Genomic DNA, 131,083 nt, shown 5'->3' with positions numbered 1-131,083 from the left:
CTTGTGCCTTGTAGATGGTGGGCAGGCTTTGGGGAGTCAGAAAGTGAGTTTCTCACTGCAGATTTCATAGCTTCTGACCTGTTCTTATAGTCACATTTAAATGGCTAGTCCAGTTCAGTTTCTTTTAATGGTAACCCCCCCAGGATGTTGATAGTGGGTGATTCAGCGATGGTAATGTCATTGAATATCAAGGGGTGATGGTTAGATGCTCTCTCATTGGAGATGGTCATTGTCTGTCACTTCTGTGGCATGAATGTCACTAGCCACTTGTTAGCCCAAGCCTGGATATTGTTCAGGTCTTGCTGCATTTGGACATAGACTGCTTCAGTATCTGATGAAGTCACGAATGCTGCTGAACATTGTGCAATCATCAGCTATCATCCTCACTTCTGACCTTATGATGCAAGGAAGGTGGTCATTGATGAAGTAGCTGAAGATGGTTGGGCCAAGGACATTACCCTGAGGAACTCCTGCAGTGATGTCGTGGAACTGAGATGATTGACCTCCAACAACCACAACCATTTTCTTTTGTGCTAGGTATGATTCCAACATAAGAACATAGCAATTGGAGAAGGCCATTCAGCCCATTAAACCTGCCCTGCCATTCAATACGATCATGGCTGATCAAACACTTCAATGTCTTTTACCCACAGTATCCCCATAACCCTTTATGTTGTTGTTATTCAGAAATCTATCAGTCTCTACCTTAAACATACTCAATGACTGAACTTCTACAGCCCTCTGGGGTAGAGAATTCCAAAGATTCACAACCCTCTGAGTAAAGAAATTTCTCCATATCTCGGTCCTAAGTGGCTTCCCCCTTATTTTGAAGTTGTGTCCCTTAGTTCTAGACTCCCCAACCAGGGGGAACATCTTACCTGCGTCTATCCAGTCTATTCCTTTAAGTATTTTGTAGGTTTCAATGAGATCACCTCTCATTCTTCGAAACTCTAGAGAGTACAGGCCCAGTTTCCCCAATCTCTCTTCAAGAGATAGTCTCACCACCTTTGGGACAAGTCTGGTGCACCTTCATTGCACTCCCTTTATGGCAATAATATCCTTTCTGAGGTAAGGGGATCAAAATTGCACACAGGACTCCAGGTGTGGTCTAACCAAGCTTCTATACAATTGAAGCAAGACTTCACCACTCTTGTGCTCAAATCCTCTTGCGATAAAGGCTAACATTTCATTAGCCTTCCTAATTGTCTGCTGCACCTGCATGTTAGCTTTCTGTGACTTATGGACAAGGACACCCAGGTACCTTTGTACATCTACACTTTCTAATCTCTTACCATTTAAGAAATACTATGCACATCTGTTCCTTCTACCAAAGTGGATAGCCTCACATTTTTCCACATTATATTCCATCTGCCATGTTCTTTCCCACTCACTAAGTCTGTAAAAATCCTCCTGTAGTCACTTTACATCTTCCTCACAACACAGATTCCTGCCTAACTTTGATTCATCCACGAACTTGGAAATATTACATTTGGTCTCCACATCCAAATCATTGATATAGAAACATAAAAAATAGGAGCAGGAGTAAGCTATTTGGTCCTTCGAGCCTGCTCCGCCATTCATTATGATCATCCAACTCAAAAGCCTGTTTCTCCCCATATCCTTTGATCCCCTTCGCCCCAAGAGCTATATCTAACTCCTTCTTGAAAACATACAACGTTTTGGCCTCAGCTACTTTCTTTGGTAGCAAATTCCACAGGCTCACCACTCTCTGGGTGAAGACATTTCTCCTCATCTCAGTCTATATTATAAAGTCAATAAACATTGTGAACAGCTGGGGCCCAAGTACTGATCCTGGCCGTGCCCGACTAGTCACAGTCAGCTTGAGAATGACCTGTTTATTCCTACTCTCTGTTTTCTGCCTGTTAGTCAATCCTTAATCCATGCCAGTATATTACCTCCTATCCCAGGTGCTTTTATTTTGCCAATCAACCTCCTGAGGGGGACTTCATCAAAAACCTTATGAAAATCCAAGTATACTACATCCATCAACTCTCCTTTATAAATTTTGTTAGCAACATCCTCAAAAAAACTCCAATAAGTTGATCAAACATGATTTCCCATTTGCAAATCCGTGCTGACAATGCCCAATCAGATCATGATTATCCAAGTATCCCTTTATCATATCTTTTATAATAGATTCTGGCATTTTGCCTACTACTGATGAAAGGCTAACAGGTCTGTAGTTCCCTGTTTTTTCTCTCTCCCTCCCTTCTTAGATAGTGGGGTGACATTTGCAGCCTTCCAATCTTCAGGAACCATTCAAGAATCTATCGAATTTTGGAAAATGATCACCAATGCATCCACTATCTTAAGAAACCTCTTTCAACACTCTGGGATGCAGAATATCAAGTCCTGGGAACTTACCAACTTTCAGTCCCATTAATTCTCCAATACAACCTTCTTACTTCAACTCCTCATTCTCCCTAGTCCCTTGAATCTCCAAATCTGGGAACTTTCCTGTATCTTCCTCAGTGAAAACAGACACAAAGTAATCATTTAGCTTCTCTGCAATTTCTCTATTCCCCATTATGAATTTTCGGACTCTGTAGTGGACCTGCATTTGTCATAGCCAAACACTTCCTTTTTACATACCTATAGAAGCTTTCACAGTCTGTTTTTATGTTTTATTTGCTAGATTGCATTCATATTCTATTCTCTGTTTCTTTACCAGTTTCTTGGTGGTCTTCTCCTGATTAATACCATGCCCCTCATGCCACTACTGTTTGGTGTCCTATAAACAGTTCTAACCAATGTCTGCTGCCCTTTGCTGTATCTTAGCTCCACCCAAACAGATTCCACACATTGTTCTTCCGACCTGAGATCCTCCCTTACTAAAGGGATGATCCCATCCCTTTTTATCAGCACAGCTCCACCTCCTATCCCTTGTTTCTCCTTCTTAAACATTGAACATCCTTGAATATTCAGTTCCCAGTCTTGGTCACCATGCAGCCATGTTTCCATAATGGCAATTATATCATACCCATTTACCTCTATTTGTGCCTTTAGATCATCTACCCTGTTGCAAACGCTGCACAAATTCAGGTAGAGTGCCCTTAACCATGTCTTTTTGACATCATTCTACATTCGAAGCATACTCAGTGTTCTGCTTTGTTTTTCCTGCCTTCTAGTCTCACTACTACTTCCTGTTACCAACTTTACTTTCTTCTAATTTGGCCATGTCTAAGGTTCCAACCCCCTGACAAGCTAGTTTAAACCCACCCCAACAGGACTATCAAATCTCCCTGCGAGTATTTCAGTCCCAGTCCTGTTAAGATGTAACCCGTCCAGCTTGTACAGGTCCCACCTGCCCCAGAACCAGTCCCAATGTCTCAGAAATCTGATATCCTCCCTCCAACACCAGTTCTCCAGCCACATAATTAATCAACCAATCCTCCTATTCCTATGCTCACTAGCACGTGGCACTAGGAGTAATCCTGAGATTACTGCTCTTGAAGTCCTGCTTTTTAATTTCCTTCCTAATCCACTGAAATCTGCTTTCAGGACCTCATCCCTCTTCCCACCTATGTCGTTGATACCAATGTGGACCACAACTTCTGGCTGATAGCCCTTCCCCTGAAGGATGTCCTGCAGCCGCTCCATGACATCCTTGACCCTGACACCAGGGAAGCAACGCACCATTTTGGAATCACGTTTACTACCACATAAAAACCTGTCTGATCCCCTGACTATGGAATCCGCTATCACTATTGCCCTTCCATTCTTCTTCCTCCCCATCCTGTACAGCTCAGCTGCCTGTGGTGCCACAGGCTTGGCTGTGGCTGCACTCCCCTGAGGAACCATCGCCCTCAACAACATCCAAAATGGAAAACCAATTAGCAAGCAGGATAGACTTGGGACTCCCGCACTACCTGCCTGCTTCTCTTAAACTACCTGGCAGTCACCCATTCCATCTCTGGCTGGACACTTCTGACCTGCAATGTGACCACCTCCCTAAATGTGTTATCCATGTGGATGCACAACAGTGACTCCAGCTGCCGCTCAAGTTCCGAAACCCGGAGCTAAAGCTTGTGCAGCTGGTGACACTTCCTACAGATGTATTTGTCAGGGATACATGGTGCGTCCACAACTTCACACATACCACAGGATGTACACTCCACTTGGCCAAGCTGACCTGTTATCCCACAACTCTTAAAAACTACTGATTACACTTAAAGTAGAATGAGTACAATAAATTACTAGTAACTTGACTTTACTACACTTATGCTAACTTTATCTTACTTTGGTTTACTTTATTTCGGTTTGACTTGACTTAACTTTACTTCCCTATTGCTAGTGTTCCTTACTGAAATCCAAGTTGCTCCTTCTTTATAAATGATACATTTTTTCTAATTTTAAGCTATTTAAACACACTCCCAGCAGCAGCTTCTCACCAACCAATGAACGTACAGTTTTCCTGTGATGTCACTCCTGGATTTTTTTTTCAAGCTCAGCCCGCTGCCCGAGTAGAGGTGTCCCTCGCAGGTCTGGCTGTCTCTGCTCCCGGCGAGTTTTCCCCTTGATTCCCATTGACTCCAGTTTTGCTCGGGCTACTTGTTGCCACACTCGGTCAAATGCTGCCTTGATGTCAAGGGCAGTCACTCTCACCTCCGGAGTTCAGCCCTTTTGCCCATGTTTGAACCAAGGCTGTAACGAGGTCAGAAGTTGAGTGACCCTGGAAGAACCCAAACTGAGTGTCAGTGAGCAAGTTATTGCTAAGCAGGTGCCGCTTGATATCACTGTTAATGACCCCCTTCCATCACTTTACTGATCATTGAGTGTAGACTGATCAGGCGGTAATTGGCCGTGTTGGATTTGTCCTGCTTTTTGTGTACAGGACATACCTGGGCAATTTTTCACATTGCCAGGTAGGTGCCAGTGTTCTATGCTGGAACAGCTTGGCTAGGGGCAAGTTCTGGAGCACAAGTCTTTATTACTAATGCCATAATACTGTCAGGGCCCATAGCCTTTGCAGTATCCAGTGCCTTCAGCCGTTTCTTGATATCATGTAGAGTGAATTAAATTGACTGAAGACTGGCATCTGTGATACTGGGACCTCTGAAGGTGGCCAAGATGGATCCTCTGCTTGGCACTTCAGGCTGATTGTTGCAAATGCTTCAGCCTTATCTTATTCACTGATGTGCTGGGCTCCCCCATCATTGAACATGGGGATATTTGTGGAGCCTCCTCCTCCAGTGAGTTGTTTAATTGTCCATCACTATTGATGACTGAATGTGGCAGGACTGCCAAGCTTAGACCCTGATCTGTTGGTTGTGGAATTGGTTACCTCCATCTATTACTTGCTGTTTGGCATGCATGGGCTGCTGTGTTGTAGCTTCACCAGGTTGACACCTCATTTTTAGGCATGCCTGGTGCTGCTCCGGCTGCCCTCCTGCACTCTTCATTGAACCAGAGTTGATCCCCTGGCTTGATGGTTATGGTATATTTGGGGATTTCCCAGGCCATGAAGTTACAGATTGTGTTCAAGTATAATTCTGCTGCTGCGGATGGCCCACAGCACCTCATGGATGGCCAGTCTTGAGCTGCTAGATCTGTTTAAAATCCATCCCACTTAGCACAGTGGTAGTGCCACACGACACAATGGATTGTATCCTCAATGTGAAGATGGGGCCTTGTCCCCACAAGGACTGTGTGGTGGTCACTCTTGCCAATAGTATCATGGACAGATGCCTCTGCAGCAGGCAGATTGGTGAGCATGCAGGCAAGTCAGCTTTTTCCTCTTGTTGGTTCCCTCACCACTTGCTGCAGAGCCAGTCTAGCAGTTATGTTCTTTAGGACTTGGCCAGTTCGCTCTTTACTGGCATGACCAAGCCAGTCTTGGTGTTGGACATTGACAGCCCCCACCCAGAGTACATTCTGTCCCCTTGCCCTCAGTGCTTCCTCCTAGTGGTGTTGAAAAATGCCGCAGGCAGCCCCAGGGAGGCTGCCCACGTCGGAGTTGCAGCAGCGAATGGCTGCAGACAATGATGCAGAGACCAGGTGGGAGATGAGGTTGGCTGGGCATTCAGCCCCTGTTTTTCCGACGAGGGCCTCGCCACCATCCTGGAGGGGGTGGCTACCAGAAGGGGCAACCTTGTCCCCAGAGATGGGAGGAGGAGGCCACCTCACCACACAAAGAGGGCATGGAAGAGGTGGCAGACTGGGTGAGCAGCCACGACATGGAATAGGTTTAGCATCTCCATGAAACCTCACTTATTATCATCTGTGCCTGCAATACTCCCTCTGAACAACAAGTGACAATATCCCACAACATGAAGGATTGACTAACCCCTGTCATCTTTACCTACTCCACTCTGTACAAATGGAAAGACTTTCCCTTCACACACAAAATCTTTAAATATTTCTGCAACCTGCTCCTCAAAATTCTCTCAGGTAAATTGTGAACACAATCCCATTTCATTACCTTTTACTGATTCTTCCTGTTTCACCTGTACACAAACCATTGGTTTTTCCTGAGCCTGAACCTCAGAAGCCACAGTACTTTTACTTTCAGAACTTTTCTTTACCCCAATAATTCCAACAAATTTTCCCAGCAATTTCCAACATACTGACTTTATTACAATAAAAACACCTCAATTTTCGAGTGCCACTTCTACCCTCAGTGCCTTCCTTTTTATTTTGAGAAAAACTTCCTGGGAATTTCCACCTATACTCCTCTTCCCTGACTACTCACCTTCCTTTCACCTTTCCATCCTTCTCTGATTTAAAAGGGTAATGAAAAAAAGGGTTTAGCTCTATGAACTGACTCAAAATCATCAGCTATCTCTGCTGCTTGTCTTACTGTTTTAACCCTCTGTTCCTCCTCATAAATTCTCACTACTGAAGGAATTGAATCTTAAAATTCTTCCAAAAGAATTACCACTCTAAGAGCTGCATATGTCATCTCCATCTTTAATGCCTGTATCCACTGATCAAAATTACTTTGTTTTACTCTCTCAAAATCAATAAATTTTTGCCCAGGTTGTTTTCACATATTCCTAAGTTTCTGTCTGTATGCCTCAGGAACCAACTCATATGTACTCAAAATAGCATTTTTTTAAACCACATCATAGTTCACCGACATTTCTTGTGATAGTGAAGGATAAACCTCATGTGCTCCACCCACCAAGCTGGATTGTAACAACAATGTCCAGTTTTCCTATGGTCATTTCATCTGTTTAGCTGTCTTCTCAGATGAAATAAAAAATGCTTCAACATCTCTTTCCTCAAACTTTGGAAGAGCTTGTACAAGCTTAAACATCTCCGCACCGGGTTTTCATCTGGAACTAAGTCCTTCCTCACCTCCTGGTGTCTCTTTTTTAACTGCCAGCATTTTAAGCTGAAATTCTCTCTCTCTGTCTGTTTCCTCCTTTCCTAACCTTGCCATTTCGAATTCCCTTTCCTTTTTTCTTTCTCTCTCCTGCCTTTCTGCCTGTTTCCTCTTTCTTTTTCTGCTGCCTCTATTTCAAGCTTTTTCAGTTCCTTTGCTTGTTCAAGTACAAGCATCTTCATTTGTAACTGAAGAGTCACTACCTCCAGCTGTGATTCACTAGTGTCAGATTTTCGATTATGTCTGTTTTCTTTGCCATTGTGGGTAATCCCAACTGTAACTTACCCACCAATTCCATCAACTTAACTTTATTTACCTTTTGTAAAACAGCCAAAGTTGTAATTTCAACTCCCAGATAAGTCTTAGCAACTGCTAAAGCTGTATTGTAGTCTCGACACTAAAAATATCCTCACACCAACTCCTGAATTCAAAGTGCTTCTCGTACTCATAACCTTAAGATTGACCAACTCCAAATATATCACGGACGAGCCCCCCATTTCTGTTATGGCAGACAGGTAAATGCCAAGCTGCCCAAATTCCAGAGGGAAATTTGAAGCAGCTGCCACAACTATTTGCAATTTGTACCTATTTCAAGATGCGGGCTTTGAATTCAGTAAAAAGGCCCCCAAGTCTTATAGGTTTCTTACAAAGCTAAATTAAACCTTTATTAATGAAAGAAATGATTTTATGCACACAAATTACTATTAGGATAACTTCTTCATCCCCTAATTAATCTAAACCCCAGTTACACCTCTGTTAAGGCAACAGTGAGACACATAGATTTTAAAAGACCCAGGCAAAATAATACACAATACCCTGAACAGTCAAATTCAAAGTGAGTTTTTCTCAGCTTCAGTACCTTGCAGGCAGCAGCTTGAGGCTTAGATGCTGGAGGCTTTTCACATTTGTGTTAGATCATAGAATGCCTGCCCTTACACACAGTCTTCTCTCCTTTATACATATTTTCCCCTTTGAATGCAAATTCCCATTGTTTCACTGTCTTTGGACTTTTACCACTCTAATAATAAAATCTATCATAGTACTAATTTTACCAGTAATCTTTGGGAAAAATAAACACACTGTTTCTTAACTTCTCCTGGCTAGGTGTAACATTTCACTCCCTCTTTTGAATTCAAGCTAGTCTGGTTTATTTAAAAAATGCAATTATTACCTTTACAGCTTACATTCTAAATGCCACCCCCCACCCCCCCCCCCCATGTCTACCTACTTAACATTTCAAACCTAGCTTATCTTCTGATACATCAAAGCCTTCAGACCAGCTGCCTTTAATTCAATTAAGTCCTATACACTTACACACACACCCCCCCCACTATTACTCTACAATAAATTCCAATGTTATGAAAATTATTATATCTTCCTGACAAATTATTGATGTTGAGCATGCTATTCTAACTTCTGTCTTCTGAATGTTTTTCAGTCTCTGTATAGCTCTAACATATTCCTTCACAGATATATAAAATGCCAATGTGATAACTATATTAAAGTTTAGCAAGGTCCCAGCTAATGTGTAATGGGTTGGAGCCAAGTATCATGATCAAATAGGCAGTGCAGGAGCTGGGAGCACACATTCAGGAGAGAGGGAAATGGAATTGTTGTGATTGGGGGAGGAAATGGTGGTGTGTGTAAGGAAGTGGGAAGAGACAAGAGTGGTGAAAGGAAATAGACATCCAAGATTCAAGGTTGGGTTTGGAAGTAAAGAGTCCCATCTGGAGTATACTAGTAGTCGACTGAGAAGACACCTGGAAGCATAGCAGCAATGGGAATCACTAGGATCCAGTAAAATTAGGGAGAGGTAGTTGAGGCCTGGGATCCCTTGGGAGTTTGGGTAACTCCTGAGGAAATAATTAAGTTCTTCCCCTTAGGAGAGCTCAACCAGCAGCACTTGGCAAGGAGGCTGTGGAGTTTGCATCTGCTGTAGAATGGGGTCTTGCAATATCAGGGAGAGATTAGCACTTGAAAAGATGATGACTGGAGCCTTTAAGCCATCAGGGAAATTAAGTCCACAAGCACTGGAAACTGGTCTTACAGTTTAATGTTTACAGCATGATTATGAGGCACAAGCTGAACTCTCAAAACATTTCATATCACCTTATACTAAGCATTAGCAACTAATGTTTTACTAGTTTCTGCAGTTAAATTGATTATTAAAACAGCAAAATGTGTTACTAGTGTGTGTGTGAAACATAGCATGTAGAATTTATAACAGCATATTATCCAGTGAGGATACATTTGAAAAAACCTTAAATCCAAAATAAAAACAGAAAATGCTGCAAATACACAAAAGCTCAATCCACATCTGAAAGGGTCAAGCCAGGTTAGTGCTTCCAGTGGAGATCAATAAAACTGTTTTTGCAGCATTTTTAATTTCAAGTCTCCAGTGTACTCCACTTGTGAATGAAGTGTTTTCAGCTTAGACACAAAGTTTGGTAATGCTGCAAAGCAGAGTAAGAAAGACTTGCATTCCTATCGCATCTTTCACAGCTTCAGGACATCCCAAAGTACTTTACATCCAGTGAAGTACTTTTTGAAATGTAGTCATATTTTAATGTAGAAAAAGCAGCAGCCAATTTGTGCGCACGCTCCTATAAATGTCAAAAACTGATATTATGATATTGCAATGTTTATAGTGATGTTAGCTGAGGGATTAATTTTGGCCAGGATACCAGGGAGAACTCTTTGAAAGAGAGCCACAGGATCTTTTGCATCCAGCCAATGGGGCAGATGAGGTCTTGGTTTAATGATAATCCAAAATATGGTACATCTAACAGTGCCATTTTAGATTTCATTCTCAAGTTGAGTGAATCTTGAACCCACAACCTTGTACTCAGACATGAGTGCTTTCACTGAGAATCAAAAAGAACTCGCGCTTATATTGCACCTTTCATGACCACAAAACATCTCAAAATACTTTGAAGTGTAGTCACTGTTGTAATGCAGGAAATATGACAGCCAACTTGTACACAGCAAACCCCCACAAACAGCATTGTGATAATGACCAAATAATCTATTTTTGCTATGGTTCATTAAAGGATACTTACTGATCAGGACACCAGGATAACTCTCCTGTTCTCCTTCAAAATAACGCTGCGGTCTCTTTTATGTCCACACAAGGGCAAATGCAACCTCTGTTTAATGTCTCATCTGACATCTCAGCCTTGTGACTCAAAAGCAAGAGTTCTACCAACTGAGCCACAAATTAAGCTAATTAAGCCAGTGCTCCCAGTGAGAAGTTCAACTCCAAGGGATCACAGATTAAAGAATATTATGTTGTTTCGCTATCCACCTCATTTGATGGAATCTCAGCCAGAATCCAGTAAGATATGTATTGGAATGATATGATCCTGCAGAGTCTTGATGAAATCCTGTATGGTCCACGAATTCTTAATATAACTTTATAGGATGCTTTCATAAACTGGCTTGAGGTTTTGTAAATTACTCATGGGGATCCGATTTCTGGAATGATGTAGGGATTAAGAAGGTTTCAGGGTCATTGTGCAGGGTAAGTATCATTGGTATGGGTATCTATGGAATGCAAGACCACCTGTGGGTGCAAGATTGCCTAGCTATCTCTGGGCAACAAATGTAGCAAAAAGACTGCATTGTTTAATTGAGAATTACAGCATAAAATAACTCTATAGCCACAATTTATTTTGTAGGATAAACAAGAGTCAAATGCATTTAGTACAAATACGTGCCTGGCATTATTTTGATTTGCAGTCATGATTATGTGAGGAGCTATACTTGATCTGATAATCAACAATTGCACAATTCTCATTTTATGTAACTCGTATACATATTGTTCTTGCATATGTCGACATGTTGTTCGGTGTCATTGTGCTTCATAATACTCCTGTTAAGTGCTTTGGGACATTTAGTTATTACCTCAGCGCTCTGAAAATTAAAAAGGCTTGCACTTGTATAGCCCCTTTCACAACCTCAGGATGTCCCAAGATCCTTTACAGTCAACGAAGTACTCTTGAAATGCAGTCACTCTTCTCAATTTGCACACAAGCAAGATTTCACAAACAGTAACACTTTTTTTTAAGTGACGTGATTAATGGATACATATTGGCCAGGTCACAGGGTAAACTTCATTGTTCTTCAAAATAGGATCATGGGTTCTATCATATCCACTTGAGAGCAGACAGATTAGTCTGGCCATTTGTTATAAGTCATGATAGTAGTAATTTGCCACCATGTGTATATATTTAACTTGTGTAAATTAATAAGTGTTTTACTTTAATGTAAAACCCCCTGAAAACTGGTGGTCTGATTCCTGAATTTAGAGCTGCATCTCAAACATAACCACTTAAAAATATAGGTTATGACAGTCATTTGTTTCCCTCTAGAATTTTTAAATAACAGCTTTATCAATGAGTGGGTCATAACACATAGGAACTATTAACATATGATTGTTTTGCAGAGAGAGTCTGAGAAGTTATGTTCAATTTTGATAAGGATAGCATCGTCAGATGTACTCCCACTGGCACTTGCTAAACTAGTTGGGCTGAAACCAATTGGACGTGTCAAGACTAATCTAGAAAGATGTGGAAGAGTTCAAATTCCTCCAACATTGAGACAAGTTCAGGGAGCTGTTTAGTTCAACTTAAATGAACTAGCATGAATCTACTTTTAAAAGGAGGTAAATAAGGCTTTGATGTTTAGCAATGCAACTTAGTAAACTGAAAACCTGTGAACATTGTGGGATATAAACAGAAAATGCTGGAATTACTCAGCAGGCTGTTATTGAGAATGAGAGAGAAAGCGTTAACATTTCAGTTGTGATCTTTCATCAGAACTAAGAAAACTTAGAAGTGTAATAGGTTTTGAGCAATTGAAATGGTGAAGGTGGGAAGAACAAGAGGGAAAGTGAGAGATTAGACAACAAAAGGTTCCATTGTGCAAGGCCAAAGGGAGTGGTAATGGCGCAAGGAACAAAGATGTGCCTGAAGGTGGCGGCAAGATACCAGCTGTCTGAATGAAGGGGAGAATAAAAAACCAACAAAAAAAAAAAAATACAGGACAGCCTTCTGGACTCATTGAGTTCAACAATTTTAGATCATAATCTCTGCCCCAATTTTGTTTTTTTTCCAGCTTTTTTTCCCCAACGTTTCTTAATTCATTATTTTGCATGCAGATGGCTGCTATCCTATCTCCTCCAGACACATTTTTTGTTTCTTGTCCCATTACCACTCCCTATAAAAGGCAGAATGCTATTGAAAGCTTCAGAGTCAGAGAATAGGGCAAGCAAGCAAAAAGAAAAGGTCAAATTTTAAAATTTACAAGGTGGGTGAGAAGAGTTGCCCAATTTGGCACTACAGTCCCTCTTCCCAAAGGATGGCAATTTAATATTGCTATGAGGCTTTGTCGTCTGGCTCAGTATTGTGCACACACCACCCCAAAGACATATAAAGTGAGTGGGGTGGTGGTATAGTCCCAGTTCTTATTTCCAAAAATCACTGGCAAGGGCACCTTACAGTCTGTCATTGCATCTGTCATATAATTATTTCAACTGCAGTATGTTTATTAAATCAAAGCTAGACAATCAGCTTCGGTATTTTGTACGAGTTTATTATGATGTTTTAGTGAGCAAGCATATACATGAAATGACATTGTTATACTAACCAACCAATTGGACAGGGTTGTATTTCATTATTACTGCCTCAATCGCCAGTACATCCACAGATATGGCTAAGCCACAGGCCATCAGACACAATGCTCTGACAAGTCCAGCCTCACTTCTAAACCTACCAGATAATTCAGACATTGCAACCGGATACAATACTGAAATGGTTAGCAGTTCCAAAACAGCTTCTGAATTCCCAGACTTTAAAACACATGAAAGTAACACTAACAATATTTTGGCAGTATAAAAGCTTCATAACTTGGCACCTTGACACCTAAATGGGTCACTGGCACTCCAATCAGAATGGAAGTACAGAATAACAGTCAGAAGTACAGACACTCAAACTCTTCCCCTCCTTCAGGAGAATTGCCTGAGCATTAACTGGAAACAGCCTGCATAACTGTAGAGCTATTGGTTCCACCTCCCTCTCCCACACTGAACTCCATTTTCCCTCAACTGTTTTAGCCAAAATACAAGGAACATTTTGTAATTGGTTTTTCACTAAAATTAGAAGACAAAAGAAAATCTGAATTAGTACTGGAAGAGACTGTGATAGGAAGTATAAGCAAGTATGTTCCCTTTTTCTCGTTTCAGTCTCATAACAGGTTGGCACCAAAGAGAAGGGTCAGCTTTCTAAGGCAACATGTACCACACGTGCAACAGGATAAAAATACTAACTATTTCGCACATCAAAAGCTTTGATCTAAAACACAGTATTGTGTTATTTGTTGAGTGCAATGACGATGCTGTTTCTCCCCACTATCCCATTTTACAAAGCTCATTTGGAGTGGTATCAAACTATGACTTTGAGGCAGATGGCCAATCCTACCAAGTGCAACTTCATTTGTTTAATACTATTCAATTGCAAAAATGGTGAAAACTACAAAACTCACATTCCCCCAGATCTTGTTTGCACACTAGTTTGCAATTGTACTGATCTGAAAATAAATGCAGGCAAGAGCCATTGGTTGTGGGAACTTCCTCCGCTCATTACTATGAGTCAGGTACTACTGTGATTGCAAAGAACCTTGTTGGATTCACAGTATATTAACGTGCTGTATCAGAGGTTTCTATAAGATGTATGTGACTTCAAACTTGGCAAAGAACTAATTACACTAGGTCAAGGAATGTTCTGTTGACAACAAGTCCATTTACAAAATGCTTTCCCAGCACCTATATAATTTGCCAGTTAAAACAAGAGTAGCTTTAATGTCAAGCTGAAGTACTTTGAGAAACATACAGATTTAAACATAAGCAACCGCATGTATGAGCATCAATTTGTGCAGTTCTATATTGATGATACTTATGAAATTAATTTTATTGCATTTAAGTGAATGTACTGGATTTGCTGAGACATGTCCATACACAGGGTATGATTTGACCACCCAGACACACTGGAGCCCAAGGAACACAATTTATTTCTCAGGAGCAAACACATGCTTATTGCATATGCCTTAAAATGTTGTTAGATGTCTGAGATATTATTCTCTTCATAGATGGCAAGACTAATTTTTTCTCAGTTAGCTAAAATATTTCCATCAGGATGCCAATCCACATCCCCAACTCCACTGTGGACATCACCCGTTATCCATCCAAGTTGCTGCACTTTTGCTGGTTTTGTTCCACTGCTCCAAACATTATAACGCTTAGTTCATCCAAAGCTCTGCAACTGCAGGGCACTGAACCTGCCTTTTCCCTTTCTGCATTTTGCATGCCTAGATGTTTGGAAAGGTTCGCTGGTTAATAAACCCAAAATCAGAACTCCAAGATTTGTTAGAATTGGCAACTTAAATTATGCAGGGATTAATGGGCACGTGGATTTAAATTTGTAGTACCTCTTCCCCCAATTACAGGCTGCACGTTTTGATCTATACAGCTCAGGAGGGCAAAAGCTTGGAGACTCTGCTGTGGCAGTCTAACCAAAGGAATTGAATTTATTGGCAATTCTTATAAATAGATTTAAATATAGGACGTCGGAATGAGATTCCAGCTCTTGCCAATTATAGGTGCCAATAGAGCCATGAAAAAAATTCAAGCGGCTACTAACATGCAAGAATTAGCATAAACTGCACAACATTTGAGATTGCAACAATATGTTGTTAAGAGCCTTCAGAGTTTGAAGATGTCTTCTGCCAAATGCTACAATAACCCTTTTAAGGAGCATTTTACCTGAAATGTCTGGTTCCTGAATAATAGTCTGTTGAGCACATCTAAATACAGTCTGCAGGCAACTCACTTAGAAAGAGTGAGCCACAAAGTACTCTCAGGAAGACTCACCACTGCTGATAAAAAAAAAAGTACATGCTCTGAGGCAAGTCTGAACCGTTGGCAAGAATTTTTAAGCAAATCTGGTCGAAGTAATGATGATCATCTCTAGTTGAGTAGTAAGAAAGGCTCTGACATTTCCGTACTGACTGATGTCAACATTTACTCTGAACATGCAAGCTAGATACGCTATAACCTATTTTACCAATAACCTTTTAAGATGGTTTGAGGACTTTCAAAGGAAAGGTGGTGTGGGGCCAGGTAAATAGCCATGTTCAATCCAATAACTCCACTAGAATTTTAATATACCTCATGATGAATCTAGTGTAAAACACACAGATTGCTTTTTTTTAAAAATAATACAGGTTTTTCAGTTACAGCCCATGTATAGGCTCATGTTGGGGTTGAGGATGAAATAACTGAAGCTGTCTAGTGCACAAAGCCTGATGACAAATTGTATGTGCAATTTGTGCAGTTTTCCAACAGTGAATGTGAACGATCAGATCAAATGGTGACAGTGCACTGAAGACATTCTGACATTGCTACTGCCCATTATAATACAGGAAAGTAGTGTACACATGGTATCAATTCAAAAGGGCTGTATTTTGGAAACATTTTACTGAATTAGGATAAGGAATTAAATAATCTAAAATGAAACACGGAAAACAAATCAGTGGATTAGTTATCCCCAAGGATTATCAGAGTAAACAGACTTGATCTCCAGTTAGGATTTTTTTTTCTCAATCCAATTCACTGCCTATAGGAATTTAAATTTTTTTATAGCCATCCATTTGCAGATCTCTTAAAAACCAGTAGCCAGCAATTTGTGAGAAGACTGCATTCTTACTGTGCTTCCCACAAGCACATTACAGAATACCACTAACTCCCTCTTTCCCTCAAATTATGGCATGCCAGTTCTCCTACCCTCCCCCAAAAAGTAAATATGAACCTATACAAGGGAAAATCAACAATGGAAACGCCATGCATCAAGGCTCAGTTACGTGGGGCTGCACCATTAAAATACAGCTCGTTAAACTGTCAGCTGAGCAGAATCATGGGCCAAGAGCCCCTGCACCACAGTGAGGTACACAAGGTAAGCCTCACAGCAAAGGAGCAGCAAGTACATTAGCAAGAGAAAAGGTCATTGAACAAAACTTCTACTAAACCTTTGTACTTTTGACAAATATTTCTGTTCTGAGCTGAGAGATAGAAGTGTGCAGAACACAATACTGGGGAGACAGCATATAATAACTGTTTATACATACAATAACCTGGTTCATCACCAGAAAGCATTAAACATCAAGGTCCAGGGATTATATTCAACCTGCATCTACCTTCAGTATGGATCAGCAGCAATACCTGGTACATCTCTCCAAACCTTCCCCACCTCACCCTATACATATCAAACCAGGTGGTATTATTTAATAAAATTGGCTACAGTTCCTTTATAATCAAACTTTTCCAATAATAGTGGCTTTTGCACCCTTGACCAGTGTTGTAAATATTTTATACCAAGTACTAGAAAGCTACAACTTCATAAAAAGGTACATAAGTACAAAAAGTAACATAACTGGAATTAAGAATAACGTAAGATCGCCATACATAATATATAAAAAAGAGAAACTATCACAGTAAAAAAATCTAGCAGAAATAAGAGTACAAAGGTTACAATACTGCATTGTGAACTAAGCACGGAAATCAGCTGCCAACACTGGCTACCATATTCTCCGCACATCAAATCCCTTTCCACTTCTGCTTCAAGGTGGTGGATTTCTTCAATCTTTGCCTGTAACAGATTGTGATAAAAGGATAACATTTTAGAAGTAATGTATATCATGAAAATCTAATGGCTTTAGTTACTTTAGAACTGGACCTCACATTTAGTCCTCTCTTAAACTTAACTTCTTGGTATTGAACCTTGCAGACTTGGGTGACAACAGATTCAATTCAAGGTCCATGCTGGATCACAGGAACAGGAGTGGACCATTAAATCCACACCCCTGGCAGCTGCCTTCAATAGTCTAGGCCTTCTGGAATTTCAGCCCCATCTTCCTTTAAATACATCACAAAATCCACCTCTGTAACAACATTTTGGTCACTTTTCAGAGTTCAGTCTTTGGCTCGGTATCATGTTTTCTACCTTGTACATCTGAATCATTCAGAAGCTGGATTAGTGCCTTAAACCAATGGCAAAACCACTGTTCGGATTTTATTCTTTTACTATGCGTTGTTTGTTGCAAGTTTTTCCAAAGGCATTTAAAGGATGGCAATGAAGTCAGATTTTATAATGTAGAAACCTTGGCTCCAATTGTGTATGTTCTTATTCTGGAAACCAGACTAAGTTAATATCCCTTCTGTATAATTCAAATTCAACACAGACTCAGCTCCTCATTTGCGTTCTGATGCAAGTGTATTTCATGAGGTTCTAATAAGACCCTAAATGGTTTCCGTTTCAAACCATAAACGTCCAGACTGAGAAAAACTTCAACTCACCATCTTTTCCTCCCAGATTTGCTATGTCCTTCCTACATATTCTATATGACCAACTCACTCCCAGGATTACTGTGCATCCACATCAAGTTCTCAACTATTCACATTTACTGTCCTTGTCCTTTCCCAGGCTTTCTGCTTCACTGGCATCCACAAATTGCTCCATCAGATTACTAGGACACTGCACCACCTATACTTCCTAGTCAATCCCTCTAAATTGATTAACTTGTAACTTGTGCATGGTAATACTCACTTCAGTTTAGACATGCTGACTGTGCACACTGCTGGTGTCTCCATCTCCTCCTGGCTTCTGCATCTGCATCTGCATCTGAGCCTGCATCTGGGCAATCATCTGCTGCATACGGCGCAACTGAGAGAAAGCATGTTAACATTTTGGTCATTGAAGTAACTGCTAAAGAAACAGGCACTAATGTTGCAGAGTTCACAGAAAGTCACCACTTCAAACTGGGAGAACTGATCGAGTGCTGAGGCTATCATAGCCCAAAAATACTCAGAACCTGATCATGAAACATGAAAACATTCAATAAGAAACTGACTTTCCATAACGTCAGGATAGGAATCTCAGTGCAAGGCAGAGATTCAGCAGTCAGCTGTGCTGTGTACCTGTCATGGAATATATTAGGCCATCTCAAGACACTGTGGCACAAGGGCCCAACTGCACACCATAAGGCAACAATGGAGGGGTCAAGACTATTAGTCATACCATTTGAAGACTCCAAATGCAGGTATCTCACCTTGCAGTAATATACATAACCTAAGTGAAAGGTGTGTATAACTTTTATAGAAATCAAACCCCCATCCCTCCCCTTGATCAAAGCAGTGCCAACTGAGAAATAGATGTTAAAAAGGAGGGCAATGGATATTTCCTGCATTATTCCAACTCTTACCTCCGCTTCTTTCTCCAACAGGATCTGGTCCTTATCCTGAGGTTGCTCTTCCCCTTTCCTGAGAGATTGGACAGTATTAGATACACAAAAGCATCGATCCATTCCAAACCAGGTATCTTACCTCATCTGGATTACTATCAAATACCTGACAGCTAAAATAAACAATATGAATTTAACCAGACCTTCAAATCATTAGCAAAATGCTGCCTGGAATTAAACAGCACCCCTATGGCAACTGCAACTTTACTAAACTTGTTCTCAAATTGTCCCTTTTAGAAAAAGTCTTAGGCCTGGTATCATTCTTCAAGTTTTATGCTCATTTTACTGCCTGCCAGAGTCAGCCTGTAGGATGATCACACTTAGCAAAAATAGTGGCAAAACCATTCAGAAGAATGTCCCACTAGAAGCAAACCAGAAGATTTACACTGACTTGGAAACCTGCAGCCAAGTCCAGTATTTGAGCTTGTTTTGTTTTATTTAATTAGACACCTTCAGTTTTCTAACAGGTAGTATGAAGAAGCCAATGACTTTTGCAATTCATAGTTCTCAAAGAATTAGTATTTTATAAATGTCACACGTAGGCAAGGTCACAACTTGAGGCAAACTCCAGGAAATGGATTAGCAGCTCCTGGTCAGAGGCGATTCAGTCTTCTATCCTCCCTAACAATTTAATTTAACCCAATGCTGAGAAGTTGCTTCACAAGCATGGACTTTTTGTTTCCCCAGGTAATGATCCTCAAAAGAATGCAGCACAGTGCTCACTCCATGCAATAATCTGCAGTGATTCATGTTTTACACTAACCACTCAAGACTGGATTCAGAATCAGTTTGCTTCAGACTCCTCGACAGAAGAGGATATCCTTCACCTATCCCATCCTGGCCAAAATCAGACTTAATCTGTTTGTGCTACATTTGAACTTGGGCAAAGGACAGTGCCTAATCCAATACATCAACAGGCACTTCTAACTAGTGTCTAGAATCTGCTCTCTATATTACAATGGCAGCATGAATGTGATGCAATATTTTCCCCAACCATTAAGCTTCAGTTTAACAGCACATTCCACTCAGGGGACATCTTCAGTCAACCGTTATCTGTGATGGTGTGTGTGATCACCATTAGAATGGAACCAACCGAAAACATGGCTCACATCAGGACAACCTCCCCACAGAATTGTTCATGTTGTTAAACATTTTGTACTGCAACACCAGGCCCAACGTTAGTTTAGAACTTGTGACTGTGGAGATACCCTTCCTTCAAAACAAGGACGTTCTGTACCTCCAAACCATCCATCAAATGATGAAGGCCATGAATCATTTGCAAAACAATTTTTAAAACAAAGTGTAAATTAATATTCAAGAATGTGAGGAAAGGAGAAAAATGAACAAACATATAAAAGGAAAGAGGAAAATAGTAATAAGGAAGTGAATTAGGGGAAAACAGGGATCTAATCTTGTCAGGCTAAGCTTCCCATTTCAGATAAATGGCATTAAATGCAATGCCTCACCTAAATATTTTCTTTAACATTAGATGATTAAGTTTGACAGCTAGTAAATTTAGAAAAATGCTAGAAAGAAAAGCACTTCAAATCATAACCATCCTTGTGTCATCCCTCAAATACAAACAAACATCAAGCAAAAACAGAGCAAAAAAAAAATGAAAGCACGACAAGGTTACAGCATAATTATATTTTCCTGGAAAGCTAGGTTAGACGCATGGGGAAGCACATACGACCTTTCCACTTGTTAACGAAGCATATAAACAACCCTTAAACACATTGCTTTACAGCTTTGTTTGAAGGGCACAGAACCTGTCATGAACTGTCTACAGGAGTTATCACTGTGCAATTTGGGTTATTCTGGGGTAAAGGAAATATTTTCATACAATAGGTTATTATGACATGGGCTGCATTATCACAATATTTTAAAAGGAATCAAACATTTGAAAAGGACCTCACCTAGCAGGGAAATGGGGGCTATACTGTATGGTTCTATGGAGCTAATATCAAATTAGGCACAGGTAAATTGGATCAAATGGCCTCCTTGTGCTTAATTTGCTTTGCCTCCATTGAAGTTTATGAAATTGTATAGTAAAGGTTTGAATATTTCCTAATCCATCCAACCACACACACTCAAATATTCAATGCATTTCAGTTAGAACCCTTAACAAAATGCCATATTCTGCTTTTAACAGTCAGAGCCCAACTGGGTTTGAAGAATCGCCCCACACTACATTGGAACCAATCAATCTTTCTACCTATGGCAGACAGTGCCCAAACACAAATACATGCAGCCAAGAAAGCTGTGGAACAACGTAGACCTTTCAGCCAAGGAACATGTGGCTTTTTAGCAGGAGGACACTAAATGGTAAAGGGAGCAACAAGCTGATTTGATGATTCAATTGGTGTGGAAATTAAAATAGGCTGAAGCAACTTTAATAAATACATGTTGCAAACACTAGTGTTACGTAAGTAACTGACACTACACCTTTTATAAAGGCTCATACAAAATATTTTCTACAGTGACCTTATTGGAATGCAGGAATACTGTGTAGTATAAACAGCAGCCAAGGGTGGAGCAGTCAAACAAATGTGCAAAAGATCCCCGGTTCCTCTGGCAACCCAATTAGAATGGGGTGATTTTCTTTTCAAATAACAAACCAATGACTTTCAGCCAAACAGCCATCGCAAAACAGTTTTAACTTCACGGCAATAGCAGCAATCAGCAATGGGGGGGCAGCTGCCACAGTTGGCACTCTGACAGTGTCACCGTACAACCTTGTTACCATTTTGCATGTGGTCCTGTGTCCCTGGAAACAAAGTGGTACAAGCATGTCCTGTATTGGCAGTGGGCACATGTTTTAAATGTAGCAGGTTGGGACATACTTTGAGCTCAATGCAATCTTAAAATTACTCCTACCAAATCGGCATAAGAGACATCCCAGCTTATTAATCCATATACCTTCTTTTCAGGAACTGTGCTGCTCAAGATGGGGAAAGGATAGATATTAAACATTACTCAAAGAAAGGCGGAGAACCTTCTTAAATTTCAAACATTTTTAAAAGGAAACACTAGATCTGGCTTCATGGACACCAAGAGATAAGATCCAATTCATGTAGCATACAATCTGATTAGTTTCTTCATTAACATGTGTCCCATTGGCTTCCACTTCTGGTATAACTGCAAACACACAGAATTAATAAAAAGGATAGTTGGAAACAGATCAAAAAGGACCTCCTCAACTCCTCAAGTTTTCACCAATGTGCGCTGCATACCACACCTTTCCCCAGTGTGTGTCACATACTGAGCAACTCTGAGACACTACAGACTCAACAAGTGGTATAAGTCACTCTGGAATTTGTTTATACAAAAACTGTCTTTCAGAACATGAGACCATCCACTTTTATTAATGGGCTTCAACATTGCTTTGTCATGTGCTCAGGGCTCAGCCCCACTGTCCTCTAACTAACCTTAAACTGCAACTTTTTGTGGACACAGCACAAGGCACTGAACATACCAATAAGAGTCTTTACATGGGAGTGTGGGAAGATACTCCTTCTATCTCCCAAATGTAGTTTGTTTTTCTGCAGGGGAGGGGTTAATGAAATTTAATGTAGAGCTAATGGCATGGAATTGTACAATCTGACGCTAGTAAAACCACACTGCACCTTCCTGACACTGGAAACACCGCAAAGACTTCAAAATTTGGAGAAAGGTCTTCCTTTGTTACCAGAACTAAAATGGCTTCAGTGGAGCTACTGCAGGCTGGCAAGCTCAGCTAGCCAGTCACTCCTGCATTGTTTAGTCACAGTGGCTGATAGATTCAAATAGGAATGAGCTTCCCCTTCAAATACCTAAAAGAGGAAGGCCAGAATACAAAAGAGACCATTTTCTGGATGAGTGAAGAACCTTAGGTGAACTGCCTTATGGCCAGGAATTGTTCTAAAGCCATACATTAGTTGCTATGGAAATCAGGAACTGTGTTGGGATTCTCTTCTGAAGAGATTTTATAAATAGAATAATTTACATTTTGATGTGCTGCGAGTAGTCTGATTGGATTCATTTTTAAGTCATCCATATTAGGGCCATTAGCAGATACAAGTCAGCACCCAGTTTAAAACTGAGGAGCTGAACTGGTAAGGGAAGAGGCCCAATTCAGGTCGCAAAGATACTGTGTTCCATCAGTTCCTGATTCTAATACACACAGATCAGGTGGCTTCAAGGATCAGCTCATCTGTGTGAGGAGAGACATCTTACTTTCGAGTAGAAAGTGCCAGGTTTGAGCTCCAAGGCTACTGGTTAATGATTAGGTGAATTTAGTCCCTTCCAGGTTAGGAATACATAAGCAGTAACACAAAGGAAAACACAACGGCATGTTTTATCTACATCCTTTTCCATCTAGGTGAATACAGGTAGTTCAGAATAGGGGAATTAGAGGAATGGGATTCTAGACCAATTGCATGCCCTCTCCTTGGGAATAGCTGCACACTATCCCTTCACACACTGGGTGCAGGTTGTGGCATAACAGAAGCTTCTGTTCAAATGTTTTTCAGAGGGCGAGAAGGTAAAGAGACAGGTGACAGATACGTACGAAGGAGAAAGAGGGAGAATGTAACCATGTGAAGACAACCTGCCGCCCCGTTTGAGACGCTCCGAGCGAAAGTTTTCATAGTGAAGATCCTGGGTCACCTCCTGCAGATCCTGCATGTGTGTACTGGACAATTGAAAGAAAATGGACATTAGAACTGAGAGGGTTTTTTTGGAACAAATTGAGTAATGCAGCTAATTAGTCTCTTCGAACTGAGCAGGACCAAATATAGTCCACATCAGTAAATGTTTACCTGTTCAATGCCAAGTTGTTTGAAATACTGATCAGTACAACTAGTGTCTAAAAACAGTAAAACATTCCATCAAAACAGCCCTAACACTGAGTAGTGAGAATCACAACTTGATGCCGAACAAATGCACACCTTGAAACCAGAGTGAAGGTTAGATATGGTCCCAGCTGAAAAGTTAGCTGCTCGCAGAGAGTAAATGTGACTCTTATAGTATTAAGCCACAAATGGCAAAAAGACCAGGCCCAACCCTAGATCTACACCAAGATAGTGGACCTTAACCAAGACAATAGTAAAGGTGCAATAACTGGCCTCAGTTGTTCATAGCTTTAAGGAATTGAAAAAAAAAGTCAAGCTGCTTTTCTGGATTGCTTCTCAAACACTTTCACTTGAAAAAAGCATGTCAATGTTGAGCAACAACAGGAGCTGACTTGGCTATGGCCCGCAATTTAATTAGCCCATCTATACTCAATGACCAAGTTCATACCCAAAGAATTGTGCAAAGCATTAGAAGGGTTGTGGGGATGAGCAAAACTGCACCCCCGCATGAATCAGTGCCTCCAAAAGAGGACGGGCGTGGAAAAAAAACCGAGAGAAAAAGGCTAATTTTTCTCCAATTGTATATACAATGTTTTTGTACAAACATTCAAAACCACTGAAAGACCTTATCCCAGAGAACTCTTCTAAGTATCTGCTGTGCACATTTAAAACTGTAATAGCTAGTTCATGTGTTTTTTTTTATTCTTTCATGAGATGTGGGCATTGCTGGCAAGGCCAGCATTTATTGCCCATCCCCAATTGCCCTTTTGAAGGTAGTGGTAGCCCTCTTTTGGAACAGATGCAGACTTTCTGTAGGGGGATAATACGCCTTGAGTGGGCAGTTAAGAGTCATAACTGTGGGTTTGGAGTCACATGTAGGCCAGGCAAGGTCAGCATATTTCCTTCCCAACAAGACAGAAACTAGGCAGGTTTTTATCATGACCATGATAGTTTCATGGTCATTATTAAAGACTAGCTTTCAATTCCTGATTTTATTAAATTTCAAATCCTACCACAGCATCTGGTGGAAGTTAACTCGAGTCCCCAGAGCATTAGCCTAGACCACCAACATTATCACTACATCCCCACCTCCCCTGAACATCCATCTGAATATTGCACTGGGGGTGAATGGATCAACACACTGCTATGACATGTACAGCCAGGGCACTTACATTAACATGGTCCTCAGCTTCAGGAAGTCATTGTGCTCTGGATTCTCCACTTCCACTACTCCCCATGGATACAGACGCCCTCGGACTTTTTTACCTTTCGCCTCAATCAACTGATTCGATCCAACAACAGCAAAGGGGATACTGGCCTGTATTCACAAGAGAGAACACTTCAGGACAACATCGTAGTTGTTCCAAAACTGACCACCTAAAGGAAAAACAATCTCCCACCGTGGCTTCTGCTGCATGACCTAGATGCACATTTGGCCAAAAGCTTTATACAGAATTGTGGCGGCAAGTGAAAACACAAACATAATCAATCCTAAAGACCAGGTATAATCTTACACATCTGTTCATGGAGGTAATGTGTACACAAGCTTGAGAGGTTCCTTACTCATAGGTGAACCAAACATGACAGACAATCTCATATGACACCAAAGCAAATTTTCATTTGAATTAACACCAACATATCTCAGAAATACACCGATTTCTCTACTTTTACCTCAGAGATGGATTAAATAAAGTCCCAAATCTCAACAAGACAATGTGCTAATCTACTGAACCTCAGTTCCCAGAATATAAATAAATCTGATGCCTCTCTACCACTGATTTAGCTTCCTTGGAAATATGGATGGAATCGTATCCATAAAAACCCAGCAAAACTCAGACCACCCAAGAACAAAACTGATTTGACACCAACATGTGTCTTAATGGTCAAAAGAACCATTCTTCTCTGAAAAAAAAAGTTTACCTAAACACATTTACAGAAATGCACAAGGACTGATTTATACACCTGCCTTATAAATATAACCTGTAAGAGCTTTCATTATCATAATTCAATGGGGCTGATTAATCTTTGGAATTATCTCTTATCAATTAGTCAGAGCAGACACAGACGTAAGCTGCAAAGCTTTGGGAGCCATAGGCCCAAAGTTACCTGTTGCCTTCAAGCCTGCTACACTTACCACACATCATGTCTCAAATTACTCAGACTGTAGTTACTTTTTTTCAGCAAATAACCTTTTAGAATAATTTGTATCTGAATGAATAGTATCTGCTGCCATTGTCTCCCCAGGGAGCCTATTCTATGGACTTGTTCACTGAAATATTATCTTCACAGATTCATTTCAAATTTACACCCTTCCAAGTCCAGGCCCTGTCCTCTGGTTCTATTGTTCTGGACAAGGTGAAGCAGCTCATCACGGTTGGTATTGTCTATTCCCTTTAAAATTCAAAAAACAGTAATCATATCACTTCTCGACTTTCGTTTTCCTAGTGAGAAAATGATCAATTTACATGATCAATCCTGACAAGCAAATCCTTCCACCCCTTCACTCTCATCACACAATTCTGTATTTTTCAATGGAAACAGCAGAGAAATTTTAGGACTTAATTTTCTGCTCCCATTGTTATTATCCATTGCCATATTAAGCTGTTAGACAAAAGAATTTAAGAAGAGTTAAGATTTTCAAGGAGGTACCAGGTACTACTCTTGGGCTCAACACCAAGGACCAAATTTTGCTAACTGGTTCAATTGGAAAGGTGTTCCATGGAAAGGGAACTTTTCCAAGGCTATTAATACACGGTTATCCGCGCTGTTGAGAGCAAGTCTTCAAAAGACTGCTTCCACAAAGAAAGAATTCCTTTACAACAGAGACTCCTTGCAGGAACTTCAGTTCACCATTTTCTCATCTAGCTATGTGACACAGTGATGGGAGCACCAAGTGGGATCAAAATCCCCGATAGGTTTCTGTGCAGCTCAGAACAAATATTTGACAATTTGATTTTTGAGGACTATCACTGCTACCAGATGCTTGGTATTCCTAAATTCTGTTGCCTGTTTTTGCCTTTGTCTGTAATGCAGAGTGCTTTGTACACCATTTAATGTTTCCTTAAAGAACAGAACACGGTAGAAATGCAGCACTGAAATTTCTCGAGATAAATGAAACTTACCTAATGTTTTAGACAAAAATATCAATGTGGTCTTAAGACTGCACTGCCTGAACCAACCAGCAAAGCATGAAGCTCATTAATGTTACAGGATGAACATGGTGTAAAATGGTTTCTGTGATGTTAGTAAGATATTAATAATCAAAAGGAGATATCTTCAGATAGTTGAGGTGGCTCTGAAAAAATAAATTGTCAAATATGCAGCATAGTAACCTAATCTGGCACACCATTGACAAGTCAACCCATACTCAATATAAAGGTCTGAGAATCAAATCACATTCAGTCAATGGAGCATCATCAAGACTGTGAGTAAAACCTTGCAAATGAGCTGGGTATGGAGAAAACGGAAAGAAAGCTTCAATATCATAAGGCCAAGATGCATTTAAGTTTAAGCTAGTGAAGTGCAGAAGGGAGAAAGGAATAGAATATTGGTAGGACAAGATGAAGTAAGGTAGGAGGCAGCTTAAGTAAATCAAAATCAAAGACTCAAACTCATTTTATTACTAAAAATGTTACCCCACAAAATCTATGAAACAGCTGAACAAATTAATGAGCTTTTGATTCTGAAGGATTCAACTCAAAGTGAGGCTCTAGGCAGAAAATATAGAACTAAAATTCTGATAACTCAAAAACCACACTTCACATCCTGATACAGGATCAAGAATGAATTTCTTCCATACTGATCTCACTTGGGTTCCTTTGCCTATTTAGACTCAGTTCACTGTGAACCTTTCCCCCTTGATAAAACAGTTCAGCCAGATAATCGCAAAGCCTGTTTTCATATCAAAAAGCATATTTGCACTTAGTACCATAAATATGGCTTCATTTTAGACCTAGGATTTAAACTAGCATTCAGTTTGAATACTCCTTCCTGTTGGCAAAGTGCACGTGCCACAGGGAGGGGACGTGATCTAGTAGTGTTAAGATTACATCTAGAACTGTCTGGCACTATACAAAGGTAAGAATCGCCACTGATCTTGCAGGAACTCTCTCAATAAGGAATTGCTGACCACTCTTCCACTGGGTTAAAACCACCACTCCCCACTCCTAATCAGAGCTCAATGTAATAAGAGAAAAGCCTGGATTTTTCTCTGTCTAAGCAAATCTCATCTATGGTTTGTTACAATCATCTCTCAGGGCTGAAGTTTTATTTTACAAAATGGAAGGACCTGGCATGATCTGGACACGTGAATGCTAATCCGGGATTTTTAAAAAAAAAATCATAAGTTCGGGGCTGTCAACTACCAGGCCTCCTCCAAGCAATCACCAGACCCATATTGTACTTGAGATGGAATTGTTTGTTTTGAACTGCAAAGAACTTTAATTAATGAAAAGCTGGGAGACAAAAAGTAATCATTTGGAGAGAGGAAAAAAACTTAAGTTGTGAACCTGCTTGTTTTGAAGACAGTCTTGTTGGAGGAGAACAAGCTGAGGAAGGAAGGCTACCTTGACTGGCTCCCCCTCTCTACCTTGCCTAAAATTGTGTGGCACTACCAACCTGTAGCCAGAGAACCTTTATCTGAGTGCAACTAGTCTGCATTTAGACCTGCAAAGCTGAGACCAGTGGCAAGAACGTCCAGGTATCCACTGGGACCAGCAGCCCATCTTCACATGAGAGAACTCCAGGTTCTCAGCATTGAGACCTTGCGGACTTAATCACTTATAAGGCCCAACCTCCATCTCTGCAGAGTGACTATGTTTGCCCTTTGTTGGTCTGTGTATGTGTGCGTATGCGCGCTGGAGGAATTCTTTAGGAAGAGACAAATAGTCATATTTTCTGATTACAACTGTGTGTTAACCAGTTCTGGCTGTAAAAAGAAGTTTTGTTTAAGATAAATTAATCATTGAGTTTTTGAAAGAAGCTTGGTCAGCATCTATTTTCTTCTGGGTACTAGGAGTATAGATACGCAATTGGCCATTTTAGTGAGAAAATTGAATATTTAAATTAATGGTACAGCCTGTGGAGTGTGGGGCTTGATATTTGTGCACTCTTCCCATCCCAGTCATAACAGGTTTCAGTAACCTCAAGCCTGACGTGAAGCTCTTTACAATCCTTCAAGGCCTTGTTAAAAATATTATCCTACCTATGAAATGGGGGGGGGGGGGTGGAGATGTGGCAGGAGGGCAGAAGCATAAGCACCAATAATTAATTATTGAAAAGGACCTACAACAGGACAGACAAATCTCAATTCCAGCTCTGGCATCAGCAATAAACCGAAGGTTTCCAACTTCTTATGATTCTCAATAAGCAAGGGGGTAAAAGGTTATCGGGGGCAGGTGAGAATGTGGAGTCGAGGTTCCAATCAAATCAGTCATAATATTATTGACTGGCAGAGCAAGCATATGGGACCGAGTGGCCTACTCCTGCTCCTAATTTGTATGCTCAATGTAGTAGCAAGATACAAACAAAAACTCTTTCAAATGTTTGCCCAACTCAAAAAATTCTAAATAGTTAGACTACATTTGCATTATCAAAAGCGAGGCTCCCAGGATTTTGCTTTGCTCCAAACCAGATCTGACCTTGATGCTGAATTTACACTTCAGTGCCATTGCAAAACAACACTATATTGGCCTGAGTATAATGGAATACAGCCTTAAAGAATTAAAAGATTAATTTGTTTTCTAGCATCAGACAGTTTACAATGGTAGGAGTAAACAAATTCGAGTATGATCAGAACAAGAGCAAAGGCAAGATTTTAAAAATCTCAAAAGATGTCATTGGGTAATGCCCTGGTGCTACTTATCCATTTGGACAACAGCCCATTCATTTTCAGGTGAAGGCTGAACATATAAAGATGGCTATAAATTTCCAAAACATACTCAATGCAAGAGCATTAAGAGACCCTCCAGCTGCTCATCAATCACAACTCATTAAGTTTTAATTTCTGTTATTAAGTACCTTAAGGACTCGAGTTTGCTCCTTGAAATCCTCATCCTCGTCGGACTCCGCATCTGGAAGGTGGTATATCCTAATACTGTGCTCCTCTATCTCATCAAGGATCTTAAAGAAATAATAAACATGACAAAATAAACAAAACAGGAATATAACTATCAAGTCCCTGCCACATACTGGTTAAAGAATTCAAAGTCAATTTTTAATTACATAGAATTGAAATTGTTTTGGGGATCACATTTCTCAATTGCATCTACATATTGTTGGTCTTATTGTTGGATATTCATAAGTAATGGCAACTGAATACTTCTATTGGCTTTACAACCCATGCTTTCTTGATGCTATTCCACTGTTTCTTCAAATCAGTTTCCTTGCTCATTAATAACACCATCTACAGCAAAGAGTTACCAAAATGAACATTGATTCTATAGAAAGCGAGTCTGGGGGAATTACTAGTGGTAAATAAGGAGACAGCAGACAAATTGAACAGGTATTTTGCATCGGCCTTCACTGCAGAGGGTACAAGTAACATCCCAGAAATAGCTGTACATCAGGAAATGGAAGGAAGGGGGGAATTCAAAATCACGATCACCAGGGAAGTAGTACTAAGCAAATTGTCGGAAGTGCAGGCTGACATGTCCCCAGGTCCTGATGGACTTCATCCTAGGGTCTTAAAAGTGACAAGTTTTTAAAAAATTCATTCATAGGATGTGGACATCGCTGGCTAGACCAGCATTTATTGCCCATCCCTAACTGCCCTTGTTCAGAGTGCATTCAAGAGTCAACCACATTGCTCTACATCTGGAGTCACATGTAGGCCAGACAAGGTAAGGACAGCAGATTTCTTTCCCTAAAGGACATCATTGAACCAGATGGGTTTTTACAACAATCGACAATGGTTTCATGGTCATCATTAGACTTTTAATTCGAGATTTTTATTGAATTCAAATTCCACCACCTGCTGTGGCAGAATTCAAACCCGGGTCCCCAGAGCATTACCCTGGGTCTCTGGATTACTGGTCCAGCAACAATACCACTACACCATCACCTAGAGAGTTGATGCTTTGGTTTTAATTGCCCAAAATTCCCTAGATTCAGGGAAGGTTCCACTGGATTGAAAAATAGCAAATGTAACTCCTTTATTAAAAAAAAAGAGGGAGACAGAAAGCAGGTAACTACAGGCCAGTTAGCTAACATCTGTAATAGGGAAAATGTTAGAAATAGTAAGGTGTTACAGCAGGGCACTTAGATAAATCCAAGGTAATTAGGCACAGTCAACATGATTTTGAGAGAGGGAAATCACATTTAACCAATTTATAGGAGTTCTTTGAAGAAACATGGACTGTGGATAAACGGGTACCCGAGAATGTACTATACTTAGATTTCTAAAAGGCATTTGATAAGGTGCCACAAAGGTTATTGTGGAAAATAAAAGCTCATGATGAGTGGTGTGCCACAGGGATCATTGCTGAGGCCTCAGCTTTTTACAATTTATGAAGGAACCGAAGGTATGGTTGCTAAATTTGCTGATGACACAAAGATAGGTAGGAAAGTAAGTTGTGAAGAGGGCATAAGGAGGCTAGAAAGGGATATAGATAGGTTAAATAAGTGGGCAAAGTTCTAGCAAATGGAATATAATGTGGGAAAATGTGAAATTGTCCACTTGGGAAGGAAGGATAAAAAAGCATATTATCTAACTGGAAAGAGATTGCAGAGCTCTGAGGTGCAGAGGGATCTGGCCGTCCTAGTGCATGAATCACAAAAGGTTAGTTTGCAAGTACAGCAAGTAATTAGGAAAATGAATAGAAAGTGTTTTACTGCAAGGGAAATTGAATACAAAAAGCAGAGAGGTTATGCTTCAGTTGTCTAGGATACTGTATATAGTATTGGTCTCCTTATTTAAGAAAGGATGTAAGTGCACTGAAAGCATTTCAGAGAAGATTCACTAGACTAATACCTGAAGTGGGTGGGTTTTCTTATGAGGAAAGGCTGACAGGCCAGGCTTGTATCCAGTGAAGTTTAGAAGAGTTAAGAGGAGATTTCATTGAAACACAAGATCCTGAAGGGTCTTGACAGGGCGGATATAGAAAGGATGTGCAAAGGCAATACAGGACTTGCATATTGATAGAAATGCTATGCCCATATGCTCATTTGACATTGCTAGCCTATTCACCAATGTTTCACTTAAGGAAGCCATAGATACTTGCGTTGCAGCACTAAATCATGGCGATTTAGACCCACCACCACTGCGTGAATCAGTATTTATTGAACTTATGAACTCGGCAACTCGCATAGTTGAGTTCAGTTTTAATGACACCATGTATGCCCAAATAGATGGTGTTGCCATGGGACTCCCTCTAAGTCCAGCTTGCACAAACATCTTTGTTGGGTTCCATGCCTTCAATAGAACAACACCCAACCTCCTACCCCTTGCATATTTCCAATATGTGGATGATACATGCAGCTGCAGATTTAAATGTAATAATTTCCTTCCATGTTGTAATGGGCTCCATCCTGCGCTCAAATTCATCTTTAAAATGGAGCTAATAAACTCCCCTTCCTTGATGCACTAGTTCAGAAATTTTAAAAATACTCATCAAACACAATTGATTACTACAGTATCCCAGTACAGAGCTCACTGAGGACCTCTGCTAACCATAGCCTGGTACTGCAGCATTTCAGAACCAAATGGATGTGCAAAATAGCTGGCCAAATGGAATTGAAAAAAGATATTTGTCAACACTGCCTATCTTTGTCCAACTTTGAAAACTATTTTCTTCTCCTGTGTCCTTATTTTGTTATATTGCAAAGATGGACAGTGCTGAAAAATGTCTTTGGAAACACACCTGCCCAAGACATCAACTATTTCACTCAGATCCAACAAGTCGCAGAATGATGCAGTACTAGGATTGAAACACTGGAGGTCCTTAGTAGTTGTGTGTCTTGTACCACAGGCTAGAAACTGGAGCTTCTAGAAGCGGAATAAGTGGATAATTTAGCATTTTAATTTGCTCCCACAGAGCTTACAATATTTTTTGATTCTTGTCACACAGTCAGTTTCTACAGTTTATTCACTGGAAATTTCAAGTCATCAATTTATTTCAAACAGAAGAAAGCAGTAAGTGCACAATTAACTAGAATATATTAACAGGCTAATAAAGGGGAACCCAAAATCATTTATAAACAGTAAAAGTGTCATCAAAGGAAGGCTGAGGTCAATTAGGGATCAAAGAGATCTTGTGAAGGCAGAGGCAAGGCTTATATACTAAATGAGTACTTTGAATCTGCTTTCACCAAAGAGGATGCTGTTAATATAACAGCAAAAGCAGCAGTGTTTGGGGTGGCATCAGTGGCTTGGTTTCAGAGTGTGGTGTGCCTGACCACAGGACACTCACCTACTGGCTTACATGGACTCTATACTTACTGGGAACATGAGAGTATCAAACAGCTTTTGTAACTTGTGTTATCCTTATGAATCTGTATATCTGTAAAGGTATAACTGTGGGTGAAGGAGCATTGTAACATAGTTAATCTTTCATTTATTAAACATTTTATTCTTTTGTTAAAAGTTCATTAGCTGACTCCAGTGACACTGTTCAGTAGCCACTCTCCACATTTCTAAACAAAACATAAAAAAAGTTAGGATCTATCAACCTGAGTTCCATCCTGGGATTTGATTTACCCAGTAGTAACATTAAGAACAAAGAAAAGTACAGCACAGGAACAGGCCCTTCGGCCCTCCAAGCCTGCACCAATCATATTGCCCGTCAACTAAAACATTTTGCACTTCCGGGGTCCATATCCCTCTATTCCCATTCTATTCATGTACTTGTCAAGCTGCCTCTTAAACACCTCTATCATACCTGCGTCCACCACCTCCTCTGGCAGCGAATTCCAGACACTCACTACCCTCTGCATAAAAAACTTGCCCCGCACATCACCTTTATAGTTTTCTCCTCTCACCTTAAATCTATGTCCCTTAGCAATTGACTCTTCCACCCTGGGAAAAAGCTTCTGACTATCTACTTTGTCCATGCCACTCATAATTTTGTAAAATTCTATCAAGTCACCCTTCAATCGCCGTCGCTCTAGTGAGAACAATCTGAGTTTCTCCAACCTCTCCTCATAGCTAATAACCTCCAGGCCAGGCAGCATCCTGGAAAACCTCCTCTGCACCCTCTCCAACGCCTCCATATCCTTCTGGTAATGTGGTGACCAGAATTGCATGCAATATTCCAAGTGTGGCCTAACTAAGGTTCTATACAGCTGCAGCATGACTTCCCAGCTTTTATACTCAATACCCCTGCCAATGAAGGCAAGCATGCCAAATGCCTTCCTGACTACCTTATCCACCTGCATTGCCACTTTGTGACTTGTGGACCTGTACACCCAGATTCCTCTGCCCTTCGATGCACTTAAGGGTTCTGCCAATTACTGTATAATTCCTGCCTGTATTAGACCTTCCAAAATGCATTACCTCGCATTTGTCCAAATTAAACTCCATCTGCACCCAAGTCTCCAACCAATCTATATCCCGTTCTATCCTTTAACAATCCTCTTCACTATCTGCAACTCCTCCAACCTTGGTGTCATCTGCAAACTTACTAATTAGCCCAGTTACATTTTCCTCCAAATCATTTATGTATACCACAAACAGCAAAGGTCCCAGCACTGATCCCTGCGGAACTCCACTAGTCACAGCTCTCCATTCAGAAAAGTACCCTTCCACTGCTACCCTCTGTCTTCTATGACCAAGCCAATTCTGTATCCATCCTACCAGTTCAACTCTGATCCCGTGCGACTTTACCTTCTGTACCAGTCTGCCATGAGGGACCTTGTCAAAGGCCTTACTGAAATCCATGTATATAACATCCACTACCCTTCCATCGTCGATCATCTTTGTCACTTCCTCGAAAAACTCGAAAAAGTTAGTAAGATACGACCTCCCCTTCACAAAACCATGCTGTCTCTCACTAACATGCCCATTTGCTTCCAAATGGTAGTAAATCCTGTCACGAAGAATCTTCCCCAATAATTTCCCTACCACTGACATAAGGCTCACCGGCCTGTAATTTCCTGGAATATCCCTGCTACCCTTCTTAAACAATGGAACAATATTGGCCATTCTCCAGTCCTCTGGGACCTCACCCGTAGCCAGTGAGGATACAAAGATTTTTGTCAAGGCCCCAGCAAACCCCTCCCTCAGTATTCTGGGGTACTGGCCCTGGGGACCTATCCACCTCAATATTCAAGACGCCTAACACCTCCTCTTTTTTGATCTCAACATGATCCAGGCTATCTACACACTCTTCCCTAGATAAATCGACCGCTAAGTCCTTCTCTTTGGTGAATACTGATGAGAAGTACTCATTTAGTATCTCTCCCATTTCTTCTGGCTCCGCACACAGATTCCCACCTCTGTCCCTGAGTGGGCCCATCCTTTCCCTGGCTACCCTCTTGCCCTTTACATATGTATAAAAGGCCTTGGGAGTTTCCTTAATCCTGGTTGCCAGTGACTTTTCATGACCCCTTTTAGCCCTCCTGACTCCTTGCTTAAGTTTCTTCCTACTTTCTTTGTATTCTCCAAGGGCTTCATCTGTTCCCAGCCTTCTAGCCCTTAAGAATGATTCCCTTTACTCTTTGACTAATCTCACAATATCCTTCGTTATCCAAGGTTCCTGAAACTTGCCATGCTTATCCTTCACCCTTGCAGGAATATGCCGGTCCTGAATTCTTATCAACTGACGTTTGAAAGCCCCCCACATGTCAGTTGTTGATTTGTCCTCAAACATTCGCCTCCAGTCTAGATTCCTCAGTTCCTGCCTAATATTGTTACAATTAGCCTTCTCCCAATTAAGCACCTTAACCCGAGGACTCCTGTTTTCCTTATCCACCAGTACATTGAAACTTACTGAATTATGGTCACTTTTCCCGAAATGCTCTCCTACTGAAACTTCGACCACCTGGCCAGGTTCATTCCCTAATACCAGGTCCAGTATTGCCCCTTCCCTAGTTGGACTATCTACATATTGTCTCAGGAAGCCCTCTTGGATGCACCTTACAAATTCTGCACCATCCAAACCCCTAGCACTAAGTGATTCCCAGTCAATAGAGGGAAAGTTAAAATCACCCACCACAACAACCCAATTGCTCTTACATCTTTCCAAAATCTGCCTACATAACTGTTCCTCAATCTCCCACCGGCAATTGGGAGGCCTACAGTAACCCCCCAACATTGTGACTGCACCCTTCCTATTCCGGAGCTCTACCCGTTTTACCTCGCTGCATGAGCCCAACGAGGTGTCCTCCTGTCGTACAACTGTGATATTCCCCTTAACCAGCAGTGCAACTCCCCCACCTCTTCTACATCCCTCTCTATCCTGCCTGAAACATCTAAATCCTGGAACGTTTATCTGCCAATCCTGTCCATCCTTCAACCAAGTCTTTGTAATAGCAATAACATCATAGTGCCAAGTACTAATCCAAGCTCTTAGCTCATCTGCCTTGCCTGTTATACTTCTCGCATTGAAACAAATGCATTTCAGACACCCAGTCCCAATGTGTTCAGTAATTTCTCCCCGCCTGCCCTTCCTCTTAGTCCTACTGGCCATATTCACTGGTTCCCAGTCCTTTATTTCACCTGCTGACCCACTGATCTGGTTCCCAACCCCCGCCATACCAGTTTAAATCCTCCCAAGTCACACTAGCAAACCTCGCAACCAGGATATTGGTGCCCCTCCAGTTTAGATGCAACCCGTCCTTCTTGTACAGGTCCCACCTGCCCCGGAAGAGATCCCAATGATCCAGATATTGGAAACCCTCCCTCCTACATCATCTATTCAGCCACGTGTTCAGCTGCACTATCTTCCTATTTCTAGCCTCACTGGCACGTGGCACAGGGAGTAATCATGAGATTACAACCCTAGAGGTCCTGTTTTTTAAACTTTCTGCCTAACTCCCTGAACTCCCGCTGCAGGACCTCGTCACTCTTCCTGCCTATGTCGTTAGTACCAATGTGTACCACGACCTCTGGTTGTTCTCCCTCCCCCTTCAGAAAGTCCCGTACCCGATCAGAGACATCCTGGACCCTGGCACCAGGGGGGCAACATAACCATCTTGGTGTCTCTTTCATGACCACAGAAGCGCCTATCTGAGCCCCTGACTATAGAGTCCCCTATGACAATTGCTCCTCTGTGCTTTGACTCCCCCCTGCTGAACAACAGAGTCAGCCTTGGTACCACTACTCTGACTACTGCTGTTGATTTCCCCGATAGGCCATCCCCCCCAACAGTATCCAAAATGGTATACCTGTTAGAGAGGGGGACAGCCACAGGGGATTGCCCCTTCTAGTGGTCACCTGTCTGTCTGTACCTTGAGTGTGACCACGTCTTTAAAACTCCTGTCAATGATGCTTTCCTTTAGCTGGGATCACAACGCCTTCCACCAATGGGAAAAGTTTTTCCCTATCTTCTCTATCCAGATTCTTCATGATCTTGAACACCATCAAACCTCCTCTCAACATTCTCTTCAAAGGAGGAGAACTCCAGCTTCTCCAATCTATGTAACTGAGGTCCCTCATACCTGGGACCATTATCAGAAATCTTTCCTGCACCTTCTCTGAAACCATCACATCCTTCTTAAACCGTGATGCCAATAATTGGACACAATATTCCAGTTGAGGCTGAACCAGAATTTTATAAAGATTCATCTCAACTCCCTTGCTTTGTACTCTATGGGTCCAATTACAAAGCCCAGGACTCATTTTGCCTTTTTAACCAATTTCTCAACGTGCCCTGCCACCTTCGATGATTTGTTCACATACACCCTCTGGTTTCTCTGTTCCTGAACCCCTTTTAGAATTGTACCCTTTACTTTATATTGCATCTCCCTGTTCTTTTTACTAAAATGTATTACTTTGCAGTAGTGTTAAATTTTATCTGCCAGCTGTCAGCCCATTCCACCCGCCTGTCAATGCCCTATTGAAGGTATCCTCCTGACAGTTCCCAATATCTACTGTACTTAGATTTCCACATCAAAGATTATTTCAGAAAATAAAAGCTCATGTTATAGGGGTAATATATCAGCATGGATCAAAGATTGGCTAGCTAACAGGGAACAGAGGGTAGCTATAAATGGGTCTTTTTCTGGTTGGTGGGATGTAACGAGTGGTGTGCCACAGGGATCAGGGCCGGAGCATCAACTTATTACAATTTATATAAATGACTTGGATGAAGGGACAGATAGTACGGTTGCAAAATTTGCTGATGACACAAAGATAGGTAGGAAAGTAAGTTGAGAGGACATAAAGCAGCTACAAAGTGACCAGGCAAAGACCTGGCAAATGGAGTATAATAACGGCAAATGTGAAATTGCCCATTTTGGCAGGAAGAATAAAAAAAGCAGCATATTATCTAAACAATGAGAGATTACAGAGCTCAGATTCAGAGGGATCTGGGCATGAATCAAAACACTAGTATGCAGGTACAGAGAGCAATTAGAAAAGCTAATAGATTGTTATTGTTTATTGCAAGAGGAATTGAAGGCAAAAGTCATATGCTTTAGTTGTACAGGGCACTGGAGAGACCATGTCTGGAGTGCTGTGTACAGTATTGGTTTCCTTAGTTAAGGAAATATATAAATGCATTATAAGTAGCTCAGGGAAGGTTTACTACACTAATACCAGGAATGGGCGCGTTGTCTTATGAGGAAAGGTTAGACAGGCAAGGCTTGTGTCAACTGGAGTTTAGAAGAGTAAGAGGTGACTTGATCGAAACCTTTAAGATCCTGAGAGGTCTTGACAGAGCAGATGTGCGGAGAACGTTTCCTCTTGTGGGAGAATCTAGAACTAGGGCTCATGGTTTAAAAATAAAAGGGTCACTCATTTAAGACAGATGAGAAGAATTTTTTTGTGTTGAGTGTCTTTGGAACACTCTTCCTCAAAAGGTCTTGGAAGCAGAGTCTTTGAATATTTTTAAAGCAGAGCTAGATATATTCTTGATTAACAACAGTGAAAGGATATCGGGTGATTGTAACCTCTCACCTACACATCAGCCATGATCTTATTGAATGGCGGAGCAGGCTTGAAAGGTTGACTCCTGCTCAGAGCTCATAATTGCATGTGCTGCTTTATCTGCAAATCTTGAAATTGTGCCCTCTACACCCAAGTCTCAGCCATCAACATATAATCAAGAAAAGCAGGTGGTCCTTGTACCTGTGCTGGAAACACTGATGTATACCTTGCTCCAGTCTAAAAACAATTTACCACTACTGTTTCCTGTCACTCAGCCAGCTCCATATACATGTTGCTACTGTCACTTTTATTTCATGGGCTTCAACTTTGCTGGCAAGTCTATTATGTGGCACTTTATCAACAGCTTTTTGAAAATCTATATTCATGACATCAACTGCATTCCCTAAGCAACACTCTCACCTCAAAAAAAGCACAAACAAGTTTGCTAAACATGAGTTATCTGAACAAATCTGTTCTGGTGCTCTTCAATTAATCCACCCTTGACCAACTGTTAATTTTGCCTTGTACTATCATTTCAAAAAGTTTTTCCAAGAACAAGGTTAAACTAACTGGCTGGTAGTTGCTGGGTTGATCATTATAACCTTTATCCTCTGGCACCACTCCTGTAGCTCCGGAGAGTTGGAAAATTATAGCCCATACCTCCACAACTTACATCAATTTCTCTCGGCATCCTTGGATGCATCCCGTCTGGTCCTGGTGACCTATCAACTAGAGTACAGCAAGCCTAATATCTACCCTTTATCAAATTTTAGCCCACTCCACTCAACTACCTCCTCTCTCAATACAACTTTGGCAGCTGTAAAGACAGGAGCAAAGTAGTTATTTAGAACCACTGCCTCCACACATAGGTCTGTTTTATGGTCCCAAAGCAGCCCCACACCCTCCTCTTACTACCCGTCTATTATTAAAATGCCTGTAAGACATCTGGATTCCTTTCATGTTAGCTACCAGTCTCTCCTCATACTTTCTCTTTGCCCCAAATTTCCCTTGTCTCTTCCCTGCTATACTTCCTGGATTCAGCTTGGTTCTCACTCGTATTATCCATCTGATATCTGCTATATGCACTTGCTACGATCCCTGTAGACATCAATAATGTTTAAAAGAAATGTGAACTTCCAATTAATAGCTGAAAGAATGGCACATTAAGATTTCACATTAAGTCATTTACTGTAACAAATGATTTAAAACTAGTGATATTAACTAAACACTATCTTTGAAGGCAACTTATACTTTAAACCACAGAACGAAAGAGTTACTTATTAGCCCACTCAAAAAAAAACCACTTCACAGACATACTTTACACTGTCCTTTACAAAGACATTCAATTTTCCCAGACTCAAACCAAGTGATTCTTAGCTCCTGAGGGTTTATTCCTCTTCATTTCTTTTCTCAGCCTGGTAACTTGCAATCTTAGAACTGTCCTTCAGTGAGCTTTCTTTTCCTGAAGACTGTCCCTCTACCCCAAGCTTGGCAACTCTTCCAGCCTCGTTTTAACTCCCCACAAATTTGGTCTTTTCAATCTAAGCACAAGCTTCTACCCACATTCCTACAGGGCGAACCAGAGGTACTTTTTTAAAGCTCTAGCTGCTCTCTCTCCCAGATCCAGACAGACTCCAAGCAATAATATTCAGAGATATTCTGGGCAAGCCTATAACTTGATCTGTACAATGGCTTCCTCTGCATCCTTCCTCATGGCAACATAAATCACATAGTCCTTGTATCTAGGTTGAAGTGCTAATTAGTCATCCTTGAGAGCCCAACTCTTTCATCTTAAGACTAAATGGACAGTTTAATGTACAACTGCTTACAACCTAAAATTCTCAACACTTTTCTGGGACTTTGGAGACTCTCAGTCCCACTCGTAATACACAAGCTGCTGCCATTGTCTCCAAGCGTAAATACCTTGCACCTTCTTCCCAGTAAAATAATCTAAGCCTTCCTTTGATTTCCAACAATCAAGCCACTAAGGCTTACTGTCGGACAGACTTCAGAACAGATCATAGGATCCTCTTTATTTTACCTTAAACTTAAAGACACAGTACCAAAACAATCACAACAAAGTTATGAAGGACAGCCATGTGGACTTGTAACACTAACTGTTTCTTGCTCCACAGATGCTGTCAGACCTGCTGAGTTTTTCCAGCATTTTTTGTTTTTATAATCGCAACACCCTTTTTCTGTTATATCTTACTCTGTCATTCACCATCCAAGGAATTCTGACTTTGAATATCCTACCTTTCCCCCTCATGGGAATGTGCCCCAACCATACCGGAACCATCTCTTTAACGGCATCCCAATGCTCAATTACAGTTTTGTCTTGTAATCTTTGATTCCAATTCACCCAGGACAGATCCATTCTCAAACCACTGAATTCTTGAGGGAGGGCAAGAACAGAGGGACCTGGGGCCAAATGTACACAAAATACTGAAGGTGGCAAGACAGGTTTGAGGCAGTGGTTAAAAAGGCATATGGATTCTGAGTTTTATAAAGAGGGGCATAGAGCACAAAAGCAAGCAAATTATGGTGAACCTTTATAAAATAATGGCTTGACCCCAACTGGAGTATTGTACCTAATTCTGAACATCACACCATAGAACAGATGTGAAGGCATTGGAGATGGCCAAGAAAAGATTCATGAGAATGGTTCCAAGAATGAGGGACTTCAGTTACACGTATCCCACAAAATGAACCCAGGCCAACTATGGCTTAATTCCAGGAGCAAAATTTCAGAAGTAGATTGCTGTTGAATGATCTTTTACAACTGAAGAGCATAACTCAAGAAACAGCAGCTGATTGAAATATTGAAATACAGAGTGCAGCACATTGCACCAATGGACAGGACACAGGTCTGTGCGTCTGATTTCCTGCATATTAAGTTCCTGATTTAATCATATTCACTTGGAGCAGTTACTCAGTGTAACACAGCATAAAGAGAAATAAAACTACGAGGCCAAAGTACTGAGTAGACCCCACCCACTTGCCAGGCAGAAGGCTCTGCCTGAGGTCTTAACATCCCAGGCAAATCACAAATGAAAGTTCAAGAGACGCATGAAATAGCAAGATTACAAAAAGGCAAGTGACAGGAAGGGGGCAACCCCAAGATTGTATGAGACATCATTGCCCTATATTAAGTTTTCACTGGTAATAGAGCTCCAAAATTTTAGTCTGAAATTTTAGTGAGCATACTGGTTACTGTGCCTACCCTTCTTTTGAGCCTCTCTCTTTCCTTCAGTGTAAGGGTGTCTGCCTTTGCAATGACAGGAACAACGTTCACTTTATTATGTATAGCCTTCATGAACTCCACATCCAGGGGCTTCAGTCTAAAAAAAACAAACACAATTTGATGAAGTGCTGCACAACAGACGTGTGAGCAAAATTAGGGCTTGTGGAATAAAAGGGAAAGACGCAACATGGATACAAAATTGGCTGACCGACAGGAAACAGTAATCGTGAACAGTTGTTATTTGGACTAGAGGAAGATTTATAGTGGAACTCCCAGAAGTCGCTGTTAGCAGTCTTGCTCCTCTTGATTTATATTAATGAACCCCAGTGGCGTACAGGGCACAATTTCAAAATTTATGCATTATACAAGACTAGGAAGTATTGTGAACTGTGTGAAGGATAGTATTAAACTTCAGAAGGACAAGCTGATTGATGGAATTGGGCAGACGAAATTTAATGCAGAGCAGTGATTCTTTTGATAGGAATAATGGGAATAGGCAATATAAAATAAAGGGTATGATACTGAAGCAAATGCAGAAACAGAGGCACCTTGAGGCATATGTGCAAAAATCATTGGAGATGGCAGGGCAGGTTAAGAGAACAATTAAAACAGCATACAGGGCCCCAGGCTTTATAAATTCTGTCATGTTTGTACTCTAGAGTACAAAAGTGACAAACTTATCATGAATCTTGCTGAAAAAAGGACTTTTTGTCAAAGCTTTTCAGGACAATTTGCAAGAAAATGCCAATGTCAGGGGAAACAACAAAATTCTGTCATTGCAGATAGAAATAACATGCAGACACATTGCGCCAAATGACAGCCATACACTGGTTCATTCTCTAGGGCAATGTCTTGACCAGAATTACAAACAATGCTTGACAGTTAACCATCAGTCACCATCAACTGGTGCATTCTCCATGGCAATGCCTCTACCAGAGTCCACTTGCCAAACAATTTGTACTCTCTTCTCATACATTATAAATTTGTTGTTTCCCGGCATTGGCATTTTCTTGCAAATTGCCCTGAGTGCAAGACTTTGAAACAAAAACTTTTTTTTAGCAATACTCAAATTCTGTACTACCAAACAACTATCTTAGCATGAATCTTTATAAAGCATTGGTTCAACTGGAGTAGTGTCTAGTTTTGGGCACCACAATTTGGGGAAGATGTGAAGGCATTAGAGAGGGTGCAGAAAAGATTCACAAGAATGGTTTCAGTGTTGAGGAACTTCAGTTACATAGATAGATCGGAGAAGCTGGAGTTGTTCTCCTTGGTTGAGAGAGATTTGACAGAGATATTCAAAATCATCAGGGGTCTGGGCAGAGTAGGTAGGGAAAACTCTGCTCCCACTGGCAGAAGGATTGAGAACCAAAGGACACTAATTTAAAGGTGACTGGCAAAAGTAATGGCAACAGGAGGATAATTTTGTTTTAAAAATGTAGCAGGTTAGGATCTGGAATGCACTAGCTGAGAATGTGGTGGAGGCAGATTCAAACTTTCAGTAATCAAAAAGGAGATGGTTTATCTGAAGCTGAAAGAATTGCAGGGCTGTGGGGGAAAAGGCAGAAAAGTGGCACTATGTGAATTGTTCTTGCAAAGTGCCAACGCAGACAACTGGCTGAATGGCCTCCTTCTGTAATCATTTTATGATCCTACAACAGATAATTGGAAGAGTTTGCTGATAGGCAATCTTAAGCATTATTCATGTGGGTCATAATTAAATAAGAAACACAGGCAAGCTCAGGTTATGCGTGGTAGATTGAAAGGGAGAGAAAGCAAACAAAGGAAAAACTATAACAAATAGAAATAAATATTAAAAACTGAATTTTAAGGACAGAACAGACTCTTTCACTCTCAGTTCAGGAAGCTTATTGACCAGACAACCACAACCACCCCAACTACCCAAAAAGCTTGGTATCAGCAGTCACATGAGCTAGTTTCTTAATTCCAACCAGAGGTTGGATGCATCATTGCAAGCCACTTTCTGCCCAATTGGTAGTTCAGGCCAGTCAATAATTTGAAGCACAGAAACACTGCAATGACTGTGAGCCACTCCTTTTCTTTATTCAGAGTGCTTCCCATGACAACTGTTACCAAATTATTTCACGACATTGAAACGATAACCATGCTTACCCATGGCCGAAAGGAGAGATGAAATAAAAGCAGCAATGAACCCGGTTATCAATAATGTGGCGTCTGTTTAATCCACTTTCATCATGCAGGTACCGCTCAAACTGCTCATCAATGTATGAAATAATTGTCTTAAAGCTGAGAAAGGTCAGAAAAAACAAATCAATAGGCTGGACTGGGACAAGCAAATCTTCAACTAGCAATCAAAGAGTTTTATACGGCATCTGCAGGGGCAATTGCAGAATACCGCAGCAATTCTTTGAACCTATTACTCAGTATGCCAAGCATTATTAATTTCAATTTTTACTCCAGCAATCCCAATATCAAGCTGCCACAAGCTGCAGGTAGTATGGCCTATGACAATGCCAATGTTAGCAAGGACAGATATCTGCAATTGCGCTGCAGCTGCCAGCCACCACAAGCATGTGTCACTCACCAAAAAAGATTCTCACCACTGCATATATCTGCATTACATACATCTGCTAGTGGTTTATGTTAGTCACAAGCAACAATTATTCATCATTGCATTTGCTATCCACAGAAGCAACAGGCCTGAATCAGTCACAAACTTGTGCCCTTGAATTCACCAGACATAACAGTGGCAGAAAAACACCACAATCTGACTGCAGGTGAGGCACTGCAAAGTCAAAAATTGACATTATAAAAAAGGATTTAAAATGTAAACAATTATTTAAAAGGAATTAAAATGTACAGGACACCACAGAAAACAGAGCCTAACTGTGGAAGTGTGGCCAGAATTATTTGTTCAGATTCTGTAAGTTTTGATTTTGAAAAACTGGTTTCCCCTGTAAAAGGATTTGCCAGCAAGAAACTGCAGTTGGTGTACAGGTCTACAGTCTAGCCCCTTCATCACTTCCAACCAGCATCACCACAACATTGCAGTCAGCTAGCAGCAGAGTACAGGCACCATAGTTAGCCTATGCGGACACAGCCTACAGGTTGGACAACAATTAGTTAATCAGTAATTCCTACCTGTCAGAAAAGTTGAGATGCAAAGTTTCAGAAGCCCTCTCCTGATTCATGAAGTCACATCACACTGCTTCTCAAATCACAAAGGGTTTGCAGTGTATATTGATTCTAATGAAATTACACACTGACATTTGCCACACCATATAGAATGTTTCTTAAACCAAAGTTACCTTGTTTTTCCAATATGATGGCATTGCTGTTGGCCCAAACTCAGCTGGTGCACGGGCCCAGACCCCAATGCACTGGAAGAAAGTACAAGCCAACGTGCATTGAACATGTGCAGCGCTCACTGGAATTTCAATTGTACTTCATATAGGCAGTTATTAGTTGTATATTAATTGTTCACTTGTATGCAGGTAGTGGGCATTAACTGGGCTTCATTTGAGCACATATAGTGACATAATTATTGAAATTGTGGTGTGGTTGAGGTAGGAGTTATAAGCTTGTAATGTTGCACTCTGCAAATAATACAAGACTGAATAAAACTTTGTCCCAGTGCTATCCTCCACCACTTGGCTAAAAGGAAATGAGTAGCAGTAATATCCGAGGGCAGATAAGATTCTTTAGACCAGGCATAAAGGTGAACCATCTCAGATGGTCTGCAATAGGCAATTTTGCACCACACCTATTTGGCTATAAAAGGCAAGAAAGGAAAAATACTGTATATGACAATAATTTTGAAATGAAGACTTTTCTATGATACACAATTGTTACAAGTAGCTTGTACTTTATTACTACACAAAATTAGAGAAGTACTAAAATGCACTGCCATTCACAACGAATATTAGAGGGAAGGGTCTGTCAATTTGTGAAAGACTGCCTACAGGTAAACAGAATAACTAGATTAGGACAAATATCAAGTGCAGCTCAATGTAGAAAAATGCAAGTACAGTAATTTTGGAAAGCAACATGTTTTATAAAAAGTAAAGTATGTAATGGATCAGCAGATCAGAGGCACCTTTTGTGTGCAGATATACAAGCCATTAAAAGTGGCAGCAAATGCTCCTCTATATGCAGACTTTTGCTACACTAATAGGACTGCTCAGCTAACAAAATGCTAGAATCCAAAGGTTAAACAAGCCTTACACTTGTTTGTTAAAAATGGGATCACAAAACCCATTCCAATTGCAATTTACAACAGGTTAACATACCAGTCCTGGCTGTTAATGGCATCCCCATATCCTGGTGTGTCAACTACAGTCAGACGCAGCTTCACACCACGCTCTTCAATCTCTACAGTCGAAGCCTCAATCTGGACTGTTCTCTCAATTTTCTCTGAAATAAAGACATGTATTTGTGAGGCATGGTGAGATCAAATCGGTGTTTCGTCAGCAACACACTTTGGATTTTTCCAAATGTGATAGGGTTTACGTAACTTGGCAAGTGAGACATCCCAATTTAGCTCCTTCCTGAGACGCTACATCATCTCCAGCTTGGAGGGTGGACAGAGGCCTGCTCTGGGATCCCCACCAAATTTGTCAAAAAGCCACAGATATGTTTAAAAGTGACCGGGGTGTGGTGGTTTTAGGGATGGTGGTGTCATTTTTACTCTTCCTTCCTCCTTGTGAGTACATACTTGCTCCCAAGCTCAATGTCACAGCTGGCATTAGTAGCCAGATGAAGCACAATGGGTACAAGCTCACATCCTGCCTTTCTGTAGCACGGGATATTGCACATGGGCCAGGTTATGAGATGATAAATTTCACTTCTCCCTGCATGACCTGTACTGCAAACTCAAGATGCATAAACAACTGTCCCACAATCTTTGGTTATGCTCATCCCAAGTCCAAAAATCCAATGGAAAGCTTGAAAAGAGCCACATGTGAGGAGGAGAGGAAGAATGGCAAGAGGTACAAAAACAGACTCTCAGCAAAGCAAGATCACATATTTAGTGTTTATTACACTCTACCTAAACTTCATTCCTTCACAGATAAATGCTGGAGGAACTTGAGCCAAAAGGTTACCTTATTCCATATATTCTGCTGCCCCTGCATTCAGCCATTCTGGACCATGGTCCAAGAGGCAGGGGCCATGACATGTCCTGCAATTCTAGAGAAGGCTATGTTTTTTGGCCTAACCCACTGGAAAGTGAGTTCCACCACCCCAAAATAAGGTCAACACAGCTCAACTGCTAGAAAATACATCTCTTCTCTGTGCCAACATGAAGACCTGCACTCAAATCATACCACTGAAGGACAAGTTTGACTTGCTACTGCTTGGAGCTGAAGAAATACCATTTCTGGCAATATTTACCACAACGTACCCTGCCAACACAGTGATCTAGCCACCAACCTCAACAGTCATGACAACTAATGAGAAGAGACCCCCTCCATCCTCAAGAAGCTAAATTAACAAATTAGATGCTATATCTGTGACTCATATATCCCAGTTCAAGCACTGTTCAAGCAATATTAAGAACAGTTATAAAAAAAAATTCATCCCCCAACACCATACCTGCAGCTCCAGGGATAACTCTCTCAGGGTAGAGGTCAGTCAGGAAGAGGCTGTTAATTAATGTTGATTTTCCCAGGCCAGACTCACCTGCATAGAAAACAATCACATGAAAACAGATAACCCCCAGCCTTCTGTATTAACTAATGTATTTGACCTCAGATGCCGACTCGTTGGGAAAACTTAAGATTTACAACTTCATCCAGTTTGAGAGAAGGAAATCAAGAGTGTGAAAATATACAGTCAAAAACAATTTCAAATGCTAAAATTGCAATTATGTTGGGCTGTGTGGAGTATTGTATAAAAACTGTTGGCTATTTCCAAATCCATGTCAGTCCACTTGGAGCTCCTTACTGGTAAATGCAAGATTTGACATCAAGTCAATATGAAGTATATTGCATGGTCCTTGAGTCCACAATACTAAATTGCCCATAACTGACACTACTCAATTAAAGACATTATAGAATGAAGCTGATGTTATACCAAACCTTAATGCATTTTAAGAAACTATGTAGGGGAAGTTACACTGTGCATAAATAGGAATTACGATTTTATTTTATAACACAGCTAATCTTGATATTACTTGGTGATTTCTTCTCCCGGCATCTAGTGATTACATCAGTGATTTCTGGTTTAGATGCAGGGTTTAGCTCCTGCTACAATTATATATTACAATCTTGGAATCTCAGGACTGAATTTCGGACAGACAAGATTATGATTAGTAATCAAAGACAAACACCGATATAGAAAACTTGCAGACTGGGCAGTCAAGTGGCAATGAAATTCAACAGATAAATGTGAGGTTAGCATAGCTGAGCTGAATCAGTGGGTGGTTTTTCACTAAGTTCTATGTAATCCTAGGCATTTATGCTCTGCTGCATAAGCTCTGAAAACCCTGTGAGCTCCCAACCTTCTTATAAGCAATGCATGCAACTCCCAAGGGACTGCCTTACCAGTTGTCAATACTTTAAACCAGGCCTAATCTCTCAAAAGCCTAGGACTTATATCCAGAGAGCTCAGTTCTTTAATCTTTACTCAGATCTTTTTCTTTTGGTTCAGCACATGTGCCACCTCGCTATACATGTAGGACATAGGCTAAGTGCTCTAGATATCTGCTATATTCCTTCTAGCAGTGACTTCACTGCCCAGCTTCCCAACCTCCATTCCCACAAAAGCACACCTGTGGCATTGTCTCTCAACTCTTGTCATGGACCTGACAAACTCTCAAGCCACACAATGTATTTCTTCCTCCCTGCAAGGTTAATTTTCAGCTGCATCCTTCTCCCTAGCTTTTGCCTCTGTTCCACACTCACTATTAAATGTAAATAAAAGTGTTGGAAGTCAAGTTCCCATTGCAAGGTGATCTGTGTGGATCACAGCATTGCCAGCTCCCTGCCGAGATCCGATTCATTAATAGCTGGAATCATGTCATACCTAACCAGAACAGACAAAGAAAGGAGGAAGATTGAGAAAATGAAAGATTAGCCAGTGTTGGAGTTGCGAACCAGGCACCACATTGATAGCTACAGAACATTCTACACATCGCTGCCACATGCACAGCTCTTCACTGCATCCTCTGCCACATAAAATACTTATATTGCATTTTAAAAAACAATGTAGGGCATACCACCAGCTAAAATGTATAAACTAAATTTGTGCATAGTATTATTGATTTATGTTTAGTCGGCCTAAGGTTATGTAGTAAAAGGTAGCAGTTGCAAAGAAAAGTGCATTCAAAACTTTTCAGCTCCAAGTGGATGAGTTATTTCACAGAAGTTACAAACTATTTAATTCCACGTAAAATAAAAGTAAATTAATTGCACTGTGCAGGTTTTCTTTATTTTTCAAAAGCTATATTCCTTAAATGAAATGGTGCAAGTTCTGTATGAAGCAGCAATTATACCTAATAAGGAAATCTAAATGTACTACACTCTTATTCCATGTTATAACAAACCTATATATCTCAAATTCTGAATCTGTATTGACTGCCATCTCCACTCTGCCCCCTCCCCTTCAACAACTACCTACCCTGTAATGGGTTCTGGGGAAGGAACAAAGGAAGGAGAAAGCGAAGAGAAAAGGTAGATTTAAACATAAGCCGTGGGCAAGATTTAAATGTAGTTGTTTATATGTCTGTCCTTCTGATCTCAATTTCTTGTCCAGAACATCTTTACAGGAGATTAACTGTTAAATAATAGCGTTGCTGTGGTTTAACACTATTGTCCCCAGATCAGTGAGCAATGCCAAAGGAGATCCACCTTGAATAGCACTATCCTTACAAAAGCTTTATTCGGAATTAAAGCTGACACAAGGGATGGTCCAACTCCACAATGAGTCTCAACACTTTCGGGTCTTGCAATATGATACACCATTTCTACAAAAAACATTTTTACACACATGCACATCCCCAACACGCAGAGAAGAGGGTGATGAAGTTTTACAAAAACACTGAAAACTCGTCAAGGGAAATCAGTAAGCCACACTTACCGACTACCATGAGTGTGAATTCAAAACCTTTCTTCACAGATTTACGGTGCACCTGATTAGGAAGATTGGCAAATCCCACATAACCAGGAGTCTCTGGGTTTGTGAACTGAGCTTGTTGTTGCTGCTGCTGCTGTAACAGTTGTTGCTGCTGTTGCAGCATCTGCAAAAAAAAAAATTAAATCAGTTGAGTAAAAAAAAAATCAGAAACTGTTCAGGCTCCTCATTAAATCTTTCAACATTCTCTTTCACAAAAGATGGAGCCAAAACAATTTACAAATTTCCTCACAGCAAGATCTTCCTGGGTATAATTGCTGTAAATGATTTTAATTACAGGTTAAAGGCTTAATTACACTGTCTTTGTAATTCTTGTGCCTATCTCCAAACTTCAAAAATAATACAATAAATTTCAGATAAACAGCTAGAAACTTTTAGAAATGAAATAAAATGCTTGTGCATTGTTAAATATGCTTCCTGGCTGGCAACTATAATTTGAGTTGTTTCCATGAGTTATTCTGCTTCTTGTAGTGCTCAGGATCAATTTGGTTCCCTTCATAAGAAATAGGAGCAGGAGGCCATTCAGCCCCTCAAGCCTGCCCTGCCATTCAATAAGATCTTGGCTGATCTGCTTCAGGTCTCAACTCCTCTTTCATGCCAGCTCCTCATAACCCTCAACTCCCTAATATTTCAAAAAATCTATCTACCTCCTCTTTAAATACCTTCAGTGATCTAGCCTCCACAACTCTCTGGGGTAGAGAATTCCAGATATTTACTACCTCAGAAGAAATTCCTTCGCATCTCAGTTTAAATAAGTGTCCCCTTATTCTGTAACTATGTCCCCGAGTTCGAGACTCCCCCACTAATGGAAATCTCTTCTCAACGTCTATTCTGTCAAGCCCCCTCAGAATCTTGTATGTTTCAATAAGGTCACCCCTCATTTTTCTAAAATATAATGAATAAAGGCCTAACCTGTTTAGCTGTCCTTGATAAGTCAACCTCTTCAACCCAGGAATCAGCCTAGTGAATCTATTTTGAACTGCCTCCAATGCCAGGATATCCTTTAAATACAGGGACCAAAACCACACAGTACTCCAGATGCAGCCTCACCAACAACCTGCACAGTTGTTATAAGACTTCCCTATTTTAAAACTCCAACCCATTAGAAATACAGGCCAAAATTCCATTTGCCATCTTACTTACTTGCTGCATCTGCATGCTAACTTTGAATTTCATGCACAAGAGCACCCAGATCCCTCTGTGCTTCACTTTTTTGAAGTCCCTCCCCATTTAAATAATAGTCTGCCTTTTGATTCTTCTTACCAAAGTGCATGACCTCTCACTTTCCTACATTAAATTCCATCTGCCAAGTTTTTGCCCACTCACTCAACCTACCTATATCCCCTTGCAGATTCCTTATGTCCTCATCACAAGCCCTCCCTATTTTTGTATCGTCAGCAAATTTGGATACATTACACTCTGCCCCCTCCTCCAAATCATTAGTATAGATAGTAAATGAGGCCCTAGGACTGATCCTTGTGGCACTCCACTAGTTACATCTTTCCAACCTGAAAAAGGCCCATTAATCCAGACTTTTTTCTGTGTTAACCAATCCTCAATCCATGCTAATACAATGAGCTCCTATCTTCTGCAATAACCTTTTATGTGGCACCTTAGCGAATGCCTTCTGGAAATCCAAATACACTACATCTAATGGTTCCCCTTTATCAACTCAGCTAGTTATATCCTCAAAGAACTTCAGCAAATTTGTCAAACATGATTTCTCTTTCACAAAACCATGTTGACTGTTTGATTGCATTAAGCTTTTCTAAATGTACCGCTATTTCTAACTTAACGATGGATTCCAGCATTTTCCCAATGACAGATGTTAGGCTAACTGGCGTATAGTTTCCTGCTTTTTGTCTCCCTCCCTTCTTGAACAGTCACATTAGCGGTTTTCCAATCTGCTAGGATCCTCCTGGAATCCAGTGAGTTCTGGAATATTTTGACCAATGCCTCCACTATCTCTGCAGCCACTTCCTTTAAAACCCTTGGATGCAGGCCATCAGGTCCTTGTGACTTGTCTGCCTTTAGTCCCATTAGTTTGTCAAATTCTTTGTCCCTTATGATAGAGACTGTTACAAGATCTATCCTCCCATCAGCCCCTCGCTTATCCTGATATCTTAGGGGTGTTAAAAGTGTTCTCCAACGTGAAAGCTGATGAAAAATATTGGTTTAAACTTATCTGCCATTTCCCTGTTCCCCAATATCAATTCTCCAGTTGCACCCTCCAAGGATCACATGCTCACTTTAGCCACTCTTTCTTTTCATATACCTGTGGAAGCTCTTGACGTTTGTTTTTATATTTCTTGCCAATTTACTTTCATAATCAATTTTCTCCTTCTATTAGCTTTTTAGTCATCCGTTGTTGGTTCCTAAAAAATTCCCAATCCTCTGGCCTACCACTAGTTTTCACCAGTTTGTATGCCTTCGCCTTCAATTGGATACTCTCCTTGACTGCCTTTGTTAACCATGGGTTCTCAAGTCCTTCTTTTTGATTGGGATAAATTTTAGCTGAGCTTTATGAAATATCTGCCACTGCTCATCCACTGACCTTCCCCTTAGTCTATTTTCCCAGTCCGCTTTAGACAACTCTTTCTTCATACCTCTTTAATTGCCCTTATTTAATTTGCAGACACTGGTTTGAGTCCAGAGTTACTCGTCCTCAAACTGAATTTGAAATTCTACAATCATGTGATCGCTATCCCCAGTGAATGCTTAACTATGAGACCTCTAATTAATCCTACCTCATCACACATTACTAGGTCTAAAACAGCCTGTCCTTGGGTAGTTTTTGCAATGTATTGCTCTAAGACCCAATCCCTGATGCACTCTACAAATTCATCTTCCATGTTACCCCTGCCAATCTGATTTGTCCAGTCAATATGCAGATTAAAATCACCCATGACAACTGTAGCGCCCTCCTTACACACCTCAATTATTTCCCGATCTATACTTTGTCCTACAGTGAGGCAACTCTTCAGCGGCCTATAGATGACTCCTGCCTATGGACTTCTTCCCCTTGCTATTCCTCAAATCCACCCAAACTGATTCCACATCACAATCTATTGCACCTATATCACTACTCACCACCCCACTGATACCTTCCTTTATTAACAAAGCAACCCCACCTCCTTTTCCTTTTGCCTATTTTTCCAGAATGTCGAGTACTCTTGAATATCGAGTTCCCAGTCTTGGTCACCACATCTCTGTAATAGCTATCGAGTCATATCCATATATTTCTATTTGTGCCGTCAACTCATCTATTTTGTTACAAATGCTGCATGCATTCAGATAAAGAGCTTTAAGCTTTGACTTATTACCATTTCTCCTCATTCTGCTACACTCATGTGATTATATTTTCTGTCCCTTCCTATCACACTTTTTAGCCAATCTTGATAAGTCAACCCCTTAATCACAGGAATCAGCCTAGTGAATCTCTTTTGAACTGCCTGCAACACTTCTGTCAACCGTTTCCATGCTCACACTTATAAAGGAGTTTGTCTACATAAAACATTGCTGTGATTGAACAGGCTGGTTCTCTTTCCTCTAGCAAAGAGAAGGCCAAGGTAGTGATCTAAAAGAGATCACGAAGATTATGAAGAGTTTTGAAAGGGTAGACAGAAAAACGGTTTCCATTTTGGGGGGAAAACCTAAACCAGAGGTAAGTGTAAGGTTATCACGAATAAATCCAATAATGAATTCAGAAGAAACAACTTTGCCAAGATAGTGATGAGCACATGGAGCTTGTTACCACAGTGATTTTGCGACAAATGTCACAGCTATATTTATGGGGAAGCTAGACAAGCCTGGGTAGAAAGGAAGAGGAAGATGTGTTGATAGGGTTAGAAGAGGTCGCAAGGGAGGTGTCTCATTTGGTCTATGCTGGTGTTTAAGTGCCAGGTGGGGCCAATGAGCTTTTTGTCTGCAGAAAATGTTATATACTATAATGTGATGTGCATGTTGCCTGGTAGGCAAAAATAATATCCATCCCTATTTAACCTGAAGTAGTGGTAGGCCTGGTCCAGCTTTTGCAATCCTCGTGATGATGGTGTTCCCAGTGATGTTACAGGGAATTCTAGGATATTGACCTAGGAGAGGTGAATCAACAGCGACATACATCAATGTCAGAAATTGTGGAACTTGGTGATAGCGTTCGCCAAATTGTAGTCTTATCTTTCACGGTGAAAGTTGCAGGCAAGCAAGATGTTGTCAAAGTGAACCTGGCAGGTCATAGAGTGATACAGCCCATTGGCCCATCGTGTCTGTGCTGGCCATCAAGCACCTATCTATTCTAATCCCATTTTCCAGCACTTGGCCCATGGCCCTGTATGCCAAGGTGTTTCAAGTGTTCATCTAAATATGTTAACTGTTGAGGGTTCCTGCCTCTACCACCCCCTCAGGCAGTGTGTTCCAGATTCCAACCACCCTCTGAGTGAAAAAGTGTTTCCTCAAATTTCTTCTAAACCTCCTGCCCTTACCTTAAATCTATGCCCTCTGGTTACTGACACCGCCACTAAAGGTAAAAGTTTCTTCGTATCTACACTCCTCATAATTTTGTACACCTCTATCAGGTCCCTGCTCAGTCTTCTCTGCTCTAAGGAAAACAACCAAGCCTATCCAGTCTCTTTCCATAGCTGAAATGCTCCAGCCCAGGCAACATCTTGGTGAATCTCCTCTGCACCCTCTCCAGTGCAATCACATCCTTCCTATAGTGTGGTGACCAGAACTGCACACAGTACTTCAGCTGTGGCCTAACTAGTGTTTTATACAGCTCCAACATAATCTCCCTGCTCATATATTCTATGCCTCAGCTAATAAAGGCAAGGCAAATATTCCATATGCAACCTGTAGAACATACACTGCAGGTGCAGTTTGTTGGACATTAAGAGAATGGATACAGTCCAGTGGCAGCTATGACAATCAAGCAACCTACTCTGTCCTAGGTGGTGTCGAGCTTGGGATACACCCAGCTGGGCAAGCTGTGGGTATTTAATCACAATCCAATATTTGAGCCTTGTATATCAAAGTGTCCAAGAGATCAGGTGGTGAGCCACACATTGCAGGCTACCCAGTCTCTGGTCTGCTCTTGGAGATGGTGTTAAAAGGGCTGATGTTGAAAATGATGGACTTGGCTGTGGTGGTGCCAAAGGTGAGGCAGATAGTTGAAGATTTTTTAAAAACGTATATGTCCACCTTTTTGAACATCTTTTAATCTTAGTTTTACTCCAGCTCCTTTTGAGCTGCAATCAATAGAATGTAGTGGGCCTACACCCAAGTCTGTGCTTTAAATCTCCTTGTCACTCAGATCTTGCATACATGTCTGGATTAAAGCAGTCATGAGAGACTAGAGCCAAGTGGTTTTAACAGAAATCTAACTGGACAGTGGTGAGCTGGTCATTGATGAAGTGTTTAGTGACAGTATCTATGATGGTTTTGTTGTGATGTTTAATTATATTCTGAATTCCCCGATTACGATTCTGCTGCTGGCTTTGATAGTGCCTCCGGGTCCATCTTTTGTCTCAAAAGACAAATACTTCAGATGCTGGAAATCTGAAATAAACAGAAAACACTGGAAATCCTCAGCAGGTCTGGAGATCTGGCAGTATTTGTGAAGAGAGAAACAGGTTTAATATTTCAGGTCAATAACCTTTGATCAGAACTGAACACTTTACAGTTCTGACACAAGGTCACGGAGCTGAAATAGGAAACCTGTTTCTCTCTCCACACAAACTGCCTGAGCCAAATATTTCCAGTATGTGTATATTCTCATTGTCCAAAGTGTTTGGTCGTAGAATTTAATTACTTAAAGCTAGCAATTTACCCTAACTGGAAGAACAAGTGCTTTATACTGTCAGTGCTTTATACTATCAGGTAAGAATCCTTAATATTGGCAATTCCAATAAAATAAAAGCATTTTTAGAAACAATTTAGTACTAACAAAGCAGTGCAATCAATTAAAGGAATCTTTAGAGAACTCAGACAGTTGCAGTGAACAGCTGATCTAAGTGGAGTTCCACTTGAAACTCTGATAATTAGAACTGAGACGGTTGCACTAAGGAACCGATAAAATTAGATTGACAGAACTTTGCAATAAACAAATGGAACATAAATGGAGTCAATTGTCCAAGTGGAGGCCATATGAAAGAATAAACATTTAAAGATCACAACTTAATGCAAGAAAAGATCAAAGAAATAAATTTCTCATCAGCAACATTGAGAGAATCTATTCATTAATTTGCAAAGCAAATTTATCTAATGATTTATAATCTAGCGAATATTTTTCATATGCACAGCAATGGACTACTACAGTACTCTAGAGGCCTGGACTAATGATGCAGAGAACACAAGTTTGAGAGCTTTTGGACCAGCTAACTCTAGCACACAGGTCTTCAGCATTGCAGCCCAGATGTTTTCTGGGTCCCTAACCTTTGGGCTTACTTCGAATATCACATGCAGTGAACCAAATAAGCTGGACAATAACAAATGATGGTGGGGCCTCAGAAGTAGGACCATCCACTTGGCAGTTTTCGTCAAAGACACAAATAAACAGCCGCCTTGACTCTTACATTCATGTGATGGGCTTCACAGTTTAGAATTAAGATGCTCATGGATTTTCCTCTTCCTTTTACTCGCTTCTTGTTGATCGCCATTCTTGAAGGGATTTGGTAGGACTTCTCTCTGGCCAATTGGATGGAGGACTATTTGCTCCACCCAGTACACTGCTTTGTGTTCAGATAGCAGATAACTTCACTAGGTTGGATATTTATCCCAAGTCAAAACCAGTACTATTCCTGGGACATATTTCCATAATCCCCTTTGAAACAGGGATAGTGCCCTGTCTGATAGTGGTGGGAGGAGTGAAACACATCAGGCCATGAGGTTACAGACAGATGGCACACCAATTGGGTAGTCCAGTGCTTCATGGATGCAGAGTGCAGGAAAGCTAGCTATATCCTCATTTCGAACGATAGTGCAACACAACAGTGTGGAGACAAAACTTGATCTTCACAAGGACTGCAGTGGTCAATCCTATCAGTAGCAAATAGGTTACATACATGTGTTGGTTCCCTCAACTACCAGACTGAGCCTACATTGGGTGGCATGTCCTTCAGAACTCGGCCAGCTCAGACAGTGAGGCTACTCTTAATGATACTCTTATATTTCACAAGTGTCGATCATTGCAGGCCTGACTCCCCTGCTTCCCGCTCTACAAGGAGATACATAAGCACAGACTTGGGTGTAGGCCCATTCCATGGTTCTAGTGAACTGATACTGGTTTTGTACTTCACTCTGGCATTTTAGAAATAACAGCACTGGACAAGAGTGTAAATGAGGGAGTACAGCAATGAAAAACTGAGGCACTATGCTAAACGGCTATCTGAATGGCTATAAATTGAGAGAGGGGAATGTGCAACGAGACCTCGGTGTCCTCGTGCAACAATCGCTGAAGGTAAGCATGCAGGTGCAGCAGTTGATAAAGAAGGCAAATGATATGTTGGCCTTCATAGCGAAAGGATTCGAGTACAGGAGCAGGGATGTCTTGCTGCAATTATACAGGGCCTTGGTGAGACCACACCTGGAATATTGTGTTTTGGTCTTCTTATCTGAGGAAGGATGTTCTTGCTTTACAGGGAGTGCAATGAAGGTTTACCATACTGGTTCCTGGGATGGCAGGACTGACATATGAGGAGAGATTGAATCAGTTAGGATTATATTCACTGGAGTTCAGAAGAATGAGGGGGGATCACATAGAAACCTATAGAATTCTAACAGGGCTAGACAGGGTGGATGCAGGAAGGATGTTCCTGATTGTTGGGGGAGTCCAGAACTGGGGTCATAGTTTGAGGATATGGGGTGGACCATTTAGGACTGAGATGAGGAGAAATTTCTTCACCCAGAGAGAGTGCTCCAGAGAGAGTGCTGAGCCTGTGGAATTCACTACCACAGAAAATAGTTGAGGCCAAAACATTGTATGTTTTCAAGAAGGAATTAGATATAGTTCTTGGGGCGAAAGGGATCAAAGGATATGGGGAGAGAGCAGGAGCAGGCTATTGAGCTAGATGATCAGCCATGATCATAATGAATGGTGGAGCAGGCTCGAAGGGCTGAATGGCCTACTCCAGCTCCTATTTTCTATGCTTCTATATAAAAGGGCCTGCAAATTTGAAGTGCCAAATGAATATGTTCCAGCTCCTCCTAGCTGGAACTGAATCTCTGCAAGGAGCAGTAGAATAGGGCCTTGAACAAGACAACAGTTGCTTTGTCCCATATGTTCTGTTGTCCATTCGCCAAGTAAACAAGAGTTTTCATGCTTGACAAGCGCCTTTTTCATTTTAATTTTTTTCATTGCAATTCCTCAGCTTTTTTTTTTTAAGTTTCATTATTGTATACTGGAAACTTCAACTATATTTTAATTGTACAACCCGAATTGATTTTCAAAAAGTGCAAAACAAGTCACATAAATAAGTGAGTCCCTATGAAAGCCACTCTGCTTCACCAAGGTCTACAACAACAGAGGAAGAGATAAGTTTGCAGATTTTAGAAACAGTGTAACCTGGATAAATTTGCAGTTCCGATTCAATTCCAGAAATCCAAAGCTTCACTTAGTAATCAGTATATACAAGCTCTGAGCCAACCATAAGATTTCTTATAGCAAAATACTGTGAATACTGGAAATCTAAAATAAAAACAGAAAACACTGGAAATACTCAACAGGTTTGGCAACATCTGTGGAGAGAAAGAGTTAACATTTCAGATCTGAAGGGTCAATAACCTGAAATGTTAACTTTGTTTCTCTCTCCACAAATGCTGCAGGATCTACTGAGTATTTCCAGCATTTTCTGGTTCTATCGCACAAAATTTATTGGTCTGCACAGCGTTTAATGGTGATTTGATGATTAATGGTCCGTAAGTAAACCCAAAGAAGTGTCGCATGTTCCCCTCTCCCTTCCCCAACCTAGCTAAATCCTGACTGAAATTCAACTGGCTGTAGGTTTGGCTGAAACTTACAGATAGTCACATTGCTTTAGCTTTGTTTGCAGAGAGACCAAGTTACAGAATAGTAACACACATTTTTCAGACAGCAGCATAAACACTCAGGGTGGCCCCTCTCCTCCTGTTCCTATGCAAGCCATCAAGTTAAAAACCTGCACAACGTGAAAAGCCTTTGTGAAACATGTGTTTATTCATTTTTAAAATTATCACATTGGGTTGCCACCTCGAGTGGAACACAGTCCTGAGTCAGATCACATGACATTTAATCATGTGACCACTTCCAGCCTGAAAGTGAAGGTTTAGTTAAATTGCTGTGAACTCAAACAGATGTGATCAGTGTAAAAATGCAACCAAACTGAGCCAGACAGATCACAATGTTAAAAGTTTGATTATGCAGCGCTGAGTTTACTCATTGTAGCTGGGATGGCAGTACAATTAGCTTCAGTACCCCAAAGTTAGGGAGCACAGCCAGGGTTTGTACTAATAGACTGCTGAAAGGTGAAGCTCATGATTGGACTTGGTTGTGTTGCTTCGGTATTCTACAAACATCTACTCTCCAGGTTCACAAGATTATCATCCAGTACCCCTGGAACCACATTGCAGCGAGAGTCAGTGCCTGGTGAGATACACCACAATGGTTGTGGGGGAGAAAGGGAGAGAAGAATTAGAGTAAAGGAAAAGGGAAGAAGTAAAATTGATCTTGGGTAGGGAGTTGATTATATCGGGGGAGGAACAACAATTGAAATTGTAGGCTATTTACACAACTCCTCTTACAAGGTCACATTTCAGTTGCTAACCTTTCCTAATGACTTGTCTAAATCACATTGTTTATCAAGAGCTGAAATTCAATTTGAATTCTCTCCTCCTTCACGCAGATCAAGCGCACACCTTGGTACATAAATATAGTGTGGAAAGTCAGTCCAGAAATACTCTTGCTCTGAGATATGGAAAGGCCAGCACGACCATGGACAAATTCAAGAATGGCTCCTTAATGTAGAAGCCATGGATAGATAAACTCATAACAACACAGCAGCGAGGCAACAATGCATACCCATCATTGGCATACAGCAAAGGCACCCTTTTCCAAAGTCCATTGAGTACTTCCTATAGGCAAAGCTGGAAGCAGCCCACTGAGCAGGCCTGTGAAACCAAGGCTGGAGTTGAGCTTGTTGTTAGATGTTGTAGTAATGCTCTGTGCCTTTGAACCCGAATTGTGGGCACGCATAGGTACCAATCAAAAATAGAAAGTAAATTTCTCCAGGGCTGCTAGCAATAACTGGGTGATTACTCTTCCATTCATGGAATCTCCTGGACAAACTGTGAAAGTTAGCAGTCTTATCTCCACACCTCATTAAAATTTTCAGGGCTAAGATGAACAGCTTATTTTGTTAGGTAAAGGCATGAAGGGATGCAAAGCCAAGATGGGTAAATGGAATGGAGTGAGCATGATCTAATACTAGAGGGTTTGACTGACCTACTCCTAATGTTCCATTTTTAAACTACAATGACCGCATTATCTAAATATATTGCCAAGATTTATGTTAATGAACTACGATACCTTGACAGATTATAGAAGCCTCCTTTCTCTGCTTTATCTTCTACCACCTGCCCCTCCCAGAATGTACTAATAATAGCCAGCATGAAAAGGGAAATTATGTTTGACCAACTTAATAGGGTTCTTTAACGAAGTAATGAAGTGGGCTGTCGAGGTGAAGGTGAGTAATGTGTACATGGACTTGTGAAAGGTATTTGAGCAAGTAACAATAGATTTGTTAGGAGAATTAAAGCTCATGGGCAAAGGGACAGTGGCTGCAAGGATACAAAATTGGCTAAGGGACAGAAAGCAGAGAGAGGATTAATGTTGTTTTTCAAGCCTGAAGGGAGGTATACATTGGTGTTCCACAGAGGCCAGCATTAGAACCATTGCTCTTTTTGATATATTCATAAACTGGACACGGATGTACAGGATGTAATTTCAACATTTGCAGATAACACAAAACTCAAATGTAGAGACAATGGGGAGGATAATAACAGACTTCAGGAGGACAAATTCATGAAACTGAAAGATACATTGGCAGATGAAATTTAATGTGAAGCAATGTGAAGTGAATCATTTTGGTAGGATGAGGGGGGCAAAATGAACTAATGGTAAAATTTTAAAGGGAGTATATATATATATATATATATATACATACATACATACACACACAAATTTGTGAAGACATCTAATAAACCCTAGGATTCCAGATGCTTTTTAATAGAAGCAGAGAGTATAATAACAAGGAAGTTATACTAAATCTTTTTAAAATTGCATTCAATTCTAAGCAAAGCATTAGGCAAACTTCTCTCTGAATTGGGATTACATCCCAAGGTGCTTCAGAGAGTCTTCTTCAACGTTAAAATGAGGGAGTCATTTATTCTGTTGACTATTGCAATGTAGAAACCCTGTTCCCCCAATGCACTTCAATTCCACAAACATCTAGACAGCAACTCAACCACACTTTTTTTTCATCTACTGTCATTCATGTGTGGTCAACTCATCCATTCTCACTACATTCAAAGGGAGGAAATCAGTCTGCCCTGCTCTATTTTTAAGAAACACAACCACAATTTAGAGTCATTTTTAAGCATTAAACTCTATATAATATGTTGACTTGCTACAGGCAAAAAGCATTGCATTTAGAGTGTGAAGCAATCTTATGAGCTGAAGTTGAAAACAGCCAAGAGATACATAGTTGCCACCAAACCTGACTGACCATTCCGTTCTATGTACAGTGCAAATTATATCAGCACTTATTGAAAATGCAGAGTGTAATGCATATTGTAAAAATATAGATATGCTGATCACCACACAAAGATGCAGCACTTAGCCTGAAAATTTCCATTTATCCCTCACCCTTCAGCATTTTGAGCACTTAGTTACAGCATCTTACCAGGAAGTGTGGCAAAACCTCCATCACTGCTGCAAACAGGAAGAGCAAACATGAGCTGAGACATGCCTATATGTTTATTTAGCTCCCCTTTGGTTCAATATGGGAGTGAAAGCCCTGAAGAAATCACTTTCAAGCACACACTCCCATCCATATAAAAAGGTGTTGATCTCATCATCTAAGTGCAGCTGCCCAATGCACATATTTCACTGTCCTCAGCCATTAAAGCCTCTTTAGAGAAGAGGGGAAAAGCACATACTTCGTCCATTGATTTAAAAGTTCCATTCTTATGTGAAAAAAGTTACCTTAAACTTGTCTGAAGATTGCGACATGATAGAGATGGAGTAATTCTCACCTGAAAAACAAAGTTTTGTTTAAGTATAGTGAAGATACTGGCAACAAAAAGCAGAAGAACAAGTAAACACTGGGAACTGTTACCAGTGGTCAGGACACAACCTCAATTGTGTAAACGCTTCAACTGCACAAAATACATCTCGGTTCAATAACTGAAATGGCTGCCCTCATCTTCACATACCCATATTGTCTTTACGAGTATTCCTGTCCTCAGAAAATATTGCAACTGCCGAATATTATTCAAAGGGCTCTTCCAGTAATCAATGGAATGAAATGAGACTGAGGCAAAACTTTCTGCATTTGGTGTTTTAAAAAAGAACTGCAATGGGCTAAATTAGCTGTTCACATTCATTACCCATTCTGTTTTACCATGGCTCAGGTAAAAGAGTGATCTCCTTCTGCACCATTCTAATAATAGACATTATACCCAATCTTTGAGGATCCTGCAGGGCTCAATGTTTAACTTAGTTAATGATTTAAGTTAACCATTACCTCTAACTGTATTTAACAAATGAAGATATTGCTGTAAATAAGATCGATTGCAGAGTTCCTCAAGGCAAGTTCTATTCATTCTTAACCACATCAGATCACATTCCATGGTGTTTTGCAGTCAGATAAGCAAATAAATAGAAAGACAATTCTTCTAGAGGATACAAGCACAAATATTTTTCTCCTACTTTTCACAGAAAGGAAACTATGCCAGAGTGAGACAGTGTGTAGTTGAAAATTTGGTTCAGGTGGGAATTCGGTGCAAAGGAGCAAAGAGATGCTCCTTTTTCTATTTTTTTCAGCCTCCAGTAGTAGGCAAGTTTTCTTCCTCATTTCCAAGCTAGACAAGTGCAGCTTTCTGTTGCTTTATCTGTGTAAATTAACTAATTAAATAAATAGAAGTCAGACAGAAACAGCAGGGCTGGTGGTGTGCCATGACAACAGCGCATGGGATCTGTGGAATGAACTGCAATCCAGGGCAACCATATCTGCAGTTAAGTGCCTGCAGCTTCGGCAACTGTGGCCCAGAGTTGCTGAGCTGAAATTGGATTAGATAGAACCTTGAGCTGGTTAATGGTCAGGGACAGGAGGGTGTGACTGACAGTCAGGCAGGAAAGGGAAACCAGCATATCGTGATGCAGGAGCCTCAGTCTGACTTTGTCCAACGGGTACAAGGTACTTGCTAACTGTGTGGTTGAGGAGAAGGACTGCAAAATGGGATAGATTTTGAACAGATCCGGCAGCTCGAGACTGGGCATCCATGAAGCGCTGTGGGCCATCAGCAGAACTATACTAGAACACATATTCCCCACTCTACCATGGCTATCAAGCAGAGGATCACCCTGGTTCAATGAAGAGTGCAGGAGGGCATGCCAGGAGCAGCACCAGGAATACCCAAGAATGAGGTGTCAACCTGGTGAACCTACAACACAGGACTACTTGCAAACCAAACAGCATAAGCAGCAAGTGATTGACAGACCTAAGCGATCCCAAAACCAACGGATCAGATCTAAGTTCTGTAGTCCTGCCACATCCAGTTGTGAATGGTGGTGGATAATTAAACAACTCATTGGAGGAGGTGGCTCCACAAATATCTTCATCCTCAATGATGGGGGAGCCCAGCACATCAGTGCAAAAGACATGGCTGAAGATTTACAACAACCTTCAGCCAGAAGTGCCGAGTGGATGATCCATCTCATCCTCCTCCAAGGCCTCCAACATCAAAGATGCCAGTCTTCAGCCAAATCAATCACACTCCAGGTGATATCAAGAAACAGCTGAAGGAACTGGATATTGCAAAGGCTATGGGCTCTGACAATACTCCAGCAATTGTACTGAAGACTTGTGCTCCAGAACTTGCTGCACCCCTAGCCAAGCTCTTCCAGTACAGCTGCAACACTAGCATCTACCCGGCTATGTGGAAAATTGCCCAGGTACATCCTGTACACAAAAAACAGGACAAATCCAACCCAGTCAACCATCACCCCATGAGTCTACTCCCGACCATCAGTAAAGTAATGAAACAGGTCATCAACATTGCTATCAAGCAGCACTTGCCTAGCAATAACCTGCTCACTGACACCCAGTTTGAGTTCCACCACGTCCATTCAGCTCCTGGCCTCACTACAGCCTTAGTTCAAACATGGGCAAAAGAGCTGAACTCCAAGGTGAGGCAAGAGAGTGACTGCCCTTGACATCAAGACTGCATTTGATCCAGTGTGACATGGGAGCCCCAACAAAACTAGAATCAATAGGAATCGGGGCGGGGGGGGGGGTGACTGGTCGGAGTCATATCTAGCACAAAGGAAGATGGTTGCAGTTGTTGGAGGCCAGTCATCTCAGCTCCAGGACATCACTGCAGAATTTCCTCAACATAGTGTCCTCGACTCAACCATCTTCAGTTGCTTCATCAATAACCTTCCTTCCGTCATTAGGTCAGAAATGGGGATGTTTGTTGACGATTGCACAATGTTCAGCACCATTCACGACTCCTCAGATACTGAAGCAGTCCATGACCAAATGCAGAAAGATCTCGACAATATCCAGGCATGGGCTGACAAGTGGCAAGTAACATTCAAGCCAAAAAAGTATCAGGCAATAACCATCACCCCTTGATGTTCAATGGCATTACCATCATCGAATCCCCCACGAACAGCATCCTGAGGGTTACCATTGACCAGAAACTGAACTGGACTACCCAAATAAATACTGTGGCTGCAAGAGGAGGTCAGAGGCCAGGAATCCTGCAACGAGTAACTCAACTCCCAGCTCCCCAAAGCCTGTCTACCATCCACAAGGTACAAGTCAAGAGTGTGATGGAATACTCCCTTATTGCCTGGATGAGTGAAGCTCCCAAAACACTCAAGAAGCTTGACACTGTCCAGGACAAAGCAGCCTGCTTGATTGGCACATTCATTCCCTTCACCACCAACATGCAGTAACAACAGTGTGCACCATCTACAAGATGCATTGCAGGAATTCACCAAGGTTCCCTTAGACAGCACCTTCCAAACTCACAATCCCTACCATCTAAAAGGACAAGGGCAGCAGACAAATGGGAATGCAACAACCTGAAGTTATCCTCCAAGCCTCTCATCATCCTGACTTGGAAATATACCACCATTCCTTTACTGCCGCTCAGTAAAAATCCTGGAGCTACCTTCCTAACAGCACTATGGGTGTACCTACACCACATGAACTGCAGCGGTTCAAGAAGGCAGCTCACCACCACCTTCTCAAGGGCAACTAGGGATGGGCAATAAATGCTGGCCCAGCCAGTGAAGCCCATACCCTGCGAATAAATTTTTAAAAAGATGGACGAGCATACTGGCCATGGCACCACAGTGAAGGATGCTATTCATGTGGGATGAGCAAAAAGTAATGTAGGAGACAGTGTAATCAGGGGAAAAGATACTGTTGTCTGCAGCTGTGACCAGGATCTTGGAAGATTGTGTTGCCTTCTCGGTGCCAGGGTTAAGGACATCTCTGCACGGCTGCAGAGGAACTTGGGAGTGGGAGGGCAAGATTCCAGTTGTCAAGGTTCACGTGGAAATCAATGACATAGAACATCATTCCTGGTTCTACCCAAGAGAATGAGTTAGGAGCCAAATTAAAATCTCTGGATTGTTACCTGAGCCACATGCCAATTAGCATAGGGTCAAGCAGAATTGAGATTTAGATGTGTAGCTCAAAGAATGGCTTGGGAAGAAGGGGTTTTGATTCTTGGGGAGCTGGCATTAATACTCAAGGAAGAGTGAGCTGTTCAATTGGGATGGGCTACACTTGAACCAGGCTGGGACCAGTGACCTGGCCAATCGTATAACTAGGGCTGTGGTCAGAGCTTTAAATAAACAGGGATGGGAGAGGGCTTGGGTGAAGAGAAATTTAGAAATCCAAGGAGAAAGGTTGAGGCATCAGAACAGTATAGCAATGTGGGTAAAGACAAGCAGGAAGTTTAACAAAAATATTACAGTGAATAAGGACATTGCAAGGAATAGAAAATAAATTAAAGGTTCTTTATCTGAATGCATCTGCAATAAGCTAGATGAAGTAGTGGCACAAAGAGAGGTAAATTATTTAGATTCAATCACCATTACAGAGACAGATTAGGTGGTGATCAAGGATGGAAAGTAAATATTCCAGGGAACACTACTGCAGAAGATAGACAGGGTGGCAAAGGATGAAGGGTACCCCTAATGGTAAGAGGTGACATATGGACATGAGTGAAAGGATCTAGCCTCAGAAGGTCATGAAGTAGAATCAGTATGGGTAGAAATTAGGAATTGCAAGAGTCAGAAACACAGGTGGGAGTAATTTATAGGTCCAATAGCAGTAGTTATACCATTGGGCAGAGTACTAAACAAGAAATTACTGGAACTATTAACAAAGGAAATGTAATAGTTCTGGGGCACTTTAATCTTCATACATTCTGGGACAATCAAATTGGCAAGAGTGGTCTAGAAAATGAGTTTGCATAACATTTTTATGACAGTTTCTTGCAGCAATATGTTGTGGAACTGACTAAGGATAAAGCTATCTTAGATCTAGTATTTTGTAATGAAGTAGAGTTAATTAGTAAAGTTGTAGAAAAAGACCAACTGGGAAATAGCAATCATAATACCATTGAATTCCATGTCAAGTTTGAAAGCGACATATTCCAATCTCAAACAAAAACCTTAAACTTAAATAAAGCCAATTACAAAGGTATGAGGAGAGAACTAGCTATTAATTGGGTAAAAAGACTAAAAGAAATGGATATCAACAATGGAGAACATTTAAAGAAACAATTCAAAATTTTTCAACAAAAAAATAGATTCCATTGAAAGACAAAAACTCTGAGAAAGAAGCCTCCATGACTCACTCAGGAAGTTATGGATAGTACTAGATTAAAAGAGGCTTATAATGTTGCAAAAAAAAGTAGTAAGTCTGAGGATTAAGTGTTTTAGAAACCAGAGGGCCAGAAAAAAAGGAAAAAATAGACAGAGGAAACTAGCCAGAAATATAAAAGTTCTTAAAATCTGCTTTTATAAGTATTTAAAGAGGAAGATAGTAGCTAAAGTAAACATTGGCCCCTTTTAAAGCAGATGCAGGAGAAATTATCATGGGGAAATGAGGAAATGGTAGAGGCATTGAACAAATATTGTGTGTCTGCCTTCACAGTAGAAGACACAGGTTTCATACCATAAATAGATGGTAATCTAGGGGCTAAAATAAGAGGAAATTAAGGTCAGAGAAAAAGTACTAGAAACTCAAAGGACTAAAACTTGACAAATCCCCAGGAACTGATGGCCTACACTCTAAGGTTCTAAAAGAGATAGCAAATCCACCATCTCTGCAGCTATGATTTTCCAAAATTCCTTAGATTTGGGAATGATCCCATTAAATTGGAAGTTGGCAAGTGTTATACCATAATGCAGCTAAGACCTCACTACATTTTTACAAAATAAATATATAATCCTGGCTAATTTCTAAAAATTTTAAAAACCGGACAAAGACTTTAAAGGGGCTGAAACAACGTCTGCCTGCAACCCTGAACAAAAAGGAACTTTCTCGCAGAGTTAGAGCAGATGACACCTGGTTATCGCTAAGAGATGTTAACAACCCTATGGGCTGCAAAGATCAAATTCAAAGGGAATTACACAAAGGCCATCAACATTTCATAAGCCAGGCCTTGGCCACCAGAGTCTACTAGTCTGCTTGGACAAAGAGCCCTGCAACCTTTCTTCCAAATTCTTAAAGGTTGAAACATTAACAATGTCACGATCCCAGACAAAGGAATATACACCATTCGCCAAAGCAGAGAGGTGGGAGTCATGTGAAAAGTTCTCCCAGCTCAGGGGAGTCAAGTTTACAGTCTTGATGTACTGCAAATCAGTCTGCCATCTTGCATCTGGCAAGCAGCAGCTCAATACAAGGACTCGGTCCTGGTTCCAGTTTGAATGCCCTGGCCCCCATCTATGCTGTTTCTAAGGGAACTTCTGAACTTCAAGGCGATTGTCTGCAAGATTAATTCATTGCTGCATGCCCATCTCATAGTGGAAGTTATCACTCCTGGAAAAGTGAATTATCCAGCATCAACTTTCGACCTGCGGACCTGCGAAGGAATACGCCACTGGACTTCGATTCTGGATTCACATGAAACAATAATTCTTTATTCTGTAGGCTTTGCCCTGTAAATCATTTTTCTATCCTCCCCTCTTGTTGAATGAGTGAAGAGGAGGCTACGTTGCGACCTTCCTCTCATATGTGAATGTGCACGAATAAACTACCCCTGAGTTTACTACATCTCAAGTTTGCTGTGGGATTAATAGAAATGGGATCACAGGACTGAGAAGTTGGGAAATACACCACAGATTATAAAGAGGGAAATCAAAATCAAAACACCTTTCTTTTAGTGACAGATGGTGAAAGGGGAAATCAGGGCTGTTTAAATGAAACCCACCTCTTGTCCATAACACTACTTTTCAAGAAAGGAGAAAACAATAAATTACAGGCTAGTTAGCCTAAAATCTCTTGCTGGGAAAATGATGTAATATGTTATTAAGGAAATCTTACGCATTTATTAAAGCTTAATATGGTTAGAACAAATCAACATAGTTTTGCTAAAGGGAAATCCTGTTTGACAAGTTGAGAGTTTTTTGAGGATAAATAAAGGGGAAGCAGTAGATGTAGTGTGCCTGAATTTCCAAAAGACATTTGCTAAGGTGCCGCACAAAAGGTTAATAGGCAAAACAAGGGGTCATGGAGTTGGGGGCAATATATCAGCATGGATAGAGAATTGGTTAACGGAGAGAAAACAGAGTGGGCATAAACAGGGCTTTTGCCAACTTGACTGGCAGTGAATAGTGAAGTGTCACAAGGATCAGTGATAGGGCCTCAGCTATTTATAATCTATGATTTAAGCGAAGTGACAGTAATGTATTGAAATTTGCTGATACCAAGCTAGGTAGGAAGGTGAGCTGTGGGAAGAAGAGGCTACAAAGAGATATAGACAGTTTAGGCGAGTGGACAATAAAATGGCAGTTGGAATATAATGAGGAAGTGTGAAGTAATTCACTTTGGTCATGAAAATAGAAAAACAGATTATGTTCAAAGAAGTTTGGGTGTACTCACACAAGGAACACAAAGTTAAGCATGCAGGTGCAGCGAGCAATTAGGAAGGCAAATGGCATGTTGGCCTTTATTGCAAGGGGATTGGAGTACAAGAATGATGAAGTCTTGCTACAGTTGACAGGGTTTTGGTGAGGCCACATCTAGAATACTGTCTGCAGCTTTGGTCTCCATATTTAAGAAAGGATATACTTGCACTGGAGGTAGTACAGTGAACATTCACTAGATTAGTCCCTGGGATAAGGGGAGGCTGAGTAAATTGGGCCTAATTCTCTGGAGTTTAGAAGAACGCAAGGCAATCTCATTGAAACCTACAAAATTCTGAGGGGGTTTGAAAGGGTGGATGCTGAGAGATTGCTTCCATTGGTCAGTGAATCTAAAACACAGGGGCACAGTCCCAGGATAAGGGGCCGATCATTTAGTACTGAACTGAGGAGAAATTGCTTCACTCAAAAGGTTGTGATTTTGGAATTTTCAAATTTGAAAATTTTGGAATTCTCTACCCCAGAGGGTTGCAGATGCTCCATCGTTGAACACATTTAAGGCTGGGATAGACAAATTTTTTGGTCTCAGGGAATTAAGGGATATGGTGAATAGCAGAAAAATGGCACTGAAGCCCCAGATAAGCCATGATTGTAATGAATGGTGGAGCAGGTCGACGGGCTGTATGGTCTACTTCTGCTCCTATTTCTTGTGTGCCTGAAAAGATAGATGGAACAACAGGACCTCTATGCACTACTTTTCTGCTTTTACATTTGGTCAGGAGAGTCAGAACAATATTTTCAATAGGTGTTGCAGTCAGATTTCCAGCACTGCTTCCCAGTGAGAATTGTTTTTATAAACATAGTTGAGTGGTTAGGATCTGGAATGCATTGCCTGAGAACATGGTGGAGATAGATTCAATCATGACTTAAGAGAAAATTGGATGGGAAGCTGAAGGGAAAGTATTAGCAGAACTACAGGGAAGAGTGGAGGAGTGGGACTAGCTAATTGCTCTTGCAGAGGGTCGACACTGGTTCGAGAGGCTGAATGGTATCTTTCTATGCTGTAACCTAACCAAAATCAGCTTCAATAGATACATTAATGACTGAGGTGGTGGCGGCAATATTTGTAACCCATTTAGGTTGTTAAGTTTGATGGAGACCCACATATCCATACTTCTGATGCACTTCTACTGTGTTAATACAAAGCAGTTTAAGCGCCAGCTCAGCACTATACAACTTCAGATTTCCAATGCTGTCAGCAAGGATGATTCCACTCAGCACATCTGCTGCTGAAACCTTCCCCCAGACTTGGCTATTCCAATACTCTCCTGACCAGTCTCCAATTTTGCACCTTACATAAACCTGAGCTCAACCAATATTCTGCTACCCGTATCTAAACTCACTCAAAGTCCCTTTCATCCATCACTCCTTGTTGGCCTACATTGGATTCCAGCCCAGCAGCCAGTTCGACAACACTAACTTAAAAATTCACATCCTTGATTGGTTGGCAAGTGGACTCTGGTTGGTAGAGGTGTTGCCATGGAGAATGCACCAGTTAACTGATGACTGATAGTTAACTACCAAGCTTTGTTTCCATTCAAACCAGGCAGTTTGACACTAATTGGTCAAGGCACTGCCCTGGGGAATGAACCATAGAATAGCTGTCACCTATTTTGATTAGTTGAAACAGCCACAATGTGTGTACGTGTTCTGTCCATAAAGAACAGGGCCCTGTCTATTAATATATGCAGCTTCAAGCATGCCTAAGTGCGCCACGCTGCATGCTCAACTGATAATTGCGAATTGGTTGTTAGCATAATTCTTGACACAGTCAAGATTGTTTTGCACATGTTGTCTTATCACAGAATCCCATCTAATGTCGGATACTGTTTTGAGTTGAAAACATTTGCTAAACAATTCTAAACATCTTCACTCCTCTCTTCCTTTAAGCCTATCTCTTCAACTGAGCTTTTAGCCATCTGTCCTGAAAGCTTATGTGCCTCTGAGTCAACATTTTTTTTATTACTAACACTAGAGTGCTTTAAAGACACTGTATAAATGAAAGTTTTATTTATATTTCTGAACACAGTGAAGCACACAGGCCAGGAGAGCCCCAGATTCAATTGCTCAGTTAACTAAGTACAGGCAATCTTGGTTGCAATTGCAGTGAAGTTGCTACCTTCTTATACTCAGCTTTGATGGATGCAGGTGAGCACCAACCCCCTACCCCAGCACCCTCCCACCTATTTAATGCAAGTCAATATGTGACAAATCGGTGACAGAAGAATTGCACAAAGCTTTGATGATCCACCCAGTCTGCATGTTCGCACAGTTGAAATGGCCACAGTGTGAGCTGCAGACTAGAGCAGCCACCAGCTGGGAACCGAATGCTGGCATGTAGTGCCACATGGCACAGAGGTAAGGAGGAAAAATCTGAGGGTGAGGGAAAGTGTGAAAAACTGTCAGCCAGAGTAACTCAAAATATTGATATTTGGTTTACAGCCTTGCTGCACTCCATTAGTTACAGTCTGCCAACTTGATAATGCCCCATTTATCCCCACTCTCTGCTTCGTGTCCCTTAATCGATCCTCTACCCATGTTGCCTCCAACTCCATGGGGGTGATAATATCTTGTGTATTAACCTTTAGTGCGGCACCTTATTGAATTACTTTTGGCAATCCAAGTACACGACATCTACTGGTCTCCCCTACTTTCTCGCTCAGTTTTGTTTTTCAAAAGGGTGTATTTTTGATGAACATTTTGAATTGTTCCTTTAAATGTTTATTTACTATTTATTGTGATACCTTTTAGCCTACTTACCCAATTAAGCTTAGCCTGCTTTCGCCTCATACTTATGTAATTGGCTTTAAGATTCTTGTTTGGGACTGGAGTGCTTCATTTTCAAACAACATGGAATTCAATTGTACAATGATCACTATTTTTCAGTGGATATTTTACTATGACATTATAAATTAACCCTGCCTACTCTGAGTTGGTTCCACAACATACTGATCCAGGAAATGGTCACGCAAGTATTCTCCAAACTCATCTCCCAGGCCACCTTTACCAATTTGATTGGTCCAGTCTATGTGAAGATTAAAGTCCCCCACAACTATTACATTGCCTTTGTTACAAGCACCAATAATTTTTTCTTGAATGCTCTGTTCAACAGTATTGCAACTGTGAGGGGGCCTATAAACCACTCCTAACTGCTATGACCCTTCCTATTCCTAATCACCACCCATACTGATTCTTCTTTCTGATTTTCTCAGCCAAGATCCCCCATCATTAATGTCCTTATGCCATCCTTTATTAGCAGGCTACCTTGCTCCTTTTCTTTTCTGCCTGTCTTTTCGAAATGTTGTGTACACTGGAATACTTATTTTCCAACCTCAGTCACCTTGTAACCATATTGCTGTAATGGTAGTTAGATTAAAAAAATTTATCTATATTTGTGCCACTAGTTTATCCAGCGTGTTGTATTGCAGATGCTCCACACATTCAGATAAGATGACCTCATTTTTTAAAATCTCTATTCCCTGCACAGACCTTGGTCTCTGATGCGCTATTACCGATAAACTCTGTCCCGTCCTGTTTCACTCAGCTTGTCTTTACCCACATTGATATACTTTCTACTGCATCAACTTTGATATTTGGACTTCTAAATCTCACTTCACCCAAATACTCCACCCCATTGGTTTAAAACCAGTTTTTCCTACTCTGACCTTATTTGCTGGTGCACTCATGTTTGTATATTTTGTCCCTTCCTGGATCTGGTTACTATTACTCATATCTCTACCCTACACTGTTGCCTTGTCCTTTCCATTTAACTTTCCAAATCTCCCCTCCCCTCCCTCCAACTGTTTAGTTTAAAGCCCTCTTGACAGCCGTAGTTCAGGTTCAGGTGAAGACCATCCCACAGTACAGCTCCTTCTTTCCCCAGTATTGGTGCCACTGTCCATTAATCAAAACCGATTTCTTCCACACCAATCTTTGAGCCATGCACTCAACTTTCTGATCTTATTTACCCAATTTCAATTTGCTCCTGGCTCAGGTAGCAATCGGGAAATTGTTACCTTACATTGAATAATTTGAAGTTTTTCATCAAAGGGTTTCCAATAACTAGTTTGAAAAGCATCCTGAATGGGAACTGATGTCCTCGCATCATTAAGCTGAGAACTAACAAGAAGTGTATTCTGCAAAGCCATACATTAAGAATGCATTGCATGCAGAAAACCATTCCAAATCTCAATTATCCAAACTGCCAGTGAATGTTTCTATATACAGAATTTAGTGACGCATATCCAAACAAATATGCCACAATTAAATCCATTTCACTTCTGACAACTAGAAACAGGGTCATGAGGCAATTCATAGCACTCTGGTTTCAGGTTCGGAGTATAAATAGCACATGACGGGGGTACTCAAAAATGCAAGTGAAAAGAATCTATCACCCATGTCCCCATGTCTATGACTTCCTGCTTCTTCTTCCAGATAAGGCTGAATAAATACCAATGAGCTGTAGAAGCAGTTTCACATCACACAGCAGGACAACCACAACTTCTGAGACACTACTGCTGCACAAAATCATTGGTCAGTATAAATCCCTCATTCAAGATTAGCAAACTATCTTCACCTCCAAGTGCAAGACATTTTTGAACAGATTGGTGGAGCCTTCCTTTTACAGAGTTTAAGCGAGAAATCTAAATAAAATGTATTAATCAACAAAATATGGTAAAGAACATAAGAACTAGAAGCAGGAGTAGGCAATTCAGCCCCTTGAGCCTGCCCCGCCTTTCAATACGATCATGGCTGATCTCATTTCAGCCTCAACTCCAATTTCCCGCCCTCTCCCCATAACCTTTCAACCCATTACTAATTAAAAATCTGTCTATCTCTTCAAATTTATTCAACATCCCGGCATCCACTGCACACAGGTAGTGAATTCCACAGATTCACGACCCTTTGAGAAAAGTAATTCCTCCTCATCTCTGATTTAAATCTACCACTCCTTAGCCTAAAACTATGACCTCTCGTTCTAGAATGCCCGACAAGGGGAAACATCCGCTCCATGTCTACTTTGTCTATCCCCTTTAGCATCTTATATACCTCAATTAGATCTCCTCTCATCAACCTAAACTCTGGTGAGTATAGGCCTAAACTGCTCAATCTCTCCTTATAAGACAAGCCCCGAATCTCTGGAATCAATCTAGTGAACCTCCTCTGAGCCGCCTCCAATGCATCCTTCCTCAAGCAAGGGGACCAAAACTGTGCACAGTACTCCAGGTGTGATCTCACAATGCCTTGTACAGTTGCAACAATACTTCCCTATTTTTATACTCTATTCCTTTAGCAATAAATGCCAAAATTCCATTTGCCTTCCTTATTACCTGCTGTACCTGCATACTAGCTTTCAGCGATTCATGCACGAGGACACCCAGATCCCTCTGCACTAAAGCATTCTGAAGTTTCCCTCCATTTAAATAATAAGTTGCCTTTTTATTTTTCTGACCAAAATGGATAACCTCACACTTATCCACATTAAACTCCATCTGCCAAACTTTAGCCCATTCTCCTAATCTGTCCATGCCCATTTGTAAATGTCTTATTTCTTCATTGCAACTTACTTTCCCACCTATTTTGGTGTCATCTGCAAATTTAGCTATAGTACCTTCTACCCCTGAATCCAAGTCATTAATATAGATTGCAAATAGTCGGGGCCCAAGGACCGAACCCTGTGACACCCCACTAGTTACAGCTTGCCATCCAGAAAAAGACCCATTTATCCCGACTCTCTGCTTTCTGCTGGTTAGCCAATCCTCTACCCAAGCTAAGATATTACCCCTGACTCCGTGTGATCTTACCTTGTGTATTAATCTTTTGTGCGCACCTTATCAAAGGCCTTCTGAAAGTCCAGGTATACTACATCTACAGGATCCCCATTATCCACTTTGTCATATCTTCAAAGAGATCTAGCAAATTAGTCAAACACAATTTACTCTTCATAAAAGCATGCTGACTCTGATGGATTGCATTTTGACTTTCCAAATGCACCATTACTACTTCCTTAATAATGGATTCCAATAATTTCCCAACAACAGACATTAAACTAACTGGTCTATAGTTTCCTACTTTCTGCCTCCCCCCCCCTTTTTAAATAAAATTATATGAGTTCAGCTGTGATCAACACCTAAGATCGTTTTTAGGGAACCTTTGGAAATCAGCTTTGTATTGTGGAACCTTATCATGGGGTTCAAAGAACTCCACTACAGTACAATGAAATCCCAATTGAAACATGCTTACATGTGAGAATTTGTTACTTCAACACTAACAATTTTAGGAATGCCACTTTAGCAATTTGTTCAGATACAGGGAGTTGGGAGAGTCTAGCAATGCTTCTATGTTCTGTTTAAGTTACAGAGGAGGTTCAGTTTTGAAGTTTCCATTAAATGCTTGAAACAAAGCCAAAGCAAATGCAGAAGTTAACTGGTCAGTGGTTCTAAACACATGTACTGCAGGAAGATAATGTGTCCCCTCAGCCAGCAACCAAGTTTAGAGTGTAAGAACCTTGAATTCACTGAATAATTCAACAAGTGTGATATCAACAAATAAGAACTACTAGGAGACAAAATGAATCACATTTAAAAACATCACTGGCTTAGAGAGCTGCCTAAGGATTTGCTGGTTTGTTCCCAATGGAAACCTACTTCTCACCACTTTCAGAAGCTAAATAATAAAACATCCCAAGGTATTTCATAGGAGTATAATAAAACAATTTGAATTAAGCATCATAAGGTGACCTTTGGATCAGGACAGAGGCAGTTGAAGAAACAGCCACCAATAGTGGAGTGAAGATAGTAGGGATGTGTAAGTGACCAGATTTGGAAGGATGTAGTAATCTTGAAGGGTTGTAGGGCTGGAAAAGTTTACAGAGATGGGGAAGGGCAAGGCCATGGAGGATAACAGGTAACTTATAAAAAAAAGTTTGAGACATTGCTGGAGTGAGGGCAAATGTGATCAGCTAGCTCTGCTCCTGTGAACAAAGACCATCTACCTCTCCTTCCAAACACTGTAAACAGGGTTCATACAAAAATCAATGCTCAAGAGTTGAAAAATAGTTTCAACACCCTAATTCAGCAATTGAATTACTAATCAGAGTTTCTTGGAATTTTTTTTTTCTTAGAAACCAAGTGATTGCTAAAAAGGAATAGGAAGAAAATGGGACTAAAATAAAAAAGTAGATATGCATGTGGCAACAGGAGGTTGGTATTTATAACATTGGCTGTGTTTCACCAGCTGTTACAGTACTAGGAAGTTAAGCAGAGGACTAGTGTGGGGAACAAAGGAATTTTACCCTTCACTTAAAAATTATAGCAAAAAAAAAAACAGGTCATTTACACAGTTAACCTTGCACAAAGGCAGCTACCTTTGGCTCAATGTTACTTACCATACCACACTATTTGCACTTCATCTATTTAAAGAATCATGCGGACTCAGTCTTACATACTCAGTATGTATCTCCTCTACATTGGAGAGACCAAACGTAAACTGGGCGACCGCTTTGCAGAACACCTGCGGTCTGTCCGCAAGAATGACCCAAACCTCCCTGTCGCTTGCCATTTTAACACTCCACCCTGCTCTCTTGCCCACATGTCTGTCCTTGGCTTGCTGCATTGTTCCAGTGAAGCCCAACGCAAACTGGAGGAACAACACCTCATCTTCCGACTAGGGACTTTACAGCCTTCCGGACTGAATATTGAATTCAACAACTTTAGGTCGTGAGTCCCCTCCCCCATCCCCCCCCCCTTTCTGTTTCCCCCTTCTCTTTTTTTTTCCCAATAAATTATAAAGATTTTCCTTTTCCCACCTATTTCCATTATATAAAATAAAAAAAAAAAAAAAAAACCCACTAGAGCTATACCTTGAGTGCCCTACCATCCATTCTTAATTAGCACATTCGTTTAGATAATATCACCAACTTTATCTTTAACACCTATGTGTTCTATTGTACTATTGTTGTTGACATCTTTTGATGATCTGCTTCTATCACTGCTTGTTTGTCGCTACAACCACACCAACCCCCTCCACCTCTCTGTCTCTCTATCTCTCCGCCCCCCACACACACACCTTAAACCAGCTTATATTTCAGCTCTTTCCTGGACTCGAACTCAAGTTCTGTCGAAGGGTCATGAGGACTCGAAACGTCAACTCTTTTCTTCTCCGCCGATGCTGCCAGACCTGCTGAGTTTTTCCAGGTAATTCTGTTTTTGTTTTATACTCAGTATACTGTTCATCTATTACATGAACAGGCCAAACCATGGAATGCAAAACTGATCTATATTTTGATTAAAAATTTAACTTTTGCTACTGGCCAATTTCAAGAAAACTTTGAATTTGCACCTTTATTAAAAAAAAGTAACTGATTATATCCTCACTATTGATGCACCCAAGTTTTGCACAGCCGCGTGCTCTCCCACAATAAAGAACAAAGTGCACAGCAACAGCAGCCACAACTGACGAGTCCACATAGCCAGCAATTTAAAAATGAGCCACTGGTATCTCACTAGACCAAAGGAACATGCACAACAAAGTTGACTTGGCTCACCTTTGTTAATTCATCTGCAAAAAGCTATAGTCCCAACACAGAACCCACCACTATCTCTCAGAAATGATTCCAAACTTTTTGCTTCTATTACCTTAACCAGCAATCTATTTCAAGCAGTGACCACATTCTAAAGACAAGTGAATTGTGCACTCAGTTGGTCACATAACTAAGTTATTACAATTATGCAGCTCTTCCTTGAGGTTTTCCCCTGCCTGGTCAATGCTCTGTAACTATGAAAAGTGAAAAAAAACAAATCTTTTTATTAAGAGCTTCCATCGCACTGAGGTGGCTTCAGGCCAATCCACATCCAACAACCTGCTCTGAAAACTCTGCTCACATTTTGACAGCCATGACAAATTCCACCACAGCAGCTGAGACAATCTACACATTCTAAAAAAGTCAATTTGCCCCATCTCCCAAAGTTAACATACAAATTATGTTTTGAACATTGAACCTGCTCCACCACTTAAGATCATGGCTGATCAGATTGTAAACTCAACACTACATTCCCACCTACCCCTTAAAAACATTCAAAGACTCTGCTTCCACATTAACATAACCTTAAATTCCAGGATTCTGATCCACATCTGCGCTAAAAACTAATCAGTTCTCCTTGGACCATACTCTGTGTGCCAAGTTTCATTGGCATCCATCCATTAGTTTTTGATATACTATTTACAGACAAACAACACTAATGTACAGAGACGAAAATATTACCTCCATCCACCAGAAATTTTTTTTTGTAATGCTGATTGAGGGATAAATATTGGCCAGGACACCAGGAATAACTTCGCTTTTTTCAAAATAATGCTATGGGATCTTTTACATCCACCTGAGGGGCATGAAACCAGTACATAGCTCTAATATAAAAAAAAACTCCACTTGTGCATTTAAGCAACGGTGGTCAACAAACAAGGTTAAAGATAGTATCAAAGCAGAAGTTTAGTTGTGGCTTACACAAATGCAAAAAAATGTGGAAATCCAAGAAACAAAGAACTATAAAACACTCAAGGGATACAAGAAAATAAAAAGGCACAAAAAGAATGAACAAAACAGTGCAAGAAATATCAAACCTAACAGTAAATGTTTTTATATTAAAGGAAGATGGGTTAAGGAGCCATTAAAGAAAATATAGGTGATAACTATGATAGATAATAAGAAAATTACAGACTTGTTAAATTCATAGTGACCATTTTTACAGTAGAGGAAGAGGAATAAAACCTGCAAGGGAACCCAAAATTAAGTGAAGTGGAGGAACTTATTGGATTTAATATATCTTTAAAGTTAATGGAGAAAATAACAGGATACAAGTAGACACATCTCAAGATCTTTAGTTTCAACCTTCAGGAATTAAAAGATAAAGGGCAGAGAAATTATAGATGCATTTGTCAAAACTTTCCGAAGTTCCCAATAATCAAGAATTACTCCTTCGTATTGAAAATTCCACTCCATTATTTAAGACAGGAGGGTGAAAGACACCAGGAAGCTACAGAGCTGTCGGTTTGTTAGTTGTGAGGAAGTTATTAGAATTTATTCTCAGGGATAATGTGACTGAGCATTTGACAAAATCAAAGAGCGTCAGCGTGGTTTTAAGAGGAGTAGATCATGCCTGACTAATCTAGATGAATTTCTGGAGGGGGTCACTAACGTGGTGGATAGGGGATGTTGTCTGCTTCCAGAAAGTGTTTGGTAGGCTCCACACAATAAATTAGCAAAAATGAAAGCAAACAGAATTGGAAAGCAAAACAGAAAATGCTGGAAAAACTCAGCACAACAGAGCGTCATATTAGACTCAAAACCTTAACTCTGTTTCTCTCTTCACAGATGCTGCCAGACCTGAATTTTTATTTCAGATTTCCAGCATTCACAGTATTTTGCTTTTATTATAGAATTGGAAGTAACCTAGTAACATAGGTTAGTAATTGTTTGAGAGGAGAGATTAGGAATAAAGGGAATCTCTGAGTGGCAGAGGAATAGGGTGTTATTATTCAATTTAGTAACTTTCACCAACAGCCACAGTAACTTATGTAGATGGGAGGGAAGTCTAAAAATATCAGTAAGACTCTAAATTTGATCTCTGCTACATAGAGATCACATTCAGAATGGCACGTTGGTTCGTTCTTGGTACCAGAGTTTGGGAAGTTGGGCAGAGAATGCAGCGGGAGGGCAAGAGATACAGTTTGGCTCCAGTTCCTTGGACAGGAACATGCTTCTCACCACAACACAGTGAATCCCAAGAGCATGTACATGGACATCAGACAAGGACGTGTTGCATCATGCAGTATATTTTCAGAGGCATGAAGGAGAAAATGAGACATTTGTGTCAGGAAAGAGAAATAATAAAATTTTAAAAAGCTGAAATTACAAGTTACGCAAAACGTTAGTTACATCAGCAAACCCTATTGAGAAATTTTATATTGGAAAATCTTATGGTTGGAGCACATGGTAGAAGACTGGAGATTCCCCTGGTAGCTGCTTTAAACACATTAAAGCAGAACAAATAGATCTGACAGATTAATCAGCTGGCTGAACACAAGGCAAGTTCAAGTGACCTTGTCATTTGTTTTTAAACGTGAATCCAGATCACAACCTAGCTCACTAGAGAAACTCAATGTTACATTAACCCCTCTCAGCATGCAACATAATCGCATATCCTGTTGGCTACTTAACATAGGATGAAGAAATCCAATGCTACAAACAATGCACTGAAAGAATCCAAGTAGAGACATTCGTGCAAAGCTAAGTTGCCTAGTACTACATTTGTAAATGCTGCAACACCCGGCCTGTATAAAGCATTGTCTGTGCACCATACACAAAAGCATATTGTATAAGAGATGGTTAATGCAATGTTCACTGGGTCAAAATCCAGGGACTCCCTTTCAAATAGCATTATGGATGCACTTACACCAGATGGACTGCAGTGGTTCAAGGCAACAGCTCACCACCACCTTCACAAAGACAATTAGGGACGGGCAATTGCCAAGACAGACATCCCAAGAACGAGTAAATAAAAATCTCAGGTGATGGTTAAATGGGACTTGGCCCGAGTTAAGGACTAGGGCAGCAGCGTTTTGAATAATCTCAAGTTTCTGGAGGGTACAGTGTGGGCGCACCAGCCAGCAGTGTGTCAGAATGGTAGAATTGAGAGGTTAATAAACCATGGATGAGGGTTTCTTCAGATGCAGGGGTGGAGTTGGGTGCAATGTTACAGAGGTGGAAATAGGCAGTCTTAATGACAGCACAGATGTGGTCAGAAGCTCCTCTCTGGGTCAAATATGACACCAAAGTTGTGCACCATCTGGTCCAGCCAAGGCCATTGCCAGGGAGAGGGATGGAGTTGTTGGCTAGGGACCTGAGTTTGTAGCAGAGGTTGAAGACATGGCTTTTGACTTCCTGATGTTTAACTGGAGGAAGTTTCTGCTCATCCAGTCCTGAATTTTGGACAAGCAGTCTGATAATTTAGAGAGAGTGGGGGAATCGAGAGAGATGATAAGGTAGGACAGGGTGTCATCAGCATATATGTTGTATTGACCCTATGTTTTCAGTTGATGTGACCAAGGGGTAGCATGTAGATGCACCGAAATCCAAGAAGGTGTCAGGATAAGTTGATGAGGCAGTGAAGGTGTATGGGATACTCAGCTTCGTAAATAGAGGCACTTAATACAAAAGCAAAATCATGTTAAACCTTCACAAATCTCTGGTTAGGCTGCAGCATAATGTTCAATTCTGGGCATCACACTTTAGGAAGGATGTCAAGGCCTTGGAGAGGGCGAAGGAGGTTTACCAGGATGATTCTAGGAAAGGCGGTTTTAGTTTTGCAGAGTTTGGAGAAACTGGGATTGTTATTCTTAGACAAGAAAAGGTGGAGGGTAGATATTTTGCACTCTGCCATTAACAGCCAAGCCTTTAGTTGTCTGGGGCTCTAATCCCCTCTCTTCTTGTTTAAAAAGATTTTTAAAAGCTACTTTCTTAAACAAGCCTATGGCCCTTTGGGTCAGTGTATCAATTTTATACCTGATAGTGCTCTTGGAAAGTGCTTTGGGACCACTTTAAATATGTTATATAAATGCAAGTTGTTGCTGCAATTCATATTGACCTCCAGAAGATGTTTGGTAAGGATCCACACAAGTGATTAGCAGCAAAAATGGTGGATAATATTGGAGGCATCCTAGTGACTGGCTGGATTGTGGGAAATAGAGAGAAGGGTTTAAAAGATGCACTCCAATTAGCACAATGTGACATATGGTGCTTCCCAGGAACCTGTACTGGCCCTCAGTTTTTCACCATATATTATGACTGCAATGGAAGAAATATAAAAGAGTTGCATGTCCAAGTTTGTAAATTACACTAAGTTAGGAGGAAAAGCAAGTTGCATATTAAGCGGACAAACTGTGGGAAATGAGGAACTACAAAGGAGCAAAAGAATTTGGATTTCTGAGTAAACAAATCATGAAAAACTAGTGCACAGATTCAACATGTAATTAAAAAGCTCATGGAATATTGGACTTTACCTCAAGAGGGTTGGAAGGGGAGAAAGTGATGCTTCGGTTATATAGTATTGGTCAGACCAAGCTAGAGTACTGCATTTAGTTCCATTTTGGGCAACATACCTCAGGAAAGACTTATTGGCCTTGGAGATAATACAGCACTCAATTCACCAGAACGATACCAGATATTAAGTGTTCATAACTAGGGCCGGTTAAATGTAGTTTATATTCTCTTCAGTTTAGAAGGTTAAGAAAGATTTAATTATGGTGTTTAAAACCATGAAGGAATTAGATAAGATAGATACAGAAAAACTATTACCTTCAGTGGGCCGATTCAAAGTAAGGAATTCAGCACTCTTATGCCCATATGCATCACCATCTAGATAACATTCATGTTTGGACTGATAAGTGGCAAGTCACATTCGCACTCTACAAGTGCTAGGTAATAACCATCTCCAACAAGAGAGAATCTAACTATCGCCCCTTGACATTCAATGACATTATCATTGCTGAAACCCCCATTATCAACATCCTAGGGGTTGCCATTGACCAGAAACCAAACCAGGCCATCCATTTAAATACTGTAGTTACAAGAGCAGGTCAAAGGCTAGGAATTCTGCAAACAATAACTCACCTCCTGATTCCCCAAAGCCTGTCCACTTGCTGGGATGAGTTCAGCTACAACAAAATTCAAGCAGCTCGTCACCATCCAGGACAAAGCAACCCACTTGATTAGCACCCCATCCACAAGCATTCACTCTCTCCACCATTGATGCACAGTGGCAGCCATCTACATGATGCACTACAGGAACTCATCAAAGCTCCTCCATTAGTGCCTTCCAAACTTGTGCTCTCTACCACCTAGAAGAACAAGGGCAGCAGATGCATGGGAACGCCACCACCTGCTAGTTTCCCTCCAAGCCACTCACCATCCTGACTTGGAAATACATCCCTATTCCTTCACTGTCGCTGAGTCAAAATCCTGGAATTCCCTTCCTAACAGCACTGTGGGTATACCTACACCACATGGACTGCGGTGGTTCAAGAAGGCAGCTTGCCATCACCTTCTCAAGGGCAATTAGAGATGGACAATAAATGCAGGCCTAGCCAGCAAAGCCCACATCCCATGAAAGAATAAAAACTCAAATTGCAGATCGGCCATTGAGGACTGAAATCAGGAAGCATTTTTACATAAAAAAGGTGATAGAAATCTGGAAATCTCTCCTCCAAAGAATATGGCTGTTGAAACTTAAGATACAGCTCAGTAGATTTGTTTTTCAATCAAGTTAAGGTATAGATCAAACATGATCTGTCTGGTGGAACAGACAACACTCAATTTTTCACAGCAATACAATTAATTGTATTTCAAACATGTACTGTGCGCATGTTTTTAAATTACAAGGCAATTCCAATTTAAAATTGAGGGAAAGTGTATATAGCATCTTTCTACATTAGATTTGATTTAAAATTTCTAAGTTGACAACTTGATATTTTTCACATGTCCACCAATGTTATTAAGAACCTCTGGAAATAGGAAAGCAATAAGATGGCACCTTATTAACATATAGTCCTAGAATTTTCCCTTTCAGACAGGATTAGGATAATGGTGATTTAGACAAGGACTGGAGGCTTGGGGAGAGTGTGTAGACTGGCTAACCTGTCCTTGTTGGAAGAGATCGCAATTACACAATAGAAATATTTAAATAATTATGAATGGAATTAATAAAGTTGATATAGGTAAATTATTAAAACTGATATATTTTTAAAATTAGAATTCAGGAATCCTCTAAGGCTGTGAGAGTCCAGTGACAAACTGCAACACCCAAGGCCAGAAATTTCCAGGTTCAATCTTGGAGCAAAGTGCCCCAGGTTAGGAGATGAGAAATCATACATCCAGGGCACTCATGCTTGATCATCAACTTCTGCTGGGAACATGCTTCTCAATTACACCCACTATTGAGGCTCACTTGTGAAAATCCACTCAAAGGCAAGAGCAAAATAGAAAAACATTCATGGAACCATACACCAGCAAGGAATCCAAATGTCGAGAAAAGGAGGGGAGGAGAAAGAAAAAAAAAAATCAGGCAAAACCATTACACCCAAAAGGGAAACAGAACAAAGTCACTAGGGAATGTCATTGAAATGAATAAAATAAATGGGTTTGGAAAAATATATTTGTCAGGAAATGGAGCTATCATTTATAGAATTTGTCACATCTTTGGGACATCCTATAGTGCTTCCCATACATTCAATCCTTTTTAAGTAGTCATTGTTATGTATACAAATGTTACAGGCAAATTACACAGGTTTCAATGGATAGCAATAAGAAATGAATTTTGTTCTTGGTGATACCAAATGATTTCAATCTAGGAAAGCCAAAAAAAGTTTCATTAAAAACTACACTCACTTCAATGAACACGTGTGTTCATTTAAAACTGTTTTTTGTGAATTAGAACATGGTTTGTTCAAGGAGGGGTGGGGGGGTCAGAGGGAACAAAAGAGTGTCTCTTGGAAACACAAAAGAGTCTCTTAGAGACTGCCAATTTTGTACATTATATATAATCACAGCAAGGTGATCATTTGGTCCATTATACCTGTTCTACAGGGTCAGGCAATGGCTCAGTTGGTAGCATCCTTGCCTGAATCAAAATGTTATGGACTCAAGTCCTACTCTTGGGATTGAGCACATAAATCCAAGCCAACACCTCACTCCACTACTAAGGGCATGCTGCACTGTTGGAAGTGCCATCTTTCAGATAAGAAATCAGAGAATAGCAGAGGAATTACCACCAGTACCTTGACCAATATGCATCCCTCAAAGATAGATTATCACAAAGACAGATTATTTGGTCATTATCATACTGCTGTTTGAGAGAGCCTGCTATGCGCAAATTGGCTGCCGTGTTAACTACAACAGTGACTATACAGCCTATGAAGTTCTTTTCAAAGTGTTATTAAATACAAGCATTTTCTTTTAATCTTTCTTCATAAAATAAGAAAATTTACAAACAACCCAGATGTTGAGAATGAGAAATTCTCTACACTCCTATCTAGTCAGTAAGATAACCAGATTAGACAACATTGGAAAAACACCAGCGCAAACCTTATAGGGTAAATGGACTGTTGCAGCACTCCAACCTCTGATTATTCTACAGCAGCCACCACAAAGAACGCAGGCTGACTGAAGGATTAAATTGCATCATGATGGGAGCGCACATCAGAAAACCACCAGACCATAAACCTGAAAAAAGACCTAAAAAAACTGCAATTAGGATAATGTATCACATTACAAAATGGAGAATTTGTATTGTAACCATGTATTTCTTAGCCTCCAAAGGACGAAGACAACACATGTTTAATGAGATAAAAATAAATTAACTGCTGAAAAATAAGCCACACAATCTCAAGGAGAGTTAAAAATAAGAAAACAAGTTAGATATAATTATAAGTTGCCTAGCTGCTTTCTGCCAGATGGAGGAGGAAAGAATTCAAACTACTATCTCTGTTCCCCAGGCCTTGATAATTATACTTTGGCTGTATTGTTGCAATGCTATTAATAAAGTTATTAAAGTCAATTTTGCTGTCAGCCTGATTATCTTGTGTCTGAAACCATGAGACTAACAGAGTCAACAGTGCTCACACATCTTACAAACAAAATTTATTGCAAGCTGGTAAGGGTCAGGTTTAATGATAGAAGACAGCAGGTGCTTATTGAAGAAATAATGTCCAGGGAAGGGGAAAGCTGCTGAGTGGGGTGCCCCAGGAATTCAGTGATGGGATCACTAGTGTTTCTAATTACAATGACATGGATTCAGAATCAATGCAAAATGGTCAAATTTGTAGATGACACCAAATTAATGCAGACAGCTCACATTACAATGAGTTGAAAAAGTGTCTTAGAATGATAGGTGAAAGTTAAAGTGAATAACTGTAAAGTATTACACATTGGAAGAAACGTTGACAACACATGCTACATGAATCATGTTCAAATAGTTATGGATGAAGTTGAAGGTAACTCAAGAAGCTCAGAAGACTCAAAACTTAACACATCCAGCTAATGTCCCACAGTAGCAAACAAGCAAATTGAGAACTGTACAGTCAAAATAGTGGAATACAAGTACGAAGGCATGATGTAAAACAGGCATATTAGATCATAACTTGAGTGATAACTCCATCTGCTCACCAACACACAAGGGAGATGGAGAGAGAGAGAAGGCAAGTGGCTACCTAGGATGACTTTTTTTTATTGCATCCCTGGGATGACGTTTTTTTGTTGTTGTAGAAGTGTAAATACAGTATTTGCTTTTTTACTCCAGTGACTGATCTGTAACTCCTCAGTATTATATATTTCAAAATGCCCCAGCACAAACCACCAGAATAAGGGAGGACTAAACTGCTGACCATTTTTCACAGTACAAGTGGAAATAGAAGTACTTAAAAATTCCTTCACGTTGGCCAACTGGAATCCTAGCAACACTTCAGCTTGACTAGCAACCAAATACAGAAATTATTCACATATATGGTTGAAATGAGTTACAAAATGTGAGCATCAAAGTTGATGAGCATGATCAGCTAACACAAGACTGAATTCTTCCTTGTAAATTCACTGTTAGACTAATGAACATCAGTAACTGCCTATCTATGCTATCATGCATATCAAGCACAAATCTACAGAGCTTCACAGTGGCAAATGAGTGAACAATAGCAATATAATAGTGGAAGATATTCTAAAGACCAGAGTGGTGGCCAAGACACTAAACAAGACTTAAAACATAGATAAATTGAAACACATCATACTCCTGTTGTACAGCAAGCTTTCATTAAGCCCAATAACATAATATTTATTTAGTGCCTTTAATGTAATTAAACATTTCAAGAAGCTTCACAAGGTTATTATAAAAAAGTATGACATCAAGCCACATAAGGAGATATTAAGGCAGATGACCAAAAGCTTGGTCAAAGAGGTTGGTTTTAAGGATCGTCTTAAAGGAAAAAAGCAACCTACAGAGGTGTAAGGAGGGAATTCCAGAGCATGGAGACCAGGCAACAGAAGGCCTCAAGTGGTGGAGCAATTATGCTCAAAAGGCCAGAATCAGAGAAGTGCAGGTTTCTTGCAGGGTTATGGGACTGGAGGAGATTACAGAGATAGGAAGGAGAAAAGCCATAGAGGGGTTTGAAAACAAGAATGAAATTTTTAAAAATCAAGTTGATGCTTGACTGGGTGCCAATGCAGGTCAGCATACAAGCCAACTTGCTATAAATTAAGGCATGAGAAGCAGAGCTTTGTACCCTCCATAAAGTTGAGGTCATCCAATGTGGGAGGCCAGCCAGGAATGAACTGGAATAGTCGTATCTAGAAATAACAAAGGCATGGTTTCAGCAGCAGAGATGAAATGGTTGAAGTTCAATGTTACAGAGGTGGAAATAGGAGGTATTAGAGATGGCACAAATACAAGGTAAGAATCTCAACTCAGGATCAAACATGATACCAAGGTCACAAACAGACTGGCTTAACAGTTCTGTTGAAGGGTCATGAGGACTCGAAACATCAACTCTTTTCTTCTCCGCCGATGCTGCCAGACCTGCTGAGTTTTTCCAGGTAATTCTGTTTTTGTTTTGGCTTAACCTCATACTGTTGCTAGGGGCAGGGATGGAGTCGGTATTTGGGGAACAGAGTTTGGAATGGGGATCGAAAATCAGTCTTCCCTACATTTAATGGAAGGAAATTTCTGCTCGCCCAGTACTGAATGCTGGGTAAGCAGTCTGATTATACTGCAACAGTGTTGGAGTCGAGAGAAGTGGTGGTGAGGATGGGTTAGTTATTGTCAGCATACATGTAAAAACTGACATCTTGCCTTTGGATGATGTCGCACAGGGGCAGCATGCAGATGAGAAATGAAATGAGAATGGTGAAATTCAACAAGGATTTCTCAATGTAGAAACCTTCAGAACTATTCCTGAGCCATCAATCATGTGCTGCCTTTCTCCAAAATAGGATCTACAACGAAAGACTGCTCTTGTAAGATTAGGATTACTGTTGGGGCAAATTGGATTTAAGGAAGCTCTACCAACTGTGCTAAAACTGACAACAGCTTGTAGGAAACAATGGATGCCTAAAATGGGAAAGTGTTTCATTTCCCAACAATAACACACCTCAGCTTGACCACAAAAATTACAAAAGATTCTTTGGAAAATCTATTTAGGATTTCAAAACGTTTTCCCACAATACAAGGGAGAGGAGGTCAAACAAAGACAGATTTGGTCAACTTGTAATATGCTAGATTCCAGATCAGTGAAGATCCCAGCACTTTCGGACACCACAGAAGATCGAGCACAGGAAAGCTCCATTTTAAACTTGTTCTGCTGTTCTCGTTGTAGCAACAGTTAAGAGTAAAGTAAGCTTTGAAAGAAGAATATCTCAGTTTTCAGCTGATTCAAACACTCCAACTTGAACTACAGGCTATGCAAACCATACCCTTCCAAAAACACCCTATGAGATTGTACACATTAACTACAGTGGTTACAAAATGACTATGTACCAAAGCAGCACTAATTGCCATGTTTCTGCACACTCTCCAGACAACTGTCAGGTGATAATTATTACACAATAACATCTCTCCAGCTGATAACTATAAACACCACATGTCTAGGTTTAATTAGTCATTCTAAGCTCCAGCTATTGTGTTCTGCAAGTTCTTCCTCCTCAATATTTGGACTGGGGTGAAGGTAATAAAATCTCCATTTAAATTCAAAAATTTAGTCCCTATCTTTTTACATGTCCGTTGTAGATATTTTGCTACCATTGGTGATATTAGAGCATCTTGATTTGCTTCTCCTCCCAACCCACAAACCCATTGTGATTGCATAACATAGCAACAAGTGTTCCTGTTATACAACATTGGGATGTAAAAAAGGGAATACGAGGAGCGCAGAGACTCGATTCACTTTTGCCTCTGCTCTAGCCTAGGAACACTGAGGTAAATATTAGATCCAAACAGTTACCCTGGTTTAGATAAGCCAAATTATAGACAAGGCACTGAGGCTGGCACTTTCTGACATACAATAAGTGTCTTTAGCCACAGGACTAATGGGGAAATTTATCAAGCAACTTTTTTCCCCTAATACAAACCAACAACCTGGTTCAGTTGTTTACATCTCTCCCAGTTCACCCCAGATACACTTCTAATGCAAGATTTCAAAATGGAGCAGAGGAATGTGCAAGTACAATTGATATTAAAGGCGATAATGAGAGTTCACACCAGAAAAACCCAACCGAAATGCTTGGTTTAGTGCTCAAAAACATAGAGTACAAAAGCAAAAAGGTAACATCACTCAGTTATATTACTGTCTTTAGTTCCACTATCAGAAGTACATAAAAGGAACTGGAGAAGATTTGCTGATGATGAAACAGCACCGTGGGTGACAATCTGCAGGTACCTCACATGAGCAAAACATCAGCACAGACCTGGTGGGTGGAATGGTCGATCCCTGTTCTATAAAGGGTAAAAGGGACTCTGAGCTCAGCAGCCCCACACTCGAGTTCCTTCACTGAACAGCAGACATGTGATCTACAAGAGGGTGGCATTCGAGCTTGCATTAAGATATTGGAAACAACCCCACCCACCCCTCTCCGTCCCATCTCCCCTCTCCATTCCCTGAACTCTCCTTTTCGGGTAACTCTCTCTCTCTCTCCGCCCCACCCTGGTCACCGAGACCCTGTTCCGGAACTTTCCATCCCCAGCCAGTGTCAGGCCGGGAGCTGGTTCGGGAAACACCCGGGTGAAGGCAGTTGGAGCCCGCACGCTCCCCAGGATCGGTGCCAGTTGGGTTGGAAGAAACGAGCAACTCCCCCCGCACCGCCAGCTCCACACACTGACCCCACCCCAGCTCCACACACTCTCCCCTCCCCCCTCCCCCAGCACCCCCTCCCTCCCACTCACCCCCCCACAACTCGCCCCCAACAACTCCCCCTCCCCCCACTCCCCCCTCCCCCCACAACTCGCCCTCCACCCACTCCCCCCTCCCCCCACAACTCGCCCTCCCCCCACAACTCGCCCTCCCCCCACAACTCGCCTCGCCACTCCCCCCCTCCCCCCATAACTCGCCTCGCCACTCCCCCCTCCCCCATAACTCGCCTCGCCACTCCCCCCCTCCCCCCATAACTCGCCTCGCCACTCCCCCCTTGCCCCCCCCACAACTCGACCCCCCACCACCACCTCCCCACTCCCCCCCACAACTCGACCCCCCACCACCACCTACCCCCCACTCACCCCCCCACTCCCCCACCAACACCAGCTCCCCACTCGCCCCCCCACCACCCCCCCTTCCCCCCACAACACCCACTCCCCCCTTCCCTCCCCTCCCCCCACAACACCCAGCCCCAGCCCCGCTATCAACCCCAGGAGGGAACACGCTGAACAGCCGGGCTCGGTGCCCGTTCCTTCCCCGCGCCCGCTTCTCGCTCCATCCCCGTGCTCGGTACTCACTTTTTCCCAATACTCGCTCCACCCCGGCGCCCGGTGCCCACTCCCCGTGCCCGATGCCCGCTCTATGCCCGCGCCCGGTACTCACTGTCCGAGCTGCGGTCCCTCTTGATCGTTTTTCTCCCTCAGACTGGCCGCTCCCGCCCCGAGCGCCGACGATCTCGCGAGAACAAACCAAACCCCTGTCACATTCCGGGGGGCGGGGGGGGGGGGCGGTGTGGAGGAGAGGCGGGGTTAAAGGGAAAGGCACATCCCTCCCAGGGCGGGGTTAAAGGGAAAGGCACATCCCTCCCGGGGCGGGGTTAAAGGGAAAGGCACATCCCTCCCGGGACGGGTTTAAAGGGAAAGGCGCGTCCCTCCCAGGGTGAGTTTAATGGGAAAGGCGCGTCCCTCCCGGGGCGGGTTTAAAGGGAAAGGCGCGTCCCTCCCAGGGTGAGTTTAATGGGAAAGGCGCGTCCCTCCCGGGGCGGGTTTAAAGGGAAAGGCGCGTCCCTCCCAGGGTGAGTTTAATGGGAAAGGCGCGTCCCTCCTGGGGCGTGTTTAAAGGGAAGGGCGCGTCCATCCCCGGATGTATTTAAAGGGAAGGGCACGTCCCTCCCGAGACCTGTTTAAAGGGAAAGGCGCCAACCCTCACGGGGTAGGTTTAAAGGGAAAGGTCCATTCCTCCCGGGGCGGGTTTAAAGGGAAAGTCATGTCCCGCTCGCGGCGTGTTTAAAGATGCAGGCACTTCCCTCAGGGTTTTTCAAAGGAGCAGGTACATCCCTGTTGGGGTGTATTTAAAGCTGCGGGCACCCATCTCTTAGAGTGCGTTTGAAGGGGGTTGTACATCTCATAGGTATGTTTAAAGGGGCTGGCACATCCCTCTCAGGGTGTGTTAAAGGTGCAGGTACATTTCCTTCAGTGTATGTTTAAAAGATAGGCACTTGCCTTTTGGAGCTTATTTAAAGGGCTATGCACATTCTTCTTGGAATGTGTTATGTGGGCAGGCACGGCACTCATGTTGTGTTGAAAAGGACAGGACATGCCCCTCGTGACATAGGCAGACACATGTCTCTTGGAACATTTTTAAAAGGACAGGCACATGCCTCTTGGAGTGTGATTAAAAGGCAGGTACATGCCTCTTTCATCATATTGCAAGGGACAGGCTTGGTCCACACTGTGTGTCACACTCCCAGGTGGGAGAGAGGGGCACGGGAACTGGCTAAAGGGGCAGGCAAATGCATCAAAGTATGTTTAAAGGGGCAGTTATGTGGCTGTTAGACCATGTTTAAAGAGCAGGCATGTGCTTCTTGTGTCTTGTTTAAAAAGGCAGACACATGCCTGTTGGGACATGTTTAAAGGGGCATGTGCATGCCTCATTGGACATATGTAAATGGGGAGACACACACTTTCTGCATGACTTGTCCTTTCTAACACAACTCCAAATGTAGACTTAAAAAAAAACAACATTAATAAACTTGCAGAATGGGCAAATAAATGGCAAATGAAGTTCAACACACATAATAGCGAGGTAGTACATTTTGGTAGGAAGAATAGGGAGGTCACTTATTACTTGGAAGGTGCAAGTCCAGGTGGGGTGGATGAACAAAGGGATCTCAGAGTAAGAAATACACCAATCACTAAATGTCACACAGAGATAAAAACAAAAAACTGCGGATGCTGGAAATCAAAAACAAAAACAGAATTACCTGGAAAAACTCAGCAGGTCTGGCAGCATCGGCGGAGAAGAACAAAGTTGACGTTTCGAGTCCTCATGACCCTTCAACAGAACTGAGTAAAATTAGGAAAGGGGTGAAATATAAGCTGGTTTAAGGTTTAACATTGTCATCAAACCCACTGACAAGGGTGGTGCTGCTGTTGTCTGGCGCACTGACCTCTACCTCGTGGAGGCTGAACGTCAACTCACAGACACTTCCTCCTACCTCTCCCTGGACCATGACCCGACCATTGAACATCAAGCCATTATTTCCAGGACTGTCACTGACCTCAACTCCTCTGGAGATCTTCGTCCCACAGCTTCCAACCTGATAATTGCCCAACCTCGGATGGCCCGCTTCTACCTCCTACCCAAAATCCACAAACAGGACTGTCCCGGCAGACCGATCGTGTCAGCCTGTTCCTGCCCCATGGAACTCATTTCTCGTTATCTTGACTCCCTTCTCTCTCCCCTTGTCCAGTCCCTTCCCACCTACATCCGTAATTCCTCTGACACCTTACGTCACATCAACAATTTCCAGTTCCCTGGCCCCAACCTCCTCCTCTTCACCATGTATGTCCAATCCCTCTACACCTCCATCCCCCACCAGGATGGTCTGAGGGGCCTTAGCTTCTTCCTGGAACAGAGGTCCGAACAAACCCCATCCACCACTACTCTCCTCCGTCTGGCTGAACTTGTTCTCACACTGAACAATTTCTCCTTAAACTCCTCTCAATTCCTCCAAATAAAAGGTGTGGCTATGGGTACCCACATGGGCCCCAGCTATGCCTGTCTCTTTATGGGGTATGTGGAACATTCCTTGTTCCAGTCCTACTCCGGCCCCCTCCCACAACTCTTTCTCCGGTAAATCGATGATTACTTCGGTGCTGCTTCATGCTCTCGTCGGGACCTGGAAAAATGTATTCATTTTGCTTCCAATCTCCACCCCTCCATCATTTTCACACGGTCCATCTCTGACACTTCCCTTCCTTTCCTTGATCTCTCTGTCTCAATCTCTGGTGATAGACTGTCCACCAATATCCATTACAAGCCTACCGACTCCCACAGCTACCTCGATTACAGCTCCTCACACCCCGCCTCCTGTAAGGACTCCATCCCATTCTCTCAGTTCCTTCAACTCCGTTGCATCTGTTCTGATGATGCTACCTTCAAAAACAGTTCCTCTGACATGTCCTCCTTCTTCGTTAACCGAGGTTTTCCACCCACGGTCGTTGACAGGGCCCTCAACCGTGTCCGGCCCATCTCCCGCGCATCTGCCCTCACGCCTTCTCCTCCCTCCCAGAAACATGATAGGGTCCCCCTTGTCCTCACTTATCACCCCACCAGCCTCCGCATTCAAAGGATCATCCTCTGCCATTTCCGCCAACTCCAGCATGATGCCACCACTAAACACATCTTCCCTTCACCCCCCCCCGGCAGCATTCCGTAGGGATCGTTCCCTCCGGGACACCCTGGTCCACTCCTCCATCACCTACTCCTCAACCCCCACCTACGGCACCTCCCCATGCATACGCAAAAGATGCAACACCTGCCCCTTCACTTCCTCTCTCCTCACCGTCCAAGGGCCCAAACACTCCTTTCAATTGAAGCAGCATTTCATTTGCATTTCCCTCAACTTAGTCCACTGCATTTGTTGCTCCCAATGCGGTCTCCTCTACACTGGAGAGACCAAACGTAAACTGGGTGACCGCTTTGCAGAACACCTGCGGTCTGTCCGCAAGAATGACCCAAATCTCCCTGTCACTTGCCATTTCAACACTCCACCCTGCGCTCTTGCCCACATGTCTGTCCTTGGCTTGCTGCATTGTTCCAGTGAAGCCCAACGCAAACTGGAGGAACAGCACCTCATCTTCCGACTCGGCACTTTACAGCCTTCCAGACTGAATATTGAATTCAACAACTTTAGATCTTGAACTCCCTCCTCCATCCCCACCCCCTTTCCGTTTCTTCCCCCTCCCTTTTGTTTTTTCCAATAATTTATATAGATTTTTCTTTTCCCACCTATTTCCATTATTTTTAAATCTATACCTTTTATGCCCTGTAAGTCTTATTTCACCCCACCCCCACTAGAGCTGTACCTTGTGTGTCCTGCCATCCATTCCTAATTAGCCCATTCTCTTAGATAATATCACCACCTTCAACACCTCTTTGTTCTTTCGTCTGTGACATCTTTTAATTATCTGCTCCTATCACTGCTTGCTTGTCCCTACAACTACAACTACCCCCCCACTTCTCTCCCCACCTCCCCCCACCCCACCCTGCTCCCCCACCACCACCACCTTAAACCAGCTTATATTTCACCCCTCTCCTAATTTTACTCCATTCTGGTGAAGGGTCATGGGGAATCGAAACGTCAACTTTGTTCTTCTCCGCCAATGCTGCCAGACCTGCTGAGTTTTTCCAGGTAATTCTGTTTTTGTATTAAGTATCACACTACAGGTTAGCAAGACCAATATATTAAAAAAAAACAAATCAAGCAGTAGCCTTCATTTCTAGAAGGATAGGATTGAAAAGAAAAAGGTTATGCTCAAATTGTATTGAACATTGATTACACCACCTTTAGAGTTGGATGTGCAGTTCTGGTTGCTACATTATTTGAAAGGCACATAGAGGAACTGGAGAGGGTGCAGAGAAGATTTACAAGGATTATATCAGAAATGTGGTGTATACATAGCAAGAGTGCTTTGACAGGCTAGGCTTCTTCTCTCTTGAGAAAAGAAGGCCGAGGTGACCAAATTGAGGTCTTTAAAATGTTGAAACATTTTGATAGAGTGGATACAGAATGTTTCCTCTTGTGGGGAAGAGCATAGCTAGAGGCGATCAATATAAGATAGTCACCAAGAGATCCAATAAGGAATTCAGAAGAAGCTTCTTCACCCAAAGACTAGTGAGAATGTGGAACTGTACACCAGGGTGTGGTTGAAGCGAATAATATCAGCGCCTTTAGGGAAGGCTAGACAAGGATATGAGCAAAATGGGAATAGAGGGTTATGACATTGAAAGTAGGTAAGAAATGATGGGCGAAGGCTCAAGTGGAGAATAAACATAGACTAGTCGGATCAATTGGCATGCTTCTGCGCCGTATACCCTAAGTGATCCTATTTATGTAAAATACTGTGGCTGCTGAAAATATGCAATAAAAGCAGGTCATACAACAAGAACTTGTATTCATGTGATGTCTTTACTATAGTAAAATAAGCCATGGTACTTCACAAGAACATTATCAGACAAAATTTCACACCAAGGCACATAGGGAATAATTAGGTCAAAATGGTAAGTTTCAAGGAGCACCTTAAAGGAGGAAAGTGAGAGCTTGAAAGATGGAGAGATTTCAGGGGGAAATTCCAGAGCTTAGCACCTCGACAGCTGAAGGCACAGCTGCTAATGGTGGAATAATGAAAAGAGTTTGGATTTATAGAATCAAAGACCGATTGACTGGAAAGAGACTATTTGGTCCATCCACCAGGAGCCAATGTAGGCCAATGAGTATAGAGCTAATGGGGAAACATGACCTGGTGCACGTTCGGATAGGGGAAGCAAGATTTTGGATGACTTCAAGTTTATGCAGGGCGGATGATGGGAAGTGACCTGGAAGATTCTTGGGATATTAGGGAAGGAGACATGCAATGTTACAGGGATGGAAATAGGCAGCACTTACAGAGTGTTTTCCAGCATTTTCTGAATTATATCTTCTACTCCCAGACAGGTCGTGGCAATCGCCAAAGTCATCTTTCAGTCTCACCACTTCCCGAATCCAAAGTGCTTCTCATACTTGTAACCAATTCTAAACCAATCAAGGAATTACAAATATTATCCCACCAAGAGCCCCCAGTTGTTATGGCGCTGTAGTTGGTAAATGCTGAGTTGTTTGAATCCCAGATGGAAACTTGAACAACTGTCATAACCTAGATTTTCAATTGGTATGTTTGAGATGCAGCTCTGAATTCAAGAATAAAACCATCAAGCCTCAAGAGGTTTTTTATATAAAACTAAATTAAACATTTATTAACTTAACAACAAATTAAACACATACACATGTCTACAAATTACTATTATTATAACTTTTAAACAAATCTTCAAATTACTCACTCCCAGGTAAATCTTCACCAAAGCAACCAAACCCATAGACTTTAAACATACACCAGGCAAAGCACATTTGACCTTACGAACTCAAAATGAGGTTCCTTTCAATTTGGTTCCATTTCATTGTTGTAGGTTTACAGGCTGGTTAGATTTTACATGCTTCTGACTCACACACAAACTCCAGCCTGTTTATACCTAGCTTCCTCTTTGAATGTAAACCTTCCATTGCATTACCAGGTTTTTTAATTTTACCTGTCCGACCAATAATCCTTTAATTCCACCAATTTATTAGTAAAATAAACACATTGCTTAGCATCTCCCAGCTAGGTGCAAGATTTTACCCAATCTTTTGAATGGTTTATTTAAAAATACAAATTGCACTTTAACTAAGGGAGGTGGTGGCGTCGTGGTATTGTTGCTGGACTAGTAATCTAGAAATCCAGGGTAATGCTCTGGGAACTTGAGTTTGAATCCCACCACAGCAGCTGGTGGAATTTGAATTTAACCATGATGACCATGAAACCCATTTGGTTCACTAATGTACTTTAGGGAAGGAAATCTGCTGTCCTTACTACAAGTGAATCCAGACTCACAGCAATGTGGATGACTCATAAATGCCCTCTGAGGTTGGCAATAAATGCTAGCCTGGCCAGCATTGCCCACATGAATGAATTTTTTAAAAACTAACTTACGGTTATCTAATTAACATCTCAAAACTACTATACATCAAAGCACCCAATCCAATTAAGCCACACACATAGGAACTACTACAAATCCAATTTAAAAATAATTTCCAATAACACGATAGATACTGGAGAATGCAACCTATCAAAATTAGCAAGGCAGGTCAAAGTTGGTAGCAAGAAGGCAACTAAGGAGAAAATTGCACTAATCACCAGTTTCAAGCAACTGCTAGAGGACAAGCCCAAACTAATTCCTACAGTTTGAGATGAGAGTAACTGAACTCTGTTTATGGAGCCTTTGGCTACTGTTGCTTATTCAAGGGGACCGTAAAACATTAGTGGGACAATTACTGATTTTAAAAAGTTTAACATCTTATAAAACATATTTCTTTTGAAATGGCAAATCAATTTCATAAGAATATAAAAATAAGAAATAGGAGCAGGCCTGCTCTGCCACTCAACAAGATCGTGGTCAACATGATCTTGGTCTTCACTCCATTTTTTGACCTATTCCCCATAACCCTTGACTCCACTATAGTTCAAGAATCTGTCTACCTCAGCCTTGAATATATTCAATGATCCAGCTTCCAGTTCTCTGGGGTAGAGAATTCCAAAGATCCATGACCCTTTGAGAGAACAAATTCCTCTTCACCTCTGTCTTAAATAGGCAACGCCTTTTTCTGAAACTCTGCCCCCATAGTTCCCAATTTCCCCACAAGAGGAATCATGCCCTCAGCATCTACACTGTCAAGCCTCCTCAGAACCTACACATTTACACATAGTATTATGTTTAAATATTTGAGGTTCAGAAAAAAATGGGAAAGAATAATGAATTAACTAATCAAAATGCAACAGAGCTATTAAAACAAAGAGTATGTAAAGTTTAAAGCTGTGTAGTTTAAAGACAGAGTAGGCACAACCAGGACCAAAGATGGCACCACTCAAATCATCACAGCTCTGTATTAGGCGGCAGTATCTTTAATCCATCCTTAAGGCATCCTTAATGGCTCTATAAAGTTAACATATAGTTCCAAATTGTTAGGAACTAGATATAGTTTTAAGTAAGTTATATGAGTATGTGTGTGTGTTAGGAATAAGGTATATCTTTAAGTTTAAGTTTTATTTGTATTTCTATATTTGTGTGTTAAGAAAGGGGGGAACTTGAGTTTTAGTTTCACTTTAAAAGGTGCCTGCATTAAAATGAGGTTTAATGACTCTTGAAGGGGAATTAAAACAAACACAAGGTATAAAAAAACTGGGCTGTTGCTTAGCAACAGGAGGCTCACACAAAGATAGGGAGAAGCTGAATGCAGTTTGAGTTCTGTTGGTGATTATGCTGTAAGGTGGAGGAAGCAGTTTAAGTCTTTCTCTAGCTGACATACTAGCAGATTGCTGAGGAAAAACAGTCTAAAAATCTTAGATGAGTTGATGTAAAGTTAAATAACAGTGAATGTCAAGTGAGTTCTGGATCTCAAGGAAGATACCAAGTTGTCAGCAGTCTACTGGGAAAGGGAACTGCAGGGAGCAGGTCCTAAAGGAAAAAGAGAAAGGCCCCAAGAAGCTCTTTAAGTTAAATCAAAGGACAAAGACAGTAATTTGGAACAAGGCCCTGTTCAGTGGAAGTGAAAATAAGGAGAAAAGGGAGAAAGCTGCGGGGTGCAGACTTAAAGTAGGATAGGCTTTCGAGAAGCCAGAAGATCCAAGGAGACAGCCGAAGGTCTATACTATAGGCATGTGAAGCAATGGTGTTCTGCTGGCTTGCCTGCAAGAGAGTGCGTAGGAGGAAACTTGAATGCACATGGTGATCCAGGGGAGAAGAACACCAGAAGGAGAGTTTGAAACCCTGCAGGTGGACCCTTGTGGAAGGCATCTGAGAGAAAGTGTCATTTGGGAGAAGATTCCAAAGTGAGTTCTTTGAGAGTGGAGATTGAAAACCCTTGTGTGAAAGGCCGAGTTCAGTGAGACCGGTTGGCTCATGGTATGGGGGGAGTTGATGAGGGATCCATAGCATCTGTTTGAGGTGGCATCTGTCACTTGGTTTCAGAGTATGGTGTACCTGACCACAGGTCGCCGACTGATTCACATGGACTGTGTACTTACTGTGAACATTAGAGTATAAGATAGCTTTTGTAACTTGTGTTATCCTTACAAATCTGTATATACCTGTAAAGGTAAAGTTGTGGTGAAAGAGTATTGTAATATAATTCATCTTTTCTTGTTTAATTAATGTTTCATTCTTTAGTTAAAAGTTTATCAGCTGACTCCTGTGACTCTGTTCAGTAACCACTCTCCACATATCTAAACAAAAAATAGGAGTTAGGATCAATCAAGCTGGGTTCCACCCTGGGATCAGGCTTATCCAGTAGTAACATCAGCTGGGATCATAAAGTCCAATAAATTTAACTATATGAATATGTATTCAACCAATTATTTAACATTGCAATGTCACATTTTTAAACCGCAGTGGGACGAAAGTGGATTAAATAGATTATTTGGGGAAAAATCTCAGATTTCATTAGATATGTTACTTTTCCTGCATATGAACTTCCTCCAAAACTTCCTTTCAAAATTCATATGCAGTATTTATAGAATAATATAGTTTCATGTGTCTCTGAGGAGGACCGAGCAAGGGTGTTCTGATGCACAGAGGGGTACTGGCAGGCTGAGGTTGGGTGCAGTAGACTGATGTCATTGGTTTTCTGTGCATGCGCAGACATGTATTGGTGGTCATCTTGCACGGCAGGGGACACAATGAAAGTTTAAACATTGCTGAAAAAAGAGACATCCTGTCAAAATCTTTCATCTTGCACTCATCACGACAGAGACAGGAATGCCAATTTTTAAATGGAGCAACAATTTATAGTGCATACAAAAACAAGAAAAGCAGAACAGGGTCAATTGCCCAATTAAAAGTCTTGTATGTTGATGATCGAGAAATAAAACAAGTGAATTTGAAGACAAATTCAGCTAAAAGAGTATGATGCAATGGCTATCATTGAGATGGACATGTCTGGGAGATAAATATTCCAGGTTATAAAGTCTTTAAAAAGACCAAGAAAATTGGAAAAGGAGGAGCAGCAAAGCTGATGACAAAAACAAAAACTTGTATTTAAATAGCAATTTTAATGTAATAAAATGTTCCAAGGCACCTCACAGGAGAATTTTCAAACAAAATTTGACACCAATGGTGCTGAACATTGCGCAATCATCAGTGAACATCCCCACTTCTGACCTTATGATGGGGGGATGGTCATTGATGAAGGAGCAGAAGATAGTTGGGCTAAGGAACTCCTGCATGATGCCCTGGGACTGAGATGATTGACCTCCAACAACCACAAGCATCTTTCTTTGTGGAGGATAGTTTTCCTCCTAATTCCCATTGACTCCAGTTTTGCTAGAGTTCCTTTATGTGACATTTGGTCAAATGCTGCCTTGATGTTAAAGGCAGTCACTCTCACCTCTCCTGTTTTATCTATGTTTGGGCCAACATTGTATTGAGGTCAGGAGCCAAGTAGCCCTGGTAGAAGCCAAACTGAATGGTCAGCGAGCAGGTTATTGCTGAGTAAATGCCACTTGGTAGCACTGTTGACAACACTTTCCATCACTTTGCTGATGATCAAGATTAGACTGATGGAGCCGGGTTGGATTTGTCCTGCTTTTTGTGGACAGAACATACCTGGGCAATTTTCCACATTACTAGGTAGATGCCAGTGTTGTAGCTGTGCCGGAAAAGCTTGGCTAGTGACATGAATTGTTCTGGAACACAAATCTTCAGTACTATAGCTGGAATGTTGTCAGGACCCATAGCCTTTGCAGTAGGTCTTCAGCCATTTCTTGATATCACATGGAGTGAATCAAATTTCCTGAAGACTGGCATCTGTGATGCTGGGAACATCAGGAGGAGGCTGAGATGGATCATCCACTTGGCACTTTGGGCGCAAGATTGTAGCAAATGCTTCAGCCTTGCCTTTGTGCTGATCTGCTGGGCTCCCCCATCATTGAGGATGGGGATATTTGTGGAGACTCCTCCTTCTGTTAGTTGTTTAAGCGTCCACAACCATTCACGAGTGACTGAGCATTTAGACAAATATGAGCTGATCAGCATGAATTTGTAACGGGTAGGTTTGTGTTTAATGAACCAAGTTATCTATGGGTGTTATTTATATGGGCTTCCACAAGGCATTCAACAAAGTTCCATATAAGACTGTTTACGAAATGAGAGCACATGGAATTGGGGACTATCCATTGGTTTGAATAGGGAATTTGTTAGGAGGTTGAAACCAAGAGAGTAGGGATAATGAACATGCACTCAAATTGGCCAGATGTGGCGAGTGATGTCCATATGGGGTTCACAGCTTTTCACAATATACATAAATTACATTGATGAAGGATATTGCACCATACATCCAAGTTTGGTGATGACACTAAGTTAGGTGGTGCAGTAATTAATGTAGGTGGGAGCAGACAGTTGCAAAGAGACATTGACAGATTAACTTGACATTAATATACCAATGAATACTTTAGGAACTAAGGAGCATCCAGGTGGCCAAGATGGGGTCTAAAGCTGCAATGCTGGTTTAACCCATGTTTAGTGCAAGACGCCATCTTCATAAAGGAGTTGAAGCTTGCACTAGAGATGACCACCTGGAGAATTGTTAAGGGGCTGATTGACAAGTGAATTGCCTGCTAGCTCATTAAAGAAGGCTATATGCTACTTTGGGTGGTTATGCTTCATTAATTGGCCAGCTGGACAGAAATAAACAAGTCATTGCTGAGGATTTCAAGTACTATTTAAAATCAAGCTCAGCTTTCCCTGTTAACTTTCTGATTGCAGTTGACTGACTGCACTGCATTTGAAGAGAACTTTTGAGGCACATAGTCCCAAAATGGAAAATATCATCCCTCAGTGGTGCAGGGGGAGGAACAGGAAGTATTTCCCACCATGGAGGCTGGTGGGAATTTGTGTTGTATTGCACAATTAATGATGCAGTTGGGGGTTTCCTGGCATTTTGCGTGGTGAGGTGGGCTGGATGGCTCGTGCACCTCATCATGTCCGTGCACCATATTCTAAAGGTGCCCAGGCATCAATTTACCCACCATTGTAGGAGAAGATCCAGCTCCTGGATGGTCCTTCAGATAGGAGATCCACCCCCTGGAAGCTTCAGCAGCTCGAAGATCCAAGTGGTGGATGCTCCACCCACCCAGTGCTGCATGTGGTGTTCCAGGGTCCATGATTGCTGGAGGCCTCCATCTTCCCTTCCGATCTCTGCAAGCTGCCCCAGGCCTTCTTGCAGGGAAATCCGATGTGTGCACGCCACGTTGGCCTGGACATGTTCTGGAATGGCATGACATCTCACTGACGGTGTGGAAAGTTGGACGAGGGGGCTATTCTGGTCCAGCCCGCAACTGCACCCCATTAACGGGATGCAAAATAGTTGAACCCCGCAGGAATGGCGACCTGCTGGAATGTGTGGGAGAGCCAACTCCACCCATCATTCTACGCTGGTGGGAAACCGATTTGTCAGCTCCTGCATTGTCTCCACTCCCTTACCTGCCATTGAAATTGAATGCGCTGTGGAGGGGGCTGGAAAATTCAGCCCATAGGAAAACTTTCTGGGACACTTTAACCAACACTCTATCAACATTCTCTCAGAACTTTTTTCAGGACTTCACCTAAAAAGTGTGAGCATTGTGCTGATCTACTTTATAGGAGTGCCCAGGGAGTGCTCGGACATGGGCATCTTGTTAGAGGAGCCCTTTGCTCTGCATGTGGATTTGGAGGAGGAGACGAGGCTAGACAATGCAGCACCTTCTGCTGCAGGAGAGCAGGGCAGGAGAGCAGAACAGGAGAGTGAGGAAAGTTATCAGCAGGATGCACTATCCAGCCAGGATCATCCTCAATCAGCAAGTGAACAGTGAAAGCTGAGAACAGGTTTAAGTAGCACTCGAAATCCTCAGCAATGGCTTATTTATTCCTGTCCAGCTGTTCGCTGTTAGGAGAGGTCATTGAATGAAGCGTGCTCTTACATTCACATGAATCCAAGCCCAGTGCTTGAGGAGGCTGTGCTTGTCCAAGGAGATCATGGGGAGGTGATCTGGGAGCTTGTGAAAGGAAATTTCACAGATGTCACAGCACAGCCAGGACTGCATTGCCTGTGGCAGTCAAGATCACTGTAGCACCTAATGTGTATGCCACTAGAACCTTCCAGGCTGCCACACATGATATAAATCACATATCTCAATCCTCCAAGTAATCCTACATAAGGAAGTTTGCCAAGGCCCAATGGGGCCCATCTGTTTGGACACTGACACCAGTACTGAGGCAATAAGGAACTGTACCACTGGAGTCAAGATCCGAGTGGAAAGTAAGGAAGGATTTCAAATCAGTAAAGGGAAGTATGGTCCAGAGAGAAAAAATAAATAAATTAATGGTCCAAACAGAGATAAAGTTAATTTAGATAAATCAGGAACAGGAAAGGTTACAGGGAGTAAGACTAAATACTAGCTAAAAATGAAAATAAAACAGGAGTAATGGAAAATAAAACCCCATTAAATTGTATGTATAGAAATATACAGAAAAAAGATGCAGGACTCTGGTAGGACCTCCTGACATTAGTAATATGATGGAATGATTGAGAATGCCCCCTGAAATGTGCTCCTCGCTGTAGCCCAGGGCTCCTCCTACACTGACTCAGACCCCTCCCACGCAGATTCTTTTCCAGTTTCAATTTCTAACTGCAACGCAACTTAATGATTGCAAAATGGTGGTGCTGAGATTCTATTTTGAAACCAGCTTCGATGTCCTCACCTCTGCCCCCCTTCTGTTCTGGTCCCTCCAGAACCAATCTTCCTGGAACCCCATGGTGTGTGTGTAGGTAGAGCTCCCTCCCGTTACTCTCCAGCCTCCCCTCAATAATCCTGGATCTCATTGCAATTGTGGTTGACATTCCAACCCTCTGTCCTGAACTTATCACTGTAGATGTCCCCATGCCCACTGTGGACCTCACCCCTCCCCACCTCGAGGATGTGTGTACAGTCACATACAGAGGAGACCCCCCCACCCCACAAAAGCTTTGAATGCCCCCCTCTGTGCTATGTATTCCCCCTTTACAGGCTACAGATGCCTCCCCCCAAACCCTGACCATCCCATCTGCAGCCCAGTACCAAGCTAGACGAGGCCATGAACATGCCCTGCAGACCAAGCTGTGCCTTATCCCATTTGAGCACACAGGCCTTGCCCCTCCATAGAGCGGGACTATGACGTGCATCCTATACATAGCCCTGTGGCATGGCCCACAAAGTCCTCAGGACTGCCTTTAATCTCTCACCCTGACTATGAGGTGCGCTAAACCCCAAACTGCCTTTAATCTCTCAACCCAACCTCCTGGCCCCAGACCAGGGACTATGACCGTCTTTCAATTAACTTTCCTGTTCCTTCTTTACTGATGACAACAGTCTCCCTCCCCCAACCCCTCCATGAGTCTCTGTGCCATCCGTCTCTCATGTGTAAGCCTTTCCCCTCCCCCCCATATCCATGAGACCCCTACCCCCCCAACAGTCTGGCATCTCACCGGCATTGGTGAGAACCCAGAGCTGCACTGTTGCAGGTGGGTGAGGAGCGAAGTGAGGACCGACAGCTGCATGCCACTTATTTCCAAACATATTTCAAACTGGTCTAATTTCCCGCAGACATAGCGCAAAATTGGGAGGGAAACGTGATTCCGGTCAGTGACATTTTAATGAGCATTCATGATATGGGAACGCATGCAAATTGTGTTTCCGTGATGGATCGGCGGGAAACCTGACCCACCATCAGCCCGTCATGATAGTGGTGAAGGGAAAATTCCAAACTGTTTTCCCATGGCGGAAATCTGATTTTTGGCCTTTCTCCAAATTTTCCACTCCTGCCCGCCACGGAGCCCTCTGTAAGCAGGACTGGAAAATTCCACCCAATGTGTTCATAGTCGTTGGATCAAATTTTTACAAAGACTGGAGGCAGAATTTTTCGCTTGATGGGCGGGCGCGCGCCCAACCCGAACAAGCGTAAAATGACGCGCGATGATGTCGGGCGAGCGTCCCAACGCCATCACACACTCGCACGATATTTCACTTGGCAGGCGCACGTGGGAGTCGGAGCTGCGCCCACCATCAATTAAGAGGCCAGTTAAGGCTCTTGACAACCCAACTGATGGCGATTTAACATTGCCCGTGCGAGTTTTCACTAGTCCCATAGGCAAAACAGACAGACAGGCAGTCCACAATCTGCAAAACCTCATGCACAGACAGGATAAGAAGGGTTAGCAGCATTGCCAATGTGAGTAGTGAGGAGTTTTGGAGATAACTTGCTGTTGGTGGCTTACTGGTACTTGTTAGCTTAATCTCTGATCGGGGCTTCAGTCTTAGCATTTCCAGTCTTCATTTCAGGACTCATAGGTGTCTTCCAGGCCCCCTTAGAATTCGGACCATGTGGACCCTTCCAGGTATCAGACAGCATTCCCTTAGCCTGGTAATGGGGATTGTGGTTTCCCCTGGAAGCACCTCCTCTGAGGAGGAAGAGAGGGGCAGAAGGGAGAGGAGACCACGTGTCCCAATGCAGCTTCTAAGGGAGCCACCTGTGGGAGGAGAGGCGCAGGTGCAAGGGGTGCAAGGCCAGCAGGAAGTCCAAGAAGGAAGGCGCCGCAAAAGATGCCTCTATCCCACTGCCAGGGTTTACAGGCGGTGCAGCTATTTCAATATGTCTGACGTTCAATGCCAGATGGGTCTTAATCTCTCTAGGGAGATTTGTTAGATGATTGGACCTGAGATCAGCTCCGACTGCGTGGGTGGACACTCCATGCCAGTGGCTCTGAAGGTCACAGTGGCCCTCAATTTCTTGCCTCCGGCTCTTCCCAGGGGTATCTGTGTGGAGTCTCACAATCACTTGTTCACAGTTGCGTCAAGCTGGTGACAGATGTTTTTCAGGCGTGCATTGACTTTCATTCATTTCTATGTGGACGAGGCCCACCAGGCTGAGCGAGCCAGAGGCTTCACAGCCATTGCTGGCTTCCCCTGCGTCCCGGGTGCAATCGACTGCACAAATGTGGCCAGCAGGTGAGCCGGATGCCTTTGTCAACAGGAAGGGCTTCCACTCTATGAACATGCAGACAGGATGCAGATTCTACAAATCTGTGCAAGGTACCCAGGCAGCTCCCATGACGCATATATCCTGAGGCACTCCCAGGTGCCGGGGCTCTTCAGTGCTCCCGCCTGACTGGATGGATGGTTGCTGGGTGACAAGGGCTATTCATTGAAAAGGTGACCCATGATGCCTCTCTGCCACCCAAGAACAGAGGCGGAGCAGCGGTACAATAGGAGCCACGCCTCCAGTGGTAGAGAGAGCCATAGGTCTTCTCAAGTCACGTTCCCGATGCCTGGACCGTTCAGGGGGCGCACTGCAATACCCCCCAGAGCAGGTGTCACTGATAGTGGCTGCATGCTGCGCTCTCCACAATCTGGCCCTGGCAAGGGGGGGGAGCCACTGGAGGAAGAGGATGTTGATGCAGCTGCACAGGCCCCAGATGATGAGTCCAGTAGTGAGCCAGATGAGGATCACGGTGAGGAGAGCGCTGAGGGGATGGAGGCAGATCTCGGTAACCTCGAGGGAGGCAGGTACACCAGGGATGCCATGATCCAATGCTCCATCAGCTAGGCTGCCAAATAAGAAGTACCACCTCACATCAGAGCTGCCGCCTCCATCCTGGATCGCAGAAATGACCCTTTCCTTGGCCCCCAAGATACACTCGGTGCCTGTGCAATAAAGTTTCAAGTCACCCATGTCCAGCATTACATATTGGCCTATCCTGCACCTACAAAATGAAGCATACTCAGGCCTCTAATACAAAAGCAAATTTAATTGTATGTTTGAACTCATATAGTCTTGAACAGAAAGAAATCCATGTTGGTTGTCACACCATTAAAAAAGAATAAAAATGAAGGAACAAAAGACTACCCATGACCAGTCCCTCTTGTGCTTAAGGTGCTTTAAACTTGTGTTTACGGGTGCTATGTCTAGGTGCTCCCGACTCGCTGGCACCGTCATTGCAGACAGCCTGCTGACGCTGTTGTCCTGTTGGCCTTGATGACCTCAACAGTTGTCCTCTGGCCAGTGGAGCCCGTGCTGGGCCTGCATGGGAGGGAGCAGCCAGTGTCACGGGTGGCATCTCCCCAGTCGCGGCAGCCTCATCAGATGCGACGGTCACTGGCAGAAGTGCAGAGGAGCTGCTGCCATCATCCAGAGCGCCCTGAGAGAAGCCCGCAGAGATGACAAGCAGCTCGTATGCCAATGTGAGGTCGCTGTGGACCTCCTTGCTTGCCATTGATGGACGGGCACCTAGCTGGGATGCTGGGTGCTCCATCCATCTGACACATGAACACTGACCAGGTCACTGTCTGTGTGAGGGCTTGCAGGTCCGAGCACAACCGCAGGAACCCCTGATTCTGTTCTTCGAGCAGCCTCTTCATGAGAGTCGCCACTCTCTCCATGGAGGAGGTGTTGCACTCAGCCATGAGGGTCAATGCAGTTCTCACACTCAGCAGGGACTCCTCCACAACAGAGACTATGGCACACATACCCTCTTGGATCTCCGACAGATCATCCTGCTCACCCGGCTGGACATCCAGCAGTTGCTGCCTAATGGACAATTCCAAATGCCCATCATCAGCCTTCAGCTGAGCATTGTCCTGGTCTCCAGCCATCCTCTGACTGCCAGCACCCTGGGCACTCTCTGCCTTCGCCTGCACCTCAAGCCAGTGTGAAGTGTCCTCACCAATGTGCACCAAGATACTAGCCACCAAACTGATGCCCACTGAGGTACCCATACCTGCGCCGGTGCCTGGTTCAGAGAGTGGGTGTGACGCAGGTGCTTGGGGAGCATGGTGATTATCCATGGTGAGGGGTAGCTCTTGGAGGTCAGTGCTTCACTGCTCAATGGCAGATCTAAGGGAGAAGAAAGACATGTCATTAGTTTAAGTCATGACACTGTCACTATGTGTGCCAGGCACCCTGGCAAGACAATGGAGATGTGCATCATAGTGCCATCATCTTTCAATGATCAATGGGGAATCCAGTCTGGAGGCTCCCATCAATGATGAGACTGCACAAGAAGAGTAAACCATCCAAAACTCTCACCTCAGTGCACTACACTCTTACCTTTGTCTGAAACCCCAGACTCACTGTGGCTGGTTGGCCGAGGTGCATTGCGTCTCTCAAGCTCCAAGACCTCCTGATCGTACTGGGAGCAGATGAGGAGGCGTGGGTGTCCTCAGCCAGTCAATGACCTCTCAATATTATTATGGGATATCTTCTCCTGAAAGGACAGAGAAGCATTGATTAGTCCACTCTCTACCTGCAGCACCATTGCAGCCTGGCCAACCCCACTTGAGGAACACCTTGCAGGGCAGGTTCGAGTCGTGGACTTCGAGGCGCAAGGCACTCAGTCCAAGCAGCCAGGGCTCACCCCCTTGGCCAGCTCAGACTCTAATTGACAGTTGGCACTCAGACTCTAATACCCCTGAGCTCCATGGGGGCAACGGCCAGCCCAAAACAATTCAACACACCGACCCAAGCCAACATGGTACTCACCCTTCCTGAGTGCAGCAGGTCATTGAAGTGCTTCCAGCATAGCACCATGTCATGGCTGCTCACCCAGTCTGCCACCTCTTCCATGCCCTCTTTGTGTGGTGAGGTGGCCTCCTCCTCCCATCTCTGGGGACAAGGTTGCCCCTTCTGGTAGCCACCCCCTCCAGGACGGTGGTGAGGCCCTCGTCGGAAAAACAGGGGCCGAATGCCCAGCCAACCTCATCTCCCACCTGGTCTCTGCATCATTGTCTGCAGCCATTCGCTGCTGCAACTCCGACGTGGGCAGCCTCCCTGGGGCTGCCTGTGGCATTTTTCAACACCACTAGGAGGAAGCACTGAGGGCAAGGGGACAGAATGTACTCTGGGTGGGGGTCGTCAATGTCTATCACCAAGACTGGCTTGGTCGTGCCAGTAAAGAGCGAACTGGCCAAGTCCTAAAGGACATAACTGCTAGACTGGCTCTGCGGCAAGTGGTGAGGGAACCAACAAGAGGAAAAAGCCGACTTGCCTGCATGCTCACCAATCTGCCTGCTGCAGAGGCATCTGTCCATGATACTATTGGCAAGAGTGACCACCACACAGTCCTTGTAGGGACAAGGCCCCATCTTCACATTGAGGATACAATCCGTTGTGTTGTGTGGCACTACCACTGTGCTAAGTGGGATAGATTTTGAACAGATCTAGCAGCTCAAGACTGGCCATCCATGAGGTGCTGTGGGCCATCAGCAGCAGCAGAATTGTACTTGAACACAATCTGTAACTTCATGGCCTGGGAAATCCTCAAATCTACCATAACCATCAAGCCAGGGGATCAACCCTGGTTCAATGAAGAGTGCAGGAGGTCATGCCAGGAGCAGCACCAGGCATACCTAAAAATGAAGTCTCAACCTGGTGAAGCTATAACACAGGATTACTTGTATGTCTAACAGCAAAAGCTGAGTGTGATAAACAGAGCTAAGTGATTCCACAACCAACGGATCAGATCTAAACTCTGCAGTTCTGCCACATCCAGTTATGAATGGTGATGGACAACTAAGCAGCTCACTGGAGGAGGAGGCTCCACAAATATCCCCATCCTCAACGATGGGGGAGCCCAGCACATCAGTGCAAAAGATAAGGCTGAATCATTTTCAACAATCTTCAGCCAGAAGTGCCAAGTGGATGCTCCATCTCAGCCTCCTTCGGAGGTCCCAGCATCACAGATGCCAGTCTTCAGCTAATTTGATTCACACCACATGATATCAAGAAACGGCTGAAGGCACTGGATACTGCAAAGACTATTGGCCCTGACAATATTCCAGCAATAGTTCTGAAGACTTGTGCTCCAGAACTTGCTGCGCCCCTAGCCAAGCTGTTCCTGCACAGCTACAACACTGGCATCTACCCGGCTATGTGGAAAATTACCCAGGCATGTCCTGTACACAAAAATCAGGACAAATCCAACCCAGCCAATTACTGCCCCATCAATCTCCTCTTGATCATCAGCAAAGTGATGGAAGGTGTCATCGACAGTGCTATCAAGCGGCACTTACTCAACAATAAGCTGCTCACTGACACTCAGTTTGGGTTCCACCAGGGCCACTCAGCTCCTGACTCCGTAACAGCTTTAGTCCAAACATGGACTCCGGAGGTGAGGTGAGGATGACTGCCCTTGACATCAAGGTCGCATTTGACCAAAAGTGGCATTGATGAGCCCTAGCAAAACTGGAGTCAATGGAAATCAGGGGGAAAACTCTCCATTAGTTGGAGTCATATGTAGCACAAAAGGAGATGGTTGTGGTTGTTGGAGGTCAGTCATCTCAGCTCCAGGACATCACTGCAGGAGTACCTCAGGGTAGTGTCCTCGGCCCTACCATCTTCAGCTGCTTCATCAATGACCTTCCTTCCATCATAAGGTCAGAAGTGGAGATGTTCACTGATGATTGCAGAATGTTCAGCACCATTCGCAACTTCTCAGATACTGATGCAGTCCATGACCAAATGCAGCAAGACCTGGACAATATCCAGGCTTGGGCTGACAAGTGGCAAGTAACATTCATGCCACACAAGTGTCAGGCAATGACCATCTCCAAAAAGAGGGAATCTAACCATCATTCCGTGACATTCAATGGCATTACCATCACTGAATCCCTCACTATCAACATCCTGGGGGTTACCATTGAACAGAAACTAAACTGGACTAGACATATAAATACTGTGGCTACAAGAACAGGTCAGAGGATAGGAATCCTGTGGTGAGTAATCCACCTCCTGACTCCCCAAAGACTGTCCACCATCTATAAGGCACAAGTCAGGAGTGTGATGGAATACTCCCCACTTGCCTGGATGAGTGCAGCTCCCATAACAGCCAAGAAGCTTGACACAGTCCAGGATAAAATAGCCCGCTTGATTGGCACCACATCCACAAACATTCACCCCATCACCGACGCATAGTAGCAACACTGTGTACCATCTACAAGGTGCACTGCAGGAATTCACTAAGGCTCCTTTGACAACATCTTCCAAACTAACAACCACTACCATCAAGCAGGATAAGGGCAACAGAAAGATGGGAACACCACCACCTGGAAGTTCCCTTTCAAGTCACTCACCATCCTGACTTGGAAATATATTGCCATTCCTTCACTGTCATTGGGTCAAAATCCTGGAACTCCCTCCCGAACAGCATTGTGGGTGTACCTACGCCACATGGACAGCAGCAGTTCAAGAAAGCAGCTCACCACCACCTTCTCAAGGGCAATTAGGGATGAGCAATAAATGATGGCCCAGCCAGTGAAGCCCACATCCCGTGAATGAATAAGAAAAAGAGCTAAACTCAAGAGGTGAGGTGAGAGTGACTGCCATTGACATCAAGGCAGCATTCCAACAAGTTTGGCATAAAGGAGCCCTAGAAAAATGGGAATCAATGGGAATCAGGGGGAAAATTCTCCACTGGTTGGATTCAAACCTAGCACAAAGGAAGATGGTTGTGATTGTTAGAGGTCAAGCATCTCAGTCCCAGGGCATCATTGCAGGATTTCCTCAAGGTAGTGCCCTAGGCCCAACCGTCTTCAGCTGCATCATCAATGACCTTCCCTCCATCATAAGGTCAAAAGAGGAGATGATTGCGGATGATTGCACAATGTTCAGAACTATTCACAACTTTTCAGATACTGAAGCAGTCCAAGCACATATGCAACAAAACCTGAATAACATTCAGGCTTGGGCTCATAAGTGGCAAATAACATTTGCACCTCACTAGTGCCAGGTATTGACCATCTCTAATAAGAGAGAATCCAACCGTCTCCCTTTGACAGTCAATGGCACTACCATCACGGGATCCCCCAGTATCAATATCCTGGGGGTTACCATTGACCTGAAACTGAACTGGATCAGCCATATAAATACTGTGACCAAAAGAGCAGGTCAGAGGCTGGGAATTCTGTGGAGAGTAACTCACCTCATGACTCCCCAAATCCTGTTCACCATTTACAAGGCACAAGTCAGGGGTGTGATGGAATACTCTCCACTTGCCTGGATGAGTGCAGCTCCCACAACACTCAAGAAGCTTGACACCATCCAGACTAACGCAGCCCACTTGACTGGCACCCCATCAACCACCTTCAACATCCACTCCCTCCACCACTGATGTACAGTGGCAGCAGTGTCTACTATCTACAAGATGCACTGCAGAAACTCACCAAGGCTCCTTTGACAGCACTTTTCAAAACTATGACCAGTACCATCTAGAAGGACAAGGGCAGCAGATGCATGGGAACACCACCACCTGCAAGTTCCCCTCAAGCCACACACATGCTGACTTGGAAATATATCACTGTTCCTTTACTGTCGCTGGGTTAACATCCTGAAACTCTCTCCCTAACAGCACTGTGTGTGTACCTACACCACATGGACTGCAGCAGCTCAAGAAGGCAGCTCACCATCATCTTCTCAGGGGCAATCAGGGATGGGCAATAAATGCTGACCTAGCTAGTGACGCCCACATCCCATGAAAGAATAAAAAAAAGAGGAAAATCTATACTGAGTGTCAAATACTGTAAATTGAAAGAAGTACAAATAAGTCACTGTTTCATCTGGAAGGAGTGTTTGGGGCCTTGGACAGTGAGAGCTAAGGAGGTAAAAAGGGCCATTGTTGCATCTCCAGTGCTTGCAGGAGAAGGTGCCATGGGGAAGGGAGTATATGTTAGAGTTGTTGAGGAATGGACCAGGTTTTCATAGAGGGAATGGTCCCATCAGAATGGTGGAAAGGGAAGAGAGGGGAAGATCATTCTGAACGTGGTGGAAATGGCAGAAGTTGATTTATTGAATGTGAAAGTTGCCACTCCTGCAACCAATCACCCCCACCCCTTCCTTGTGACTACTCTTCCACCCCACCCAACTCCTGATTCCCATCCTAACCAGGTTGCCCCACTGTTCCACCTAAACAGAGCCACTGTTCATGAGGCAGCAGCCTACTCTTCAAATGCACTTCGCCTCTTACTGTCCACAGCTCACCTATTTCCTAGAATTGAGACACAGGGCCCAATACCAGGGGCACCTTGGCCCTCACCATGCCCTTTAGCACATTTCTGGGACAATGGATCTCAAACTTTCTTGTCCTTGGACAGCTTAGGTAAGCTAAAGACCTCACAGGCCACCTAGCGGTCCTACCCACCCACATCCACTTGTCACCACAAAAAAAAAATCATCAGAATTAAGGAAACTATTGTTCAAATCTTCTGGTATCTGTTTCATTGAAATTATTTGGATTATGTTCATTGGGACCTTGGAGAAATCTTGGCGCACACACAGGTGCTGTAATTGCCCAGGATGTTTAAGCTTCCGATGGGCTGATTTCCGCTGCCAGAGACTCTCAGCAAATGTTTCCAGCTCTGAACTCAGTATCAGAGACTTGGACCAGATGTGCAGAAAATATTTGTATATCTACCCTAGAAATGTTACTCTGGTTGATACCTGGTCTAATTCAGTGACTAACCACCATAACTGAACTGAGTACCACAACCAACCTCCACCCAATCACTGAACCGATCCAACAACGCCCCTTCCCTGGACCTGGACTGCCACCTGGCCCAACTACCCCACCCAACCTGACTGCTCACCCTCTTATTCTCCCACTCATTTACTCGCTTTCACTCATCCACTCACTCACCCATACACTAACCTGTCCTCATTCAATTAAAGACTTGAGACCTTTAACAACTTACCTGAATACGGCAGCTACTGTTGTAAAAAGAGGATGTCTCCTCTCCTTCCCCTGATTCTCTCATGCTCATCAATCTTGCATGGGGATGTCTGCTCTGACGCATCACTGATTGGAAATCCTGGCTGAAAATGTACAGTACCATTGGGTTGTAGAAAACTCTGTGGGCGGTAAAAATGCGCCCAGCATTGCTGCCAATCAGACGATCTGGGCCCATAAATATTTTTCTGCTTTTGTGCCACTAAATGGAATAAACTTATGTGCATTAATTTTTTAATTAAAGATTATAAGTGAATTAATTTATGTCAGAAGCAAAAGTATAGTTATTTTCATATTATAAACCTAAATACAAGAGATAACGAGATTATTTGAACTATTCTACTATTTGTCATAAAATCATCACAATTTTCTTCTGAGAAATTAATAATGATATTACCTCATTATTAATCAAATAAAAATCAACAGTAACATAAATCTTGCTCATAACTACAATGGGATGGAGCTTCCGACAGTGGTAAATGTTGAGATATTTGCCGCTGTTGCATATTGGAACCCTGTGGAAGTCCTGACCCAAACATGTGTGAGGTAATTGCCCAGGAAGTTTAAACCGCCATTCAATGAGATCATGGCTGATTCGATAATCTTCAACTCTACTTTCCCACCTTTTCCCCATAACCCTTGATTTCCTTACTGTTTAAAAATCTGTCTATCTCAGCCTTAAATATACTTAACGACCCAGCCTCTATAGCCCTCTGTTTAAACTGGGCCGAATTGCACTGCTTGGCCCTTCTGAAAATGTCTCTGGCCTCAGTGTTGGAGTCTTGGGCCTGTTGCGTGACACTTACCTGGATACCTACTCCAGTATTGTCCCGCTGTTAATTTCTGGTGTAGGTCAATGATTAACAGTGGTGCCCACCCCACCCCACCCCACCCAACAAGCCCTCCCATGCACCCCCTACCCAGCCACTCAACCCCACCCATTCACTAACCCACACACTAATCCACAAACCCCACTAAAACCCTAAGACCTTTAAAAACTTACCTAAACTTATTCTGCTAAAAAGAGAGTATGAGCCAAAAAACCAAAAGACCATAAGACATAGGTGCAGAAGTAGGCCATTCTGCCCATTGAGTCTGCTCCGCCATTCAATGAGATCATGGCTGATTTGATAATCTTCAACTCTACTTTCCCACCTTTTCCCCATAACCCTTGATTTCCTTACTGTTTAAAAATCTGTCTATCTCAGCCTTAAATATACTTAACGACCCAGCCTCTATAGCCCTCTGTGGTAAAGAGTTCCACAGATTCATTACCTTCTGAGAGAAGAAATTCCTCCTCAACTCTGTCTTAAATGGGTGACCCCTTATTCTGAGATTATGCTGTCTGGTCCTAGATTCTTCCGCAAGGGGAAACACCCTCTCAGCATCAACCCTGTCAAGCCCCGAAGAATCTTATATTTTTCAATAAGGTCACCTCTCATTCTTCTAAACTCCAATTAATACCTCCTCAACCTCTCCTCATAAGAAAATCCCTCCATACCTGGGATCTACCTAGTGAACCTTCTCTGGACTGCCTCCAATGCCAGTATATTTTTCCCTAGATAAGGGGACCAAAACTGTTCACCCTATTCTAGGTGTGGTCTAACTAGTGCCTTGTATAATTTTAGCAAGACCTCCCTATTTTTATACTCCATTCCCTTTGAAATGAAGGCCAATATTCCATTTGCCTTTCCTATTACTTGCTGAACTTGTATGTTAGCTTTTTTGGATTCATGCAAAAGGACTCCAAAATCCTTCTCTGCTGCAACTTTCTGCAGTCTTTCTCCATTTAAATAATATTCAGCTCCTCTATTCTTCTTGCCAAAGTGCATAACCTCACATTTTCCCATATTATATTCCATCTGCCAAGATTTTGCCCACTCACTTAACCTGTCTATATCCGTCTGTAGACTCTTTTTGTCATCCTCACCACTTGCCTTCCCACCTGTTTTTGTGTCATCCACAAACTTGGCAATAGTACATTCACTTTCCTCATTTAAATCATCAATATATATTGTAAATAATTGTGGCCCCAGCACTGATCCCTGTGGCACTCCACTAGTCACAGGTTACCATTCTGAAAATTTCCCCCTTATCCCAACTTTCTGTCTTCTATTAGTTAGCCAATCCTCTGTCCGTGCTAATACACTGACCCCAACACCATGGGCTCTTGTCTTATTAAGTAGCCTTATGTGCAATACCTTATCAAATGCTTTTTGGAAATGAAAATATGTTACATCTACAGGCTCCCCTTTATCTATCCTGCTTGTCTCCTCAAAGAATTCTAATGAATTTGTCACTCTTCGCTGTTCCTCTTTGCTATTGTTATCCATAGATGGCTGCATTAAAGAATCACTGCTACAAGGCAGGGCCATAATTTTCTTCACGGTCAGTGATGATCATACCAGCATTGCCGCTGACTGGAAGATCTTGGCCCATTGCTGTTGCTCGCACGTACAATGACCCATGAAATGCATGCAGGAGCAGGTCTTATTGTTTCAAGGGAGCGTTGGGGATGAGGGTTCTGGTTTGTTCTCTCATAAGGTCTCAGTAATGGTGTTGTGCGTCAGTGACTTGTATTTTGGACTAGGACATGGACAACATGGGAGACCCTCACAGACCACCACTGTTGTGTGGACAACACTGCAAAGCACTGTTCTAGGCCAGGGTTTCTATTATATCATTTACAACATTACAGGAGAACCCACAAAAGTGTTGAGGGTCTTTGCTTGAAAGAGTTTCAATTGTAGATTACCTTGATTGCTATGCACTTCAGAGTGGACTATAATTTAATGAACAATTGCCTGCAAGTTTTGACACGGTTGACCATTCTCCTCCAATGTTTCTCCTCCAACCATGTTTGGCAGGTTTCAGTTTTAACAGTCGTTGCCTGTTCCCCCATCGACACCTCTGGTCTCCTCCAAGGTTCTATCCTTGGCATCCTCCTATTATTCAACTACATGCTGTCCCTAGGTGATATCACTGGAAAACACAATGTTAGTTTCCATGTGCATGCTGATGACACTCAGCTCTACCTCACTGCCACCTCTCTCCAGTCCCCCACTGCCTCTAATTTATCACAATACATCCAGTACTGGATGAGCAAAAATTTTCTCCAACCAAATGTTGGGAATACTGACGTAGTATCTTGCTCCTTGGCAAATCCATTCCCACTGCCAACTGTCTGAGGCTGAACCAGACTGCCCTATCCTCACCATGAGCTCCTGATCACATAGCCGCTCCACAACTCAAACAGCTTACTTACTCCTCCTTAGCATTGCCTGAATTTGCTCCTATCTCAGTTTGTCTGCTGCTGAAACCCTCATTCATACCTTTGTCACTTTTAGACTTGACTATTCCAACGCTCTTCTGCCCAGGTTCCCATTTTCCACAGTCCATGAAAACCCTGCTGCCCATATCCTAATTTGCATCAAATTCTGTTCACCCATAACCCCGGTGCTCTCTGACCTACATTGGCTCCCGATCTGGAAATTCCGCAATTTTAAATTCTCATCCTTGTATTCAAACCCCTCCATTGCCTTGCCGCTCCCTTGGGATGTAACCTCCTTCAGTCCAACAACTCTCCAAGATCTCTGATCTCTGCCAATTCTGGCCTCTTGCGCATCCCCGATATTATTGTTCAACCATTGGCAACTGTGCCTTCCTTGCTCTGAGTTTTGCTGAGGGGTTATGTAAAGGCAGCACTAATTCCTTGCAGGAAACTAAAGAGTCACTCCTCAGCAGCCATTTGTGTCCTGAAGTAGCCATACTAATAAAAGTCTGGAGATGTCCATGATGCATGAAGATGAGGCAGAACAAAGGGTAGATACTTCTACCACAGTTAGTTATTAGTTAGGCATCCACCCATCTTGGGAGACAATGGACTGCGTCCAGGGTATATGTCATTTCTGGATTGAACGTCATCTATTGAAGCTGTAGAAGCCGCTTCATGAGTGGCAGTCCCTTCTGCAGCTGGCACTTTTGAATAGCCTTGGTCTGAGGCCTACAGATGTTATTTCCTTCTGGCAGGCTCTCTTTTCCGGTATCTGGTCATTTCTTTTGTCCCTTGCTTTTTCCACCCCTGTCCTGATTGTTTGTCGCCAGGCACACCAGTCAGCAGCAAGGACTTCCCATACATCAATTCTGGTCCGGGTCAATTTGAAGTCTCGCTTGCAGACATCCTTATATCGCAGAAGTTGGCAACCTGTTAGTCATGTGCCAATAGCTAGCTCACCATAGAGCATGTCTTTGGGGATGCAGCCATCATGCATTAGGCTCACATGACCCAGCCAATGGAGTCATCGCTGACTCAAGAGAGCACACATGCTGGCTATCCCAGCACACTGATGTACTTCCATGTTTGGTACTCCGTCTTGCCAGGAGACACCCAATATTTGTCTGAGGCAGCAGAGATGGGAGCTGTTCAGCCTTTTCTTGGCTTGCATAAGTTGTCCATGCGTCACTACTGTAAGGAGAGTGCTGAAAACACAAGTCTGGTACACATGGAACTTTATACTTTTGGTTAGTTGCCGTTTGTCCACACTCAAATTCTCAACTTTGACATGACAGCTATGTCCTTGACAATTTTGGTGCTGATTCCGGCATCAAGGGACAGGTTGCAGGTAATTGTTGATCCAAGGTATATGAAGTTGATGGAACGTGAAGTCTCTACACCTGGCCCATAAATTTCTCTGATCCTTGATCCTGACATGGATTGTCAGTTCAAACTCCTTGCAGGCCCAGGAGAACTAATCCACAAGCGGTTGCAAGTGAGCTTCAGTATGGGATGCCAACGTAGCATCACCAGCAAACAGCAACTCATGGCTGAGGACATTATGAACTTTGGTCTTGGCACGTGGTCTTGCCAAGTTGAACAGTTTGCCTTCAGCTCTGGCAGGCAGGGAAACACCCTCAATTTAGTCACCAATAACATACAATAGCAGCATTTGGAAAAGTATGTCAAATAGAGTTGGTATCAGGACCCAGCCCTGCTTTAGCCTGCTGCTGATCTTGAAAGCCTCTGATGATGCTCCATTGTAACTGATGAAACTGTGAAGGTTCTTGTGGAAAGAAGAAATGATGTCCAGGAGTCCAGATGGGCAGCCTATTTTCCACAGCAGTTTGAAGAGCCTGTCTCTGCTGACAAGGTGGAAGGCCTTGGGGAGGTCTACGAAGGCAATGTAGAATGACCTGTATTGTTTGTGACACATCTCTGTAACTGCCGAAGTGAGAAAATCATGTCAACTGTCGATCTGCCAGCTCTGAAACCACACTGAGATTCAGGGTAGATGCGTGATGCCAGGGTCTGCAATCTGGTCAGAGCAAAGTGAGCAAAGACCTTCTCCACAATACTTAACAAGGAGATGTCGCTGTAATTGTTGCAGTCACTGTGATCCCGTTTGTTTTTGTACAAGGTGACTATTTTTGCATCATGCATGTCTTGAGACACAAATCTTTCCTACCAGCAGAGACACAAAAGATTATTTCAGGAGGAATACCATCATTTCCTGGGGTTTTACTGGCATGTTTGGTCAATGGCCTTTCTGAGCTGTACCATGGTGGACTCTCTGTCCAACTCCTTCATAACAGGAAAGTTTGGAATGGCACTGAGCGCTTCGTCAATGTTTTCCGTTGGGTAGAGTTTGAGAGAGTGCTGCACCCATCTTTGTATCTGCTTGCTAGTTTCAGTGATGATCATCCCCGTTGACAAGTGAAGAGTAAGAAGTCTCTATGAGCCTTCTGTGGAAGGTTCAATCACCGTGAGTAGAACGTTTTTTACTGCCAAACCTCCTCCATGCTCATGTGTTGCCTTTTGGGTTTTCCCGGCCAGCAGAGCATGTAGTGTTTCTCTTTAAGGGACCTACTTTGAACAAGCCTAGTTTCTTGCAGCACAACAATGTCTACATTGGGCCCTGTAAGTTATTTGTCGATCTCAGCTGTCATGTGTGCATCATCAACCTGCAGAAAGTTTTAGGTAAGGCCAGGACACATGGTCCTTACATTCCAGCTTGCGATGCGAAAGACTGGTGTCTTCTTTGTTGAGTTTGTCCTGCCTGGTGCATGGATGAGCAACCCACCTGTCGAGAGATGACTCTCTGAGCTCCAAGCACCCATTGAAGCAAGCACGCCATGGCCGGACAGCATCTAACTGACTGGGGGCTTCCCAGTTTGAGGCAGGTGGTAGCTAACCAATGAGACACGATGATTTCTCCTGCCACTGGAAATAACCGCTGGTGCTTGTACTAAGCACCAATCAGGTGAGAGCTTAGAACTGGTAGCTGTTTCTTCCTGTGTTGTGTCAATAGAAACTACGAAGCTGGAGTGTCCTCTCTAGGGCGCAGGCCTGGGCAAGTGGAATGGAGACCCTGAGTTGCCAAGCATTAGGACATCCTTCTCGGTGTTGTTAACATTGTCCAAATGAAAGGACGAAATCAGCATTGTTTGATACCAGCTTTGCTGCAGGAGTGCCGGAAAGCTGCCTGAAAGCTAACAGATGATTGCCTATGGGACTCCACTTGGGATTTTTTGTCAGGGTTCACTCTCTTAGCCTCCTTCTCTCCATTGACACCCACAGGGCAGTGGGGCTATTTATCCATTGCTCGGGGTCTGGTGCGTGGGCACCAGGGCGGTAGGTCTCCCTGTTGCTGCGATGCATTGACCATGTTACCATAGTGGGTGATGCGTAGTGGCCAGTCTGCTTGTCACCTCTTGCTTTCAGCTCTCCTCACTGGCTAGCAATATAACTATTGTAAAAAAAGAGTTGAGTGCATAAGTCTCTCCCGCCAGTATATAGCCTCTTCATCGAAAGCCATATGCAGTGCGGGGGGCTGTAGCAACAACTGGGTATGTTGCGAATCCAGGCTAAACTACAGGGCATTCGGAGAAGGCCAGCCCTCCTGCCTCGTGGACATACAGGTCCACTGGGTGTGTAGTTTTACCACAACAAACAAGGAGCCACTAATAAACAGGAGAGGTAGTTCTGTTCTGAGGTTCCTTTAAATACCTCGTTGACGGGCAGTTTTGCATAATGTTGTTGTTCTCTCAGTTGTTGATAAATACCAATTGTCTGTGGAATCCCCTTCCCCAGAGAGCGGTGCAGGCAGGGTCAATAAATATTCTTAAAGCTGAATTAGATAGATTCTTGACTGGCAAGGGAGTCAAAGGGAATAAAGGTAGGTGGAGGGCACAATCAGATCAGCCACGATCTTATCAAATGGCGGAGAAGGCTCAAAGGGCAGAATGGCCTACCCCTGCTCCTAATTCATATGTTTGTATGTAAAACATTTTTTCATAACGGCTTCTTCTTGATAAATTCTCTGCATCCTGTTCAGATGTCAGTTTTTCTTAATTCATTCATGGGATGCAGGCATAGCTGGCTAGGGCAGCATTTATTGCCTAAGCCTAATTGCCCTTGAGAAGGTGGTTGTGAACTGCCTTCTTGAACTGCTGCAGTCTATGTGGTGTAGGGAGTTCCAGGATTTTGACCCAGTGACAATGAAGGGACATCGATATATTTCCAAGTCAGGATTGTGAGTGGCTTGGAGGGAACTTCCAGGTCGTGGTGTTCCCATCTGTCAGCTGTCCTTGTCCTTCTAGATAGTGATGGTCTTGGGTTTGGAAGGTGCTGTCTAAGGAGCCTTGGTGAGTTCCTGCAGTGTATCTTGCAGATGGTACACACTGCTTCCACTGTGCGTTGGTGGTGGAGGGAGTGAATGTTTGTGGATTGGGTGCTAATCACGTGAGCTGCTTTGTCCTGGATAGTGTCAAGCTCCTTGAGTGTTATGGGAGCTGCACTCATCCAGGCAAGTGGAGTGTATTCCATCACACTCCTGACTTGTGCTTTGTAGGTGGTAGACAGGCTTTGGGGAGTCAGGAGGTGGATTACTCATCGCAGGATTCCTAGCCTCTCGCCTGCTCTTGTAGCCACAGCATTTATATGGTTAGTCCAGTTCAGTTTCTGGTCAATAGTAACCCCAAGGACATTGATGTACGGGATTCAGTAATGGTAATGCCATTGAATGTCAAGGTTGTTGCAAATGCCTTATCTTGGGCACTGTTGTGCTGGGCTCCCTCATAATTGTGGATGGGGATATTTGTGGAGCCTCCTCCTCCAGGGAGTTGTTTAATTGTCCCCCACCATTCACGAGTCCATGTGGCTGGACTGCAGAGCTTAGATTTGCTCCGTTGGTTGTGGGATCACTTAGCTCTGTCTATCACTTGCCGCTTATGCTGTTTGGCATGCAAGTGGTCCTGTGTTGTAGCTTCAACAGGTATGCCTGGTGCTGCTCCCGGCATGTCCTCCTGCACTCTTCATTGAACCAAGGTTGATCCCCTGGCTTTGTGGTAATGGTAGAATGGGAGATATGCCGGGCCATGAGGTTACAGGTTCTGGCTGAGTACAATTCTGCTGCTGCTGATGGCCCACAGTGCCTTGTGGTTGCCCAGTCTTGAGTTGCGAGACCTGTTCGAAATCTATCCCATTTAGCACGATGGTAGTACCACACAACATGATAGGGGTATCCTCAATGTGATGATAGAACTTTGTCTGCACAAGGGCTGTGCGGTGGTCACTCCTACCGATACTGTCATGGACAGATGATTCTGCGACAGGCAGACTGATGAGGATGAGGTCAAGTATGTTGATTCTGTTACCACCTGTCGCAGACCCAGTCTAGCAGCTATGTCCTTTAGGACTCGGCCAGCTCGGTCAGTAGTGGTGCTACCAAGCCACCCTTGGTGATAGACATTAATGTCCCCCACCCAGAGCATTTTCTGCATCCTTGCCACCCTTGGTGTTTCCTCCAAGTGGTGTTCAACATTGAGGAGCACTGATTCATCAGCTGAGGGAGGGCGGTACGTGGTAATCAGCAGGCGGTTTCCTTGCCCATGTTTGACCTGATGCAATGAGACTTCATGGGGTCTGGAGTCGATGTTGAGGACTCCCAAGGCAACTCCCTCCTGACTGTATGCCACTGTGCTGCCACCTCTGCTGGGTCCATCCTGCCAATGGCTCAGGGCATACCCAAGGATGGTGATGGTGGCGTATGATACATTATCTGTAAGGTATGATTCCACGAGTATGATTATGTCAGGCTGATGCTTTACTAGTCTGTAAGACAGCTCTGCCAGTTTTGGCACTAGCCCCCAGATGTTAGTAAGGAGGACTTTACAGGGTCGACAGGGCTGAGTTTGCTGATGTAGTTTCTGGTGCCTAGGTCAATGCTGGGTGGTCCGTCTGGTTTCATTTCTTTTTGACTTCCTAATGGTTTGATACAACTGAATGGCTTGCTGGGTCATTTCAGAGGGCTTTTAAGAGTAACCACATTGCTGTGGGTCTGGAGTAACATATAGGCCAGACCTGGTAAGGATAGCAGATTTCCTTCATTAGTAAGCCAGATGGGCATTTCACAAAATCGACAATGTTTTCATGGTCATCATTAGACTTTTAATTCCAAATTTTTATTGAATTCAAATTCCACCACTGTGATGGGTTTCAAACCCGGGTCCCCAGAGCATCACGCTGGGTCTCTGGATTACTAGTCCAGTGACAATACCATTACGCCACCACCTCCCCAGTAGAGCAAGTCCAATTATTGTGTCAATGATGGTTGGTTTTATGCTTATCTTTAATACTTTATTATTACTATGTTTTATATAGAATGTCAACATCTTGTGCCTGCCTAATCTTTGATGAGGAATGCTGTAACTATGTTGTCCCTCCCACCACCTTAATGTGGTGGACAGGCTTGTACGCTCTGACAATCCCTTAGTGATGTCATTGTGAGTTCCTTGTCCCTGGTAGGGCCACTCACTGTGGTAAGGTCAGGGGGAAGTGCCAGACATAGTGTGATCCAAAAGCCCTTAACAGCAAAACAGGTGAAGGAAATGAAACAAGATGGACCACCCGGCATCGACCTAGGCACCAGAATGTATCTCACTATCTGTGAAGGTGGAAGAAGCCTGCAGTGGCAGGATGGTCTCAGACATCGAGGCTTGATAATTCACCAAAACCTGACTGCCAACCAGTCAATGATGGCACCTCAAGGTCCCCATGTTAAACAAAGTCACACGCAGACTCCCACTAGGCTCCATTAGCCAAGTCTTCTAGCGATGGAGAATGGGCAATGAGGACAGGGCTGTGAATCTGGGAGTCCCTATTCAAGAACCTGATGTTTGAAGGTTATCAGTTACCCGTGTTGTGACAGAGATGTCTTTGGGCAGCAGCATCTGTGACTGAGCAGTCCTCTTCAGGGTACCCTCTGCTCACCTAAAATGTGGAGGGTGCTAGAAAAGATGCCCTAAAAATAGGGTGTTCCGTTTTCTCCCAGCTGGGGAGCCACACTTTGTGGGATCACCATCTTCATGGTCAAAGAAAGAAAACTTCAAATTTTGCAACTTAGAATATTAGAAACTTATGGATAGTCTCAAGAGTGACCATCCAGGAAGAAGAACTGCAATCGTATTTTGTGAGCTATCAAGACTCTAAATTGACATTTCCACCCTTCAGTGAGATCCGCCTTCCTCGGGAGGGGCTGCTGAAGGGACAAGTAAGGAGATACACCTTCTACTGGAAAAGAAAGGCTGAGAGTGACCTTCATGTCCATGGAGTTGGTTTTGCCATCTGGAATAGGAACTTTGATGCACTTTCAGAACTCCCCAATTGTATAAATGAAAGATTCATGACACTTCATCTACAGCTCGGCAATAACTAAAATGCCACCATCATCAACGTTTATGGCCTGACCCTTGACTCTGATGAAGATGTTGAGGAAAAGTTTTATTCTAACTTTCATGAAATCCTCACTGCTACCCCAAAAGGAGAAAAGGTCATCCTTCTGAGGAACTTTAATACCAGGGTTGGCTGTGTCTCCCATATCTGGAGCAGAACCATGAGGAAATTAGATTGGGAAAGGCCAATGCAAATTGTGTCCTCCTGCTGATAAAGTGTGCTCAGCATAGCCTCATTATAACAAACCACAGAAGGACAAATAAAAAAAACACATGGAGACATCCTAGGTCAAAGCATTGGCTCCTCCTGGATTATGTCATTGTTCAGGTCAAAGAACCTAAGTGCTTTCTGTATCACTCGATCCATGCAGGGGTCTGATGCCTGCTGACCAAATCATAGACTTGTAATGAACATCCACCTAGCACCAAGACATCGCAAGGTTCAAAAGTCCAAGAGAAAGAAGACCAGTGTCTAGGCCCTAAAGCAGTCTGAACGAGGAGAGGAATTCCAAGTGCAGCTCACAACACAATCTGGAAAATTTTCACACATCCAACTCAATTCCAGGTAAGTGGGATCAAGTAATGTCAGCTACTGGACTCCTGTGCCCAGAACATTAGGTTCAAACATCATCATCACCAGGACTGGTTCGGTAAAAACAATGCTGAAGGGCATTTCAAGGACAATTGGTGATGGACAACAATTGATTGCCTTGCCACCGATACCCACATCCCATTAAAGAATTTAAAACTGACCCCAGATCAAAATCAAGCAACTTTCATTGCCTGGCAGAACAACCAAAGGTTGCAGGCCAAGAAGGCAGCATTCAACAGCTCAAGTCTGAAGCCCAAAGACAAATCCAGAAGATAAAGGACAGGATAGGTACTTATAGGTGATAAAGGAGAGGAAGAAAAAGCACGAGAGATCCAACAATATGCTGACTGTCATTACATGGAGAGCATTTTTTGAATCAGCAGGGCCATCTATAGACCAAAGTCAATTGGACAAAATCATTTTCACTCACAAGATGATGTTTCTCCTCTTCCAGGATGACTATGCCATCCATAAACTCTGGAAAGAACATTTTCAACAACTCCTCAATCACAAATCCACAGAGGAAGCTGTAACTCTCCAGGCTATTGCCCAGTCCCCTGTAATAGAATCTATGGGTGAACCACCATCGATGGGAGAACTATAACAAGTGTTCAAACTGATGAAAAACAACAAAGCCTGTGCCCCTGACCCCTCCAGCTGAGATCTTCAAAGTTAATGGGCTTTTGCTCACATCAAGACTCCATGCATTCATTCTGCAGATTTGGGAGAAAAAAAAACTCCCCCTGCCAACTCCCCCCCCCCCCACCCCCACCAACACCCACACACACACACTAACATCAGGAATGTGACAACTGTAATTTTCTTTGAGAAGGGAGGTAAGTCATGCTCTGGAAACCATCAAGGTATTTCCCGCTTGTCCACAGCAGGGAAAACCCTGACAAGCATTCTCCTGAATCGCCTCCTCTCTGTGGCTGAGGAAATTCTCCCAGGGACACAGTGTGGCTTTAGGCCTTCCTGAGGAACTTCTGACATGGTCTTTGTTGTGAAATAAATCCAAGAAAAATGTCAAGAACAACACCAAGAACTCATCACTGATTTCATCGACCTGACCAAAGCATTTCACTCAGTAAACATCAAGCTCTGTGGATTGTGCTCCAAAGATTTGAATGTCCAAGAAAGTTCATCACAATCCTGTAGTTGCTTCATGATGATGTGACTGCAACTGCCTTGAGTGGGAGATCTGAAACAGACACCTTCAAAATCTGGACCAGTGTCAAGCAATGCCACGTAATTTCCCTCATTCTATTTCCAATCTACCTGACCTGGCTATTCACCTCAAAGATCAATTGCTCTCTGGTGTCTGTATTAAACACTGCCTAGATGTAAAACTCTTTAACCTCAGTCATATTTGTGTCAGAACTAAATTGCCCACTACAGACAGATATGATCTACAGTTTGCAGATGACTGCAATGTTGTTGCCCGCTCTGCAACAGATTCGCAAGCCACTCTCATCTGTTCAAATCTGCATGCAAAAATTTGGCCTCTCCTTGAATGTTGCCAAAACTAAATTCACATATCTAACCAGACCTGTAAAGCCAAACATTCCACCATTCCACCTCTCATATATGTTGAAGGAGAGACTCTGGAATATGTTGAGCACTTCCTGTACCTTGGCAGCCACCTCTCTCAAAAGGCCACCATTGAATAAGAGATCCAGCTCAGCCTTCTACAAACTACGGCAGTGAGGGTTTGGCAACAAAGACCTTTCCAAGTTAGGGCAGAATCGTGAGGTAGCACGGAAAAAGAACATTTTACTCCAGGCTGCAATGGCAGCTTTTCACGCCCCATCGTCCCAATCCTGCCTCATTAATTGTGCATTACCAGGAAACACACCGGTTTGCTGGTAGACGGCCTCTGATTCGCCCACCATGCCGTCACCTCACTCTGGGTGCCATATCTAAACTGGAGCCAGCCACACAGTTTTCAATGCTTCCTGCCCAGGACTGCTCCAGTGAAGACATGGCCCTGAAAGCCAAGAAGAGTTCAGTGACCTATCACTGGGATGCCTTTCGGAGGCCCACTGTGATGTCCTCCACCCTGCTCTGGCCACAGGAGGTCCAGCAATCTCACCACTCCAGTATGGGAGGTGATGCAATGGTGGTCACTGCCAATGCTGCACAGAGGAAGTTGGCCATCCAGTGCAGAAAGAAGATGAATGATCTCATCTGTGCTGCCAGGGTAAGGCAACCATCTCATCACTCTAAACTCCTACACTCACAAGCTCATCACACATTAACTGGCATCTCACTCACTACCAGCTCAAGGGACATCACCATTCACTCTCTCACGCACACCCTCACATCTCCAAGTGACCTCACCTCCTCTGGAGTCTACTTTCCCAGCCCTCACCATTTTGAGGCCACTTGCTCAGATCGACATGTGCCCCCACACACCCCCTGGGATAACGCCCTTCCCCAGTACAACCCTAGCCCTGCAGCCTCTTCCCTTACCTGAGGCCACTTCTCTTCCTCAAGCAGGCTCCAGCTCTGCAGCTGTTGAAAAGCCACTCCTGCCTTATGGCTGGTCTGGTAGGTAGAGAACTGCCCGTGAGCTCTCCTAAAAGTGATGTGGTGCTCCCAGCGAAGCCTGCTGCTAATGACCACGAGTGCTACCCAATGCCACGTAGGCAAACAAACCTTGACGTTCTGAGCCAACTGCAGCTCACAAGCTGCACGTTGCTTACGTACAGTTGTGAAACACATCAGCGTGGTGCTCAGATGATCCAGTGTGGGGGGATGATTCTGGCAAGCAGAGCTTATAAAGATTTGCAGATGTGTCACAATGATGTTCCTGACATGCGGAGGCAGGAAATACGAACTGCCATTGACAGGTGGAGTGGACAATCGCAAACATGTTGCACAACGGCATGAAACTGATTTTTGGCCTTCCCACCATATTGTCCACTCATGTCTGCCATAATGCCCGAAGCCAGCGAGCACAGAAAACTCTGCCCCTAGTGTACAGAGCAGTTGTTGTCACATTCCTGTATTGCAGTGAGATGTGGACTGTGTGTCAGCGACACATAAGAGAGCTAGAGAAATTCCATTAGCAATGCCTCCACCACATCCTGCAGATTCAATGAGCGGACTGTCAAACAAATGCTTATGTCCTTCTTGAAGCTAGGTCCACAAGCATTCAGGCAAAACTCCTGCAAAATCAACTTTGATGGACCAAGCTTTAGTGAGGTGTTACTCAAACCATGCTTTCTAGTCTTACCAAACCTTGATGAGGCTTTGCTTACCTATTACAGACTTGAGATATTCGGTATAGATTAACTCCAAACAATTTATTAAGAACTATTTACAAAGACCTCAGGGTAAGCACATGGTATTCAGGAGTAGTCTGTATTCACAGAGTAGTGCCTGGTTCTCTTGTGGTCTCTTGGTCATCAGACTACTGATGTCACAGTTACATCATTCATATCATCATGGTCTCATTAACATATTCGTTAACCCATTACTCTACAGATACTGTGTCTGGATGGCCAAAAAGCATCTCCCCCGCCAAGTTCTGCTTTCCCAACTCTCAAATGGCCAGTACTCCAGAGAAGGATAAAGAAAATGCTTCAAAGGTACTCTGAAGCTCTCCTTGAAGTACAGCAGTATTGACATTAATAACTGGGAGGAGCTCGCTACCAATCGTTCAAAATGGCAACAAATTGCCCATCAACTGCATCATGCTTTGAGCCACAACTTCTTAATGATGCAACAGGGCAGTGGCAGAAAAGGAAAGAAAAGAAAGCAAATTCTGCAATCTGCATACCAATGCCTCATGGGACATCCTGCCCCATGTGCCCAAAGATCTGTGGGTTCAGAATTGGCCTGTTCAGTCACAAAAAGACCCATGCAGATGTCACCCTCGAATCAAGGGACAGCCGATTTCAAGGAGGAACTTTGTTGAGGGGTTTAATTTAATTCTAAATCATTATATTAATTATGATTGACAGGTGTTAATGTAACTGAAAAAGGAGATAATAAGTGCCCCCTTACGTAAAGGGACGCCACTAATAAACTGTAATGTAAACCAAAAATTAATGGAAACTTGACACATCAAGTCAACATTCAGTTCTGGGTGTTGATGATGCACTACACTACCCCCACCCACTGTTTCAGAAGATTGGATTAGTTTAATTCTATATTGGTGCAGTTTGTTGCCATTGGTTTTTGCCTGTGAGAATACAGGTGGTCTCCCTTCTGTGGAGATTGGTCCAATAAATGTCTACCTACTACCAGTCCTGTTACCGCTAGTTGCATTAGGACAAAAGACCATAGAACAGGGAATATTTCTCTGCTATGATTCAAGTTTTCTTAATTATTTTTGGATTATTTTGTCTATTTCTAATTTTTGGGTAATAACTTTGGTGATCACTGAATGAATTTGACTGGTGAGATACTCTAAACTTAGTGAGGAAGCTAGGTGGGCACATGATTTTAGCTCAGCTAGAATTGATAGAGGCACTAATATGTGAAATTACTTGAGGCCAGGAGAAAGATTTTCTTAAGTAGAATTCTCTATCTATCATTAAGATGACCCAAGGCCATTGAAGGAGAGGAGCCCAAAATGATATCCCTTTAAGAGGCTTGTGATTTCTGATATTGGAATAGCACACACCTGTTTGTCCTTTCTGTGTTAGATAAAGAGACCCTTCCAAATGTTTTCCTTCCTTTAGTGGGCTTGTTTTTTTGTATATAAATATACAAACATGTATATTTTTCATTTACTTTATCGCTTGACTTTATTCTTTTGGTAGATTTTAATCTTCCTCAGATAAAATTTAACACATTATTGTTAACTAGTTATTAATCTTCCTGCTGTTTTGTGTTGCATTGCTGTGGTGTCAGAATTAATTTGTTGTGTGTATTGAACTGTTTCAAAGTAATGTGTTGTATAATGGTATATTTTTTTACTTCTTCGCAATTCCTGTCTTTAGCTTGTTTCATGTTTTTTCTGTTAATGCTTCTTTCCCAAAATATTGCGTATCTGTTTCCAACCTGCTTGCTTTTTGGGGCTTTGTTATCCCTTGTCTCTTTCCCCTGCCAGTGTTCCTTTATTAATGCTCACTTTCTATATATTGTCTTTTGAGGCTGAAGATGGTATGTGCTATGTTTTGATTCCTATCTCCCATCAGGGGTTGATTTCTTGAACAGTTTGCAAGTAGATGCACTTTGCACAGGTAATACAGAAATTGCATATTGGGTTCTGAAAGTATGGTCTAGGATGGATGTATGAATGTAAAAGCATAGGTGGTGTAGAATGCATATGGAGTAAGGGTGGGGTCTCCTATTATTATGGGTGAATTTGGCTGTAATAACACTTTAGAAGGGTATGGGTCTGATACATAGCAGTTGGGTTGAGGCTGGGTTGGTGAGTATGGCTGTCATTTGGGGGAAAAAACATTTATTTGGAAAAATGGCTATTTTTATTTATGGGATGCAAGTGTTAGTGATGACCAGTATTTATCAATCCCTAATTGTCCCTAACATGTCATATAATATTTTACAGTAAGACAGCAATGCTGGTGCTCTGTACAGCAATTGGTTAGTTCCATTGCCCCACC

General features: G+C 42.5%; 1 protein-coding gene across 6 annotated transcripts; it reads right to left on the bottom strand.

The window, feature by feature from the left end:
* Positions 1–12,924: 12,924 nt before the first annotated feature.
* sept2 (septin 2) lies at positions 12,925–91,013 on the bottom strand. Of its 6 annotated transcripts, none has more exons than XM_041204428.1 (13): positions 90,934–91,013; positions 62,140–62,189; positions 49,854–50,013; positions 47,370–47,456; positions 46,067–46,190; positions 43,929–44,063; positions 41,775–41,892; positions 29,548–29,649; positions 24,702–24,847; positions 23,247–23,369; positions 18,659–18,716; positions 18,004–18,120; positions 12,925–17,046 (listed from the first exon to the last, which is right to left on the bottom strand). In XM_041204428.1, exons 2-12 carry the CDS (start codon positions 62,164–62,166, stop codon positions 18,010–18,012), a joined length of 1,191 nt encoding a protein of 396 aa, XP_041060362.1. In that variant the 5' UTR covers positions 62,167–62,189; positions 90,934–91,013; the 3' UTR covers positions 12,925–17,046; positions 18,004–18,009. The 6 variants fall into 6 exon arrangements, with proteins under 6 accessions (XP_041060362.1, XP_041060369.1, XP_041060354.1 ...); XM_041204435.1 differs by having other exon boundaries at positions 90,849–90,957; XM_041204420.1 differs by lacking the exon at positions 90,934–91,013 and adding an exon at positions 89,828–89,882.
* Positions 91,014–131,083: the final 40,070 nt, after the last annotated feature.

Source organism: Carcharodon carcharias, chromosome 2 (assembly GCF_017639515.1).
Source record: "Carcharodon carcharias isolate sCarCar2 chromosome 2, sCarCar2.pri, whole genome shotgun sequence".
NCBI classification, from domain to species: domain Eukaryota; kingdom Metazoa; phylum Chordata; class Chondrichthyes; order Lamniformes; family Lamnidae; genus Carcharodon; species Carcharodon carcharias.
The sequence above is the reverse complement of the archived record's forward strand: the minus strand, read 5'-3'. Positions and strand labels throughout refer to the sequence as shown.

Bases quoted from the DNA above. Each gene is read 5' to 3' on its own strand.
- sept2 (XM_041204412.1), bottom strand. The intron at 46,191-47,369 runs GTATGGTGTTGG...TCTTTATTTCAG, and splicing joins AGTTATCCCTGGAGCTGCAG to AGAAAATTGAGAGAACAGTC. The intron at 41,893-43,928 runs GTAAGCATGGTT...TGTTTTTTTTAG, and splicing joins ATCTCTCCTTTCGGCCATGG to ACTGAAGCCCCTGGATGTGG.